Source organism: Microtus oregoni, unplaced genomic scaffold, assembly GCF_018167655.1.
Source record: "Microtus oregoni isolate MIOR12 unplaced genomic scaffold, Mior012 000162F_ref0000463, whole genome shotgun sequence".
NCBI lineage: Eukaryota > Metazoa > Chordata > Mammalia > Rodentia > Cricetidae > Microtus > Microtus oregoni.
In genome coordinates, this window is record NW_024544817.1 from 728,634 (window position 1) to 872,812 (window position 144,179).

At 41.9% G+C, this 144,179-nt stretch overlaps 2 protein-coding genes and 1 pseudogene across 4 annotated transcripts; all 3 read right to left on the minus strand.

Annotated features, from left to right (window-relative positions):
* Positions 1-13,955: 13,955 nt before the first annotated feature.
* On the minus strand, positions 13,956-18,046 carry Gp5 (glycoprotein V platelet). The gene has a single exon (XM_041647185.1). The coding sequence runs from the start codon at positions 18,044-18,046 to the stop codon at positions 16,343-16,345; it is 1,704 nt and encodes a 567-aa protein (XP_041503119.1). The 3' UTR covers positions 13,956-16,342.
* Positions 18,047-21,347: 3,301 nt separating this feature from the next.
* Atp13a3 (ATPase 13A3) lies at positions 21,348-104,561 on the minus strand. 3 transcript variants are annotated; one of them, XM_041647170.1, is made up of 34 exons: positions 104,077-104,561; positions 103,327-103,371; positions 80,085-80,183; positions 77,662-77,835; positions 76,917-77,099; positions 76,633-76,703; positions 75,070-75,150; positions 73,056-73,125; positions 71,595-71,729; positions 69,445-69,517; positions 66,890-67,021; positions 65,744-65,923; positions 65,477-65,634; positions 64,458-64,646; positions 62,738-62,799; positions 59,623-59,773; positions 56,923-57,039; positions 56,292-56,309; positions 56,048-56,201; positions 55,834-55,954; positions 53,835-53,959; positions 52,859-53,034; positions 51,831-51,953; positions 51,664-51,743; positions 50,516-50,558; positions 50,316-50,425; positions 49,526-49,622; positions 48,571-48,643; positions 46,129-46,297; positions 45,235-45,422; positions 40,609-40,697; positions 31,889-31,969; positions 30,956-31,045; positions 21,348-24,778 (listed from the first exon to the last, which is right to left on the minus strand). In XM_041647170.1, exons 3-34 carry the CDS (start codon positions 80,133-80,135, stop codon positions 24,581-24,583), a joined length of 3,762 nt encoding a protein of 1,253 aa, XP_041503104.1. In that variant the 5' UTR covers positions 80,136-80,183; positions 103,327-103,371; positions 104,077-104,561; the 3' UTR covers positions 21,348-24,580. The 3 variants fall into 3 exon arrangements, with proteins under 3 accessions (XP_041503104.1, XP_041503105.1, XP_041503106.1); XM_041647171.1 differs by lacking the exon at positions 75,070-75,150; XM_041647172.1 differs by lacking the exon at positions 30,956-31,045.
* On the minus strand, positions 82,248-82,899 carry LOC121445170 (annotated as a pseudogene).
* Positions 104,562-144,179: the final 39,618 nt, after the last annotated feature.

Consider the following 144,179-nt stretch of genomic DNA (forward strand, 5'->3'; position numbering starts at 1 on the left):
GGAGACTGCCAGTGCTCTGGCTTAAAATAGACTCCACATTAAAGGGATGGGAGGAAGATGGAGTCTGAGCTTCCTGAAACGCATGCTTGAGTGTGCATGTGCATGCGTGTGCTTGTGTGTGTGGGGGAAAGAGACAGACAGACAGAGACCAAGAGGCCGCAGTAGAGCTGGTTAGAATGATGACCTGGGCTTGATCCTGGACCCCACATAAAGGAGACAGTTGGCTCTGCAAAGTTACCCTCTGACCTCCACACACGCACACACAAGATTATAATAAATTAAATAAATACAATTAATTTTTGTAGAGGCTACAGTGAGTGGCAGAAGTAAGGGAGGAGGAGATGGGGAAGATCGGAGAGAACGGCCAGGCGCTGGGGTGTGGTGAAGCCAGGAAACCTCAGTGTGGGAAGAAGCAGGCAGGAGCAGGAGGCAGGGTGCTGAGAGAAGGTTCAGAGTGCTGTGGGGTGTGTGTGGTATACGTGTGTTACGAGTATGTGTGTGCATGTGCTCATGCGTGTGCTTGCTCGTGGGGGTCAGATGATGATATCAAGCATCTTCACCAATCATTATTTATTTTTCTGTTTTATTTCTTTATTTGTCTGGGCACGTACATGGACATGGAGGTCAGAGAACAACTTTTAAGAGGCAGTTCTCTCTTCCTACCATGTGGGTGGATCCAACTTAGAATGTCAGGCTTGACAGCAAGCTCCTTCGTCTGCTGAGCCATCCAGCTGGCCCTCTTTTTTCCTTTTTAGAAAAAGTCTTTATTTGAACAAGAGCTCACTGATTGGATAGACCAAACTGGTCAGCAAGCCCCATGTGTATTCCCAAAATGCGGCTTCCCAGCAACCACAGGGATTGCAGGCACATGCTGCTATACCCTACTGCCATATAAGTGCTGGGCATCCAAACTCAGGCCCTTAGCTTCTGCCTCGTCGCAGTGCCCTGATGGTCACATCCAGAGCCCTACTATGAGACATCCATGATGTAGCATCCATCATCTGCATGAGAGTTCACTCAGTCCTGAACTCCCACGGGCCTGGGAGAACACAAGCACATGGGTAAACATCAGGGGCTGTTTGCAATCACAATCTCATACAGGGTGTCTTCACAGCACACGAGGATTCTTAAGGACAGAGAATTCAACATGCCCATAGACTGAGTGAGACTGTCTAGTGGAGAAGGAGGGACCTAGAAAAGGAAGATAGAGCGAATGGCTGTGGAACGTCAACCCAGCACTCAGTGTGGTCCCAACAGTCTGGAACAGGGTCCCTGATGCAGAGAGGGCTCTTGCTTCCGATGGCTTCGAATCTCAGCTCCGCAAGTGCTCGCCCTCCCTCTCTGAGCCTTCTTGTTTAGCTGTGTGAAGTCGATGAGCTTCAACGGCAACCTGCCTTGCCTGATGAACTCAGAGACAGAAGACAAATTAGATGTGAGACTCACAGTGCAGGATGTCACTCAGTAGCTGAATCGGTGGGAACTCCCTCAATCTCCTCAGTTTTCCCTGTCCCTAAGGCCGATGTTCTCAGCAGCCAAGAGCACAGGCAGCCTGTGAGGAAGCACCTTTATCACCCCTTGCTTGTACCAAAGGGGCTGAATTTGGGGTACATGAAGTACACCTGCCCATCTCTCAACAGCAAGGATGCTTGTGATAAATGCATCGTCAGGGGATTTCATCACATGGAAACATCAGGGACTGCTTGCACAAACCTAGACAGCTAAGTCATGGGAGATACAATCTGAGGGAACCACTGGAATATACCTGGTTCACTGTTGACAGAAACATCAAGTGTAGCACGTGACTGCACCAGAGCCCATGCTCTTGTTGGAAGCATGATGCCTGAAATACTGAAAATATATAGAATAACGATAATGGGACAAACAAGCGGACAGTCACCTCCTTAAAATCCTCAGCGACAACTCCCAGACTCATCCCCATCCATACCCAGTTATTAGTGGTGTTTCTCCAGAGATGAGTTTCCTAAGAGTGTCCGGGTCCATGTGCCGCTCATGATGGTGACTGCAGAGTCATGGGTGTTCCAGGAGGATGTTTGCTCAGAGCTGTGGGTGGAGGGGAGAGTGTCTCACAGTGAGAAAGCAATCCCCAAACAAACAGGCAAAGGATCTGGACAGACAGTTCTCCAAGGAGTACATACAGGTGGCCAATAAAGCTACAAAAGAATGCCAGACGCCACTGCATTACAGGGGTGAAAACTAAAGTATAAGGGACACACACATACTGCAGGTGTTACTATGAGGAAGAAAAAGACCCAAAAATAATGTGTCAGAACAGATGTGGATGAGTTGGAGTGACTGGTTGATAATGGCAGGGATATAAAATGACACAGCCACCACGGAGGGCAAGACAGCACTTCTAAAATGTTACCTATAGGAGGACCACATCATCCAGCCATTCCTCCTCTGGGCACATGCCCCAGGGCAGAACTTCTCTGCCCATAGTCACAGCAGCAGCAACCTGAACAGCCGGAAGTGGGAGCAATCCAAGCCCAACAGCAAATGAATTATTGAACAGATCATAGAATGTGGAACAAATAAAAATGTGTATGAATCGGTTCCAGTTTTAAAAACGAAAAGGAATATGGAAATTTTTCTGAGAGAAGGAAACCAACCTCAAAAAAATATTGTGCACTTTCACTTTTAGGAAGGATATATATATTTTTTATCTATATAAAAGGATATATATATATATATTTGTTAAATTCCTAGAGTCAGCGTATAACAAAGTGATTGCCATGGAGTGGGGTGGGAGATAGGGATTGCCAATGGGTTTGGTTTCAGTTTGAGGAGCTGAAAACTTGCCGGAGATGGATGACGGTGACAGCCGCACAAAATGATGGTGCGCTCAGTGCCACAGACTGCACATTTAAAATTGTTGAGGCAAGCTGGGTGTGGCGATCCACACCTATTATTCCAGCACTCGGGATGCTGAGGCAGAAGGATTGCTACTCCGAGGTTAGGTTAGGTTGGGCTACATAATGAGATCTTGCCTCAGACAAAATAAAAGGTGGCAGCTCAGCAGGCAAAGGTCGCTTGTGCGAGCCTTGAGACCTGGACCCGATCTGCAACTCATGTAAAGGGGAAAGAAACCCCACAAACTTGTCCGAGGCTGCCAGCCCCCCCCCCCCCCCCAGTAACATTAACCAAAGTAAAATTTCAAAAAATAAAACTTAAAAATAGTTAACCTGTTAAGTTTTATATGTATTTTATCATGGTAAAAATTGAGGATAGTAAATTGTGTGTTACATGTATTTGAATACACAAAGTAGTCCACCTGGTAAAATTATGTTCCAGACAGTTAATATCTATCACTGCAATAGTAAGATGATATTCCGTAGAATCAAAACTAGTCCTTTCTTAAATTATTAGGAAAAAAACCAAGACCACAGAGAATCATGCAAAGCATTCTGGCACCTGCTTTGGCAGGGGCCTGGCAAACTAGAGAAGCCATCCTTTGCCCTGGTCAGCTTTGGGTTCCCCTCACCCAGCAGGTATGGCCCAAGCTTTTGAGGAAGGCTGGATTGTCTCAGGTGACAGGAATATGAGCCATATTCCTGTCCCTATAATTTTGTCTGTCATATTTTTTTTCACATTTCTTTCTGATGCCGCCTCATGATTTTTACAGTGAAGAAAACATTCCTGGGATTCTTCATTTTTAAGACCCTATTCTCCAAGCGTCCCCGTAGTGTTTCCCAAGTGGGTCTGGGAGTGACCAGTGATGCCATCTTCCCTGGGTGAGTCATCCTGGTAGCCTTACAAGGATGGCCTGGACTCACGGTCCAGAACAAAATGCTTGACAAATCTCTGCAAGGGGTCCCCAGAGACAAGCTGGGACGATCTTCAGTTTCTACTCCAGGAGACTGACACCTCTAAACAAAGAGCACAGGGCACCCCAAACTCAAGACAGTCTTAGTCCCCTGTAAGCCAGGCATCTGGCTTCAAAACTGGGGAGAGAGGAGTGGTCCAGTCAGGATAATAAGACAAAAGGAAAGGGGGGAAACAGGAAGCTGCAGGAGGCTTAAAACAAATTGAGCATCTGGAGAAAAGAATGGGATGGGAGCACCACAGACAGGAGCAAGGCCTGTTCTAGAGAAAGCCGCTGTGGAAGGGGTGAAGTGGAACAGCTAGCAGGAACATGAGGCCCTTGCACACCTGGCAGGTGATGATGGCTGGTCCAGCCCTCAGTCCAACATTCGAGAGCAATGGCTCTCAGCCTTCCCCATGCTGTGACCTTTCAATACAGTTCCTCACGTTGCAGTGACCCCCGAACACACAGCTTATTTCATTGCTACTTCATAATTATAATTTTGCTACTGTATGAACTGTAATGTAAATATCTGATACACAATATCTGATCTTTGATATGAGAGCCCCGTGAAAGGGTCCTTCAACCCCCAAAGGGGTCACAACCACAGGTTGAGAGCCACCACTCTAGAGGCTACTGTCCTGTCCCATCAGCCTGAAGAATTACCCAAGTCCAAGCAGCAAGCATGTCAAAGGCCTCTGAAACATTCATTTTCGAAGAGCCCAGCGAAATTCCCTGAAAACTGAGGGAGTCTGAAGGCAGACAGCAGGCACGTGGGAGTCAGGAAGGAATGGGGCTGTTGCAGAGAAAGAGAAGGAGGAAAAAGTTCTCCTTGGCCTACAGCAATTTATTCAAGTTACATTTAATTGTACATTTTAATATGAGACTTCCAAATTTTATGCTGCAATAAAACAGAGCAGCCTTTGAAATGATTAAACTAACCACATCGCAGTCCTTACGGCGAGAGCAGCTTCCAGAGCGTCACCACACCTAATTAAAGGTCAGGGATGGGCGCTGTAAGGGATCCCATGTTTCCCTTAATCTCTGCATGAATGAACAGGTCTGTTCTGGGTGCCCTACAAGACAGGCTGCAGAGACAGGGCCACACGCACCCAGCCATGGGAGACAGGGCCACAGGTACCCAGCCATGGGAGACAGGGCCACACGCACCCAGCCGTGGGAGACAGGGCCACAGGTACTCAGCCGTGGGAGACAGGGCCACACGCACCCAGCCGTGGGAGACAGGGCCACAGGTACTCAGCCGTGGGAGACAGGGCCACACGTACTCAGCCGTGAGAGACAGGGCCACAGGTACCCAGCCGTGGGAGACAGGGCCACACGCACCCAGCCGTGGGAGACAGGGCCACAGGTACCCAGCCGTGGGAGACAGGGCCACACGTACTCAGCCGTGGGAGACAGGGCCACACGCACCCAGCCGTGGGAGACAGGGCCACACGCACCCAGCCGTGGGAGACAGGGCCTCAGGTACCCAGCCATGGGAGTGCCACTACACCACCCACTCCTTTTGGTTTTAAGGTGCTTTTCTTAAATTTTATGTGTATGAGTGTTTTGCCTGCATGTATGTCTGTGTGCCTCATGTGTACATGGCCCGAAGAGGCTAAAGAGGGTGTCAGAACTCCTGGAACTGGAGTTACAGACAGTTGTGAGGTACCATGTGGGTGCTGGGAATTGTACACAGGTTCCCTAGAAGAACAGCCAGTGCTCTTAATTGCTGAGCCATCCCCTGCCCCCAGCTACTCCTAGTGAGATACTATGAAGAATAGGGGCGTGCCATTAGCTAGGGGGAAAAGCAGGCTAGTGAACATGTTCATGAAAGACACGGAAGGCTGTGAGCCACTTCCTTTAGTGGGTCTCGGGGTTTCCTGTCCGTACAGTAGGGCAGGACTTGAGGCAACCATACAGGACAGTCTATTAGGCTAATGGGGGAAAACCTGCATCTTTACAAAAAAAAAAAAAAACCAAGAAAAGGGAGGAGGTAAGGATAGGAGAGGAGAGGAGAGGAGAGAAGAGAGGAGGAGAGGAGAGGAGAAGAAATCTCTTTAGGTTTGTATTTCTATCCACCAGTCCCTGCTCTCAATAGGTGGTCTCTCGGTTTCTTATTTCCTTGATAGCCTCTCATTGAACCTAAAGCTAAGCCAGCAGCTGGCAAGCCTGGTGATTGGATCCTCTTGTCTCTAGCCTCTAAAATGATGGGGTTATGGGTGTGTGTGCCCCCACTCCTGGATTTTTTTTTCTGAGACAGGGTTTCTCTGTAGCTTTGGAGTTTGTCCTGGAACTTGCTAAATAGACCAGGCCAGCCTCAAACTCACAGAGATCCTCCTGCCTCTGCCTCCTAAGTGCTGGGATTAAAGGCATACGCTGCCACCACCTGGCTCTGCTTCTGAATTTTTAAGATGTGTGCCGAGGATCTGAACTTGGATCTTATACTTGTCATTACCCAGCACCCTCTTGACTTTGCATGCTGGGACCACACAGGGATCTTCCAGTCTGGATAACTGTTCTATGTTTTGCTTCTTGTTAGCGGTTTGTTGTTATTGTTGTTGTTGGCTTGCTTTATTTTGATTTCTTCAAGACACGGTTTCACACTGTAGTTCAGGCAGGCATGAAACTCGCTGTGTAGCTCAGGCTGACCTTAAGCTCATGGCAACCCTTTGGCCTCAGCCTTTCCTGTGCTGGGATTACAGGCAAGGGCTACCAAACAGCCATTGAGTACATAGGAAATGACAGTTGTGAACCTGGGTTCTACTTCAGAGCCACACTTCAATTCTGGGAGCCACAGGCTTGGCAATAGCATTGGCTGTTTCCTTCCTGAGTCGTGAAAAGGATGAAAAGGACTCAGCCCTTCTTCCTACAGCAGACAGCTCTGAAGGCAGGGAAGTCAGAACGCTGCTCACCACTTCAGAGGGCATAGGGAACACATGGTTACAACACGATGGGTAAGCGATACAGCCGGAGTCAGGCCGGCTAAGGATAACTCCTGGACTCTGCCCTGCTGGCCCTAATCTAGCCCTTCTATATAGCATCAGACAGTTCCTCACATGGAGGGTCGAGCTGTGGTCCTCAAGCCCAGGCTCTTCATGATCAAGTCAGAGACCTCAGAATCTGCCCAGTCCATTACTCATGTATCCTTCTGATGCCTCATTTAGAAAAGAGGTGAGCAGTTCACATAAAACATAACAAGGTTGTCTAAATTAAAGCTAAGAAAGCAAAGGGCTAACAGGGAACCAGGGATACGACCAAAGTAAACACTCAGCGTTCATTCCATGGTCCTCTACTCAGCTGTGCCCAGGTAGGATTCATGTGCTTTTCTGCCATTTAATGTTAAGCCATTAAAAGAAATTTTGTCAAGCTTGGTGGCACAAGCCTATAATCCCAGCTACTTGGGGGAGCTGAGGCAGGAAGTCTAAACATTTAAGGCCAGCCTGCGCGGTTTAATGAGCCTTGTCTCTTAAATAATAGCTCAGTGGCAAAACAGTCACCTAGCATGAGCCAAGTCCTGTGGTCCCAGTATCATAAATGACAAAAACAAACACATTTATGTTTTAAAGGTAGACTTGGCATCCTCTCCACACCTGTGACACAGGCGAGAGGCAGCAGACGCCACAGCCACAGAGACAAACACTAGAGGGCTTGGATAGGGAAGACAGTGACGTGGCTGCTTCTGGGCTAGTCAGCGGGCACATGATGACAGCCCTCCATGACCCACCAGGCAATGTCCCCAGTGGATTCGGGACGTGCAGCCGATTGCTGCTCAGACATTAAGGCCTCTGTGAAGCTGCCTTCAGACAGGCAGGGCTTGAGGGGAGAGAATGAAAGACAGCCAGGTCTGGCTGGGCATGGGGCGGGGATGGACTTCAGCAGTCAATGGCAGAGAGAAGAGGCTGAGCATTCATGGGAAGCGGGGGCAAGATGGCCAAAGAACCTTGCCGTGGTAGACCAGATATCTCCTGAAGCCTCCTAGCAGGCAATCAGAGAAAGGCACTATGTCTACTGATGTGGCAAACACAATGATGAGGCACCAAAGAGGAGGGTAAGTGACCTGAGTCAAGGACCAGCTGGGACATCCCCCATAAGGGTCTTTGCAGGGAACACGGACACTGGTCCAAACGTGCCCAACCGTCGTCCCAACTGTAGGTCCTCATCAGCGCCAGAAGGTATGTCGTCTCACAGGGCTGAGGGCACCAGGACAGGCAACCAGGAGAGCCTACCAAGAGCCAGATTCCTACCCTCTGGTCTTCAGGCTTGTTTGAGGCACATCTGTGGCCGTCACGGGGAAGGGATAAGCCGTATTTCTCCTCTCAGCCTCTCTCCCTAAGCATCAGTCCTCTTGTCTGGGCTTTGAAACCACAGGGTCTTGAGGCTGACAATGCCCTTGCAGCCTACTGTCAAAGGGCGGGACCTTTCCACCTCAGAAGTCAGACTGTTTCTCTGAAAATAGCCTCTTCTAAAGCCAGTCTTCTAAATGCTCTGCAAAACAATCATTTGATCTCGGTTAATCTGTGTGAAGGGGCCAGGCAAGGCGGCTCATTGTCTTCAACCCCAGAACTCAGGAGGCAGAGGCAGGTGGATCTCTGAGTTCGAGTCCAGCCTGGACTACAGAGTGAGTTCCAGGACAGCCAGAGCTTTTACACAAAGAAACCCTGTCTCAAGAAGAAAAAAAAGAAAGGAAGGAAAGGAAAGAAAGGGAAGGAAAAGGAAGGGAAGGGAAGGGAAGGAAAAGAAAGGGAAGGGAAGGGAAAAGGAAAGGAAGGGAAGGGAAGGAAAAGGAAGGGAAGGGAAGGGAAGGGAAGGAAAAGGAAGGGAAGGGAAAAGGAAAGGAAGGGAAGGAAAAGCAAAGCAAAGCAGCAGAGCAGCAGTGCCACAGAAGGAAAGAAAACTGCAGGAGCTCCCGGGTCAAAAGCCCTTTCAGTCTCTACTGTCACCACCTTTGTCCCCCAAACACCTACTCATGGCCATCAGCTTTGAGGCAACAGCAGGTCCCCAGTAAGCCAGGGGGCACCGCGCTGCTGCAGTGTTCTCTTTATGACAGAGACAGGCCAAGGATCCAGCCAGGAAACCCTTACCAACCACCACCACCACTGTACTTGGGACTCCTAGGCAGCAGCTACCTAGCCTGAGGACCAGGAATGCCAAGGTGACCGAATTCAGAAGGGCCCCTTCAGTCAGGAGCCATGAGAACCACTGGCAGGTGTTTGAGCTCGTTGTGGCTAGGACCATGGGAGCATGCATGGGTGGAGACTGGAGGGCAGACACTGTCAGTGACTGTCTACCTAATCTGAAAAGGGACAATTTGTAGAGCAGGGGAGGGGAGGAGAGGGGAGCAGGGACCAGCATTCGGGTGCAGACTGTGTGGGGAGGACAGGCGATTGGGGAAGTGGTCTTGACGGAAACAAGGTAGAGGGTGGGGAAGGAAGGTGAGAAAGGAGAAGGTTGGGGTCCAGGAGTCAGACCCTGAGGTGGGAAGTTCCTATGCTCCAGGCTCCTGCTTCACATGTAAGAGTACCAAAGAACAGATGCCTGTCTGCATCCGGGACATCTCAGTCCCATTATCTGGAGCCTGAAGATGATTGGTGTGACCTGATGGAGGACCAGGTGATTCTGCCAGCCTAGAAGATGACACCTGTGAGAGGCCCCCTCCCCTAGAAACAGCTTCTCAAAAAGCCTGTTATTGGGCGCAGCTGGTTTGGCATGCTTGTCTGAGGAATGCAGGCTGACCCCAGGGCATGAAGCATCCGAGCCAGGACAGTTTTTGCAAAGTGCCCTTCGACTCAAGCAGGCTCAGCAAGGTCACAGTCAGTGTCTCAGTTGATCAGTGACTGGGTTGGTAGGTTACACCCAGGCCCACCCAGTTCAGCCCAGGGTAAGGGGGTAATTAGCCACAGATTGTTTGAGGTATAGGGATCTCAGAGGCCATTTTCCAGTCCCACCCCTGTCTCCATCCAACATTCTTTCCCCTCAGCCTAAGGCTGCTTGGCTTGAGGAAGCTCTTGCTGGTGTACTGGGCCACTAGAGCCTTGCAAAGTGCAAGAGTTCCTCCTCTGATCCAGCAAACACTCTGCTACTTCCGGGTCTTCCCTGGACCCCACTCCTTTGAAATGACCTTAAACAAGACACCTGGTATCTGCTTGCTAATAAGTTCAACACTAAACAAATCCACACCTAACTGTGGCTGTCAGTGTATAACAGAGTGTTCAAGGTGGAAGACAGCATTACAAATCACGCTTCCTCTAGCGACCTGAGACCCCCTCTCTTTTCCTGACATCTGCATTGATGCCTTGGTCTAAGACATGAGAGAAACGCTTATCCTAAAAGACAAAGCCATGGACATCTAAGGCTCAGGATACGTAAATGTGTGTGGCGGTCTTCCAAAATAAAACCTCAGTCAAGAAGACCTACCTTTCAGAAGGCCACGGGGTCATGGGCCAGCAGGTACCTGCTCCCAAGAGCACAGCAGGCATTCAAGTTAGCCAGTCCCAGCTGCCAACTCAGCATGCCACATTCATTAGGGAGCCTGCCCACCAGGACTACCCACTGCTCATTAAGCCCCATACAGCACATGAGAGGAAAGCTAAGCACATGTCATTTTTGCTTGAGGAACACCCGCTAAGGAAACTGACCCAAGCAGAGCCACAATGATGGAGACTAGATGCCACATATTAGACAGGGAAACGAGATGCTTCCTTTCTTATTGCTGCTTTCGTGAGTGACCCCAAGCCCAGAACAAGTCTCGCTGTGTTGAGAGGAAGAGTGGCCGTGTTCCACTGGAGGCCGGGAAGAGTCAGCTCTGTACCTTTCCAGTGCCGGCTCTACATTCCTTGAATCCTGAATTCTCTCACCATATTCAGAGTCAGCAGCACCATGCCTCCATCTCTTGCCTCTTTCCTTTGCTGGGGAATACTCCCATGGTCATAGAGGGCTTTTTAGATAACACTGGGACCCTCCACTGAATCCTTGATCTAATGATTTCTACGAGTCTCCTTTGCTGTTTGAGATCACAGGTCCAATGGCCTGGCATTAGGAAGGGGCATGTCAAAGGCTTTGAATCTGCCCCCTATGGCTGGAGAACCGCAAACTCTCCCTTTGGGAACGATCACACTGGGCTGGACTAAGGCTTTGCTAGGTTTCAATGCAGAAGTCCTTGGCATGGGTGGGAGCTATAGGCGGCAGGCTGCTACGCAGAGCATGAAAGGATACTTTGTTTTTGTCCTTGGTTTGGTTACTTGTTTTTAAGAAAGAGTCAAGAGGGGCTGGAGATATGGCTCAGTGGTTAAGAGCACTGACTGCTCTTCCAGAGGACCTGGGTTCAATTCCCAGCACCCACATGGCAGCTCACAACTGTCCAAAGATCCAGTTGCAGGGAATCTGACACCTTCACACCAATGCACATAAAATAAAAAGTTAAATAAAGCATACAAATATTAAAAAAAAAAAAAAAAGAAAGAGTCAAGATCTGCTTGGCTGCTTCCAGTCCTTGTTCCCCACGGAGGAGCAATCAAGCCTCAGGACTCAACTAAGGAAGACTTTACTCTGTGCAGAGCTGTTAACCGAACTACGGTCCCAACGCCTCGCTCATTGGCTGGAAAGATCAATACCCCTCCCAGTGCTCAGGGACTTCAGCCAACCACAGTGAGGGCTGTGCAAGGGAGGGCCAGGGTGCACAGTGCTCTAAGAGATCCAAGAGGTTCCCCGAGGCTCATCGTGGGGTAGCCTGTGTTTGTCCTAAATCCCTTTGGTAGGTTGCAAGTCAACATTTTAGCAGAGAATACCTTTGTCAAAGAAGGACCAATGGCCAAATTTCATTCACACCATCTCCTCAGATCAGCTGAGAAGAACCCAAGCCAAGGACGAATCTAAACTTGAGCTTAAAGGGGACCGAAAAAAAGATACTGACGTCCTTTCTCTTTTCATATCACATGGAAAGTCAATTGATGTAACTTGGATTTCTGTCTTCTGGGGGTCTGGCTGCTTCAGCCAGGTATTTCTAGGGGAGAGGAAGGGGGCTTTGGCAGTGGGGTGTCTGGACACAGGAGAGACATAGAAAAGTCTTGCTTAGATCTCCCATACACCTGTTATCTCTGAGTCACTTTATTGGCCCTGTCTCGAGGGTGGAGGGAGGGAATAGAGCAGACACAAGCTTGCCATCCTGGTGAGCAGTGACGGGGGACTCCTCCCTGCCTGAGAGCTTCTGTGTGAACGACACTTGTATTTGCCTTACCATCTTACACCCTGGGAAGAATGGAGAAACTGAGTCAGAGGAGAGCTGTGGGCCTTGGTTCCTGCTGGGTAGGGAGCAGCCTGTAGCTGCTGTCAGCAATGGCCCCACCCTTAAAATCCTTCCTTTCTCTCCTGACCTTCCTTCTTCTTTACTTCCTCTCCATCCATTTCTCCTTCCTTCTTTCCTTCCTTCCTTCCGTCTTTCCTTCCTTCCTTTCTTTTTTGTTTGTTTTTTTTTTTTCATAACAGGGTTTCTCTGTGTTGCTTTGGAGGCTGTCCTGGAACTAGCTCTTATAGACCAGGCTGACCTCAAACTCAGAGATCTGCCTGCCTCTGCCTCCTGAGTGCTGGGATTAAAGATGTGTGCCACCACCGCCTGGCCCATTTTTCTTTTTATATTCTGATTTTCTCTTCATCAAAAGCCAAGTCCTCCCCTCCTCCCAAGTAATATTCAGCTCTCAGGGAACTCATTTCATACTTGAAGGACTAGAGCCCCTAGATCAATATAGCTAGGAGTGTTCCCTTGACAGACAGGCCTCTGTATCAGCTAATCTGGTCCATGCCCAGAGAAAAGGGAGTATGCATTTGGTAGCTAGGAGACTGTTGATCCCATGACAGCTCTCCTGTCACCAAAGAAACTCACTCCTCCACTCTGAACCTCGTGTTCTTGTCAGCCATAAAGAGGACTAATATTGACTATCTCCTGGTTGGTTATAAGGGACAACTGGGATCACAGTGGAGGGCGTGCTTTATGGTCACTAAAGGTACATTGGCTGCACAGCCCCTGAAATACAGAGCTCTCCCAAGCGCTGGATTTAGAAACACCAGGGCCAGTGCTGACTAATCAAGCCCAGGGATTACTGGCACTGTGGTCAAGCAGGGCGGAGGGCTGGGCTGAGGGTCACTGGGCAGAGGCTGCTCATTGTTTTCTCCCCTCGGGTGTCACCCTCTCACTCTAGACCAGCCACTGGACTCAATTAATGTTTGTTTCTTTACGATGCTGATGGATCATCCTGTAACATTCCAGGGCCTAATAAGGGGGTGCAGGCTGCTGGGTAGTGAGTCCTGGAATCTCCCTGCCTGCGGCACACCCTGGAAGGATGGTGAGCTTTAAAGGCTGGGAAGCCCAGAGAAACTTCCCTCAGAACAGACAGAGTCAGTTCCAGCATCAGCAGAGGCTCAGATCCCCATCTACTGAGGTTCTAGGAAGGTAAGCCAAGCACACCCCACAAAGGGAGGCTGGCGGTAGATGGAAGACATCCTACAGGAGGGACCCAGGGCAAGGAGGATCTGAGTCTTCCCAGAAGACAAGGAACCTTCCAGAATTACAGAGTTAGAAGAGAAGCAGATAGACTTCATACAGGTATGGCCTCCCTTTCCCGGGACCACATGTGGATTCCAAGGGCTGCATCTGGATGGTAGTAAAGGAACTGAGATGGTGTAAGGCCCGGTGTCACAGGCAGTGGAGCGGGTCATCAAGGGACTTCATATCCCGGCAGGTTTATGAAACAGAACAGTTGAGGGAGTGGTAGGTGACACCTTCCTAAGGGAACGTCATGGAGGGCTGAACACAGGTATGAGACGTGAGGACGAAAGCCAGGGAGTTATTTGAAAGCTAGCGTAGAACGGCGGCTTCTGTTTCCAGACGAAGGGAACGGGAAAAGAAGCAAGTTATTTAAAGGGATGACCATTGTATGTAGATTAGCATCGTTAAGGTAAAAACTGAAAACACATAGAAGGATGAAAACACATTTATTAAGTAACTTTATTGCTTGATAAAGAGAAAAGGGAATAAAGTCGAGGAAGAGATTACACAGGGCTTCCAACACAATCTGTTGGTTTTGACACTGTTTAAAAATTGAATCAAGTGCTAGGCAGTGCTGACGCACGTTTTTAATCCCAGCACTCAGGAGGCAGAGGCAGGCAGATCTCTGTGAGTTTGAGGCCAGTCAAAGAGAGAGAAGTCTGAATATGTCATGAAGCTGGCTGAAATGTCTGAAGCTGTCCTCCACACTTCAGTTCTGAATGTCCTGGAGTTTGGGACAACCTCACGGCTGGTAGGACCCCAGGGCAGAACCCCGTAGAAGTGAGTGGGCATTTTGTTTCACCCCTGGCTTTGCCTCTCTACTTTCCAGAGAGCTTGGTATAGAATAGTAAATCAGTTTGCCAAATGAACAACACATGAAGAGGCAGGGAGACGCATTAGAACACGTGGGCTCTAGACTAGCCCATCAAAACAGCTGCCACTGGGCCCCAGAGACCAACCCACTGTCTTTACCTAGCAGGGATTACCTCAAAGCAGGGACAACCCTTACCCTCACCCTACAGGTGAACAAAACAGGCTTCATGGGAGAAAGCATGTCCCAGAGAATAGTGGTTAGAAAGTCCGCATTACACACACACACACACACACACACACACACACACACAAATCTGGATTTTTAAGTTATAAGTGGCTCCAGATACCCTAAAATAACACACAGGACCAGACTGAGGGTGGTGGTTCCCAGCACCCGAGAAGCAGCATGTACAGGAAGCACACAGTGAGGAAAAGGGAGGGCGTCACCAAGGAGGCAATAGTTGAAGCTGGTGTTGAATTAGTACATGCAGACAGATTTCAGGATCCAGCTCTTTCTCCACCACGTGCCCTGACAGCATTGGGAGGATCCATGGCTGTGGCCTGTGAGCAGAACCCAAGCACACAGGACTGAGATCACAGATACAGACAGACAGATATAACTGGTTTGGATATAACCTTCTGTTTGAGAAAATTTACTCTTTTATATACAGAGGGGGTAAATATCTTCTTTAAAAATCATGATACCTGCTGAGTATGGCAGCCCAAGCCCTATAACCCCAGAGCTCAGACAGGACGATCTCAAGTTCAGAAGCAGCCTGGGCTGCAGGGTTACCCAGTGTCTCAGAAATAAAGAGGGTGTGGGATGAGAACGGAACTGTATACTCTTTAGTAGTGACTATGGTTCCCGGAGCAGTTTCTGTATGCAGGGCACTGGGTTAAGTCTTTGTGGGTTTTATTACCTTTAAGTCTCACACCAGCCCTGTGAGGCCGGCACTGTTTTGTCCCCTTTCAGGGATGAGGAAACCCAGGCTTACAGGATGTGTGTACAAAGTCCTCAGGGGTTAGTACATGGGGATACCGAGACAGAAGCCGCAGTTGTCAGTTCCCAGTGCATGTGTTTAACCACTGCCTCTCCCAAGCACAGACAGCCAATTAAGGCAACAAGGGTTTAATTGCTCTCAATTGGAAGGATAAATGGGAATGTGCTACAAGCGCCATCCATGGAAACCAAGCTATCATTACGTTCATGAGCACCTATCTATCACACGGGCACAGCTCCATAAATGCTTATGAAATGAGGTGGCATTTACCTCTAGGAAATGGGAACCAAATGACATTTCCCTGGTGCAAAGCAATGGAAACTCCCAGAAGGCCAATGGGACATACGGAGCAGCTCCCCAAGCTTCCTGGCACATGGCTTCTCCAGATGAGTTCCGGAACCCCTCAGCCAGGCTTTGGCTCCTGTGTAGGGAGCCCTGTTTCTGAGCAAGCCTCCTCTGTGATGGACTGAGCCAGGACACACGGGAGCTCCCAACCCCATATCAGTGGCAAATGCCATTCCAGTCAGGTCAGGAGTGGGTGCCAGGAAGTGGCCCTTGTCCCTGGGGGTGGGGATGGGAGCTCCTGTGTGTTCTAGCTCAGCCCAAGAGGCTTACCCTAAAATTCGTCACTGGATCAGAATCCAGCGCCCTCCTAAACAGTCCTCACAAAGAACCTGAAATGAGAACAAAAAAGAACGGACACGAATCTCCTTTCAAGTAGAAAGAGACAAGAAGACTCCAGCTTTCTCCTTGGAAAAGTCATCAATTCTGGGATTCGTTTTATGCAGGTGTTCCATCAGTAAATGTTACCCAACCCTTGCCGGGTGCAGGAAAGGTCTTGCCCACCTAGGAGTGTCCTCAAACCCAGAAACTAAGAAAGCGCCTCAGGGTGGGATCAGATGAGTCAAACACAAGCCAAGTTTCCTACCCCCCACCCCGAAGCTAACAACAGAGAAGGGAACTGAGAACAGGCTAGCAAGCGTAGTGATTTACAAAAGGCACATCTTAGGAGAGGGGAACAGAAGAAACAAACAACGAGAGAGCGAAGAAAAAGAGGAAGAAAAAGCAGGGGAGAGAAGAGAGGGCGTGGGAAAAGGCGGAAGGGCGCAGCATCCTGACTGGATTCTCCCTGGGGCCCCGTCCACCACTCTGGTCACGTTTTAATTAGTTACATGAATTTTCCATTGCCTTAAACAAGAGCTTCTCTCTGATTAATGTTCGAAACAGCTGGCCGATTTTAATCATGACAAACACGATGATCACGGCTATGATGGCCTGAGCTACTAAAAGCAGAACATAAAGACCCCAGTAGAGGCTGTGATCGGAACCTTCATCCTTGGCCACCAGTTGGACCCACTCACGGGACTGCGAGCTGTGAGGCAGCTGGGACGGGGCGGGGACTTCCAGGGTGTTCTCGGCTAGAGGGTTGAGAGGCAGGCGTCGAGGGTGCGGGCACCATGGGTCACCCTGCAGTAGGTCCCAGAACAACAGGCCCGCGCGTGGCTCCGGGCCAAGGCACTGCGGGGGCTCGTCTCGGCTCAGGAGGTCTTGATGATGCCGCAGCCACTGGAGGAAGGGCCACAGACCACAGTCGCAGAGCCAGGGGTTGTGACCCAGCAGGACCTGAGTCAGCTGGGGCAGGGCCGCGAACACATCTCCAGGCAGCATCTCCAGCTGGTTGTGCTCCAGCTGCACGGTCTCCAGGCTGCTGAGGTTGAGGAAGAGCGTGCGGGGCAGGGCCCGCAGCCGGTTGTGGCGCAGCGACACCTGGCGCAGGCGGCCGAGGTCGCGCAGCGCGTCGTCCGGGAGCTCGGTCAGGGCGTTAGAGTGCAGGGCGAGCACGCGCAGCTCTGTAAGGCCCTGGAACGCGCCGCGCGGGAGCGCGCTCAGGCGCGGGTTCCGCGTCACCCCCAGCGTCTGCAGGCCGGTCAAGTTGCGGAAGAAGGCGGCAGGCAGCGTGCGCAGCTGGGTGCGGTTCAGCCACAGCTCCCGCAGACCGGCCATCTCCCCGAACAACACCTCTGGCAGCTCCTCTAGAGGGTTCTCGAACAGGGTCAGCCAAGTCACGCGGCTGGTATTAAGGAAGAGCGCGTGTGGCAGAGAAGCCAGGCGGTTTCTGGACAGAGTCAAGGAGCCCAGGTTTCCGAGGCTGTCGAAGGCACCGGGTGCGACAGAATAGAGGTGATTCCTGTCCAATCTCAGCACAGTCAGGACGCCCAGGTTATCCAGAAGCCCCGAATCCACAGACGCAAGCTGGTTTGAGTAGAGCAGCAGTGTCTCTAGTTTAACCTGCGCCCCAAGCAATCCCTTGGGCAGGTGGGTCAGGTTGTTTCCCGATAAGTCCAACACCTTCAGCTTCCGCAGGCTCATGAAAAGGTTAGCAGGAAGAAAAGAAAGCTGATTCTGGTTCAAACAGAGCTCCTTCAGGTTAAGCAGGTTCTGAAACAGGTTTTGGTCAAGGTCCCTTAGTGAATTGTGGTCCAAGAACAACTGTTCCAAGAGCACCGTCTTATCCAGGAGCGCGCCTGGAAGATGGGAGATTCTGTTGCGCGTCAACCTGAGGGTTTTTAGTTTTATCAGGTCATTGAAGGTGCCCGGGTCGATGGCGGAAACGTGGCTGTTTGAGAGCATCAGGCGCTGCAGGACTGTCATGCCACTGAAGCTGTGGTTCCGCAAAACGCCCTGATCCATTCCGAAGAATACCATGTGTGTGAGGTTCCTGGGCAGACCTAGCGCGGCGATGCTAGCCACGCTGCTGCCCGAGCACTGCACAGCATCGCGGACCTCACACTTGCAGGATTTAGGGCAGAGGAAGGGCTGGGTGCGCACGAGTGCGAGCACCGTGCACAACAGGGTGCTCCTTAGCATGTCTGAAAGGCAATGACACAAGGATCAGATCAGATCTTGGAGTCCGGCATCTGCTGCAAGCAAAGCTCTTTGGCCAGCATTCTCACTGCCTTGGAATGTTGCCCAGATACAGCCAAGTCTCCCTTCATTCTTGTAATTACAAGGGCCGATTAAAAAATAAACTACTTTTCTATTCAGTTTATGTGGGTGCTGGAGATTCTAGCTCATGCTTGCCGGGCACATATTCTTACCTACTGAGCCATCTCCCCAGTTCTCGGTTTAGAGCACTGGAATTTGGACATCTTCAAGCTACAGAAAGAATACCTTAAACTCTTTAGAAAATGAATTAAAATTCTCTTGGTCATGTTCAGTCATCACAAAGTAGTATCTGCTGGGAAGACAGGCTGTGCTACTGAGTCTACTGACTTAAGCAGGGCTGGCTCTACCCAACAACCAGGAAAGGAACATCAAGACCCACTCCATTCATTTTCTTACAACCAAAAATTTAAAGTACCAACAGCCAACAACACAGGACATCTTCCTTTAACCTCCAAGCACAGTGGAGCAGGTGATAATGCCCGAGACTTTATGCTATGCGTCTCTGTGCTTTGCTCTGTAGCAGTAGGCATGAGGAGGGCAGTGTGCTGAGCGCTTCAACACATTAAGTAACTTAAGTCACATAGATAGAATTTGAAGGTGGTCTTTCTGACTCACACATTATTTGAATAATGAGCTGTTTGCTTCTAAGCCAAGCGGTTTAATGAAAACTACTCTGGACACTGAATTAACTGGAACACACAGCAATACTATTTACCCAATATCTCCCAAGGAAAAATCTGTACCAGATCCCCTTTTGCCCCATACGAACTGGACCCTGTAATTACATAACTAATTTAAAGAACATTTGGCCTTACCTGAAGTGGCTTCTGTACCCTGGACTGACTGAAATGCTGCTTACAGCTGGGCCTGTGACTCGGCACTTCACAGAGGAAGAGGGAGTCTTCCTGCATCCTGAGGATAAAGACCTTGCCAGAAAAAAAGTCAAGGAAAAGACTATCTCAAGAAGGCATATTCTAGGTTTTAATGACAAGAACTTTCAAACTGTGAGAGCCCATGTTAAAGAACCCTACTGCTGAAGCTACACATTTGGTAGAAGGCAGAATCTTCCCCATAAATGGCAGGCTAAGACTAGTAAGAAAGTTTGGGGATGTATGGATCATTGCAGCAGTCACACCAATAGATTATACACACATACATACATTTACTTGGTGTGTATGAGCATGGGTGCATATGTGTCACAGCCCCACTTGTCAGAAAACATAGGCAGTCAGTTCTCTGCTTCCACCATGTGGGTTCCAAGGACTTGAACTCATGCCATCAAGCCTAGAGGCACCTTTACCTGCTGAGCCATCTCCTTTGCCCAACGTCTTATTTTTTAAAATAAAGCTAATGTCACCCTCCCCTTTGATGACTCGTCTAGCCGTCGCCAAGCATGTTTACTAGTGGCCTTGTGCAAGAGTTCATGTTCAGTGTACTGAACTGCCCACCACAGTGTGCTTATGCTCGTGCCTCTTGCTTATGCTTGCAATTTTCTCGATCTTTGTCATTCATATTGTTTCCATGAACGCCTATCCCTCACCTGGCACAGCTCAGGCCCAACCTAAAGAGAGCAAAACAGCACAGCAGTGCACCAACCTATTGTCTCAAATGGGTTTGAACTTTGCGTTTCTGTTTATGATGAACTTGACCTCTTTTTTACAATGAAGTCCTGTGCTCCAGCTTTTGAGAAAATTGGGTTTGCCTTTCCACACATCTATTTTTCCTCTTTGAGACAGTCTTGCTATGTAGCCCAGGCTGGCTTCAAATTTATAATCTGTCCTCAGTGTTCCGAATTTTGGGATCACAGAGAATGTACCATGATACCCAGCTGTTTTCAATTTTGTATATGCAGACATTCTTAATACTACTAACCCATTGTCAAGTCACAGGTGTTAAGAAATCCTTCCAAGGCAGAATACCCCCCCCCTCCACCTGGGGCTGGAGAGATGGCTCAGAGGTTAAGAGCATTGCCTGCTCTTCCAAAGGTCATAAGTTCAATTCCCAGCAACCACATGGTGGCTCACAACCATCTGTAATGGGGTCTGGTGCCCTCTTCTGGCCTACAGGCATACACACAGACAGAATATTGTAGACATAATAAATAAATAAATATTTTTAAAAAAAGAATGCCACCCACCAATTAATGCTCTAATGCCCTTTTCCTTAGCATTCAGATCTCTAGGAGATAAGCAGGTTCCTTTGTATGTACCTAAGAGGCAGAGTTACTTTAAATGTACTTATATCACTAACTTCCATTTTAAACAAAGTTCATGATTCTTCAACTGATTTAGAAACAAAGACCCAAGGTTTAGGGAGACTGCCCAGTCAGCAAAATGCTTGCCTTACAAACATGGAGACTCAACACATTCCGAGAACTCACAGAAGCCAGGCATGGTAGTCAGAGATCCCTGGAGCATGCTGGTCAGCCATATACTGGGAAGCAGACCTTACCTCAAGACACCCATTATATATACAACACTAAACTGAGATTATAGAAGGGGGAGTGGTTAAGAAGTGCTTCCTACAGTTGGGAAAGAGGCCCCCTCGATGTATACAAGCACACAGACTGTTGTCCCCCTCCCCATCTCCCGTGGCAGAGATTGAGCCCAGGGCTTTGTATGGGCCAGGCAGGGCAAAGCCTTCTACCACTGACTGAGCTAAGTGTATTCAAGCCCCGCAATGGACTTTTAAACTGGAACAACCTAGTTCTAGTTCTGAATTACAGGGCCAAAACAATGCCTTTTAAGGTCTGATGGGTTCCTCTAGTTTTCCCCAAGAGAAGCAACTCTAGAGCCCCAAACTGCCATCCTAATTGCAATCTGCAGTCAGCCCTTCCCCAAACCAGCCTTCCTCTCTACCACCCACTCGGGTAATTAAAGTCAACACAGTTGCTTCTCTGGAATCCGGATCCTTGTTTTTCCTCAAGGGCTCCTTTGGCTGCCCAAGGCACACTACACCGACTACTGACAGATTATGTCTCTAGCATTATTTTCAGCATTTCCCTCCCATCCCCTGATGTTTACCATGCGAATCTATGTTCTGTGTAACTGCTGCAACTTCCCTAAGGCACAGGACAAAGGGTCACATGGAAACACTGTACTGTAATTCCAGATCAGGGAAAAAAAAGAAAAAAGAAAAGAAACTAAGTAATGGATCTTGAGAGAGCTGCATTTACATACTAAAAAAAAGAAAAATCAAAACAAGTATGTAAAACCCAAAAAAATTTAATTTATTAAAATTTTTATTTTGAATAGCTTCAATCAAAAAGATTTCTTAAGGTTATTTACAATGCTGAATGTACAATTGTGAATATCTACCTTTCTGACATCAGGGTACCATTCTTGAGCAGCAATACAATTTTAAAAATATAAAGATGTGGTATCATTCTGATATATAAAGTTACTTAAAAAATTCACGGTCTTAGGGAGTTCACAAATCATAACAGGAAGTAACTTTTATTAATTTCATGTGCACATAATTACCAAATTGTAATACATTAAAAATACATGTAAATGTCCAGACTGTACAAAAGTTAATACCCTATCTCGTTAAAAGTTCCCAGTAACCTCCCACCATAAATATACAAAACCCTTTTCTTAGACACATCAAATCTGCATGCATAAAATTAGATGTTGCTCCTCATTGCATGAGCTTTTGCTGCTTTTGGAACAGGTTTTACATATGTGTATTATATATTATATATCATATGCCATATATAATATATATAATACACATCTATATATATGACACATTATTTACCATGCCTTTGAAACTGTGCAGAACTTTCATCAACATGGGAAACAAAATAAATAGTGTAAAAACAGTAACAGGTTTACTTAAATGCAAGTGCAATTTGGAAATCTTCCAGAGCTCGGGCTTATAAAACTTATAAAAGCACTGGTTCATTGTTGGTTTCCACTCTCACTCACGCACTATTTGCAGCACTGCTATACAGCAGTTGGTGCTAGAAGATAGAAAACAGTTACCACTATTTGTTTATATTTGATGGAGGAAAACAACTTTAAACAACCCTGAGGGAGACCCACATTAAAAAATCTTATTTATTTAAAAAGTTAAAAAGTTACATATCATTATTTAACAATTACTTTCCTGGACATTTCTGTCCTTTAAGTATGTGCATAAATAAAATTTAAATCAGCAATATTATCAATCTTAATACATCAAAATAATATATGTACAGATTTTAAAATTTAGGTCTGTATGTACTCAAATAATTTAATGTAAAATCCAGGACCCAAATCTCTATGTGACGGTGACCTACAGAAGACTCCGTCTACCTACGGTACTAAGCAGGACCCACGTCTGAACTCACAGACATTCCGCAAACAATATTCTCACTGGAACAACCTACCCTGTCTATGTTCAAATCTAACTTCCTACGAATGCTTTCTCTCACCTACATAAAACCTTGTTTCCTTTGTGAACAACATGGACAGATGAAATATAAACCCTTATCAACTCTAAATATTAAAAAGGGTATGTGTCAAAAATAGCCTTTTATGACCATTCTCTTGAGGGTGTTAAATACAATTGATATTGGGTTTCTAAGCTGCAGCTAGAAATTAATTATATGCTTCTGCATTTAAACCAAAAAAAAAAAAAATAAGACTTAACAATTCAGAAAAATCACTAAGAATAATATGAACATTATTTGAAATGAATATGGACAATATAAAACAACAGAGAATAAGTAATTATAGAAAATAGTGCTAATTCACAGCTCAAGAGGTCTAAGATGCATAGCTTCATAGAATCATTCATGGGACAATTGTTCTTATCATCTAACATATAGTAGTATCATACATTTTGTTGGAAAAATTCGATTATGTGTTTTTTAAGAATCACTAGTGGCAATAGCAGTAACAGTGATCCTGAGAATAATTTACATTTTTTTTCTGCAATTATCAAACATCATTCAGGTCTCTGCAAACATAAAAAAAAAAAAGAAAGAAAGAAAGAAAGAAAAATGGTTCCAGAAATCTGGGTAACATCTGGTAAACTGGTAAGTATGTACTGGGACAGTATGAGCACTACTACTGGAAAACGTAATAGCTAAGAAAGAACATAGAATAACCTCACACTGCTTCACTAATTCGGGGTCCATTTTTATAGCAATGCCAGCTCCCCAAGTTCATAACTGTGGGCACTGCCAAACTCCCAAGTCCTACCTAGGAAGGCATTGTGGAAGTTCCTTGAGAACTGAACATTAATCAGATAAAACACAAGCGTGAAAAATGCTTTCTACATTTCTTTTGGCTCAATAAATGTGTATACTTTATTTTCTCAAGCTCACTTGTAACAAAACAGGTATGTGCTGACCTCTGGTGCCACCTAATGGCATAAAACAAGCTCTACTCAAGTTCACATTGCTTTGTAAAAGCCAAACTCAGTATTGACTATTCCTTTAAGCCTCATTATCCAAAGGAGAGCCATACCACATACCAAGGTTAAGCTCTAACTCAAAAACCAAACCAACAACAACAACAACCAAACCAAACAACAAATTTATCCTATTCCTTTAGGTTAAAAAAAGAGAGAGCGAGCATTTAAAATGATATAAATCATGAAAGAAAAACAAACAGCGGGTATGAAGAGATGCGAGGTCTACCACCAAGGGAAAGGATCATCTCTCTCTGCATGCATGTATTTTGAGACAGGGCTTTACTAGCTACTCTAGGCTATCCCTGGACTAAGGACACTCCTCCTGCCTCAGCCTCCTGTGCAGGAGTACAGGCCTGTACCACCATGCCTGACTCAGAAATAAATCTTTTCTAGTGAAAAAGAACGTTTTTAATGAGGCCAACTGGGCTGTTGATGTCAGACACGGCATGAGACCCACAAATGTTACAAAAGCTATCAAGACAGCAGTGAAGCACCTTGCTGGCTAGAAAGTGACACCAGGCAGTCTACACACAGAATATAAAACCAGAAATGGAAGTTACCTGAGATGCTCTACCAACAATAACACACAGACTCACTCCTTCAGAAACTGGTATATGTTTAACATAGAATTCTTTGGGAGAAACACTGGAATCAAAACAGACTTCCAACCTATTTTCACTGAAGGCTAATCACAATTAACAACCATAAATTTTTAACAGTCCCAATTTAGGGTCTATATATAAAAGGAACTAGCTAATAAAGGGTTTGTGAAAATTAAATTTAAAGAGGCAGACTAGTGTCAAAAGCTAAAAATTTAAAAAACCTAACAGCTCTCTCATACCCAATATAAAGTGTATATCATATTTAGGTTACTGCATGAAGATCTAGCCAGACTGATAGTTAATAACTGTGAGGCAAATGCCGTTTTACTGGTTTTGTTTTTTTAATCAACTACTGTCTTATGAGAGGGATATAAACTGAAACAGAGCCATTCTGACACCTAGCATCACATCCTCCTGAATACTGTAACTCGAACAGCAGAGACAGTCTCTGCTATGCTATGGTGCTGATCTGACATGATCCATTCTCCTTTACTACAGCTTTGGCTTCCGTCGTGGTCTGAGGCTTAGGTGGCCATTCAGGGTCATCTCGGAGCTCCTGCGCCAGGTACATGTATTTTGCTTTTGGTGTCTTCTTTCTGCAGCTCAAGGCCCAGGACAAGCAACATTTTCCCCACCGATCCACTGACTCCTGGGAAAGGAAAAACATCCTGAGTAAGGGCTTATTTGTTAACATATGCACTATGCATAGAACAATATGAAATAACTTCTGAATACAACAAATAACTAGGAAAAACTTTATGCAAAAAGGTCAGCTTTCAATTTAGGAACAGATTGTTTTTAAACAGGACTTTCCCCAGCTCCTTTAGTTTTGTGCACATATGTCCTTATGCTATTTAAGTAGCTTTCCCTAGCAGAAAACACCTCGTATATTATGAGTAACTTTAAACTACTCAGGAAATATTTTTAATATTTAATTTGGAAATCCTCAAATTCTATCCCAAATTATTTTTTATATTGATACCTAGCAATCACTTTTAGAAGAAAGTGACCATTGAAAGACATCATTGTTACTGCTAATACCCTCTTCAAAAGACAAAGCCAGAGGTAAACACCAGAATCTCACTGTCACATTAAAAAAACTATTATTTAAAACCCATCTCCAGCCAGGCATGGTGGCACAAACCTGCAATCCCAGCTTGGGTGCTGTGGTGGTTTGTTTTGGTCACGTTAACACAGACAGGTCAGAATCATCGGCAAGAAGAAGCCTCAACAGAGAAAATGCCTGTAGGCAAGTCTGTGGGCATTTTCTTGATTAAGGATTAATGTGGGAGGGACCAGATGACTGGGGGTGCTGCCAACAGAAAGCAAACTGAGCAAGCTATGGGGAACAAGGCAGTAAGCAATGTTTCCCCACAGTCTCTGCTTCAGTTCCTGCCTTGGCTTCCCCTGATGATAGACTGTAACCTCTAGGTCAAATAAGCCCTTTCCTCCCCAAGTTACTTTTGGTCATGGTATTTATCACAGCAATAAAAACCCAACTCAACACAACTACATAGTAATTCTGTTTAAAAAAAAAAAAAACAAGTAACGCCATACACTCAATGATATAAAACTGCTTTCTCCCAGTAAGTTTCCCTTGGTGCTCCACAATGGGAAGAAGATGCACAGTGAGAGCCGGGCTGCAGAGATGGCTCAGTGATAAAGAGAACCAACTGCTCTTTCAGAGGACTTGAGTTCAATTCCCAGCACACACACGGCAGCTCACAACCACCTTTAACTTCAGCTCCAGGAGCTCTAATGCCCTCTTCTGTCCTCCATAGGCACTGTACATAGATGCACATATACTACACATGTAGGCAAAATACAAATTCATAAAATAAAACTAAATTGAAACCACTGTGATCAATCATGACATTACTGATGAATATGACCTTAGATAAATAATCCTTCGAGAACAGGAAGACAAAGTTCTTGCAGGAAAATAAACTCAACAGAATAGTTCCAAGCGAAGTTTGAAATAAATCTAAATGACTATTTCACCTCTGAAAACAGCCAGTAAATTACTTGGTTATTGCTTCTTTCAAATAAAATTTATGTCCCAGTTATCCTTTTGCCAACCAATAAATAACCCAGCCCACACTAGGCTCTAACCTCAATGGAAGCAATCCTACAAAATGGAAATACAACAGATGAACATTCTAATGTGAACATCCACCGTACCTACAGTCAAGAAAGGCAAATGTGTTATAATACATAGTTGAAACACACTTCTTAATTGGCCAACAGGACCCAAGCATGTGTAGTACCTATAATCCTAGTACTAGGGAGGCCAAGGCAGGAAATTTTGGGGCTCATTCCAGCCTGAGCTAAACAGTAGGTAGGTCTGGGGCCAGTTTAAGCTACAAAGTGAAACCTCTATCTCAACAGATTGATCCATCAAATAATAAGGCAAGTAGTAGCCAATGGGAAGAACCAAAAGTACTTCAAAATAAAAGCACTGAAAACTGTTATTCCCGGTACTTTTCTCACTTTAGTAAGACAACCATCAGGAACCCTGCCTCTCTTTTTCAGTATGTAAATAAAACTGGGCTGCATCACTCCCAAGGACTTAAAGGCAAAACTGTAGTTTTATTATTACATTCTAGGGAAAACTAAAAGATTTAAAGATGATTCATCCAGTAATCTCTATTACCACCACAATCAAAGTTATTAGCTGTGCATGGTGGCACTTGCCTATAACACCAGTATGCAGGAGGATCTTCACAAGTTTGAGGCTGGCCTGATCTATACCATGAGTTCAAGGCCAGCCAGTGTTTTACAGTAAGAAAGACCCCCCACACACATCAAAAATAAAAATAAAAAAAGGAAAGCCCAAGGTGGGGTGTGATATTACATTATTCTTTAAAAAAAGAATCCACTACAAATCCACCCAGTAATCACCATGCCCAGGCTCTCTCAGGAGATCAAGCACCAGTTAGCAGTTTCCTCCCCAGTGTAGCTGCACCACACAACAGTCAGTCATCTGAGATAACGCTATACTACTGCATTTTACTGCTTCCCCAGTGCTTCCAGTCTTCAGCCCAATTGTGGAAAAGAGCACTGTTCCTAAATATGAAAGCTGTCACTTTCACTGACAGTAGCACTGCTAAAGCATCAGAGAAACACATCATGCTTGTCTGTGCAGACAGGAGACCTCTGAGTGGAAAGGTGATGCACAACAGGCAAAGAGCCGAGAGTAATGGAATCTAAGACACACAGACACACACATTCCCCTCTAAATTCACTGCTCTACACCTGTGGAAACAAAAGCAAGCAATATAATTAAAGCCAATCACAAGTGACATCATAAGTGCAGTTTGCTTTTAATATTTAATATATATGCATGTGTATGTATATAGCCACACACATATATATTCACATCTGTTGAAAACTATGTATATTCATTGTACATCAAGTCACAAAGAATACCTGAGATTCCTCCTAGTCTACCATAATTAGAAAACATGTTTGTTCCTGTAACCTTAGCTCCCCCAAATGTCACAAAAAATAAATACACCACACACAAGGTTCATGAGACTGCACATAAATGTACCACACACATCTTCAAACATAATTCACTGGAAGAAAATATTAAAGGCTACAGTCATGACAGAACTCAGGAAAGGAAAGATGACAGCAAAGGAAGACAGCAGGTCAATGTGTGACAAAAAGGGTATTTTAGTCATGGGACTTAGAATGAGCACTTGGGTCTCCTCAGCGCAGTTTCAGTTCCTCAAGAAGGACAACACTGAATCCTTAGATTTAATTAATTTGGAATGGTTAACATGGTCAAAAACAGACTCTCTAAGACAAGAGCAAGAATATCACTGGTCAACAAAGAAACCAGACAAATGTTTATAAACACCTGCAGTCACAATCTGGCTTCTCAGATATTCCAAGTTGCTCATTCTAATGCCCAGATCTTTAAGGCCAGCAGTCATTTAGGAAGCATTTTTTTCCATGTATGGCATATACTGTTACTTTCATAAATCTTCCACATCAATCCTCATTATAAAACAAATATAATCCAAGCATCCTACCAATCTATCTAAGTAAATTCAAATGGTATTTTTAAATAGTTTTTTCAAGTTGCATAATGGCTACTGCTCAGTTAGATTTTCACGAAAGAGAAAACGTAACTCAGGCATAAAACCTCAAGAGGTTCACAGTGCACAACAGCTCTAGTTCTCTCATGACTTCCAAATTCAACTACCTCAGTTTAGTGTGGGGCCTAGACTACAACCTACAGCCCTGAACTAACTCAGCAGTGCCCCTGAATATGAAAGAAAAGGAGTGTTCTTTCTCTAACACTGAGAGCTGCAATCTGGGATCTCATGGGCTTCTCTGTAAAACTGAGCACCTCCAGTTAGGCAGTGCAGAGTAAGGACTGTGGCAGAACAACAACAGCACACACGGCCTGCAGTAAAGCTAGTGTCACCAGCCATCTCTGCTTCCTTCTCACCTACAGTAGAGCTCTCTGTATCAGCATGGGCACAGCTCTGAGATACATAATTCTTTTTTGGCAGGAGCTGTTGTCTATGTACCAAAGGACATTTATTTAGCAGCACCAATGGCCTCTACCCATTCTCTATGTCAATAACAACCTCTCTCCCTTATGTGTGATAACCAAAATTGTCTACAGACACTGCCACTCCCTGACGGGGGAGGAGAGAGGGTGTTGGACAGAGTTGGACACTGAACAAGAAGCAAAGCACTTCACACAGAAGCATCACTAAGGAAACTTAATCTTTATGCACCAAGATAAGGACTCTCCTTGTCTAAAAATAAAGCTCCAAAAAGTGCTTTCTAAAACCACAGAACTGATCCAGAATGGGTCTACTTGCAGGACTTGCGGAGCTTACATGCTAATAAGCTGTCCTGTTATCTTTATTACCTCCCAAGAACATTTTTAGAGGTAGAACTTCACATGAATAAAAACTTAAGAATTAAGAACCATATTTACAAATTTTGAAGAGACAGTAGTAAAGAATATATATATTTGCCATTCAAATTGTGCTTGAATAACTGGGTAGGGTGGCACTTAATCCCAGCACTCAGAAGGCAGAGGTTGGCAGATCCCTGAGTTCCAAGATAACCTTGGCTACATAGATAAACTGTCTCTAAAAACCAAAAGGAAAAATAAGCATTTCTAATGCAAATATTTTGTTCCTTAAATGACCCATCTTTTAAGCAAGTAAACCCCTCTTTAGAATATGCCTGTACTTCCTTATTTAGAGAAGGTTAGAGATCTCTTCAGAGAAGGTTAAAAATTTGTGTGTTTCCCTAAGCCTGTGCCTTTCCAACACTAATATCTCACACGAGAAGGGTGACCTGAGCCAGTCTGATCTGAAATAATGTAGCAATAGTGAAGTCACCAAAAGAAAATACAGCTAGGTCATTATCACAGAGGAGGTTCAGCTAAAGGACCTGAGCCCCACAGGTCTTTCCGGTCCTGCCCTCTACTAGTGACAAACAAGCATTGCACTGCTTTGAGAAAGAAGAAACTGCAGTTGACTTCAGACTCATGCTGCCACTGCACACCACTGCTATTCCACCGTGCAGCACAGAGCACAAGTAGCACTCTACATCGTACACAGCAAGCCTGGAATCTAACCTGGATCTCAGGCCTGCTTAATTACAACATAAAACTCAGGAAGTCACCATTTAGGTAAAAGGTGATGAAAATGAGTTGATGCTCTAAGTCAGAAATGCCAATCCTTGAACACATATTAGCAAGGCACATCACCCATGTCATAAAGAACAATGGGTAACATTTGGAAACAGGTTCTAATGCAATACAATCTGTCCTTGAACTCTCTATGATCTTTCCTTCTACCCCCACCTCTCCTGTGCTGGGACTGTGTGCTACAACTTTTGGCAAGGTGCGATGTTAAATGTTAAAGTTCTCGTAGACTATGATTAAATAACAGCAATCTACAGACTAACCTGTACATTCTATCAAGAGCTCTCGGGAAGCAGGCGGATCTCTGAGTTTGAGCTTGTTCTACAAGAGCTAGTTCCAGGACAGACTCCCAAGCTACAGAGAAACCCTGTCTCTAGGGGGAAGGGGGGTGGCTCTACTGTAACATCCTCACACTAGGTAACAAACTTTTCTTTCCTTTTGCCAGAAATGAGCAAATAATTTTTGAATGACTGGTACTGGTCAGAGAAAGCTAAAGGCCACATTAAATTAATGCATAGCAACTGTCAGAACAAAAACACAGAAATAAAATCGCAGAAAGTGTCATCATTATCTAAGAAAAAAACAAAAATTTTGTTTACATGACTGTCATTTACCTTCTAATCAGACTAGTGAAAATACAATAGCATGCATATAAAGCATATAAAACATAAACTATAATTCAGGCAAAAATTACAGAATTAACTCTCAGCTGGGTGGTAGTGGTGTACGCTTTTATTCCCAGCACTCATGAGGCAGTGGTAGGCAGATCTCTGGGAGTTCAAGGCCAACCTGGTCTACAAAGTGATTCCAAAACAGCCAGGGCTACACAGAGAAACCCTTCTGGGGAAAGAAAAAAATTAAATTAACTCCCATCTTTTAGGATAAGACAGACTGAGACATTCGAGTGAGCACACACACACATACAAAGATTGGAATGGAAGAGACTTACGAAATTCTCAAAGTCCTAAAAAACCTATATTAAGTATTGAGTTTTCTAGGACTCCTTACCAAAAAAGAAAAAGAAATGCCAGGCACAACAGAGGCGGCTGAAGCTGAACACACAGAATAACAGAACAAAGTACACAAGTGGGAAAGCCAGTATGTACGTGAAGAATCAACAGTAATCAACAGCTCGTTTCCAACCTGCGGTGGCTGTGTGGTGGTGAAACGATACTCTCCTTGTTTGTCTCGACTGAACACAACCTTCCAAAGGACCGTGTCAAGGAAGAAGCTCTGAGAGATATTCCAGTGAGTTAAGAATTAAAAACGCCAGGTCATTCCTTTTCAACATGCACATTTGCTAACATTCACACAATGTTGCATCATTAATATAAAAAATGCGATTTGCTTTTCATATGGCAAACTTCAGTAAATACTACAAAAGGTTAAGTAACTTTTGTAACAAATACAAGTCATAAAATTCTTGATAAAAACAAGACTAAATTTTCTACAAATTAGGTTCTGGTCCCCAGTGCTTCCCTAAATTAACAATGTTGATGATTCATGGCCATTTTCTTAAAGAGTTACTTTTACTTAATATCTAGTATTAATTCTGTCTTCATATTAATTCTGTCTACATAACGATACAAACATTTCATCAGCAACCAATACAAATAATTCTCTACATAACAAGAATAAAAGATGAACTTACACAGTAGGAAAAGAATCCTAACACAATCTTAAATGTGCTTTCTAGAATTTTTGAGTAGAAAATACATTCTATAGAATGTAAAATGATCAGCTACAAATATCCATGCTCCCATCTCACCTCAATTTAAAAACCCAAGCCATTTTTCCAAGTGGCACACTTTACTTTCTGTTGGGAACACAGCTCTGTGAGCGCACAGAAACCTACTCTTCTCTCTGCTCACTGCTCATTTTTGCTATCTCACTATCTAATGCCTCCTATATTCATGAATGCAACTTCATCAAATCTAGATAGAACTGCAGAAAGGTCTGATCAGGAAGTTGAAACAATCTGCCTAAAATGAGAGTGTGGGCTTCTGTATAATATTAGCTGTTCTCCCACCACTACCACCTTTAGATCACCCAAGAATCCCAAAACTGGGTGCTTACCTCAACCGTGATAGACACGAAGGCATTGATAAGAACAATGATAAGCATATGTATACGCCACTGGTATGGTACACATACAATCTAAAAGAAAAAAAAATTAAGTTAGTCTTAATTGATATTATAGCATTATATCATGGTGTCTGAAATCATGCCTGTAATCCCAGTCAGTACTTAGGAGGCAGAAAAAGGAAGATCATGAGTTCAGTTAATCCTAGATATCTTACAGGTACAAATCAGAGTGAAATACCTAAGACCCTATCTCAAAAAAAAAAAAAAAAAGAGAGAGAGAGAGAGAGAGATCTGAGTTTACCAAAACCAATGCTATGTACATATATATATATATATATATTTACATAGGTACATGTATATATACATATATAAAATGCAAATACACACTTTATCCATTTAACTTTTGGTAATACCACAAAATATGCATCTTTTCACACAATAAAACTATCTCACAATTTAAAAAGTGATTGCTCTCACCATTGAATCTTTTTTGTTTGTTTTTCAAGACAGGGTTTCTCTGTGTAGCCTTGGTTGTCCTGGAACTCACTCTGTAGACCAGGCTGACCTCAAACTCACAGAGATCTGCCTGCCTCTGCCTCCCGAGTGCTGGGATTAAAGGTGTGCATTACCATTGCCTAGCTAGCATTAAATCTTAAGATACTCAAAAGTCTAAGCTACTCTAATCTACAGTATTACAAATGTCTAACAAGTTTTTTTTTTTTTAAATAAAAATCTTTCAAAAACAAGGCAGAGACACTAGAGCAATGGCTCTGTGGTTAGGAAGCATGTGCTTCTCAGCATCCAGATCTGGTAGCTACATCTGTTGGCTACCTGTTAACTCCAACATCAAGGAATTAAGTGCTGTCGTCGTCTGGCCTGTTAGGCCCTGTAGTCAGCATGTACATTCCTCCAGATATACATATACTTAAGAATAAATGTTTTTAAAAATGAGGTACATACTAATTTAATGCTGGTCAAATTAAGTTGACTTTCCCCTGTTCAAGCTTCTAAACAGCTAGAACTACGCCCACACACCGTAGTATCTAACACTAAAATCTGATTGCTCTCTTTGACCTAAAATATCCTTTAAGTCAGCAAATATTTATCAATGAGTAGCTAAAACACTATGTAAGATGTGAAGGAGTAAGTTGACCTAATGTACTTCCTATTAACATACTACTGCTCTAGAAAGTTTGAGATGAGAAGACTGCAAGGGATGATGCTAGAGTGCCAACCAGACCAGGGATAATGAACCAATGAAGCTCAAGAAAAAATAGAAAAATTTTCAGAACAGGGAACAGCAAAAACAAAAACACTAAGAAAGAATGAGGGAGAGAGGCATCAAGAAGAGAAGCAGCAAGATGGAAAGAGAACACGATACATTTAGCTTTAAGCTTTAGCTTCTAGATATCGTATGTGTGTATGATGTATACACATACTTATGCACACACAACACAGGAGGTCAAAAGAGGATGTCAAGTTTCCTGTTCTATCACTCTCAAATATATGTCCTTGGTGCGGGGATTAGAAGCATACACAACCATATCCAGCATTTTATGTGGGTTCTGGGATTTGAACTTAGGTCCAGCAAATATTCTTGGCCCTGAGCTAGTTCAACTCCAAAGTTAAGCTTTTTACAATGCTCATTTTGGACAACTGCTATCACTTAGTATTCAGGTCTACCACTCAATAGTCACAGCTAAACTCAGGGTATAGACTGAACAGTCTTTAACTTACTGATGCCAACTGCAGGCAAACTATTGATTGAGTACAAGGGAGATCAGCTGAGTACTGAGCGAAAAGAGGACATGTTCAGAAAGATGGGGAATTAATGTTTAAAGATGGGTCAGAAAGAAAAGAGCCACAATGGAGGATCACGGAGGGCAGGAAAAAGCTAAAGGGAAGAAAGCACACAACTTAAGGGGAAGATGTCTCAAAACACTAGCCTGGTTACATGGTTCAGTATTTTGGGAACTAAAGGCCGGGGGTGGGGGGAGAGGAGGGGTTAGAACAAAAAACTTCAAAGAACACACACCCATTGCACGTAACTAAGAAGGTGGTCTTGGTCAGGGTAGTTTCAGTAGCTCAGCCATGCTAGGTGGCAGAGTATATTGAGGTGAGCAGAATATGTGTAATAACAATTAACTAAATGTCTCAATCAAACACGAACATGCACTGCTCTTCAAAGTTCAATAATGCAGTTTTTATGAAAAGACTCAAGATAAAATTTCCTGCAGCTAGGGTAAGGTTTGTCATTTTTCCAAATTCATGTTGAGATGTGATTCCCACCTTAAGTGTTAAGAGGCAACAGGGTCTTTATAAGCAATTAGTTTAAAGGGATTCCATTTTCAAGAAAGAATCAATGTACTTTCTGCTAAGACAATTTAAACCAAGAGCAGGTTGTCCAAAATGAACTGGGCTTCCCTGGCTCTTTGCACGCCAATTTCAAAGTCCACCTTTTGGCTCTGAGGAAAAATGGAAATCCTCACTGAAAGCTGATCAGATGCTGCTGCAGGGCTCTCAGACCTCCAGAACTTTAAGCTAAAAGGATTAAAACAAAACCTCCTCTTCTCTTTATAAACTATCTTTCTTCAAGTATTTTGTTATGGCAACAGAAAACACTGAAAGGGCTAGAGTGATAGCTCAGTGGTTAAGAGTATTCAAGTTCCAAGCACTAAAATGGTGGCCTACAACACCAGTTCCAAAGGGTCAGTGGTATCCTTTCCTGGCTTATTTGGGTACCAGACAAGCTGTGGTACATATACATACAAGCAGCAGTACACATAGATATGTGTAGACACACACACACATACACAAAAAAAATCTTTTTAAAAATGAAAGCATGGGACTAAACCAGGTAATGGTGGTGCAGCTCACACCTTAGTCCCAACACTTGGGAGGCAGAGGCAGGAGGATCTCTGAGTTCAAAGCCAGCCTGGCCTATAGAGAGAGTTCCAGAATAATCAGAACTGTTACACAAAGAAACCCTGTCTCAAAACAAGCAAACAAACAAAATAACAACAACAACAACAAAAATCACACACAGAGCAGGAGATGGCTAAGAGGCAAAGAGAATGTGCTGTTCCTCCACAGTCCCAAAGTTAGTTCCCAGAACCGACTATCTGGAGACTCACAAACTCAACTCTAACTCTGGTTTCCGAGGATCTAATGCCTCTGGTCCCTGAGAAAAACCTGCACTTAAATACACATATCTACATGTATGTATGTGTATGTGTGTATGTATGTACATATAATAAAAATCTGAAAAAACGAAATAGTAAGAACTAAAACACACTCCTAGAAACTCAATTTTTGTACTGGCCTATAAATACATACCTATTTGTGTTATAAAACTTAGAACATCAAGATATTGTTAATAACCTAAATGAAACTAGTTTAAAGAGGGGGTGGGGTCTGCACTACAGATCTCTTGAATCTTCTTTTTAAAAAACAAGGTCTTGGGGCTGGAGAGATGGCTCAAAGGTTAAGAGCATTGCCTGTTCTTCCAAAGGTCCTGAGTTCAATTCCCAGCAACTACATGGTGGCTCACAACCATCTGTAATGGGGTCTGGTGCCCTCTTCTGGCCTGTAGGCATACACACTGACAGAATATTGTATACATAATAAATAAATATATATATTTTTTAAAAAGGGTCTCACTTTGTTTCCCATGGTAGCCTCAAACTCCTGAGCTCAAACAATCCTTGGTATCTCATGTTAGTGTAAATAGATATGGCTTTTGTTCCCTTGACATACCAATCCTGCAATACATTGAACAAAAATGTACAAAACATCTCATGGAGAAAATTACATTACTGAATGGAATCTTCACTGTTAACTCTGTGAGACAGAGTTTCCTTTCCAAAAAGAATCTGACTAGAGATGCAGGAATTTAATCATGGGTGCCATCATCCCATGGGCTTGGGAGTCCAGACTGATAAAGACAGGAAAAAAGGATCACCTTCCTATTCAAGAGCTACGAAAAGGACACAACTCACACTGCAGAGAGCAACACCTTTATTTATGCCACGGCCCCCAATGTGGAGCCTCTGAGAGCTGAACCTTTCAATTCAATGCAACTGTGCTTTTTATTTTCTATTATTTAATCTCCACCCTTGTGCATGTGTTTCTTGGTGGTTTTGTCTATGTACTGCTGTTAGGTTTGGAGACTGTCACGTTTCTTCACCCATTAGACTTTCTTTTAACTATATCTTCCATCTATGCTTCATCTCTTCAATGTCTTTTCCTTTTCCACCTTTAATCCCTCCTCTTTTGGCCTCTCAATTATAACCTTACACAGCCTTACCAATTCCTATTATCTGTGAACCCTAACAGTATCTCACCTTCCCTCTCCTTGATTCTTTCCTCAAAGCTGAATTCATACTTATTTTTACCCTCACCCACCCTACTTTGATCCCAATCCTAACCTCATTAACTAAAATACTCCACTATTATCAGTGGTAGTTCATTTTCCAACAGACTCAATTTGAAGGAGTGCTGTGGTTACTATATTCACCTCAGGAAATAAACTGAGCCTATTACCAGAACTCCTTTCTAAACTAATCCTCAACTCTACCATAGCTAAGTCTCACTTGAACATGATAAGATGTACTTATTAAAAAATAACAAAAACAACCTTTCAAAAATTGCTAATCCTACAGTAATGGCATCTAGTATGAATGAATTATATGAAACCCCTGGCAGAGAACATAAAAGATAAGTATACTTGAAGATATCAAACAAAATAAGCTGCTGAATAAAAACAATTGAACAAAACAGAGAAGGCAATGTAAGGCTCTAAAGAGGAACTCCAGAGATGGAAATACTAAAAAAAAAAAAAAAAAAAAAATCAATCATCTGCAATGCTGGGGTGGAGACAGGTCAAATAAAAAGCTCCCTGCAAAGTTCCACCAACTGAGGATCGAGGAGAGGAGAGAAAATGGAGGAACGAGAACAACCCAACATAGACAAAGAAAGTATAAAGTTACTAGTGAGAATTTATAAAATGTGTGACATTTTGTAAAGACCAAATACAGGCATAGGAGAAAAATCTTATTTTAAAGGGAAAGAGAACATTAACAATATTTCTTCACATTAGGAAAGATGCCAGCCTAGTTACAGGATGCATTTAGGGCCAAACAAGAACAGAAAAGGAGCTCCTCAGTCACGGCAAAATTAAACAGCAAACTGAAAGCAGCAGGATAAAGATGAAGTCACACATCAAGGCAGCTTATCAGAAGAGCAGAGGGGCAACTGAATTTTAAGAGCCAAAAGGCTTGTAATGGTATCTTTCAAGTTCTGAAAGACAACTGCCAACCCAGAATACAAGGATACTTTACCCCAAACTGTGATGTGCTTAAATATGCCTGAAACAAACTACCTGGTGTCAATTTCTCGAAGTTTAAAACAACAGGCTACTGAGTTGTGTTGAACTGGGCTCGCTTTTTCTTAACACTGTGCTGCTTGCAGAGCGCCCACAAGAAAGAACAAGACTCCACTTGGTCAAAGCAATCTTGAGAAAAATAATACTGCTTAAGGTATAAGCATAATTGATTTCTAGTTACGCTAAAGAGCCACTGTAACAGAAGCAGCATGGTAATAACAAACAACAATAACAACAAAACCTCAGAGATATAAAGATCAACAGAATATAACAGAGGATCAACGTAAAGAGCGTACACAACTATAAGATGCCAAAAGCACAGATAGTAAAAAAGGTAGCATTTTCAACAAAGTATGACGGGGAAATTGAAGACCAAAATGTAGAACAAAACTAGTGCCTCATCTCAACTCTAGATGGATAAAGAACCTCAGCATAAGACCTGAAACTTTCTCAAGAAAAAATAGAAAGCAGATATTAAGATAAGGGAACAACTTTGTGAAAAAAACAAAACAAAACAAACAAACAAAAAAAAACAACTCTGACTGCTCAGGCAGGAAATAAGACCAATAACAAATAGGGTTTCATAAACAAAAAGCTTCTATACAGCAAAACCACCACCACCAAAATCCCTGTCAATCAAGTGAAAAGGCAGCCTATAGAATGGGTTAAAAAAAATTGCCAGGGGGGCTGGAGAGATGGCTCAGTGGTTAAGAGCATTGCCTGCTCTTCCTAAGGTCTTGAGTTCAATTCCCAGCAACCACATGGTGGCTCACAACCATCTGTAATGGAGTCTGGTGCCCTCTTCTGGCCTGCAGGCATACACAGAGACAGAATATTGTATACATAATAAATAAATATAAAAAAAAATTGCCAGATACACACCCGACGGGATTAGTATATAGAATATTAAAAAAAAAATCAAGAAACTAAAAACGAAGAAAACAGTGCCCCTCTCACCCAGAAAAAAACAAAAAGCAAACAAAAAGGGATACTGAGCAGAGAATTCTCAAAAGAAAAAAAAAGCTGGAAAATAAACATTAAAGTATTCAATACCAGTAGCCACTGAGAAAACTGAAACTGCTTTGAGACTGCATCTTACCTAGTCAGAATGGCTACCTTCAAGAAACAAACAATACGAAATGCTGGTGAAAATGTGGGGAAAGAACCCTTAATCCACTGTTGGTGGGAGTATGAACTGGCATAGCCACCATGGAAACCGGAGGTTTCTAATTGAAAAACAGAATTACCATGATCCCAGCAATACCTCTCCTGGAAACATTCAACGATTTTATATCCTACTACAGGGATATTTACACATCATGTTCATGGCTGCTCTAGTCACAATAGATAGGAGATGAATGGATAATGAAAATGTGCTGCACACATAATTTATTCAGCTGCAAAAATTAAATTATGTAAATAAAAATGAAATTATGTAAAGGCTATAAAGAAAAGTGAAATCACCTGCAAAAAGATGGATGGAATTGGAAAATGTACTAAGTGTTAACAACTTAGGTCAAGAAAGACAAATACTTCACACTCTCTCCCATATGGAGAGGAGCTAGAAAAGGCTTATTAAGAGGGAAAGGAGACCTTAAAGGGGATGGAGAGAGTGGCACGCATGTAATATAAAAGTAGAGGGAAAAAGTGGTAGTGGTCAGGCAGGGTTTCAGGTGATGGGGAGGAAAACAGAGGAGGGGGTGAGCTAGTTTAAAATGTGCATCCAGGGACTGGAGAGATGACTCAGTGGTTAAGGGTACTGCGGAGGACCCAGCTTCAGTCTCAGCACCCACAAGACAGCTCACAACTGTGACTGTCAACAGCTGATCTGACTCCCTCCTTCTGGTCTCTGGGCACTGCATGCATGTAGTGTACCTACACACATGTAAGCAAACCACTCACACAAACAAATAAAAGTGTTAAAAAAGTATATATATAAGAAAGAGGAAAACTGAGTTTGAAAGAAGTATCATGTAAGGGTGAACAACACTTTCCCCAGAAGGCATAAATTATTACATGAAAATTATCAATGTCAGGTGTGGGTCAGGGAGGCCATTGCTCTTGGTTGTTCATCACAGCTAGAAGGTAAGACTATCTAGTGCCAAAGATAACAATACACTCTGTTTACAAGATACAGAGAACTCAAGCTGGAACTGACCTGGAAAATCAGCACTGCACCTGGCATGCTACGATAGAGATCTGCGCCAAGCAAAGATGGACATACTAGTTCAATAGTGACACAAAGGTTCAGGGGAACTGCTCTCTGACTAGATTTAAGGCCTGCTCTACAGAACAGACTTCACTATAGATTTGGTAGCTGCAAATGTGGTCAAGAGTCCACATCTTGGGAGGTCAGGATCCCAAGAGGCAACTACTATTGTTTTTGCTCAATGGATATGAGTATCTTCTAAATATCTTCCCACTGATTAATGCTGCTTTCAACCTTGGCCAGAGAAGCTTATTTTGGCAATGGCAAACCAGTCAATATAGAGATTCTCTCTGCTTTCTGACTATAGATACAATGTGACCAGCTGTCTCAAACTCCTGACAGCATGCATTATCCATCTTGACAAAAGATATCCCCTCAAACTATGGACCACAATAAATCCCCCCTTTCTTAAGTGGTTCATCAGTTATTGTCACAGCAATGAGAGAACTAATAACAATATATGAGAAATGAACAGTGCTCACAGAAAAGGAACTAATTGTTTCCTGAATTTATTAAACAACTCAGTATAACTCTAATTCCAAGGGTGCTTTTCTTGGTACCCGACAAGCCAAACCTAAAATTTAGAAAGAAATACTCCCAGACAAAAACATCTTGATGATTCTATCACATTGAGGTAGAAGTATTGTTCTGAACTATATAAAGATCCCTTACAAAGTCATAATAATTTGGAGAGTCTGGTACTACCAGAAAAAGATAAGGAGAACTCAAGTATAAAATAAAGCCCTAACAGGATGAAAATCACCAACTTTACATTTGGAGAACTGAAAGATGTCAGAAGAACCACTGAAGGAAGACACATGGGAAAAGATATGCCAATGAACTAATCAGGTGTAACCAATAAAATCAATTTAATTATGTTCTTTTAGAGCATCGTTTAAATACAACCACATCTTAGACAAAAAAAAAAAAAAGAAGAAGAAGCAATATTGGGAAAAATAAATGGAGGTAGTTTAATCTTTCTTCAGTATCAAACATCAGAAATACCATTTAGCTGTTTACCTTCCATATAATAGTACAACGCCACTTTTTATGAATGTCTTAATACTGTTACCCCAGTTACCATCAACCATGGCACAAGTAGTGAGTGCTAAGCCTTACCTCAAGAACCTGGTCAACAGAGGCAACTGGATGCAACATGATGAATAGTATGAAAACATACAAAATAATCACAGATATAACAAAAAAATCTGGAAAAGAAAGCAAACAATTAAATTAGGCATTTCCTTTAAATTAAAAGGTGCCAAACACCAAGCAGCATATAATTACTTCAAGGTTTGCTTTAAATACTTCTACTTAAGATGAAATATAAAAAAGCATATGCTGTTATTTCCTACAGTATAAAACATCCTGCAACACTACCAGACATCTAAAGTCCATTAGCTTCAATCTTAAATGTACGTCAGATAATAGTAGCACACGCTTTAATCCCAGCATTCCAGATACAGACAGATTTGAGTTCCAGGCCAGCCAGATATATATAGTTAGATCCTTATAAAGTGATTCCTCTGCCTCAATTCTACACTTACAAATGGAAATCTAATACTCTACTTCACAAGTACAATTAAATTAATGTATTAATTAGTTATCCAAAAGTTGTTACGGTAGTTAAAGAAAATGCTAGTTGGAAACACACAAATACCAGTAAAAATGGGGAGAAAAATAAAGAACTAAAAGAAATAGTCACAGGCAAGTATGATGGCACAGAACTGGAAAGCAGAGGTAGGAAGACTGAGTTTGAGATCACCCTGATCTGCAAGGTAAGATTTATCTCAGGAGAAGAATGAATCAAAATGGATGGATTGATGGATGAAGTTCCTGAAGACATAACCCATATTAGATACTTTTCAAATCTTACTGCATAATTTTGTTCCTGATAAATATATTCCTTAGTTAAGAAGTTTGTTATATTTACTTAAACATATTTTCAAAAGTTGCTGAGTTCCCCCCCTAACATCTGACTTCTAAAAACCTGCCAAGATTTCCATAAGAGAAAAAAAGTTATCTTCCACTGGAGATAAAACAGCTACTATGGGCTGGGAGATGCTTGGCAATGGAACACTTGCTGCTCTTCCAGAAGATACAAGTTCTGTTTCAACACCCATGTCTGGTAGCTAACACTGTATCTTAACTCCAACTTCAAGAGAATGTAATAACTTTTTCTGGCATCCGTGAGCACTGCATACATGTCACATGGAGATGGAGACACCCATAAATAAAAATAAGCCAAGAACTACTCAAAAAAGTTAGATGTCACATGGCTTTTCATAAGCACACAAAATTTTTTGAAAATAATCTAAGATTTCAACAAAGAATGGAAAATCAACTATTCAGGGAGGTAGGAAATGTCTAGTAGATTACCCTCAGCTTCTGGGTCCTCTTAGAATTGTCAGCAAAGTGAGCATTTAGCAATCCTGTTAAAATAAAAACGCTCTTCACTAGAGACAAGTGCCAGAGTAAGTTATGTGTTGCTGGTGATTGTGGGTCTGGGGTAAAGTGGTTAAGCTAAGAACAGCTTGGGCTATGGACACTGTTAGATATAAACAAAATCTAAAATAAGTTAGTTTGATGGTACATGTCTACAATTCCAAGATTTGGGAGACTGAAACAGGAACCATGACCAGTTAAAGGCCAAAAAGCTTGAAACATCACCAGTTCAAGTCCAAAAAGCCTAGATTGGATGGCAAGACACATCTCAATGTTCTCCAAAGAACATTGGAAATATAACAGGTAAAATCAAGTCCCAGCTGACTGTAACACAAATCTTTCTGACAGAAAAGTATTTCTTGCCTATTCCCTAAAATAATACATAAAGCAAAATACACACCTATGATTTGTCGTCCTTAATACACACTTCTCTTGCTGCTTCTCAATCCTGTTTCTTTCTCAAACATTAACTGCCACCTTCTGACTTAGCTCTCTATCTATTCCTTTTCCTTTACTCAGTTATCTGTCTCTGAAAGGTCAACTTATTTTGTAGGGCTAAGTTATCTGAACTATTCCCACCAATTAAGGCATGACAACTAGACAGGAGAGATCAACATTTCAGCTCAACACCTTCAAAGGCAAAGACAGGAAATGGACTTTGCAAACAAAAACTACAAGGACCAAGCAACAACTAAAACAGAAGCTGAAACTACTGGGCATGACGGCTCACACCCACAACACCACAACCTGGGAGGTGGAAGATCAAAATGTCACTCTCAGCTACATAAGATCCTGCCTCAAACAAAGAAGTTCAATCTAGTGAGAAATGACAGTTAAGAGCACATTATCATGGTACTTGAAATGGAAGCACAGTCAAACATAATAGTGTACATATACCTGCTTGAAAATGTGTAGCTAGACTGAGAGTAAGTTTTATTTTAAAATGAAAACAAATCAGAAAGGAGGGAATACCATTCAGGAGAGGGTGCATCCAGTATTAGTAACAGCAACAAATAAAAATCTCAAAATAAATGTAATATATTACATTGATTAGAACTTGAGAACAAATGAATGGTCTTAGCAAAGAACTAGTCCAAAAAGTGCAATGGCAATGCACGTCAGTGACAGGAAAACAAGGGGTGAAAAAAAACTAGCAAAAGGTATATAGCCAACTATATTGGTTCCTCTAAACACTCTTGCATATGCTTTACAGAATTTTATGATTATATCTCTGTTGAAATATTTTAGAACATTTAAAAAGAAATCAGGGCCATCATCAACAATAAAGTGGTTATCATGTATTCACATCAATTGGAAGCTAAATGTGAAGTTTTCAAAATCCTGTAACATATGTATTTGCGGAGCGGAAGGGGATTTGAGATAGGGCTTCTCTGTGTAGCACTGGTTACAACTCTCCCTGCTTGGAATGACTCAATCAAAGAATGACTCTTACTTCTCAACAATTTAAGTATAGATAGGGTGGAGTATATTTCCTTAGATAGTTTTCCTAATAGGGAAACAACCTGAGGGCAGTTTTCTTTATAACTAAAAAGAGAAAAAAAAGGAAAACCACTATCTCTAGACACAGTGCACTGCACCCGAAATCTTAGCAAAAGTACGAAATCTGCCAAGAAAACTTGGTGAGACTCTGTCTCAAGAGATAAAAGAGGGGGTTGCTGATCAGGGTGCATAAGCCCAGTGACCTGAGTCTGATCTCTGACATCCACGTAAAAGGTGGAAGGAGAAAGCGGACTCCTATCCTCCACATACAATATTAAAAAAAATAAGAAAGGAAGGTCTAGGGATGAGGCTCAGTTGGAAGAATGCTTTATCCAGCATTACACCCAAGGTTGGGCCCCTAATGTTACAGAAACTGGGTTTGGTAGCAAACACTTGCAATCCTAGCACTCAAGAAGTGAAGGCAAGAGGATCAGAAGCTCAGGGTAACCTCAGTTATGCAGCCTGAACTACCTTAAAAAGCAAACAAACAAAAGAGAGTTGGGGATACAGTTCAATGGCACAATACCTAACTAGCTTGTGGTGAGTCCCTAGGTTTAAGCCCTTAATATTATCTCCACTCCCTTCCTCTAACTCCACTCCCACAAAAGGTTCAACTTTCAGTACATTAACTTTAGTTTTATAAACTAAAACTATACATATACTAAAGGTACTATTTTAAGTATCACAGAAGGGTTCTAGTGGGTCTTAGTAACAGCTATTAGTACAGTTACACAATAACATGTATAATAAATACACAGTAATAAAGTTCTTACCTTAGAGAAGAATTATCAGTACCAAAAGGAAAGAACAAAAAACTTACCAGTAAAAACAAATTTCAATGTTAGCTGTTCAAACATGCACAAGGAAAAACTTGGGATAGTGCATGTGGAAATGTTCAACTTTAGGATAAGAACAAGGTCTAATGATTATTACTTCTATGATGTCTAAAATGTAGACCTGGCATTTTAACTGAACAATGATGTCTTTTCATGGCCACAACACAAGAATACCTGCCATTTTCTCCTTGACAGCAAAAGCCATGTCAACTAATGTTTTCAATTGTTAAAACTGTTATTAAGTGTGTGGACTGGCATATGTGAGAGCATCTGTGGAAGTCACAGGACTTCTGTGTGTATGCAGGTGAGTCTCTCTTTGTAGTTTTATGTAGGTTCCTAGGACTCGACTTAGGTCAAGTTTCTCAAGTAGGACAACTGCTAGGCCATCACATTTAAATTTAAATAATTTAAATTTTTCTATTTTTAAAAGCTGGTAACTAACACATAACACCAAGTTTTGTTCATAAGGTCTAATGTATGTCATCTATGTTATTGCCTATGGACAGACAGAGATCTCTATGCTGTTTGCCAATTCTGTATGGGAAGCAAATGTGATTTAAAATTAGGAACTCCAAAGACACTGACCACAACAGTATGAGTAGGGAAAAGGGTAGGTGGTTCTGTATAGAATACCCCAAAGGAAAAGATATCCACTGTCTCCTGAGCGCCTCCTACAGATTCCTGTTTCCAATTCTAATTCTCTGTACTCATTCTCAGAAAGGAAAGGGCCCAAAGTAACAGGATATGAAAACCAGTTGTCGCTTTCACTTTTAAAATTGTAGAGTAGGAATGCTCATGAAAGTGAGAATAAGAAAGTAAACATGCAAAGATTTAGAATCTTGTCTAAGAATTTAACAGTTGAAATTCTTCGTTTATTTTATTCATTTTTTAATTTTTTTAAAACTTTACTTTTGAGACAGGGTCTGGCTTTGTAGTTAGATAGGATTGTGATTGTCACACTTACAATTCTTGTAGCAAGGCTGCCTGAATGGTTTTCCTTTTGAAAAGGCAACTGCCACTGTGAGGTACTGAAAACTGGAGATAAAAAATACTGTGGTATTTTCATAATTTTGTATTGTACACGCATCGAGTTCAGTTCCGTTGTACAAATGCGATGAGTTCCAACACCCGCTTCTTGTTGTATTACAAACACTGGAACACAAAAAGATCCTATTAGGAGCTTAGCAGCATCCCCCGAGAGGCCAAAATGACATCTACAATACAAAGAAGTCAGATGCTACTTATAGCAAAAGACACAACAGCAGCACAGGGCAGGCAGAAAAGCTTTTCTTCTTTCCCTTTAGCTAGGTATTCCATTATGTATCATTAAAATTATAATCAAGTAGTGTCTTTTAAATTTTTGGAATTTTAGTAGAGTGAAGAACATGAACAGGCCAGAGGTCTGCCTTTTTGTGCTACCACTTTTAACTGCGGGATATATATAGTGAGTCCCACTTGGATCCTAAAAGACTAGGTGATTAAGGTTTTGCCGCCATGAGTGGATTAATTTATTCATGTAATTAACAGATAAATGGGCATATGAGAAAAGGTTTATTATAAAACCCAGTTTAAATAGTCTCTCATTGTGTGATGTCAGGTATTGCCTAAGACACCACCATCAAAAAAGATATCGTGTAATTTCTCAGTCAGGAGGTAAGATAAATCGATTTTCTTAATACAAGGTAACTCTGTGGTACAGAGTAACAAAAATTGAGACACTCTTCTAAAGTTACCTTGAAAAAAAGAAAAAAATTTATTAGGTGTTTAAAACAAGCTACATGAAACTCCTGTACATATTTCAAGGCTCATCGTTTCATATTTATCTTACACAAATACTTATAATGGATTGACAACTTACTCTGAATATGGATCACACACTTTATACTGCTTGACCCAGAAAAAGCCCAGCGACTGAAATCCAACAGAGATGACAATCTGAGACAAGACGGAGAAGAGGAGTGCCCCAGATATAAGGCCTGAAGGTGGTCTCTGTGCCACAAGTTCTTTCCAGGCAGGATTCAAACTCACTATATTTGAAAGAACAGAAAGTTTCTGTCTAAATTCCCCACTAATAAAAGCATAACAAAATTCACTTAGAAATGAAACTTTTAAAATTCTGGTTTTGTCTATTAAGTATTTAGTAAGAAAAGTTCCTAAACACTAAGTTAAATGTCATATACATTATAATAACCATAAAACATTTTATTCTTTTTGTTTTTTCTTTTTTTGTTTTTTTTTTCTTGTTTTGTTTCATTTTGTTTTTTGAGACAGGGTTTCTATTCTCTGTGGCTTTAGAGCCTGTCCTGGAACTAGCTCTCGTAGACCAGACTGGTCTCAAACTAACAGAGATCCATCTGCCTCTGCCTCCTGAGTGCTGGGATTAAAGGCGTGCGCCACCACCGCCGGACTAAAACATTTTATTCTTATTTCAAAAATGCCTCCAGTAAGTTTTACATTTCTGTTAAAATTCGTGGGAAATACTAGTTCCAGTAAAATAAGAATATCTGTAAATCAACATGTGGTAGTGCACACCTCTAATCCAGAACAGGGGAGGCAGAGGCAGGAGGATCGCACGTCTGTGATACACAAGCAAAACCATGTCATATCCTGTTATGTCATAACATAATGCAACATGAAACTGGAAAAAGAAATAGTTACATGTTTTCCCTTTGAAGAAATTACTAGTAATGTTTGAAGCAATATGAATAGAATAGTAACATAAAGTAGAATTAGTCCAATTGACAGACAATACATGGGATCTACCAATTTTTCTTCTACAGTTTGTTTATCTTTTGATAATAATGTGTGAAAAATCACACTGACATTCATTAAAAGTCTGCTCACCCATTAACTAGTTTTATCATCCATTAAGCATCTTAACTCGGCAATTCTCATCAGGGGTAATTTTAGCACCCCAGGAAAGATTTGGTGAGGGCTGTTATAGCAGATAGAATTTTGACACATATTAGTTAATATCTTAATGATAGTATCACCAACTTCCATTCAGATAACTAAACATAGAGAGGCTTGGAACTTTCACCCTTATGTTCTAGTTATGCATAGAAGAAGATACTCTGTAGGCTATGGCAAGAGAAACCAACTGAGTCACACAACCCTCCACCTATAATCAATCTGTCCTGCCTGCAAGATGTACTGGGGACATGTGAGAGTGGCCAACCAAAGACTGGTCCAACTTGAGGCCCGTGCGCCACAAGAGGGAGCCCATGTCAAACACTACTTAGACAGCTAGAAACTGGAGACTAGATAACTGGAGGCCTGGGGTAGGGCCAAACACAACTGGTCTTTGGGGAAGGAAAAAACATCAACAAAATGATTCCTAATGATATTCTGCTATACTCACAGCAGTCATCATCAGAGGCTTCCTCTGGCAGCTTATGGGTGCAAGTGCAGAGATGCACTGTCAGACATTATACAGTCTAGATTAAAGGTTCTTCCCCTTGGAGATTGAAAAACCCCATGTAAAAGGGGGAAGAAAAGACGGTGGGACAGAGGACACCAGGCCAAAGTGGTCCACCAAATCAACTAAGTAGGGTTTACATTGGCTCACAGAGACTGAAAGGGTAAGTACAGGGTCTGCATGGGGCTGCACCAGATGCTCTACATATGTTATGGCTGTTAGCTTGGTGTTTTTATGGACTCCTTAGAGGCAAGTGGGCTTATCTCTGACTCTTTTGCCTGCTCGAGAGTCTTTTCCTCCTACTGGGTTGCCTTGTCCAGTCTCAATGAGGGCTTCATCTTGTCTTATTGTATCTTGTTTTGTCTTGTTTGGCTGTTGTCTTTAGGAAGTCTGCTCTTTTCTGAAAAGGAAATGGAGGGGGAATGGGTCTGGGGGAGATGGGAGGTTGGAAGACGCTAGGGGTGAGAGGGGGAACTATGTTCGGGATGTACTGTATAAGAGAAGACTCTATTGAGTAAAAAAGAAAACCTGATTTTTAGTTAAGAGAAAGATAATGCATCAAGGTAAAGTCAATATAATGGCTAACAGAGGATCCTCTGATTTACTAACTGAGCAAGGGGAGATAAGTAATTAGTATTTTAAGGCCCAAATGTTGTGAATAAATCCATTATAAAGGTTTAAAAAAAGATACAAAAACGATATAAAATTTATGAGCCAGGATTAAAGCTCACTTCCAGTCTAGAAAACAGACAGGGCAAAATATAAGCAACCAGTAATGAAACATATACAGTAATAAAGCAGCCAGTAATAAACATATTAAATTATTTAATATTACAAATTTTCAAATACTTTGAGAATTAAGAAAATTAGCAAAATACTTACTTGTAAATACCACTACCAAAATGATTGCCAGATCAATGAAGAGAAACTGAAAGTCTCCCAGGTTACTCAAGATCTACAAAAGCAATTGTGAAAGTTTAAGAGTATTTTCATAGCACTGTTGCCAGGCAACAGCCTTGCTGTCCCCCCTACAAGACACTTTCAAAATGATCCTTCAATCCGCTTAAAAACCGAACTACATTTGCTTCTGAAGTTAATCAACAATAACATCATTTGTATAATTTTGACCGAATGTTAATATATGAAGGTTTAACTTTAAAATCTGACAAAGCATTCTTGATTTTGACAAGAAATTTTTACTCAAAATATTCAGCATTCCTAATCCTCAGCATTCTTAAATATCAGTATCTTGAGTTTCTTTATACTCTAAGTGTTCCTTTTGTAAATAGTAAAAAGGGGATGTTCTCACAGTGTCAGTAGGAAATCTACAGGGAGATCACGTCAATCATAATCTGATAGAGTAACCTATCGCAACTACTGTCAAGATTCTCTTTCAAAGACAAAGTTCTATCAAGTATTCCTGAAATGTCTTTCTGTAAATGCACAGTGAAGTTAACTACAACTGTGATTATAACACAGATGGCATACATCTAACATAACAGCAGCAGAGAATCAGGACTTCAAGGCTCTCCTCAACCACATAATGAACATGAGGCTAGCCTACAAACATGAAATTCTGCCCAAAATAAGCCAAGCCAATCGTACTACAAACTAAAAAGAATAAAATCAGCATTTCTTCCCCACAAAGCTCTAGTCATGGGTGCAGGCTTTAATGAACAAATTAATGGCACTGCTACTCATTCAACTTTATTATCTCAAGGTAATTTTATATACAAATTTCATTTTTAATCAATGTACAAAAAAAATCAACAAACACATGCCCAATATCTTTGGTGTCTGACCATAAAGAACATCCCTTGGCAGTACTGGTACTCACAGAATACAGGAGAGTAACACTGAAGTATTGTATGATGCTGTATAATGCCATAAATTTAAACACACAGAAAGATGTCATTAAAGCAGCACGGCCCTCCCTGTGAATAGAAATGTCAACATGTGATTAACAGCACAGCAGCTTAAGCTTGACTTGCAGAGTATGATTACATCATGACTGATGAACATCAACATTCACAGCGACAATAAAGTTTGATACCAAAAAACTATGTCACGACACAAAAGCATCAATCTACTATTAGTGAGTTACAGGTCAAATGCATATTCAAACAAGTCTGTACTGCTCTGTATGATATTTTACCCCATTATATTATAAAACTTCGAGCCATGAATACTAGCTCTCAGATCTGTATTCATAGCCACTGGGGAGGCTGAATCTGGAGGCTTATACAAGTCCAAGGTCATCCAGGCTACATAGGTAATTACTGGCCAGCCTATGATACAAAGTGAAACTCAGTCTCAACATACAGAGCAAGTCAGGAGGTGCATGTGTGGTGGGGTGTGGTGGGGTGGGGTGGGAGTCGGGGGTCCTGGGGCTGGAGAAGAGGCTTAGCAGTTAGGAGCACTGGCTTTTCCAGAGGATCCGGCATTCTATTTACAACACCCATTTGACAATTCAAAAGTACCCATAACTCTAGTCCCAGGGCTCAGATGCTCTTTTCTGTTCTCCTTAGATATCAAGCATGTACGCATGCAAAACACAAACATGTTTTATTGAGGTCTCTTGTAAGAAAAAAGAATGGAGGGAGGAAGATTATTCCAATTTCCATTACCTGATGAGGTTCGGCACACAGGAAATACTAGGTGTCTTAGAAGTAAAAGGAGATGCCACAGAAGCTTCAAGCTCAGACAAGGAAATGCCACCATGTGCCCTCTTCAAAGCCTAATTGTTTCAAGAATATTGATTAAATTTTGTGAATATAACTCAAGCTAAAGAACAAACTCCAAAATAAATCACAAAAACCTTACTTACACCACAATCATTTGCACCATCACCGCACATCCCAACAAAGTAACTAAAAAAAAAAATAAGATTAAGCTTTTATTACACATCACATATAAAGTAACGGATTCTCCAGCAATCACAGAGAGCTAACAGATCAATGAGTTTTCACACTAGATGAGCACAAACAACATTCTACTGACAGCACATTGGGCTGAGACTGGCATGACCTGAGTAATTTGTTTCTGCTTGAAAATGGACAAATAATTTTGGTGTCTTGAATTCCTTATCTGTGGAACACAAGACTTCAGCCTATATATTTTATAATACACTTTTTGTGTTATTAGTAAGGATTTCTCCCCTTAGATACTTCAAACATTACTGGCTACTAAAAATTTCAGAGTCCTGAACCAAGTGCATTTGTATGAACCTATACACCCAGAACTTGGGAGGATCAAGAGTCCAAGCCTAGCTAACACACTACCCTCAAAATAAGACAAAACAACAACAACAACAAAAAAAAAAACCCAAATTATAGTCACTTCTTTCAATATGTACCCACACATGTACAAGCAGCACTAAGTGGATTGAGTAGCTTGAAAATAAGAAGAAAGAACACATGAGCTTGGAAGGGAGAAGTGTAAGGAGACTTGGGAACAGAGGAAATGGGGAATGGGCTTGTTTTTAACAAACTATACATGAATTTCAATGAAAAGAGCAGTAAATTACAATCTGTGTGGGTATAAACTTAAGAAAGGACTGTGAATATTTTTCTTCAGCCAGATAAATATGTGAGCTTGTTTACCTATCTTATAGAAAATAATTCTTCTCTCTCTCTTTTTTTTTTTCTCTCTCTCTCTCTCTCTCTCTCTCTCTCACACACACACACACACACACACGCATGCAAATGTACTTTAAATTTTTCATCTGTTATAAGAAGTGTTTCAGATTTTTTTGGAAATTTACATATATTGAAATGCTTGCTTCAAATTCTATCGTGACAATAAAGTTTAAGATTTTGAAGTATTTCAGATTTCTAGTGTTTGGATTAAGGATGCTAAACTTACACATGAGAAATATTAATTACTATTCTGAATATGAAAATGAAATTACAATTTATTTGAAAATTACAATGAGAGGAAAAGCCAAAAAAAAAAAAAAAACCTATGAATACTTACTCTACATTTTGCAATGCTTCTACCAATTGTGTCTTCTGATCTGGTGCCATTCGAGCAAACACGGTGCCATGTAACATCAACTAGAAAACATACGTTTTTGTTTTTATTTTAAAAAAATGTTGTTCATAAATAGCACATGTAAACATCCATAAATTCATAATGCTTACCTTAGGAACAAGATCTTGAAAATGTTCGAGTATCACTGAAAATGACTTTCCATTCATTGCAAAATGATAGCGAGTTGACGGAAGATCCTCTAAACTATCATGGGCAAGTTTAATTGGAATAGCCTGTACATGAGACATCAGAACAATATTCAGGAAGCCATACCAAGAAATACAGTTGTATGTTTACTATATTTATTCCAAGATTAAACTATTTCACATTATATATTATACATGTCATTAAAATCTTAGTTTTCCCAGCATTTGGAAGGTAGAGGCAGGTAGACCTGAGTTCAACGCCTACCTGGTCTATGAAGCAAGTCCAGAACAGTCAGGGCTACACAGAGAAACCCCGTCTCAAACAAACAAACAAAAACTTTACCCATTTATTTAAAAAGTAGGGGGAAAAAAATCAATATTAAGATTACCTGTAATATTTATCAAAAAAGGAAGGAAGGAGGAAGGAGGGAGGGAGGGAGGGAGAGAGGGAGGGAGGGAGGGAAAGAGAGAAATTAATCCTAGCAATAAAGAGGCAAAGGCAGGATCAGCTTTGATTTGAAGTGATTTGAGAAATGATTTTTCTGTTTTGTTTTCGTTTTTCCAGACAGGGTTTCTCTGTGTAGCTCGGGCTGTATTGTATAACTCACTGTGTAGACGAGGCTGCCCTGGAACTGAGATATCACCTTCCTTTGCCTCTCAAGTGCTGGGATTAAAGCTTTGTGTCAGTCTTGCTGGGATTAAAGGTATGTGCCAACACCCGAGAACTGCATTTTTATGAACTGTCTGGATCATTTACTGCTGATTATGGTTAAAACTGAGTATTTGGGAATCTTACACTTTGAAACTACGGTTCTCAATTTTGACTAAATACCAAAATTTAAACATTCAGATTTTTACGCTAATGAATCAGCATAGTTCTCACCTCTATTTTCATTTAGTTTTTGTTAATACTGGGTTTTTCTGTACCACTGCTTGTTTTGCCCCAGACTAAATTCAAATAAACAAACTTAAAAAGATAATATAAATATTACCTCTGAGTCAATTGCTGATGATTCATTACACTGTGTTAGGGAGTCTGCATAATGCCAATTGATCTTGGCAACTTTCCCATCCTTTGGAGGTAATGCTTCAGCAATAATAACTTTATCCTGAGGTAGAATCATTCCACAGTCTCTGGCCACAGAGACAGCCGTCAACATGTTGTCACCTAATTTTCCAAAGTATTTTAAACACATTAAGGTTGAAAAGGAAACATAAACCGGGCGGTGGGGGTGCACGCCTTTTATTCCAGCACTCAGGAGGCAGAGGCAGGTGGATCTCATTGAGTTCGAGGCCAGCCTGGTCTACAAGAGCTAGTTCCAGGAAACAAAATACAAAAAAAAAAAAAAAGATAAGGAAACATAATGTATAGAATGAGTACTAGGCATCTACTATAGTGCCTATGGCTGGCAGAAGGACCCCCACAATAGCTCTGCTGGAAAGGGAACTGTTGCCAAGCCTGATAACAGAGTGTGAGTCCCAGCACTCACATGGAAGGAGAAACTGACTCCTGTAAGCTATTCTCTTGAATTCCACACATACATACACATAATAGAGAAAAGAATTATAATTTTAAAATTCTAACCTAATTCTAACAAACACTCGATATATGCCAACACTGAAAATTATAAATAATCCCCAAAATGAACAAGGCATGCACTTATCCCCCAAGAATTTTATATTACGTCACAAGAAACATTCATGGATAATTCACAAGTCAATGTACAACACAGGGTACAGCAGACAGAACAAAAACCAAAAGTTTCAGTTTCTCCTTCAAAATGAACTACATTTTCTATAAACAGATTTTGTTAGAAATCTAAGTGAGAATTATAGGTATCTTATTAGCTTTGAAAATTATTTAGAGTTGAAACAGGACAATACATGGCAGAGCCACTAAACAGACACTAAATGGATACCTGACTATTCATCAATCTCATACAACTGGAGCTTCAGAGTCACACTCACCTGTGACCATGACAGTTCGGATGTTGGCTTTATGCAAATCTTCAAGTACTGCAGGGGTTTCCTGTTTTAATTTGTTCTGCATTATAATCAATCCCATAAAATCCATGTTGTTTTCAATGGCATCTCTGAAAAGGATATATAATAGTTTACTTTGGACAAAAGATTGACAGAGAAATCTAAAATATCTAAAAGCTATAAAGTAAAACACTCACATAATGAATGAGCCACAGATACAAGTACCAGTTCACTATCTCCAGAAACTTAAACATCTATTCAAGGGAACAGAAAGCTCTATGAAAACTCTATGTGGCTGAACAACTAGTCTTTAAGGAGGACAATGGCAAAAGGTGACGTTAGAAGGAAAGAAAGGACAAATGTGTCCTTTTGTGAGAATTAGGACATACCTGTGGTTTTCAGAGTGACTTATGTTATCAGTTCACTAGTATTGTTTTTGTATGTATTGTATGTATTTTGCCTGCATCTATGATTGTGGTGTACCTAGTACCCATGGAAGTCAGATGAAAATGTTGGATCCCCTGGTTCTGGGGTTATGGGTGATCGTGAGACACTATATGAGTTAGAAACCAAACCCAGGTCCTCTGAAAAAGTAGGCAGAGCTCTTAAGTTCTGAGCTACATCTCCAGCCTCCTTGCTCTGTTTTTGTTTGTTTATATTTTTTAATGTACAGATCACCTCTCCAAAACAGGCAGAAGTATCAGGACAAACTAAATTCCTTTCGCGTACAAAATACTAAACACAGCCTGAAAAATTACAATGTCCTTAAAGGCTAAGTACATCATCAGCTATTCAAAAGGAACAGAACGGTGTAAGCTAATAGCTGTAAACCTGACAATCTAGGACCAACTGGAGACAGGACTCTGAGTAATCCTGTCAGGGATAATCTTGCTGAATATGTTGAGGTGGGAAAACCCACCCACTGTAGGTGCCACCATTCTCTGGCTGTGATTCTGGCCTGCAGAAATGGAGAAAGAGACAAGTAGAAGCACAAAATTCAGACTTCTGTTTCCTAACTGTGATGAGACTGGATGCTTCAAGCTCCTGCCGCCTCGACGGCCCTACCCCACCATGATGACTGTACCTTGAACTGTGAGCTAAAAAAAAAACCCCTTTCTTCCTTAAACTGCTTTAGCCAGGACCTTATCATAGCCACAGGAAAAGTTAAGTCAAATATAAAGCCTTATCTATATAGCAGAGTAAAAGATGTCAGTAATGTCCTTCGATAAAGGATAGGGGAAAATGGGAGAGAGGGAATATCAGGTACTATAACTCATGATTTGTGTTTGATTCCTATTGGGTGGTTTTAGTAAAAATGAACACTAGAATCATTTACTGCTCCTAAAACATGCCTGGCACAAAGTAAAATTTTGCTAGCATGCTGGAGGATGGCTCAGTGACTAAGAGCACATAATACCACTTTTGACAGGGACCCAAATTCAGTTCCCAGCAACTATATCAGGTAGCTCACAATTGCCTGTAACTCTAACTCAAGGGGACCACTCACTCTTGGTATCCATGGGCCCTGCAATCACATGTACAAATCCATACACAGATATACAAGTACCTTAAAAATCAAAATAAATAACAATTTCACAAACTACAAGTATTTCCAAGACTTCTAAAGAAAACAATTATTTGAAGAACATAAACACAGGCAAAAAAATTGATGAGTGGGGCATGGTGGCCCACGATTTAATCCCAACAGTGGGAGGAAGAGGCAGGCAGATCTTTGATTTCTAAGCAAGTCTGCTCTACACAGTGAATTCCAGAATAGTCAGGACTACACAGAGAAACTGTCTTGAAAACCAAACAAAAAAGGCAATATAGAATAAAAAGGAAAAAAAAAAAACCCCAGTTTCACCTCAAACACCAAAAACAAAGCTACAATATACATATTTCACACATTCAACCTTTACTGTACATGACTTACAGGAACATAAGGATACATTATGGGGACTATAGGACTGCTACTCAATCATACCTGCTAATATGTTGTACTTTATGCCACGTCAGTTTTGACTCCAATTTTCTGTGTGCAAGAGCAATCACACGGAAGCCTTGTTTGGTATAATCTTCTAAAACTTTCTCAAAATCAATTGGAACTTTTAAAAATAAGAGGAAATTTGATTTTAAAATTGTTACTGTAAGCTTATGTAAACAGCTGAGTTTTACCCAGAACCTAGTTACTTCCTTACCTGTTTCAGGTTTACAAAGACTGGCAATAACCTCGGGGGCTCCTTTCATGTAGGCATCCATTTTCTTGTCACCTAGTATCCTTGCAACCACACTCATTCGTTGTAAAGCAGAAGAAAATGGGAATTGTCGAACAATTCCTATCTCATAAACAGCCTATTTAATTTAAAAAAATGCATAAAGGATTTATTCTTGAAGAATAAAAACAAATGTACTTAATCTAAGAAGAAAGCATTCTTCACTTACTGGAAGTTCAAACAGCTCCTAAAACCAAGAAAATAAGGTACAGATTAATATACATCAGCTACAAAAAACTAAAACATCCACAAAATAACAAGCAACTTTTGAGTATTTAAGTCAGAACCTAAGAGTCCCAATACAACATTGCCCATTTAAAAAAAAAAAAAATGCTGTCATGGTGTAGCTTCATGGTATGACCACCCAGGTAGAATGCCTATAGCTCAGGCTTCAATTCCTAGCACAGGATGTCATGGATTAAGGGGGGGAAATAGTGGTAAAACATTTTCAAATATTCTAGAATCATAAAAATACTGACACATTAAATGCTAAAATAAATGAGAGACAATGAAAAATTCATCTAAGAGTAAAACTAGTATGAGTGCTTTTTTATAAATTATTTGTATACAATTCTAGGGATACAGATGCAAAGTAAAAAGATTAGCTATCACGTGTAAGTGGCAAAGGACACAAGGGCACTGAGAATTAAATTTCAACATTTCCTGAGAATGCCTGTCTCCCACCAGGGTAGCCATTCTGAAAAGCTCAGTTAGAACACACCTGTATCTGCCTGGGATAACATACCCAACACCCTTCTGATGGAGGTACTTCTAAACTAGAATTCAAAGTGGCATCCTACCATTTCTTGGTTTCCTACAGCTGTAGATTCCGGAAACAGCTGTTTGGAAGGACGAACCACAGTGGGCATAATTCGGTTATGAAGTGCTGTTTCTTCCTCAGTTGCTTCTTCCAAAATCTAAAAGTAAAACATTCAACATACCACAAAATTCCATATTCGTTTCATTTTTAAGTGGTTCATTGGGAGGTGGGGAAGCAATTGTTGCCAAAGGACATATGAACACTAAACTATTAACATAAATACATTTTACTTAAATATATTTATTTTTATTAATATAAATAAAATAAAACATAAAAAGAACTACTCAGACACCTCGCAACCTTTGGGTGAAGGGAGAAGTAGCTTAGAAGTAGAATAAAGCAGCAAATATGAAGCCTGTTGTCTTCAGAATGAGCTGGAGGCACATGGTTTTTAAAGATTTTTACCCTATAATACAGGGATTTTCTTTCTGCCAACAAATGACACAAATGTGTATGTATTCACATGTATACACTTGTAATCCCAGTACTCAAGAATACAAAAGCAAGGCCAGGCGGTAAGTAGCACACACCTTTAATCCCAGCACTTGGGAGGCAGAGGCGGGAGGATCTGAGTAGTGAGTCTGAGGCCAGCCTGGTCTACAAAAGCGAGTTTCAGGCCAGCCAGGACTGTTACTCAGAGAAACCCTGTCTCAAAAACAAACAAAAGAAATACAAAAGCAAAGGAATCACGATTTTCACACTAACCTAGGCTACACAGCCATCTTAAGGTCAACTGGACTACAAGAGAGCTTTTCTCAAGCCTAGACAGAGTTCAGATATAGTTAATGGAACCACTAAATAAAAATAAGCTGTACAAGCCGGGCAATAGTGGCGCACGCCTTTAATCCCAGCACTCGGGAGGCAGAGGTAGGCGGATCTCTGTGAGTTCGAGACCAGCCTGGTCTAGAGAGCTAGTTCCAGGACAGGCTCCAAAGCCACAGAGAAACCCTGTCTCGAAAAAAAAAAAAAATAATAATAAGCTGTACAAGATAGCATGTGATTTTAGAGCCATACCATGAAATCATAAACAGCTTAGCTACTATAGTCGTAACCTCTTGATTTTCACCTTTTTAAAAAATATATATATTTTTTTATGTGCATGGGTATGGGTATTTTTCACCCAAACATATTATCTGTACACCTTGTGTGTACATGAGAGGGTCTGGACTTACAGAGAGCTTTAAACTGCCATATGATGCTGGAAACTGAACCTAATATTATGCAAGAATAGCTTATCTGACCATCTCAAAAACTGGGATGTATCTTATTGTCCTATGATCAGTTTTAAAGGCAAGTTTAAGAAGAGGAAACCACAATTTAAAAAATGCTCCTACCAGACCAGCCTGTGGGGTATTTTCTTGAGTAATGACTGATGTGGGAGAACCTAGCCCCTAGAGATGGTGCTACTCCTAGGCAGGTAGTCCTGGATGGTATGAGACAGCAAACTGAAGCCAGGTAAGGTGGCAGGCACACTTAGTCCCAGCGCCCAGAGGCAGAAGTGGTGGGTCACTGTGAGTTCAAGGTCAGCATGGTCTACATAATGCATTCAAGGACAGCTAGGGCTATGTAGAGAGACCCTGTTTCAAAAACCAAAAACAAAACATACAAACAGGCTGAGCAAGGCTTGGGAAGCAAGCCAGTAAAAGCGACACTCTTCCATGGCTCTGCCTTAGTTCCAGCCTCCAAGACATTCTAGTTTTGATTTCCTACATCAAGTATTTTAAATGATGAATGCCACGTGGAACTATAAACTCAAGTAAACCCTATCCTCCTCTCTAGTTGCCTTCGATCACAGTATTTTACCACAGCCATAAAAATCCTAACCAAAACAGAAATTAGCACCAGGTTGTGGGGTATTGCTATGGCAGACCTGACCATGTTTTAGAGAGGATTGTGGAAGGAGCTTTGGGTTAGAAAAGGCTCAGAGCTCAGTGGGTGGTGGCAGTCTTGTTTGTGAGATCCAGAGGGAAGAAACGACTCTATCAGGACCATTTATGTAATATATTTAAATTAAGAATCTGTGGTTCTGGTCAGCTGGAGTTGAAGAACTGGCTGTGATTAACGAAGGACCAGAACCACCGGGTAGTGGTGGTGCACACTTTTAATCCCACAAAGGAGGCAGAGTAGAGTTTCAGCACAGCCAGAGAAATCTTGTCTCGAAAAACCAAAATAAAACAAAACAACCAGATCCACTAAAGTAAAATCTTTGCTGGCACAATTGATGCTAGTCAGCTGGGGCTAAGAAATTAGCAGTGATTAAAAAAGAGGCCAGAACTGAGGTGAAATCTTCTGGAACTATTTCCTCAGAGTCAGCACACAATCTATTCCAGGGTAGACAAGGCTGCATCTCATGCAGACACCCCAAACTGATAATGTATTAGAATCACATAAACTTGTTTTGAAGGCATGAAAAGGGTCAGGAAGAACAGCTGAGGCTGGCACTGTGAGTAGCTGAAGTCTTGGAGGAGAGTCTGGGAGTAAGCTACTGGTCAAGATACAGACTAGCGCCATATAAACAGAGTGTAAGGCACCATAAAAACAGAAAGTTAAGAGCTCATGTCTGTACTCACGAATTAAAGGCAGGAGAATATCCTCAGCTATACAGCTATGTTTAAAATAAGCCTACGCTACAAAATGGGGGGGGGGGAACCTGTTTCAAAAGCAAAAAGGTTAAACTTACCCATCCAATAGCTTCAAACATTTTCAAATCAAGTGGGTCACCAGAAAGAACACCTTCAATTTTTGTAAGTGAATGACAAGTAGCCATGCAAGCAACAAATTGAGATTTTACCAATATCTCACTGCAAACATTGTCTTCTGGTAAAAGAAATCTAAACAGAGAATACACACTGAATTAGTTTTGCATTTTTCTAGACTCAACCAACATTTTAATACATCTTTACAGGTTTGTGATCAAGCAATAAATAAATAAATAAATAAAATAAAACAAAAATACAAATAAAACCAGGCCTGGCGGACACGTCCTGTAATCCCAGCACTTGGGACTGGAACAGGAAAACCAAGGAGTTCAAGATCAGACCAAAAATTACAGTAAAATACATGAAACCCCACCTGTACATCAATATTTAGGTGGAGGGCTGGGGATATTGTTCAGTGAGTACAGTGAGCTTGCTTGCTATGCAAGCCAAGTTGTATGCATGGTGTGTGTCTGCCTGCTAGCACTGAGAAACAAAGACAAAAAAATCTTGGAGGTTCACTGGCCAGCTGGTCTAGCTGATCAGTTAGAGATCCTGTGTCAGAAACTAAGATGGAGGGCAATAGAGAGAAGACACCAGACATTGATCTCTGGCTTCCAAAGGAGCACACATACACATGCAAACCTGCGTATACACATGTGTGGTACATGCACATACCCACCTCACATCTCAAACAGTAGAAAAAGAAATGGGGGGGGGGGGCGTTTACAATATAAAGCAGAAAAAAAAATTACCACAAAAACATACACTGTCCCAAAAACAAACCACGGGACATCTTGTTCACAACAGCTACGAAAAAAAAAAATCGGATACCTAACCATAAAACAAACCAAAAAAAGCAGTAAAAGATCCTTGCAATGCAAACTTTCAGAAACTTGAAGACAAGATAACAGAACTTCCACTCATGTCCACAGACTGACAGAAGAGTGTTAAAACAGCTGAATTACCAAGAGCTATCTATACGATTCTTTTCTCTTTTGTTTTCTGAGACAGAGTCTCATGATGTAGCTCTGACTGTCCTGGAACTCACTCTGTAGATTAGGTTGGCCTCAAACTCAAGAGATTCATTTGCCTCTGCCTCCTGAGTGCTGGGATTAAAGGTGTGTGCCACCACACCAAATTTAACAATTTATATATTGCAATGCAGTCCCCCATCAAAATTCCAGTGAATAGCTGGATAGAAAGAAATCTTAAAATTCATATGAAAGCACCAAGCCCTAACATAACCAAAGTAATCTTTAGCATAAAGAATATCTGACCCTCAAATTTTATTAAAGCCACAGTAACAAAAACAGCTCGGTACCAGTACAAAAACAGACAGGTTCACTAACTGGAATAGAACCAAGTACCCAGAAGTAAAAAAAAACCTTATAGTCTAAAGCTACTAATTCTCAACAAAAGCATCTAAAGCACACACTGGAAAATGTCCATATGTAGAAGAGTAAAACTACAGCTTCATCCCACGTCACTCAGAATGGACACAGATTACTTAATGTGAGACCTGACATTGTTAAATTGTTGGCAGAAAACATAAGCAAACCACTTCAAGACAGAGGCATAAGCAGAAGTTTTAGGGTTCCAAAAGCACAAGAACTGGCAAATTCGATTTCATAAAATTAAGAAGCTTCTGCGCAGCAAGAAAACCATTAACCAGAGTGAAGAAACAGAGAACGGAAAAAAACTTTTGCCAATTGCCTCAGAGCAATAACTATGAAAATGCAAGACCAAAATATCAAATCACTTTATCAATAAAACTGCTAGAGAAATAGTTCTCAGAAGAAATACTGGCTATTTGGCTAATAAACACTGGAAAAAGTCTTGAACATCTTTAGTCACCAAGGAAATACAAATCAAAACTATAGTTGCAATTCCAGCTGATACTCAGTCAGAACAGCTAGCACCAACAAAACAACCAACCAATGATGGTGAAGATTGTGGGGAGGAAAAACGCTTATATACTCTTTATTGGTGGGAATAGAAACTTGTTCAGCCACTATAAAAATCAGTAAGGTTCATCAAAAAAATTAAAAAGTAGAATTACCAGAAAGCCCAGCTGTAACGCTCTTGAATACGTGTGTGTGTGTGTGTGTGTGTGTGTGTGTGTGTGTGTGTGTGTGTGCGTGTGTGTGTAGATATATATGAGACTCTATGGATATCCAACATACAGAAATCTTCAACTTCCAGAATAGGCATGATGGCACATGCCTTTAATTCCATCAGAGGTAGGAGGATCTCTGAGTTAAAGGTTTACATAGTGAGTTCCAAGACAACCAGGGCCACAACAGTTAAGAAATGGAACCACCCACATATCCATCAACAAATGAATGAATAAAAAAATATACAGTAAAATTGTATTTAGTCAAAGAAAGCTTACATTAGCACATTTATAACAGAAAATCATTTTCTTAAGCAGCAAGACAAATCACACTTTCATCTGAGGTATTATAATTGAAAACTGTTATATGTGTGCCGTGTGTATGAGCATGTTTGTTTATATGAAAACTAGAATGAGGAACATGAGAGGAAAAGATCTAAAGATAGGAAAAAAGCGGGCAATGTCATACATGTGACATGAAAGCAGAGGGTGAGATGGGGGAGAAGGAAACAAGTGTGGAGAAGAGGCCTAAGGGGGAACAATGGGGCAGAGGGGTAAACTAGAGCAAAGCAAAAATCAGATGAATGAAAAAGCCATAAGGAAATCCATTACTTGGCATGCTAACTGAAAAGCAATTAGTTAAAGACAGCTCAGCTTGGGATAAAGGTGCTTGCTTGCCCCACAAACTTGATGAGAAACCATGTCTGACAACCCAAGCCTGAGTTCCAGCCCTACATGTTGAAGGAAAAAAACCTACTCCTACAAGTTGTGCCGACTACAAGCCCACACCTGCGTGTATACACACACACACACACACACACACACACACACACACACCCCATAAATAAATTCTAAAAGATTTCGGAAACATATATACATGAGTAAGTTTATTATCTGTGGTAGGTACACGGTTGTCTATTATGTTAGAAAGCTGAATATGCTAAAATGTTAAAAGTTAACTAGACTATCTAGCTAATATTTACCGGGTATTTTCCACTCGCTGAATTCCCCAGAGATCTAAACCATCTTCGGTAAGCGTTCCAGTCTAAAATTTAAAAAAAGTACACATGGACAAAGTAAGGACAAATGCTTACAAAAAATAAAATGCTGAGACTCAAAATCAATCAACAACTATGCTACATATACACAAGAAAGAAGCAGAGTCTGAAAGAAAGGAAAGAGAGGTGGGAGCTCTCGTATACTGTTAGTGAACCTGCACAACCCCTCCTTCAAGTACAAGGCACTACCTGTGTGAACTGTATTTAATTTACTCATGTGCCAACAATATAAAGAAAATGCACCTGTCAACCTACTTACTCACCAACAAGCAGTATCTGTTGATGTCATGGTAGAACAGCACAGATTATGGAACAAGGAGCCAAGAAGAAAATTTAAACACCAAGAGGAAGCTAATAGTTAAACCCAGGTAAGAAAATGACCAGCTTTGCCAAGCAATGGTGGTGCACGCCTTTAATCCTAGCATTTGGGAGGCAGAGGCAGGCAGACCTCTTTGAGTTCGAGGCCAGCCTGGTCTACAAGAGCTAGTGACAGACAGACAGACAGACAGACAGAGAGGAAAGAAGGGAGGAGAAAGGGGGAAGGAAGGGAGGGAGGGACCGGTTTTCTTCAACAAAATGGTTGGGGATTCAATAAAAATCACAGAATATTAAAATACATATTTATGAGCAATTAAAAATATTGAGGGCTGGAGATATGGCTCAGAGGTTAAAAGCACTGGTTGCCGACTGCTCTTTCAGAGGTTCTGGAGTTCAATTCCCAGCAACCATATGGTAGCTGACAACTGTCTATAGTGAGATCTGGCACATACATGTAGATAAACACTGTATACATAATAAACAAATACATCTTTACACACACAAAACAGTAAATACACATTCACAGAGGCTGTTCTATTACATTATAATTGCCTAAAAATATGAAGGACCATATAATCTTTACTCATTTCCATTAAGTTTTTAATTTTTAAAATTAATTTGGTTTTGAGCATGGGTGTTTTGCTTGCACATACACTTGTTTATCCTGTGCGTGCCAGGTGCCCAAGGAGGTCAGGAAAGGGAACCATTACCCTGGAACTACAGTCACAGAAGGTTTTGAGGTGCCACATGGGTGATATGAACCGAACTCGGGCTCTCTGATCCTCTGAAAACAGTCAATGCTCATAAATACTGAGCATCTATCTATCTCTCCAGCAGCCATATATATTCAGTTTTATTACTAAAAGATTTTGAAAGACCTGGGCTCAATTTCCCGGCACCTACATGGTATCTCACACCTGTCTGTAATTCCAGGGGCCCTCTTATAGCCTGTGGGCACACATATATAGACAAAGATGCAGGCAAAACACCCATGAAGATTAAACAAACAAACATGTAAATAACAAAGGCCAGGAATGGTGGTGCATGTCTTTAATTCCAGTACTCAAGAGGGCGGAAGAAGGCAGATTTCTGTGAGTTTGAGGACACCTTGATCTACATGAATTCCAGGCCAGGCAGAGATATATAATGAAAACCAGTTTTAAGAGAAGGGGGAGAGTGAAGAAAAATATTTCAAAATCTACATACGCTAAGTAACTGGAAAGAAGGAAAACTACAGAAACACTAAAATTATGGGCAAATAAATTCATAAAGGAAATACTAATATAAACATTTAAAGTAACAGTAATTATTATGAAGCCAAACCAACCTTATCAAAACAAACAAGATTCAGCTGTCCACAGATATTTATCCTTTGGGGACTGATACAGAAAATCCCAACTTTTTTCAGTCTTCTCTGAGCATATACAATTCCAGCGGTCATTGCAGCAGGTAGTGCAGGTGGCACAGTAATTGTAATGATATCAAGAGACTTAATAATTATTTCCTGAACTTCTTTCTACAATTAACATAAAAACAAATGTCAAACTAACAATACTCAATTAATCGAATGAAAAAAACCACTATTTTTGTATTTATAAATATATACTCCTATCTATTACTGACATAATTTCTTTTCATTCAAAGATCTTATAAAATGGCTGAGGCATATAAACAGTAGCTTAGCATGTTTGAGGCCCTAGGTTCAAACCCCAATGCTTATAGGTAATTCTAAACAGAAGACTCAATGGACGAACAGAATAGCAGCTAAAGAAGACAAATATTTACTCTTAGAAATACTCGTCTCATTCTAACAGCTTGCATTCTTCACATGACTGCCTTCAAATCAAGTTGAACAAACTTTATCTGATACGGTCTCATCCTATGAGCACCTGGACAGTCTCCACAGAAGCTAGAAAAAAATCAGGCATGGGCCCTTACATGTGCCTCTTTTACTGAGTGTTTAGAAATCATTTTGCTAAGAATGGGGGTGCGCACCTGTAATCCCAGCACCCAAGAGGTGGAGTTAGAAACAAAAAATAGCTAAATAAGCAAGACAAGTTACAACTGTATATATTAATTTATTCCACAAATATGAAAGAGTGTTTCGTGCCAGACATTCTAAAGAATAATATGCTATGATGAAAATGATTTATACTTGTGGAGCTTTCTTGTTGAGCACGATCTTGCAATACAGTCCAAAACTAATTTTCCTGCCTAGGTCACCCAATATAACTTTGCCTTCGAATATAATATATACTAGTGTCACAGTTTTCTTCAGTCATAAAGTTAAAATTAACTTCAGTCATATGTGAAATAATTAAGTACCAAACCTATCAAGTTACATACCTTATTTAAAATGCTATTGATGATTGTATAGATAAACCCAATGCCAGCCACCACCACAAGACACAGCAGAAACAAGTAGGCATCTCTATAGAGTTTAAAATCAGTTGGCTTGGGATACAGTATAGAACGAACAAGCTGTCCTTTGGAAGTACTAAATCCTTTCAAAAATTAAAAAGAAAAATTATTTATCTTTTCATGAGAATTAACTTCCCAATCACAATTCCTTTATAAACATCCAGTAGGTTTCAAATTCAAAAGAGACTTTACCTGTTCTAACTACTATGGCTTTTACAAGTTCTCCAGTGTAAAAACGGGTCTGAATAACAGTTGTCCCACAAAACAGAGTGTGTCTCTTGTGTGTCTCTGGACTGTACAACTCCTCCCCCGTTCCTTTTACATCCACTGAAGGATTTGGCAAGTTAGTCTTTGTCACTGGAACACTTTCCCCTGTTAAGAAAACCAAATGTTAAAGGAAAGCTTAGAAATCAATGTCAAATACATACTGAACAAACAGTGAAATATTTTAAGTGTTAGCGTACTGTTTGTAATATTTAATAACTGCCCTATATATGGAGGACATGGTGTAACTCATGAGCTTTTGTCCATCAGTTGGTTCACTGACAAATACCAAGTGGTTTCGCACAGTAAGTCCAAAGTGATTGATTCGTGATTCATAAATAATGCGTAATGACCTTCAAAAAATTTCAAAGACCAAAGAACACATCCTTAAGAACAGAGCTGAAAAGTACTGTTACTTTAAGTAACCAGTGATGTCATGACATCTTTAATCACCACTAGACAGAAATACACAAATATAGACAGAAATATACCACCATAACAAAGAAAACTTGGGCAAGAGAAAGAAAAAGAATAGGTAGTATGTGGTTCTTTCTTTTTGTCCTTTAATTCTCAATAGCATTCTTCAAAACAGCCAGAATGTAGAAATTTGTTCGAGATTGTGTGTTTTAAGCCTCAATATACAGGAAACAATTTCTAGCCAGATTAAAATTTAAAAATTCACAATTTAAAAGGCAGAAAGATCTATTTCTAAATTGTGAATTTCCAGTAGTTACCTTAAAGTCTACTTCTTCCCAATTAAAGAACATAAAAAATCTTAACAAATAATGAAATTCACTGCAATCTCTATAGAAAAGGACTTCTCTCCTCTTCCCTTACTATCATACATTTTTCTATGTCCAAAGAGCGGCAAGAAACAGGCCCAGAAATATGGTTAGTACCAGAATAGTGACTTCGTTTTTTTTTTAGCTCAGAATGTAGTCTACTTGCACACGCAATCACTATCAAATACATTTATGAGTAAATGATAGAAATGGTATGATTTTTAAGAAGCTTAAACTACATAACATTAATACCATCATAAACAATAAGCAAGATACTGGTGATCCCATTTACCTGTTAGCATGCTTTCATTTACAATGCAAGTACCATTAATAAGCACTGCATCACAAGGCATGACTGTCCCATTTAATGGAATGATCATGACATCTCCAGGCACAAGGTCTGTAGAAAAGATTTCTTCTATTTCTGAATTTGAAAAAAAAAAAGAAGAAATTTAATTTGGAATAGAATTACAGCAAACAAACGACCTATCCAAAAGTCTCCTGCTCTCAGTAAGCTACTGATACAGTGTGTTAATACCTAAAGTGTAGCACATGAAGTCTCAACAAACATTAGCAATGCATCAAGACTGGAGAGATGACTCAGGGGTTAAGACACTTTTGCCAAGACACCTGAATGCAATTCCCAGCACCCACATGAAGGATTACAACAATCTGTAACTCCAGTTCTAGAGACACTGACAGCCTCTCCTGGCCTCCACAGGCACCAGGCATCAAAGTATGTCAGTTGACTTGTTTCCTAAAAACATGCTGACTAAGCACAGGTGATACAACATCCTCATCACACTTCCATGCTCTGGTCAATCTGTCATCTTAAAATACAAGCATAAGTCCACACAGGAAATTTGGCTGTAACAGGCAAAATGAATTCAGATTTCTAATATTACACAGCAACTAAAGAAAACATGAAAAATTTACCGTATTTTCTTTTCAAAGATATTTTAAATGCAATTATTTATGTCTTGCCTCTTCTCAATGTTTCAGTCTCTTAAATTATTAAAAAATATATCAATAAGAATTATTAAATATATAATAACACTTAATTCATTATTCCCTTGAAAATTTAAATCAGGCATTGAAATCCCAGCATTTGGAAGGCTGAAAAGCAAGAAGATCATGAATTTGAAGCCAGCCTGGCAAGAAGACCCTCTCTCAGGTCTCTAAAAACCTCCAAAAGCTGGGTGTGGTGGCTTTTCACTGAAAAAGTTCCAAAACTATTGTGCTGCCCTGCAGTTCTAGAGCTTGTAGCAGCAAGAGCAGAATTTCAAGATCATCTCCTCCGGTACATCAAAGTCTAGGCCAACCTGTGCTGCTATAATATAGAAACAACACACACACACACACACACACACAACTACTTTAAAAAGAATCCTACCAAAAATAAGAAGGCAGCGAGTGAGGGAGATTCTAGAGACAGAAGTGACCAGGAAGAAAGCAAGGAAGGAAGACTGCATGACTTGGAGACAGTCAAGAAAATGGAGCCTTTCGAAGGTAAAGCTCATACCTGTAATCCCAGCTACTTAGGAGGCCAGTGTTGCTAATTTAGCAACCCTAACTCAAAAGAAAGAGGGAGGGGCCTGGGGGGAGAGAAATGTGGAGAATATAAAAAAAAAGACTGATTTTAAATTCTGGAGAAATGAAAGTGGCTACTGCCTCCAAAGACCATGGCGTTATGCTATCCTTCACTTCAACATCTCAGACAGCTTATATGTCCTAAGCATTCTCCCCACAATCACTGCTTCCTTTTTACTTTGTCCCATGTAACAACACTACCCAACTGCATACATCTCTTGAGACTTCACTTTCAATTATCACATCTTGTTCAAGGCCCACATTTCAAACCCATATCCTTTCTTAACTCCACAACCCTGTTCTTGATCTGGGTGATGCCTTTAGTATTGTTCCTGAAAAACCACTCTAAACATGGGAGCCAGAATTAATCTTTTTTCTGAAAGACGAACAGGATGAAATCTGCTTAAAGTCATTTGGTAGCATCTCAGCCTTTGGAGGCATCCAAATTCCTTAAAACCCTTCATCTACTTTCAGCACACGACTTGCTGAATTCCAGATCTTAGAAGAATACAGTCTTAAATTCAGGCCTTTGGGTGCTCCTCTCCTCCTCATCTTAGACTCCTCACCAATTTTCTTTTCCTCGTTTTTTGAGACAGGGTTTCTTTATAGCTTTGGTTCCTGTCCTGGAACTAGCTCTTGCAGACCAGGCTGGCCTCGAACTCACAGAGATCCACTTGCTTCTGCCTCCTGAGTGCTGGGATTAAAGGCATGTGCACCACCATGGCTCAGTCCTCACCTGTCTTTAATTTGGCTTTCTTCGACTTTAAAAAACCCACCGTGAGTACCTAAGAGCACAGCAGTCTAGTGTTAAGAAGTCCCTGCTTTCATAGTACTCACCACACTTTGTTGTTTATCATGTCCTAGAGCTTAGCAAAGAGCCTCTACATTGTACAATGTTATATAAAGGAACGAACTGTCCACAAATCTGGGAATCTAAATGTGTTATTTTCAATTCTGAAGAAGGAAGAGAGGAAGGGAGAAGAAGAAATAATAGGGCTGGTAAGGTGGAAAAGAGTAAAGGTGCTTGTCACCAAGCCTAATGACCTTAGTTCAATCCCAGGACCCACATGGGAGAAAGAGCAGGGAGTGTCGTGGGTTGTCTTCTGATCTCCATACATGCCACTGTACATACATACAATTAAATAAATGCAATTTTAAAATATGTATAAACATATAAAAATGGTCTTACTTTACACAAGTATTTAATTACATGTTGTGTGTTCATTTACTCTTTCAACCCTCCTCTGATGTACTTACCTTCATTTACTCTACAAACTGAAACTCTCACGGTACTGTGAGTTGCCACCATATCATGTAACATAACATATTGCTGAAAGAAATAAACAATATACAAATCAAGATAAATAAAAGAAAGCTCAATTACTGTGATCATTTTTTACTATTCTGCCTATATAAAAGGTCAAAACTCATGGGATAGGGAGATGGCTCCATGGTTACTTGCTTGCTACTTCTGGTGGCTTGAATGAAATGGCCCCAAGTCCACACAGGGGCACTATTGGGAGGTGTGGCCTTTGGGGTTTCAAATGCTCAAGTCATGCCCAGTGTCACTCTCTCCTCCTGTTGCCTGTTGATCCAGATGTAGAACTCTCAGCTACCTATTACTATGCCTGCCTACATACCATCGTGCTTCCTGCCATGACAATGAACTAAACTGCTTAACTGTAAGTCAGCCCCAACTAAATGTTTTCCTTTATAAGAGTTGCCGTGGTCATGGTGTGTCTTCACAGCAATAGAAACCCTAACGAAGACACTACTCAAGTTCAGTTCTGAGCACCCATGTGAAAGCTAAATGGGCATGGCAGCCTACCTATAATTTCAGCACTCAAAAGGCAAAGACAGAGGATTCCTAGAGCAACCTGGTTAGCTGAACTAGTTCAGTAAGTGAGCTCTGGGTTCAACTGAAGCCATGCCTCAATGAGTAGGGCAGAAAACAATCCAAGAAGATACCCAGGATCAAAATGAGGCCGCCAAGCACAACTGCACTCACTTATATGTAAACATATCCATGCACAGACCCAAGTTAGAAATTCAAGAATTACTATTTTAGCTCAAAGATAAACTTTAAATGAGGCAGTCTTGAAAACATAGGAATTATCTTGTCAACACTTCAATCTTTAATAAGCAAATATAGACACCTATAGCTTCTGAGTGATCATGTGATAATTTGATTCTAAAAACATCTAAGAGTGTAGCTTTGTGAGCATATGCAGTCTTAAATTCAAACTCTAGTACCACAAAAACAATAAAGTATTTGATTCTCCCCTCTGGCCCAAAGGAAAGAGGGAAAAAAAAGGAAAAAAGCCAGAGCTGAAGAGATGGCTCGATGATTGATTAAGAGCTCGATCAACTCTGATAGAAGACCCAGGTTTATTCACAGCACCCACACAGTGGCTCACAATCATCTGTAACTCTAGTCCCAGAGGATCCAATAATCTCCTCGGGCCTTTGCAGGCACCAGACACTTGAGGTGCACTGACATAAAAGAAGACAAAAGAACAGTACACACACACACACACACACACACACAAATAATATGTCCAAGACCAAGCGTAAAGTATAAAGACTGGATAAAGGCTACCCTAGTTACCGAAAGGGTCTGCAAGAAGCCCATAAAAGACCACCAGTTACGTATGCAATAAGCAAGAACGTTTATATATAAAAAACTGCGAACATTTTGGGGTGGCACATAGCGACCACCCAAGAGGTTCGGAAGGCCCCTTTTTATGACGGATTAGGGGAATTCCCTGGAGGAGAAATTAATCTGGGGGTGCTGATTGTACTGTAGGTGGCTCTAGTGGTTAGGGACGTTTTAGCAGCAGGGTAGAGAAAGCTATCTTTAGCTATAAAGAAGCTATGGTCATGTGCTAAGCCAACAAAAGGCTGTGGAGCACCTGCTAATTGGTTGCCCCTGAGTTGTAGTTTTCTGGAGAATTCCTTGCTCAGCTCCAGTCACCTTCAGTAAATCAAAACACGTCCCTGCCGGGGACTATTAGAAACCTGTCATGGCTTTGGTCTGGCTCCCTGGCCCTCTTAGCTATCTTGTCTAAATGAACAAACAAACAAAAAAAAAAGGAGGCCGGGCGATGGTGGCGCACGCCTTTAATCCCAGCACTCGGGAGGCAGAGGCAGGCGGATCTCTGTGAGTTTGAGGCCAGCCTGGTCTACAAGAGCTAGTTCCAGGACAGGATCCAAAACTACAGAGAAACCCTGTCTCGAAAAAACCAAAAAAAAAAACCAAAAAAAAAAAAAAAAGGAAGTTTGTATGTGTACTTATGGAAATATTACGTTAAATGTATTCTATACCAAGTACTATGCATTCTAAAAAACTTACAAGTTACCACAGAATGCAAATATACTACTGAAAAATGTAAGAAATTCTGACTTACCTTCCTAATGGAATATAGTGAGCTTATAATGGATACTATGGACATGATCACAATGGCTAGAGCATAATAATAGTATTCATCAATGCTCCACAGGATAACACTGAACAGCTGGAAAATGTAAAATGGGTTGAGAACCTAGAAACAACAAAAAGGATACATCAGTAGGCATAAATAGGATAACAATATGTATAAACATATAGACTCTTTACCTCTTCACCATTTCACCAGAGATGTAGACAACCAGATACTTATAGAATGGGCTCTGTATTCTTGCTTCCCATTAAATAATAAAAATTGAGTCAATAAGCTTAAATTATTTGCATTCATTTAGATTCATACCAAAGGCAAATACAGATTCAATTAGAAAAAGTTAACCTGTATGAATTTAGCTATTCTGCATTATACTTTTGGTTAAAGCTAATTTATTTGTAATAAATTTTGTGCTCTGGGCTAAAACAAAACTTTTAATCAAACAGAACAAATGTTTGCTTTTAATGAACTCCAAAGAGAAATTTACTTATATTTCAAAAGTTCACTGACAGACAAAGAGAAGATAAATATGTGATAACGGAGAAACTGCTTTGTTATCTCAAAGGAAACTTCTTGGTATTTATTCTCAAATAAAAGTAAGACTACAAAGCCCTGGTAGTGAACTTTATAAAATAGTATTTCATCTCCCTTAATTCCCTCCCAATGTCTTTTATAACTGCTGCTTTGTACCTTTCTAAGCACTTTCATGTATGTAGTACCATTTTACTTCAAACGTAAATTAAATATTAAGAAATTATTCCAACTTTATCCATAAACAAGTAGCAGGTAGAAATGTTTTCAAGATAAAAATCAAAGACAGCTACCAATAAGATACTCTCAAAGATCTGCCTGCCTCTGCCTCCCAAGTGCTGGGATTAATGGTGTGCACCACCACCATCAGGAACTTTTTTCTTTTTGGTCCTACATTTTTCAGTCAGTACACTAAACTATTTTTGCAAGCTGCATCAATGGCTACTCATATTTCTAGTAAAGTATTCATCTAAAGCCAAAAACCAGAACAAAAGACTGGCAAGCCTTCCTGGGCTAGGCAGTTATTCACTAACTTCTTTTACATAGTCATAATCCTTTATTCACACAGTCAAGGCAGTTATAAACGAACCCTCACTACAAGAACTAACACTGTTCCTGTTCCTTTCATTTCCAATACGACACCACATGAAATGAGAAAAGGACCAAAGAGAATGAGAAGCTATATTAGATGTGATAGAAACACACACACACAAAGAAATCTGTAGTAAAAATGCAAAATTATATACATTATAAATACTCTTCTACCAGACAACAAGTTTTCCATCTTAACGTTCCAAGTAAAATATGAAGCAAAGTTAAGCAGAAAACCAAGACTGTATCCTTACACGTGACTCTCCCCAGTTGACGGGAACACATACTATTAGTTACACAGAGTCTTACCTCTTTAATTAGAAGCTTAAAAACAGAAGGCACTTTCACAGCAATTTCATTTACTCCATAAATCAACTTTCTATGACAGAAAAATACGGTAACTGTATTAGTAAATGATTTAGGAAAAGAATTATGTATAAGTAAGGCCAATTGTTCTTATGATTCTTGCTTTTAAAACCTTATGTTCCATGACTAAAGTTCTCTACTTTAAAAAATAAAAAATAACTCCTGTGTAGTTCTGGCACCACCTTTAATCCCAGCACTTGGGAAGCAGAGGTACACAGATCTCTGTGAGTTCGAGGCCAGCCTGGTCTACAGAGCAAGTTCCAAGACAGCCAGGAACACATAGACCAACCCTGTCTTGAAAACAAAAAACAAAACAAATAAAATTTAAAAAGCTATCTATGCTATTTAAACCAAAGCAGTCGATACTGGTAACCAAACTTTTAACAGTTTACATCATTTTGAGTCTCATTTTTACTATGACAAGAACCTTTCTTATTAGTCAATCATGTAAGTAAAAGACTCATTTCGTTATGTCTAAGCTGTGCTGAAAATTACTACATAGATCAGGCTGCCTTCAAACTCATCGAAATCCTTCTGTCTCAACTTCCCAAATCCTGAGACTAAAGGTGTAAGCCACGACAACTGACTAAAGTTCTCTTCTTGACAGACAATTTTTTGAAAGATTTATTTTTATTTCATATGCATTTTGCCTACCCATGTCTATGCATCACATGCATGCAATATCCACGGAGGCCAGGGGAGCACATTGGATCCTCTGGAACTGGGATTACAGACAATTAGTTGTAAGCTGCCACGTAGGTGCTAGGAAAATCCATGTCCTCTGGGAGAGCAAGTGCTCTTAACCACTAAGACATCTTCTCTAGTCCCCAAACAGAGCAAACTGTATTGAGATTTAAATTACGAATTTTATAAGAAATTAAATTCTTTGAAGAATCTTACTCTACTTTTTTTCCCTAGGGAGACTATTTTACTAACAAAGTTCATTTCAAAACACTGCACCCTTGAAATCCTTCAGAAAAACACTTTCTTAAAGTTGCTTAGTGACAGGGGATGCTGCTGCTCCACTATCAGAGCCGCTGCCATTCATGCATAAGACCCTGGCTTCAATTCCAAAGGACGGCATAAACTAAGCATGATGTGGTACTTCCCGGGAAGCCCACCACTTGGGAAGCAAATGTAACACCAGGAGTACAAAGACATCCATCCTTGACTACATACTGTGTGAAGTCAGGCTTAACTATGAGGCCTTGTCATTTTTTAAAAAATAAATAAATAAAAGCCCCCCCCTCCATAAAATCCGGGGAGGTAGGGGGTGCGTGCCTCAGTGTAGACTGTAGCTTGAGTAAGGCTGTAAATTCTACCCGATCCCTCATCCCTCTAAAACCCACAGGTTCTTCATTTTAATCTCCTGTAATGATTTGTATGCTATTATAATTATAGCCTTTTATAAAATGTTAAGTCTGAATTTTTTGTTCAAACATTGAAAAACACATTACAATAAAAATTCCAATTCAATCCAAAAACTACATTTATCTTTAAAATATGTAATACACTGGCATTATTTTTATACTTTAACCAATAACACACAAAAAAGCATGGCTCCAGTTTATAGTTTCCTGGTGGGAAATCCAAGCTCATGCTTACACTTCCCATATCAGAAAATCTAAGGTGCTGCTAATTTACAGAACACTCCATTATAATATGCGTGACTGAAGATGGCACTCCACACACTAAACAACATTCCAATTTCAGAGACAAGAAAATATGAGTTTTGCATCTTTAAAGAATTGATGAATAAAACTTTAGGATAGTTAACTTTAGCTTAATATTCTTATAATTCTTAAACTAAAGGAGTTTTGCTCAAAATATCAGTAAGGGCACAACTAACAGCATGTTTTGCTTAAGTACCTACATTATACGGTACAGGGTTGGCTATATATACACTTCTGAATTTAGGAATTTTGAGAACAGATCTACTTTAGTTGGATAAAGTTACCTGTAGGCATGCATCCCTTTTGTCAGTCCTGCACTATGCTTTTCATAAATTGATGTACAAGAAACACCTTCATCCAGTCCCCTAAATAAATCCAAAGTTTTTACTTTAAACAAAGTTTAAAATATCCATATTAATGCCTCATTTTGCTATATGTGTGATTTTAAAACTGTAACTTCCTTACAAACTTCTTAGAAATTCTTAACAACAAAATTAGAAATCATGAGAATTTTAAGATCTCAAAGTCTTAAATAAAACAATGAATTGGTATAAGTCTCAAACACAGCTATGTTATCCACTGTATGTCATGGATCTAAATAATACTATGTAAGTAAATATACATTATCCTTTAACAGTTTTCAAAGATTATGAGTCAGCAATAAAACTAGTAAAACTTCAGATAAAGTATAACTAGTGAGAATTCTAAACAAGACTTGGTTTTTATCCTGTTTCTCCTTTATATTTTTAGTTTTAAATGAAGAACTCCAATATAAATACTTTCCTGAACTACTACTACATATCTCCTTTCAAATATAGACCATAAATGTCTAAAACCTAGAACAATCCTAACTAGGATGTTTTCCCCCAAAAAAACATAATTTTACTTATTTTAACTGTTACCAGTAAAACATTTCTAAACCAAGAGAATTAAACATATTAATCTCTTTATTCTCTACATTTTACATACAGGAAAGCTAAGCTCTACAATTTGTTGATGTCATTAGGGTAAGTTTAAATTTTACAAATTTCAATGGCTGGCAGAGACCAAACAATTATATTAGACATTCTTCCATCAGAGCTGATGACTTCTCCAGAATGCAATTCAAAGACAGACTAGCAGTTCAGTGTTTAACAAGACTGCAGGACATTGGCATCTGACATCAGCATTTTTCCTTAAAGTGATGGTTCTTCAACTTTAGAACCAGGCATGAGAAAACCATCAGGCCCATTACAGAACAATCTAATTCTTTAGTATTTCAGGTAAAATTTCCAGGTATTATCTTAAGTATTCTTGATCCTTTTTTTATACACACAAAACAAAATAAGGGATTATTCCAATTTGTCCTATCAAAGGTAACACAGTTACAAGTGTTCTTTCTCATTAGTAAAGTTTTCTAAGTAAGTATTCCATGATTCTCTGATTACAATGAACGAGACTAACAACATAGGAAAGGTAAAGCTCTAGGGTTGGGGAGAGGGGCTCGGTGGTACAGTCACTCACTGCTTATTAGCAGGTGTGAGTCCCAGATTCAATCCTAAGCCCAGTGCACACTCAAAACAAAGTAAAATAACAAGAAAAAACAAGTAGAAAACCTAAGCTGTGACGTATTCTAAAATTCTTCACGCCCCTCAGCCTCCCTGACAGCATGTTCCATAGGCAAGCACGAGCTTTCTAAATTTTATGTAAATTTTTCAAAGGTACAAGTTGCAGGTGAAACTCACTTTATAAGTGAATAAAGGTAATAGAATAAGTCTCTCTGAATTTATGTAACATTAGAATACAGCTTTTTTAAATGCATTTTCAAGATGTTCATAATATATTCTAAGCAAAAGAAAAATACTTACTTTAAGAAATCAAAATTGTGAATGGTATCATTCCAGAAATATTTTATGCTATGGTGGGTGAAATAACGCATCTGTAGAACACACATAAATATTATATCACAAGGCTTATCATCACTTCTCATAACATGTCATTTTTTTTCTATTAAACTCAGTTTTATTTAATGGCAAATATTTTACAATGCATCTAATTTTAGCTCACATATAATTTTGCAAATTATGATCTACCTTTGATAATGTAGAACATTATGGTTTTTCAAAAAAGCTTTGATACTCCATCACAGTACCTGTTGGGACTGAGTCTGTGAGTATTTATTCATCTCGCATCTATTTTCTTCAGTCAGATTCTCAGTTAAATGAACAGCATGGCCATTAGAAACATTATTAACTACAGATTTTGCATTAAAATTTGGTTGATTTTCCAGAGGAAGAAAGCGAATTTTTGCACAAAACCACATTCTAAATTCATCCTTAGAAGAAAGGGAGAAAGGTTAAAAGTAAGTTATGCACATTAAATAACAGCCTGTACTTTTATGTAGTCTATTACTTAAAAATTTAGTCATCTCTTTCTGAGAGAGTATCATTTCCTACTCACTTAACATGAAAAATTTATGATCAACTTTAGCACACCATCAGTACACAGATTCCATAAAAGTTCAAAATTCAAGCCTTAATTTACTCACATATATAATAAACATTAACTATTACAGCCTCTTATAAAATGTTTTAAACTAGGATTCTAAAAAAAATTGTTTAAGACATAACATCATACAGTCAAACCTGGCCTAGTCAATGAGTGGTCAGTACTCAGGACCTTAAAAGACAATTAAGCATCTAATAATCCCCCGGGTCACAAAGAACTGTAAGATAGCCTCATCCTATTTAAGACTTATCACCACAAAAATATTCATTTCAAAGTCATATCTGAGAAATACTAAGCATTCCAAAGTCCCAGTCACTTATTCTGAACAGTTTACACAAAGACATTATTGAATAATCAACCAGCTACTAGTAATACATGCATGGACTTACAGTAGTCCTGAGCAGCACCACTTCACAGTCTTTAACTGCAGCTCTAACGCATGTGGCTTTCACTCGCCACTCAGGCATCCAATAGAGGAGGAGGAGGAGAAAACCACCAGTACAAATCACTCCTATGGAAACCATGGCAAGCTTCCAGTGGCATAAGTTATAGCCATGTATCTCCTGAACAAAAATGGCAAACACAAGATTAATGAGCAAATGATAAGAGATAAACTTATTTCCAAGATATGTATTTTTTTAATATTTATTTATTTATTTATTATGTATGCAATATTCTGTCTGTGTGTATGTCTGCAGGCCAGAAGAGGGCACCAGACCTCATTACAGATGGTTGTGAGCCATCATGTGGTTGCTGGGAATTGGAGAGATGGCTCAGTGGTCAAGATATGTATTTTTATATAAACTTTATTTTCTCAACTGATTATTTATCTGTTATTTTCAGTAAAACTTACTGAAAATTTCAGATTTAAGAGTAAAATTTGTTGAACATGATCTATATTTATCTCTAATAAAGTATTTGCTACTAATTCAACTGTGTGTGTATGATTAATGAGAAAATAAGGCAGATAAACTTGTTTCAAAGATACATAGCAAATCATATATTTTATGTGTAGGAATGTTTTGCCCATGTGACTGTAAACCATGTGTGTGCAGTGCCCTCGGACCAGAAGGGGCTCTGGATGCCCACTGGAAGTGGCATTACAAATGGATCCAAGTCTCCATGTGGATACAGAGAACCAAACCTGGGGTCGTCTAGAAGACTAGCCAGTGCTCTCAACCACAAAGCAAGCTCTTCAGTCCCATTCCTTGTAACTTTTATCATTTCACTTAAAACTTTTTTTTTTTTTTTTTTTTTTTTTTTTGGTTTTTTTTCGAGACAGGGTTTCTCTGTGGTTTTGGAGCCTGTCCTGGAACTAGCTCTTGTAGACCAGGCTGGTCTCGAACTCACAGAGATCCGCCTGCCTCTGCCTCCCGAGTGCTGGGATTAAAGGCGTGCGCCACCACCGTTTGTTTTGCAACCATTTCAGACTTACAGAAAACTGTAAAAATATCAGTATTTCTTCTAGATCCTTCAAGCCAGTTTCCTCTGTCAAAACCACAGTGTTCCATTACTGTCAACTACACTCGGTATCAGGATTTCACCAGTCTTTTTTACTTCCGTCATATTTTATGACACTACATTCACTGACTAATTGAGATGAGGATCTCAGATTGTTGAAATGGCTCAGACATTAAAAGTGCTGGCTATGACACAGGGTCTCACACTGATAAGTGATGTACCCAAGGCTGGCCTCCAACTTATGATCCTCCTGCCTCTATGCCCTGCATCCAGGATTACAAAGCATGTATTACTATGCCAGGCACATTACACTTAGATGATTTTTTTAAAAGTAACTTGCTAACTGTTTCAATACCACTGTAACTGATCAACTTTACTAACCCAAATTATTTTTAAATATTCTTGAATTCCCACCCACAGTGGTTGCCAAATAAAACACCTCAAACTGACAAAGGCTTCATGAAGTATACATGTCAAGTAAGCAGTGGAAATTTGTTTATCTGATGGCAGCGAGATATACTAAAACTTATTCCTTAACATGGTGGTGATACATGCCTATAATCTCAGCACTTGGGAGACTAACTCAGGAGAGGTTACTTGGGGAGCCTGCAAGATGTATCAGAACAAATGTTCTTGCCATGCATGCCTGCTGACTTGAACTCAATCCCTAAAGCCCAGAAAACTCCTGAAAGTCGTCTTCTGACCTCCACCACATGCACCCCAAGGCACACACGTACTTAATGTACACACAAAAATAATAAAGCATACATTTTTAAAATTTTAAAAATAAACAAATCAGGTGGCAGCGGCACATCCCTTTAACCCCAAGACTTGGGAGGCAGAGGCAGGTGGATCTCTGAGGCTGCCTGGTCTATCATGAGTTCCAGGACAGTCAGGGCTACAGAGGAAACCCTGTCTCATAAAACAAAAACAAATAATAATAAACAGCAACAAAAACAACCACTTCAATTAAAACACTCAAGTCAAACCAGGTAAAAAGGCAAGTGCCTTTGATCCGTGGACTTGAAAGGCACATGCAGGTAGAACTCATGAAACTGGCTTGGTCTATAAAGTTAAATTTCAGTTCAACCAGGGCTTCATGGTGACTTTGCCTAAAACAAACAAAATATGCGTGCAGAAGCGCGCGCGCACACACACACACACATACACACAATCAGGATACAAAAATTCATATGCATGTGTCATGGATAGGCGTTTCACTAGGGATCAAACCAAGAGCCTCAGAACATTAGATGGACAAACACTCTACCACTAGGTTGTACCCCAACCCATGTTGGTTTTCCTTTCATTTTATCTTTTTACTCCTTAGGAAATTATGAAAGATAGTTACCATTTCATCTTCTTGACCCTTATTGATAGTCTTCCTTTCTTCTTTGTCCATTTCTACAGGCTTGATAGGTGCTGTGCTTCACACAACAGGTGAAGATAACTGCAAGAACAAAAGAAACAAATGTTGCCTTTCTTTAAAAACAGATCTTGGCTGCCCACCAAAACTAGATGGTAAAACCCCACTGCTGATGACACCACACACTGAGAAATCAAGTTGTAACTCAGTTATAAACTGTCTCCCTGTGGAGAACTTTCCTAGCACCAGAAGGTGCTACTGGAGAGAAGTTATCAACAGTCTTACCCAGATATGGATTTTGTTCACTACAATACCAACCTGTCAGGCAAAACATCCTCATGGGTACAACAGGGTCATGACTATTATGTACAAAACTAACTACTTTGTGATCGTATTTGGGGCCCATTCCACAGGAAGAAAATCATGCTTTGACATGTAACCTGAGTCTCAGGCCCTAGGGGGAACCTATTATTCTTGCTTTGTCCAAACTACCTTCCACATAGTTATGTTTATACCCACAGACTATTGCTGCTCTCAATCTTGGACAGAGATACATCTTTTTGCAGTTAATAGACTCATAACTGGTAGAATAAGTAACTGTTGAAAGCTCAACCCTAAACACCCCATCTGTATCACTCTCTTCAAGGCTCACATCATTGTAAATAGCAAGGGAAAAAAATAACCCAAAGATGGGGGAAAACACTGTGCAACGCCGTCCTCTACACATAACAGCCGCACTAACTCACAGCAGCAAATATGGCCATCATCATTCCATCATGGACAGAGAAGGGGCTCACAGGACCTGAGCATTAGCTTGGGGAGGAGGGCAAATTTCTTCAGTGGAATAGTCACTAGTAAGTTATCCTATAACCATAATTAAACTGAATAATACCAAAATCAAAAACAGAACATAAAAAAAATTTTTTAAAGCTTGTTGAGAAAAAGTGTTCTGTGGAAGTGGGAGAAGAAGAAGAGGCAGGAGGATGGGTATGTCAAAACATACTATATGAAATGAATGAAAATATCAAAGAATGATTTATCTTTAAAAATGTTAATAATACCAGGTATGGTAGCTCACAACTTTAATCCCAGCCCAGCATTTGAAAGAAGAATATCTGTGCATTCAAGGCCAATCTGGCTTACATAGTAAACTCCAGGCCAGCCGAGTTGCAAAACAGTAAGATCTTGTCTCAACAACAAACTTTGTTGTGTTTTTGAGACAGGGTTTCTCCGTGTAGTCCTCGCCTCCCAGGGCTTGCGCTGTAGACCAGGATGACCTCAAACTCAAGAGATTCAACTGATTCTGCCTCCTGAGTACTGGGATTAAAGGTGTGCACCACCACCACTTGGCCAAACTTTCTTGGCAATAAAAATGGTGGTGTCTCGAAAAAACAAAAACAAAACAAAACAAAACAAAAAAAAATGGTGGTGTTTTGCAAATGTCTTTAATGATCTCTCCCCTATCCCTTTCTTAGTAATCTGTCCATTAACTCAATTTTCACCCCAGACAAGTTTCATAGAGAGTAGAAAACAATCAGAGAGGATTGCTCAGTGTACCTGGTATCTATCAGACAAGGCTGGTTCAGTGTTATCCTAATAAAATTTTGGCTAGGAATTACTATTAAGTATGTAACACATTCAATAAGTATTTGTTAGGTACAGTAATCCTTTAAAACACAGACCGGGGGTACACACCTGTAATCCCAGCACTCAGAATTAACTGGAGTCTGAGGCTAGTCTAAGCTACTTAACCTTGATGAGATTCTTTTTTTTTTAATATACATTATTTTATTACAAATTTAAAAAAAAAAATAACAAGAGAAAATGCAACATCCTAAAAAAAAAAATTACTGGCAATACAAATTCCTATGTATGTTTGCTGTGCTACCATAAGAAATTAAAGAAACCATTAAATATTTAGGAACATTCAACATCAAAAGCTTTAACTCTAACTGTATGTTGTAGCCCCCCAAAAAGCTACAAACTCCTTTTTTAAAAAAGTATTTTCTCTACAAAGAATCTCATCAGCTATACAAAAATCTGTACAGTTTTTATACTGAAGCTAATGTTGAGCTGCACTTGAATTTCACATTCTTAGCAAAATAAGTAGCCTGAGCACATACACTCCACACATTTTAGGACAGCCATTTATTCTTCATCCTCATCTTCCTCATCATCTTCATCTTCTTCTTCCTCCTCCTCCTCTTCCTCATCTTCTGGTTCATTCTTCTTCTTTGAGCCTGTTGGCCTACCAGGACCCTTCTTTCCTACTTCACTTTTGCCCTTGGCACGGAATGCAGCAATATCCTTTTCATATTTCTCCTTTAGTTTAGCCGCCTTCTGCTCATAGGGTTGTTCATCTTTGGCAGACTGTTCAGACCACATCTCACCCAATTTTTTTGCAGTATCTCCAATAGACAGGCCTGGGTGTTCACTTTTGATCTTTGGGCGATGTTCAGAGCAAAACAGGAAGAAGGCAGACGGTGGTCTCTTTGGAGCATTAGGATCCTTTTTCTTTCCTTTCTTATCACCTTTGGGAGGAACGTAATTCTTCATCTCCCTGTCATAGCGAGCTTTGTCGCTCTTGGCCAAATCTTCGAACTTCGATTTTTCCTTTGCAGACATGGTCTTCCATCTCTAGGAGCACTTCTTGGAGAACTCGGCGAAGTTGACCGACGAGTCGGGGTGCTTCTTCTTGTGCTCCTCGCGGCACGTCTGCACGAAGAAGGCGTATGAGGACATCTTGCCCCGCGGCTTGTTGGGGTCTCCCTTGCCCATCGCTGACGGTGGCTGCGCGGCGTCTACCTGGCGCGAGCGCGTCCCTCCGAGGTCGACACGAACACTTCCTTCCCCAAGCTCCGGCGAGAACTGGCTCCTCCCCTTGATGAGATTCTTCCTCTCCCTACCTAACACACTTCCAAAAAAAGGCTGTGAGGTTGGTTTTCTAGCTGGTGCTTGTTGTTTTACTGTAATTCAATTCCGTTCCATGAAGTAGTTTAGCTCAAGGTAGATGAATAAGACTACCTATCCTAAAGCTGGAGGATGAAAAAAAGAACTCAGATTGTTATATATCAAAGCTGCAGCAGGTATGGATTAATGAAGCATACTGTTCAGGTTGTAAATAGCGGTGAGTCAAAAACTGGCATATTATTGTGACTGCAGAACCTGCAAGTACTATTTCTGAGGAGCTGGAGAACCTGCCTAGGGTTCTTAGATAACTAAGTATTCTCCCGATGAGCTGTATCTGTATTCCCCAGAAGACTTCCAGTGAGTTCAACCAACCAGGGAGCAAATATATTTGAGAAGAGGAAGCACTTGTACTCGACATGTGCACTTTTTTACTGTCATGAATAGCAAAAGAACATGCATGGGTTAAGTGCAAATAGTATACCACATTGCATAAAAAATTAAATACCTCAGACTTTAGTATCTGGCAAATCCTGGCATCAGTCCTCACAAATATCAATGGCCAGTTACATATAAATTATCAGTTCTAAATCTCTTCTCTGGCTGGCCTGGAAATCACTATATAGGCCAGTTTGGCCTTGAATTAACTCAGATCTTCCTGAGTGCTGGAATTAAAGGCATTTGGCACCACTGGGACAGTTCTAACTTATAATACAGTATTAATACATAAACCCCTGCACACGGACAATAATTATAAAATCATACAGGAGAGACTAAATCTAAAAAGTCTGAGTTACTGCTTTAAAACAAGGGTAGAGAGCTGGTGGGATGGCCTCACCACACAAGCCCCATGACCTAAAATTTGACACTGTGAATCCACAACGGAAAGGTAAGAGTACTGTGGGAGGGGGGGTGTACACGCTCACAGGCACGTAAACAAAACAAACAAAAACAAGCAGGGTTTGTCTCTGCAGAACACAGTGCAACACTATCATCTCACTCAATTTAGACTTCATAACTAGTATACATCAGATCTGGCACATAGCAGACAATCAAAAAACACTTGTTTGACCGTTACTGTTTGACAAAGATATTTCTGTTAAGACAGCAATAATTTTTAAATGACAAAGAATTTTAGACTACTCTCTATATAGAAATGTTTAAAATCCATTTACCAATCAAAACAAAATATTAAACCGAATGTCACTGCAGAAATGCAGTAGTTTTAAAAGTATCTAGTCCAGCTTCTCCAAAACAAGTCATGCTACCATCTAAAATCCTTTGGACAATTTAGGAATATCTTCTCAGTCTATGGCAGTACTTCGGCACTAAAGCATACTTAACAGTCATCCCAATACCATAACAATCCATCAAATCAACGATTTGACATGGTAGTTATTCAAGGGCTGGCTATCTAGAAACAATTAAGCAAGCCCAGCATTGTTCCCTGTGATAAAGATCAGTAGTCAGTGCCTGAACTTGTAGCATAAGGCCAGTCCTGCTTTTGTCTTCAAAGGTAAGTCTCCACTAAAGAATACTGGACTAAACTGGGGTTCATTAAGCTCAGCACCACTAAGGATTTATTGGTAATAATTTCTGATAACCAATTTTAGTTATTTCCTATCACCACATTTACATAAAGAAACTACTTCTAGTCTTTAAATTTAAATTTTTATTATTATTGTGTTTGTGTAAGTGCAAGTGGGTATTCCACAAAGTGTGTGGAGGTCAGAGGACAACAAAGTCAGTTCTCACCCTCTCTCCAGTGCCGGATATTGAACTCAGGTGTCATCAGACTTGTGAAATAAGCACTTTTACCCACTGAGCCATCTCACCAGCCCCTGCTTCCAGTTTTTATAATCTTCAGTTTCAAATAGTGATCAGATTTACCCCCTGTCTAAAACAGAAACAAAATGCATAATGATTTAAAGAATGAACATCAGGCAATGAAGGAAACTGGTAACTGAGCACTGTGAAGCTAACACAGCATGCTCTACACTTGCTCCAGTTCACTGAACAGATCAGGAAACTCAACTGGGTCCAGCAATCCCTAAGCTTCTAAGGCTGGGAGTCAAGAGAAACACAAAGAGCAACCCTGGGTAAGGCTGACCCACCTATAAAGCTAGAAGCTGGAAAGTGGAGACTGAGGATCAAAGTTCAAGGTCAGCCTCAGTTACTTGGAGTAGCAGGCCTGCGTGAGCTACAAGAGACCCAGGAGAGAGCAAAAAACAGAGGGAAGGAGAGGATCTGAAAAGGGTCCCTAGTCTTTTTCTTTTTTTACAGGATCTCACTATGTAGCCCAGCTGTCTTGGAGCCCACTATGTATGTAGACTGTAGCGCCTGCACTATAGGATGGTAGTCAAGCCAGGGACTAGGCTGCAGACTTAAAAACACGCGCACACAGAGACACGAGGACACGGGTCATCCTTGAAACAAGAATGCCAACTTTATTATGTTCTAGGTAAGCTTATATAGGGATCTTATATAGCCACACCCCAGCTTTCGGGATCTTTCAAACTGCAGGCCTCACCAGAACCCACTCCCCTGCCATCAAGGTCTCGAGCTCAGAGCAGCTGCAAGCACATGTAAACAAGTTGTTTTGCTCAGTTCACTTCAGCAGGCAAAGGGTCTGTGGCAGGCAAAGAAAGTCAAGGGGCCAGGGGTCTGTAGCCCCCAACAGTGGACCAGGCTGACTGCCTGTGTGCTGGGATTAAAGTTAAAGGTGTTCATCCACCACACCCAACAATCCCATCTCCTTCCTTCCTCCCTCCCACCCCTCCACCCCACCAGCTGCCAGTCTTCGGTTGAGTACTTATTGATCATATGTAATCAAAGCTAGCTCAAACTTATGGCAATCTTTTTAGCTTAGCCTCAAAAGTACTGGAATTATAAGGAACAAACCAGTATGTTAAGGTGGAATTGCCATTAAAATTCAATGTCTTCACTGGGCCCACAAACTAAAATTTTTCCCCTAAATTTAACAAGTATTAACTATATTCCCAAGATTTTGAGCAGTAAAAAAGCGTATCAAGGAATACTTCAATTCTTCTTGACTTGCATGATAATTTATTTTCCTAAACAATCACTGACCATGTTATATTGCAATACTTTATACAAAAATTACTTCTCTACATGTCAACTGCTTTAAAACATAATTAACACCTTACCAATTTTAGCAAAATTGCAACATTAATTTAAATATAAAGCTGTTCTAAAATTCACCCATTATCACTAACTTCAAATATATTATACACCTCCTAGGAAATTACCAAGGATTAACCCTTCAAATACACTTGAAAAACTCATAATTCCAACTCTGCTTACATTTAAAACATGCATATTATAAATGTAAATGTTTATATAAATAAACCTTTCAATGACTCCATAAAGATAAAGAATATAAAAGTATCTTAAAATACAACACAACCAACATGCATATTACTTTTCTGACAGACACCCACATAAGACATTTCCAGCATTAACAAGCTTCAAAATTACATTAAACAAAGCCTTGTCAGCTCGCTAAAGTGCATTTTTTCAATTAAGTCAATTTCTTTATCACAGAAAATAAATCTTACCAATAACATTATATACCATTATTCCTCTGAGATCCTGATACTTCAGCTTTCAAAAACTGGCTCTTCATATAAAATAAAACCATAAAAATCCATACAACACTAGAATTTTATGCCAAATATAGGTTCTGTTTAAATTCCTTTTAAGATGATTAAGATATTAAAATCTAGTACTTTTTAATTCAGAAACTTTAAATGGGTTTTAGAAGATATACCTTCTGTTCTTTGTCACTGGCAGAGCTCCTACTGAATAAATCCTATCCTGCTAGCACACACAAGTTCCGGTCACAGTGCATGCCTGAATCTTGATGTTATCTAAACAGCAAAGGGTTAGGCTATTGTCCTTAACCAAACCCTTCCTTGAATTTATAATGAAATGGATTTACTTCACGGGGTGGGGGAAAAATGCAGTGAAGAACAAAATGAAGCTATCAGAACTAAAACTCACCAAGTTTAATATAATGCTTACCCTCCCCCCCATTCCATAATTTCTAAGAACTGATTGTCTTTAGTCTGTTCTAAAATGGTCAGACCCTATTTCCTAAAACAAGACAAACTGGCATCAACAGGCAGAGAATCCCCCAAACCTCTTAAGACATCTTTGCTTTCTAATACAGTAATAATGTAATAATTCAGAGCCAAATGTGGTGTATACATCAGTCATCCCAGCAATCAGGAGACTGAGGCAGGAGAATAAGTTCAGGTCAGTCCAAAATAAAAGGAAATAAAACTTCTTAAGCCTACCTAGAATTCTCGAAAAATTAATTTTACAAGGTTCTTTAGAGTGATCATTAACTCAAGTAAAACATCAAGGATAGCAATTTTAAGTATTATAATTGTATTAAGTATTAGTCCTGCATTCACTGTAGAGTTGTTCTGACCTCTACATACATGCTCTGGCATGTATATGCTTGCATCCCCGTGACATACACAAAATAAAAATTTTAAAATAAACATTTAACCCCCATTTTTTTGAGATTAGGTCTCTCCATAAGGCCTAAACTGGTCCAAACCTTTTGCCTTAATTTATCATGTCCTGAGATTACAGGCATTTATCACTCCACCCAGCTAAGAACCAAAGGACACAAAGGAGGCATCAAAGACCCTGAATTATAAATACCACAACCAGCATTCTCAACTTATTTTCAAATTTATAGCATCCACAACAATCCACAACTCAAAAGTTCTATTTTGTGCAACTGAAGCAAAATGTGCCCTGGTACATTTAAACTAATCCAACCCACGGAACAATCTTAATCTTAGTATCTACACAAATACCTATGTAAAAAGAATAATAAAATCTTAATCTTCCAACCAGAGTAAGCAAACTATGACAAGTATGAGGACAGAAGTTAACTTCAAATCAGCTAACAATAAAAATGACATAATATAGCTTAATGAATACGTGGAAATTTTACAAGGATACCAGCTAAATTTTAACAAAGGTTCACTCAATACCCACTTTATCACTTCCATCTCAGACTTTCTCTTATAATACACGCTTTTGTTTCTGTGTTTAGGCTTAAGGAAGGCTATTGTGTCCAATATACACCAATCCAAGACTGTATTTACATTTGTCAAGTGAAGTCTTTGGGATTAATATGAAGAATGAGTACAGCCTTCACTATTTTTTAATCACTTTTATTATACATACACACACACACACACACACACTATCTTTTAAATAAGCGTTTTTATTTAGAATTATCCCACATGCTTAATACTGTCCTCATGAGACAAAATAGTTAATCTAAATAAAAGTTTGGATTTTATTTGTTTATTTAGGTTTTTAAAACAAAGTCTCAAGTAACACAGACTGGTCTTGAACTCCCTACACAACTGAGGCTGGCCCTGAACACTCGACCCTCCTGCCTCTACCTCCAGAGTACAAGGATTATATAGGCATTGCCACAGCACCCAGTTTATTCTACATTTTAAAAAATGTCTATTTAAGGGCTGAAGGGGAATGGGAGAAAGCAGGGTGAGGGAGTGAGACAACAATTATACATATATGAAATCACCACATTAAAAACTATTATTTTGTATGCTAACCAAAAACTTAGTTTTAAAAATAAAACTGGGAATGGCGGTGCATGCCTGTAATGCTAGTGCTTGGGAGAGAGGTAAGAGGATCAACAGATCTTCAGCTGCACAGGGCATTTGAACTCAGCTTCAACTTCACGTTATCGGGACTAAAAAAAAAAAAAAGAAGTTTTCTTATCTGATTCAATTATTCAAGTCACTAGGGTCCTAGAAGTCTCAAATCTTTCTCATGTATGTGACAGTTCCGAACTTCATGTTCAAGGTTAAAAGTTATCAAGTGTTAGTTATAACTACATAGGTCTCAAATTCCTACCCAACCATAATGAAAAATGCTACATCAGGCAAGAGTTTGAAACAGATTCATCCTAAAGACAGAATAGTTATAAAAACTAGCAGAACATGCTGGGCATTGTACGCCAATCCCAGCAATGGGAGGCGGAGGCTGGCGGATCTCTGAGTTCAAGGCCAGCCTAGGCTACAAGAGCTAGGTCCAGGACAGGTTCCAAAGCTGCAGAGAAATGTGTCTCAAAAAAAAAAAAAAATGGGGGCTGGAGAGATAGCTCAGTGGTTAAGAGCTCTGCCTGCTCTTCCAAAGGTCCTGAGTTCAATTCCCAGCAACCACATGGTGGCTCACAACCATCTGTAATGAGATTTGGTGCCTCTCTGGCCTGCAGAGATACATGCAGGCAGAGCACTGTATACATAATAAAATTAAAAAAACAACTAGCAGAATAAAACAGCCTAGAAGGAAAACTGCTTCTGACACCTGAGATAAAAGTCACTGTGCTACCAACTGTGACCATCCTCTGTGCTATGATAAAAAGAGTAAGGGAGTTTAGTTTTCTTTCTGGTAAAAACACCAGAAACTTCCATTTCTGCAATGCATGGCCAATATGAAACCTTCAAAACACTCTACCTGGATCTCACTTGTCTCTTTACTGTCAGCATTTTCAAAGTTACTTTCACAAGCACACTGTCTTTTACTTTTGTTTCACTTATTTTGTAGTGCAGGCTTGCCTACAACTCACAACCCAGGGCCTCGCACAAGCTCAGCAGGTGCGCTAAGCTACAGTTAATTAAATTTACCTCTTCTCTGTTTTGGTTCAGCTGAGTAAAAGTATTAACAACCCATAATACAAATATGATGAGCATCAAAAAATTATCGTTTGGTTTTTGTTATTTGTTTTTCAAGACAGCGTTTCTCTGTTTAGCCCTGGCTGTTCTGGAACTCACCCTGTAGACCAGGTTGGCTTCAAACTCAAAAGATCTGCCAAGCATGTGCCACTACTACCTGACTGCAAAGTCTTATTTTATTGAATTCATCTATAGAATAAAGTAAGCAAGTGCATCATCATACTAAGAGTAGAATAAACTAGGTACAGTGGTACTCACATTTAATCTCAGCACTCAGGAGGCAGAGGCTGAAAATACCTCTGTGAGTTCAAGGTCAACCTGCTCTACAAAGGCAGCTCTGTAGAAACCCTATCTTTGTTTTGTTTGCTTTGTTTTGGTTTTTTTTGGGGGGGGGAGCGGGTTCGAGATGGGGTTTTAGTCCTGGTTGTCCTGGAACTCACTTTGTAAACCAGGCTGTCCTCAAACTCACAGAAATCCATGTCTCTGTCTCCCAAGTGTTTGGATTAAAGGCATGCACCACCAGAACATGCCCGGCTCTGTTTAGTTTTTTGTTTGTTTTGTTGTTCTGTTTTTGGTTTTGAGACCCTGTATCTTAAAAAAGGGAAGGAAAAAAAAAGCATAGGCATTATGTAAAACTTGTTGTTGCATTCTTTCACCTGTAGGTGGCAATCTAATGTTGCTAAGGAAAAAGGAATAGATGAAGTTTAACTAAAATATTCAGTGGTTAAAGATGAGCTATATTATGCACCAATTTGTTTAGTTAAAAACTCAAAATATCAGTATGAAAAGGGGTTGCTTTCTGAAATGCCAAGTTCACCTGTCTCAAGAGAAAAAATAAGATAAATAACAAAAACCATAATGAGGGCTGGGCGTGGTGACACAGGCCTTTAAAATTCCAGCATTCATAAAGAGAGACAATCTATGAGTTCAAGGCCAGCACAGTCCATAAAGTGGGTTTCCAGGCCAGTCAGAGCTCAATAGCATGATCCTCTCAAAAACAAAAAAACAGTCTCCGAGACACATTCATATTGCCCTCCCACCTCAGGACCTTTTTCCAGGAGGTAAGCAGTGGTGAGAAAGTCCACACCACCAACCTCAACTGCTCAGTGATAGCTGATGTGAGGCAATGGCTAAGAGCCCTTTGTGGACGAATTATTCAATGGTTATCAGCTGATTATGCTCAATCACCCAACCTCACTGCCCAGGAAATATCCACTGCCTTGGCCTCCCACAACCAGGCCAGGAATGCAGTAGCACCCAGCTTAGACAAGCTTGCCCTAAGGACGGCACCAGCGCTGATATTTCAGAAGAATCCTATGACGGATTGTTAGTTAGCTTGCCTAACAGTTGTCTAAGCTTAATCACTCAAAATGATACATGAAGGTGCTAGATCCTGACATTTAACAGTGTTTCTAGGGCAAGATTTAATTAGGTAGGTGGTGAAGGGTCTGGACAAATCTGAATTTTTCTTTCTCACCTTTCCTCACTACTTAACGATATTTGAATTTGGCTTCGTCTGCCACCCATATACCTTTTAATTAAATTTTTACTGCAGGAAGGAAGGAAGGAAAATTATGTGGTAACTTAGCCATTAAACAGGTGATAAAAGCAAGAAACAGGTATGGTGGACCCTAATACAGATATGAAGAAATTATTCTGAGGAGGGTAATAGGGAAGTAGTAACATTAACAAAGTATGACTCATGTTGAAATTCACTACTTTATAGGTCAACTTAAAAATTTAATTGTAACAACAATAACAACAATAAATGAAGCCCCTAGCAGTGGTGGGACGTATCTGCAATCTCAGCACTTTGCAAGTAAAGCAGGAAGGTCTGGAATTTAAGGCCATCCTCAGCTACACAGTGGCTTGAGACCAGCCTGATGAACAACAAAGACACTATCTCTTCTAAAAAAAAAAAAAAGAAAGAAAGAAAAAAAGAAAGATGGATGGATGGAAGGAAGGAAGGAAGGAGAGTAAGGCTGCACGTGAAGAGAGAGAGAAATGGGGGAGGGGAGGCTGTGCATGGGCACATGGCTTTAATCCCAGAACTAGGAGTCAGAGGCAGGCAGTTCTTTGGCCAGTCTGGGCTACATGGAGAGAAACCATGTCTTGAAAAACCAGAAAGAGTAGATTTGGAGTTAGTAGTGGTGGTACATTGGTGATGCATACTTGTAATACCAGCACTCAGGTGGCTCAGGCAGGTAGACTATAAGTTAAAGCCATCCTGGGCTACATAAGATCTTTCCTGTCTCTTAAAAAAGATCAATAAAAAAACATCTATCTTTAGTATACACAAACCCTTGGGTTTGATCTCTAACAAGAGAAAGGGAAGGGAGGAAAAAGAATTTACACCGTCTTTATAGAAAAACAACTTAAAGCATCTTTATGGATAAGCTTATAAAATTAATTAATTTATGTGGAGACCAAGATAGCTCTATACAAGAAAAAAGAAACATGACTAATACAGCACTTTTGTATCAAAAACTTACATGTATGTATTTAAACACAAGCTACGAGGCAGGAATCACTAGTGGTGCAAGGCTTTTATCCCAGAACTCTGGAGGCGGAGGCAGGCTGATCTCTGTGAGTTTGAGGTCTGCCTAGCCAAGGTTTCATAGTAAAACCCTGTCTCAAAGAGGGAGAGAGTGGGAAGAGGGGGAGGAATTGTAGACACACACCAAAGTGTTAACATTAACTCAGAAAGTATAAGTATTATAGAACAGAGATCACAAGTATCCTTCAAGTTCCTCTGCATAATTGAATGTAAAATTTTTGTTCATTTTCCCCCTTTAAGGATGACAGTGGGACTTGAATAAAAAAAGTTATTTTAAAACAAGCAAAAGTGAAACTGCATAATAGAGATATTAAATACAATAAGGGTTACAAAAAAAGAGTTCCAGTAATAGTTTATCTTTGTTAGCAAGGCAAATTGTCAAATGAGTCTAATAATCCCAACCTAAAATCTATAATTTCAGACTTAAGGTTAAGGGTTTCTTCAAATAATATATAAATGAAAGGTTCTCCCATTTAATGCAAATTGGTGTCAGCTTAAAACTACAGTACTATTAACTAAAACCACTAATACTCAGTTGACATTAAAATCAATGATTTAAAAATGACAGTTGAAATCTAAATACTCATTAATTCTAAGATTGCTGTTTTTCACATTTTACCACAGTTAAAACTGTGGTTTTTAAATGTTATTGTTGCTGTCAGCAAGAGTCAGCAGGTCACTGACATGCATGGGTCACTGCATAGAATGCTCAAAGTTAGTATCTCTGTTCTTATTTCTCAAAATTAAGTGTGATATATGTGTACATTTAAGTACATGCTTAAAGTTACTAATGTATTTTAAATGACTTCACTACAGTTGGAATGTCAAACAAAAAGTAATAGCATGTACAGAAAGGACTCAAAATACAGCAGCCAAGTGAACAGGAAAAGCCAGGATGAAAGAGGGAAATAGAGAATACTGGCAAGGAAAAGAAAAAAACAAGACAAGAAAATTTCCAGAGAATTGATTAGATTCTTAAATCTTTAGTGTATTTAGGAGATAGAAACCCCAGAAATATCTTCTAAGACAAGGTCTCATACATCACAGGCTGGCCTTCAACTTGTAGGTGCAACCTAGAATTCATGAGACTTTGATCCTCCTGCCTCCACCTTCTGGGTGCTGAACTTACAGGCCTGAGCCACAATGCCTGGCCTATGTAGTGGATTGGGGGAATTTTTAAAATCCTAGGCTTCTTGCATGTTAGGCAAGCAGTCGACCACCCCAAGCTTCACTTCCAGTACCTTGCTTTAGTGTTGTTTTTTTCTTTACTAACAGAAACCTTAATGTTTACTTTTAGTAACTTGGCATGGTTTACTTCAGGATTACTGCAGAGCTTTCAAAAAACCAAAATTCGTTTCATTCATGATCTTTACTACAGTATGACTCATATTTCATGCTTTCAGGCTTGACGATTTGAAGATTCAAACACAAAGGAGCAGAAAATCAGTAGGAAATTGTTCTTTACAAAAGACAGAACCCCGCATATTTGCAATTGTAGCTAACAAGCACTTGGAGCCCCTTGTCTGTTAGGAGAGAGCTGTGTGTTGAGATAAGGTATGATTATAATGGTCAGGCTGGCCTCTAGCTCTAAATCTTCCTGAGTCAGCCTCCAAGGTAGCTGGATTAAACACACATATACCTGTCTTATGCGAACTTCAGAAATTGTATGAACGTGTTTTTCTGCTTTATTCTTTTTCTCAATTCAAATCATGCTATGTTGATTTACTGCAGTACAAAAGACCTCAACTATATCCTAAGAAAAATTTTAAAATACACTCGGATAGCAAAGGCAGAAAAATCACTGGTTCAAGGCCAACATGGGCTACCTAGCAAGACCATGCCTGTGGGAGGAGTATGGGGTGTGGTGGTACTTCATTTAATCCCAGCACTCAGGAGGCAGAAACAGTCAGATCCATGACTAACATGTGTACAAGTATACTTAGTCTAGAAACCACCTTCATCAGCATATACTCAATTTACTGATATTGCCAGGGCCTCGCCCACACTAGGCAAGCACTCTACCACTGGATACTCTAGCACAATCCCAGGCCTAAAGAATATCTTTTGAAAGACAAGAATGACATTGACAGTACTATCTTTCACAGGGTTATTTTCCAAAAACCCATTAAATCAATTGTTGCTACAAATAAAGCTAATTCCTTTATTCATGAGGAAAACAGTGACGCAGCTTCCAAGATGGTCCACAAATGCCCTTTCTACCTCCCACAATTCTGCTTATCTGCAGTTTACCTTCTACTAACCTAAAAAAGGGGTCAAGTAGCCAGTTTACCAAGCTACCACTTCCTATGATCACTTAACTGTTAATATCCGCTGGCCTGTTTTAGTAACACTGTCATCAGGGACAAAGTATAGCACTACTAGAATGTCTGATGGCAACAACTGCCCATCAGTTTTTCAGCACTGATCTCTCATTTCCAGACTCACAGATTCAACCTCTGCATGCTTGTTTACAGACAGCTAAAATTCAACCTTTCTTCAAAATATACTGCTCCTCAAATTTATCAGTTCATTCTCCACCTTAACGAGTATGATCTGTCTAAAACAAGTGACCCTGGACTTCACTATTTAACACCTTTATCAAACTGGTCATCATTTCTATCTATTCTTTCCCATGCCCCTTCACCAGTCCCATCTCACTGACATTGTCTCAATTAAGGTAATTTTCCTAGTCTTCCTCGGTCACACAAACTAACTATAACCTCTACTCTCCCTATATAAGTCTCAACAGCTTGCCACTGTCTGCAATCATTTCCCAGATTTTAAGAGTGCCTCCAGAGCATTTCAAAAGATTCCCTGCTCATAAAAATAGAATAAATGGTGACTTAAAACACTGCTCTCTAGCTAGCATCTGAAGTCTCACAATGCAAAACATGAATTTCTCTACCAACGTGGAAGTGGGATCCAAAGTAAAAACTAATTACAAGACTTGTAAGAGCCTTTAAAATCTGTCACTTACCAAATACTATCAATCACACAAACTTTACATCCCTTTCACAGAGAGCACAATTTGCAGCTCTTCAAATAGCGCTGCCACTTCCTGGCTCCATTCTTTTATATACAAATACTCTTTCTGCCAAGAATGCCTTTCCAAACCTAGCCTGGCTGAGGCACTGCTATTAATCCTTCAAGCCAACTCAAGCCTTAACTAAGCTTTGACTATTCTTTCAATCTTCTAACAGAGGACTCCTCTCACTTTTCCCCATTACTCCAATTGTCAGAGCAGCTACCAAACACATCAAACTTAGCTTTAAAAGGGTTAAGCTGAGACTCAAGTCAGCACCTGGTAATGTAATCGAATGAATGAAACGAGGTAAGACCAGATGTAGAGCCATTCTTTTTTTTTCTGGGCAAAAACCATACAATAAATTTTGGGTTGGGCATGTTCCCAAACCCTATGCCCTTTCCCAACTAACTTAGCCAGATCCCTTCCTAACCTGTAACCCTCCCTTTACAACCTCATCACAATATTATGCCCATCAAATTAATTCCTCTTTCTCTCAAGAGCAGTTCTCTAATGCTGCGACCATTTAATATGGTTCCTCATGCTGTGGGGACTCCCAACCACAAAAATTACTTTACTGCTACTTCATATTTTGCTACTGTTATAAACTGCAATGCAAATATCTGATATGAGGAATAACTGATAGGCAACCCCAAAGGAGTTGTGATCCACAGGTTGAGAAGCACTGTTCGACTCATTCTGCTCCGAAGTATACAGAAGTGATAGCTAGGAACTGAAGAGGGTTCAGTGGGTAAAGTGTTTGGTAAACCCTGTGTGAGGATCAGAACCAAGGCAAAAAAAACAGGACCTGGACCCAGCCTGAAGACAGGCAGATCTGTGAGGTTCACTGGCCAGCTAGTCTCAGGATAGTGAGTAAGACAGTCTCAAAAAAAAGATGGAGAGATGGTTCAATGTTTAAGAACCCTGGCTAAGGGTGATGGCGCCAGCACATGCCATTAGTCACAGCACTAAGGAGGCAGAGGCAAGCAGATAAGGCCAGCCTGGTCTACAAAGCGAATTCCGGGACAGAAAGGGCTGCTACAAAGAAAAACCCGTCTCAAAAAAACAAACACAAAAGACCTAAGTTCTGCTTCACAGACCCCATAAAAAAGCCAAACATGGAAAGTCTAATCAATCAGTGAGCTTCAAGTTCAGTGAGAAAGGCCCTATCTCAAAAAATTAAGGTGGAGAAGCCACAAGACACCCAATGTCACACCCCACCCCCACCCACAAACACCAAGACAAATGGCCACTGAGAAATATTTGAGATTGTCTTTTGGCATCCACACAGATGCACACAATACCTGCATACATGTGCACCTATATGCACACAGGTATGTGCAGGTACACACATACACACAAAGTATGAAGTGTCTCCTAATAGTCTCAACTTTTAGTTAACCTTTTAATTATGTTTCATTCTTTGGTTTAACCCTAGGAAAATGACAGATTTTCATAAATACCTACAAAAGGTGATAAACCTATTATGAATCTCTAAATAACAAAATGAAGAATAGATGTGAGGTTTGGTAGTATACCTGTAAGTATTCCAGTGTAATCCGAACACTATAAAGGCTAAGGCAGAAAGGTAGAAAGCTCATGACCAGCATTAGCTAAGCTACACAGAAGACCCTGTTTAAAATAGACAAACAACAAAAACTAGAGAAAATGTAAAGAGTGATTGTTTCAGTTCTGTCATACAGAAAGGCTAACCCAAACAATACCTGAAGAGTCTAATGTAGCCAGGAACAGACACTAGTAACAGAAACAGTAAAAAGGGAGAACAGACTATAAAACAAACCAGTGGCAACTGGGAAATGGTGGTGCACACCTTTAATCCCATCCCTAAGGGGGACAGGGAGGAGAAGGGAGGTGGATATCCGAGTTTTGAGGCCAGCCTGGTCTACAGAGCAAATTCCTGGACATTCAGGGCTACACACAAGAAACCCATCTCAAAGAAACAAAAACAACAAAAAGAAACAGCCGCACAAAGAGACAGGAAAATACACTATATAAAACACACCAGGAGCTGGATAGATGGCTCCGAAGTTAAGAGCACTAACTTCCAGAAGACCTGGGTTCGATTCCCAGGCACCATATGGCAGGTCGCAACTAACTGTAATTAGTCCCAGAGGTTCTGACCTCAAAGGGTACCAGGTATGCACAAGGTGCACATATATACGTGCAGGCAAAACACCCATACATATAAAATTTTTAAATAGTGAGAAAAAAGTCATAAAACATAACAGAGACACCTGAGATTTCCAACATGAACTTCTCAGATGTTACTAAAGATGAATGAAATGTTTTCCTCTATGAAAAGCCAAACATCCTCAAGTACCTTCCAATATACACACTAGTTGTTTAGAACATGCTGAATATTACTGAACAAGTAAATCCTAGCATGTTAGATTTACTAGAACTCTCTTAAACTCTCTAAGATAAACTTTGTTTGGCAAAGTAAAAAGGTTAAATGATTTAGATATCCTATCCCAGATATAGGGCCAGTAAGCATGTGGTTCAGATGTCACAAGTTCGTCAGGCAATAGTGGTGCCTGCATTCAAGAGGCAGAGGCAGAAGGATCTGAGTTTGAGGCCAGCCTGGTCTATAGAGTGAATTCCAGGACAGCCAGGACTACACAAAGAAACCCTGTCTCAAAAAACTAAATAAATAATCACACACAAAAAGTCACAAGTCTACCCAATAAACTCTACTCTCTTACAGAGTATATGACTGTTAAATCTTACCCACAATAATAGGTTTCTGTGGTTATTTTGAGATGATCTTGATATAATATATATACAGTCCTGGGTGGCCTTATATACACAATGGAGGTCAGGGTGGTTCCAAATTGCCTACTAACCCTCCTACCTTAGCATTCTGAGTGCTGAGATTACAAAGGAGCACATTACAACCACTCTCTTGTTAAAGGACCCTCAACGAGGCAGAGTGGTACATTCCTAAAATTCAAAAACTTCGAAAGTGGAGGATGAAGGCAGAAGAATCAGGAGTTTAAGACCAGGCTGAGCTACATGAGACCAGTCTCAAAACAGATTCCAACTTATTAGTAAGGTAACCTGTCCTAAAGCCAGAGGGAAAGCTGGCTACTGAAATTCAAAAACAGTACATCACTTTCCAATCAATTTTCAAGCTGGCACTTTTTTGGGGGGAGAGGGGGTCAGTTCTGGGAATTGAACTCAGGATTTTGTACACCCAAGGAAAGTGGCCATTTCCAGCTCCAAGACAGTTTTCAAGTATTTCCCCCCTGGGTAATTTTCCCCTACAGACGCCTTCCTTCAGTGTGAACTTGAGGTCCAAAAAGCAGGACATAAGACATAATTTGATTCTAACTCAAATACAGATTAACCAGAAAGAACTAGGAGCTAAATGCAGTGGCAAAGACTTGTACTCTCATCTACGAGAGAGGCTAAGGCTAGAGACTAAAGTTCAGGCTTGCCTGACTACAGAGTGCAAGACCATCCTAGCCACTGTAAGAAGACTTTTTTCCTTAAAAAAATAATAATAATAATTAAGGGCTTAGATCATAGCTCAGTGGTAGAATGTTTGCTTAACATGCAGAAAGCCCTATGCTCAATCCCCAGTACTGTGGAGGAAAAGATTAACATTCAAAACACTTGTCTTTTGTAGCAAAATAAAAAGTATTTTTCATATTTCACAAATGAGAAAAAAACAAAGAATCAAAATACTGTTAAAAAACTCAGACACACATGTGAAAAACATTCAAAGTCTCATTTTAAAACCAACTAAAAAATAGTTTAAATAACCCTAGAGGGGCTGGAGAGATGGCTCAGCGGTTAAGAGCATTGCCTGCTCTTCCAAAGGTCCTGAGTTCAATTCCCAGCAACCACATGGTGGCTCACAACCATCTGAAATGAGGTCTGGTGCCCTCTTCTGGCCTTCAGGCATACACGCAGAAAGAATACTGTATACATAATAAATATTTAAAAAAAAAATAACCCTAGAATACTTGGTATTTCTACCTGAATTCTGAACTTCTCTCTCAAAGTAAGAGAATTCAAGTAGGATTTCCTTGCTTCTTATGTATTATTATCTGGATAAGTTTAGGTGGCTAATCAGAACGTGGCTTTGATTATTACATAGTTAGTTACTCTCTGTATATAGGTCAGTTAGTTTCAAAGTTACAAAAAACTCCTGTAGTCACCTCATACCTCAAGATTTAGCTAGATCAGATACAGCATACATTAGTTCCCTTAAACTGGGCAGTACAAGACCTCCCAGTGCACACATGGAATCAGACTTTGTATGTTTTCTCCTATACAAACATGTCTATTAATTTACAAATTAAGCACAGTAAGATTATCAATAATAACAGAGCAACATAACATACTGTAATGAAAGCTATGTGAATGCTATCTTTCCAAATTTTTTTCCCTCTTAAAATATCTTTAACTTAAGGAAGCAATTTCTAGTTTTTCGTTGGATAATCTGAATTGCTAGCTAAATAGGGATCCTTACAACTAAAATATCACAACAGTCTATTTATTGATTACAATTTGGCTAATAAGCAACTGTTAGGCACAAACAGCAAGTATACTGGACCAACAGCTGACTCATGGCTAGGCCAGAACAATGGGACAGTACAAAATTTCATCATTATTCAAAATAATACAAAACTTAAATGTCTAAATCAGTGGCTCTAAACCTTCCTAATGCTGTGACTTTTTACCAGTTCCTCATGTTATGGTAACCCCGACCATAAAATTATTTTTGTTGCTACTTCATTACTGTGACTGTTAGTTATAGATCGCAGTATTATTTTTGGAGATAGGTTTGCCAAAAGGGTTGCAACCCACATGTTGAGAATCACTAGTGTAGAAGGTTTCTTTCTGGAATTTTCCATCTAATATTTTCAAACCACAGGTGAACGATGTTAACTAAAACTACAGAAGGTTAAACTATTGGTGGATGCTGTGTAGAAAGAATACTAATACTAAATAGAATACCTTTCATCACTAGAATTCTAGGTAGGGTACATCAAGTGTATCAACAGATGTTAGAAACTAAATTAACCACTTCTAGTGTACCTCAACAAAAGTGTTCTTGAAAAAAAAGTAACAGGTCTATAATCCCAGGTACTTAGAAATTCTGGACAGGAGAAGTTCAAGTGAAGGCTATCCAGGGATACACCACTAGTTCAAAGCCAATCTGGGCAAGTAAGTTGAAACCTTACAGCCAAAGGGGCTAGAGATATAGCTCTGAATAGTGTTTGCCTACCATCTGTGAAGCCCTGAATTCAAATTCAAGTACAACAAAACAGAATCCATTGTACATAAGACCATAGAGCCTGGAAGTGGAGTTGCATGCCATTAATCCCAGCACTCAAGAGGGAGAGGCAGGTCTATAACTGAGTTCGAGCAACCTGGTCTACAGAGCTAGTTAGTTCCAGGACAGCCAGGGCTTCAGAGAAATCCTGTCTTGAAAATAAATAAATAAATAAATAAATAAATAAATAAAATAAAAACATCAAGAATACTTTGAAATTCTCTTGTCTTCCAATATTTTGGTTGCCTTTCAGATTTTATTTCACTATCACCCAAAACTGAGGAAAAACACAGATGAAGACAAATTCCCCAGTGTGCTCTCCTGCCATGCTTTGACCACTGGCTGGGTTCCATGAGTGCAGTAATGCGATCCCAGCACCTTGCTAAGATAATTATTTATTTCAGGAATGAAGCATGTTCTTCAGTAGTTTCAAAGCCACCATGATATAAAAACACAATGCACAAAATGGGAAGAAAGGAACTCTGAGTGTCAGGAGAGCTAAGTGCTCCCTTCTTTACATAGGCTGTTAACCCTCAAGTCTCTGAAATGTTACCACTCTTTGTAAACTGGACTCAAAAGAGGAAAGGAGAAAAATGAGCAGTTAAGCAATCCACAGTTTAGGGACTCTGAAGACAGTCACAATCTAAGTTTAACACTACTTTCTGCAACACAGAAGTTATTTCTAGGTTTATCAAAGCGTATGACAAAACTTCAGTTTCCTCATCTAGAAAATGAAGTTCAATAATTACCAAGTATTTATTTTAGAGCCTAGCATACTGTTGGCATTGGCAAAGTTTAAAAAAAAAAAAAATCAGGGGGCTGGAGAGATGGGTCAGTGGTTGGAAGCACTGCCTGCCCTTCCAAAAGGTCCTGAGTTCGGTTCCCATGGTGGCTCACAACCATCCATAATGAAATCTGGTGCCCTCTTCTGACCTGCAGGCATACATGCAAACAGAATACCGAGAATACTGTATACATAATAAATAAATAGATTTTAAAAAAAATCAGTAATCAGTCTGGTCTGATTCCCAAATTTCATGCAAATTATTACAATTTTCTATAGTTATCAGTTTTATGTAGATCAGGCTAGCCCTAAACAGTCTGTGGCTGAGGATTACAAGCATTTGACATTACACCCAGGATTTTACCCAGCGCCTCATGGAGAATAGTTAGTTTACCAAACGAACTATATCCAGAACCAAACACATCCACTGAAGAATCAATATATGAAAAATATACGTTTTGGGCTGCTGAGCTGACTCAGCAGTTAAGAGAGCCTACTGCTCTTGCAAGGACCAGGGATCAATTCTCAGCACCCACGTGGCAGTTCACAACTATCTGTATCTCCAGTTCTAGGGAATCCAATACCCTCACACAGACATACAAGCAGGCAAAACACCAAGGTACATAAAATAAATAATTAAAAAAATTTGGAAAGCTGGCATTACCTAATGAACTCTTTTAATGCTAAAATCAGATAACAGAACCAAGTACCACAGACATTGAGTTTTGTTCTAATAACTATGAAACTAGTCTCATGCCAATATAGAAACTTAATTTCAAGCTAGTTCTGAATTAAAACTTCAATTTGTTACTGGTTGACTGGACAAAAAAAAAAAAATCAATCATTCTACAACACCAATTTGAAGCTTATCAACTTTGTTTTCAAAATATACTGTTATTCAATGTTTTCATATAATTACAACTGTACTACATAAATGAAGCAATTAATATAATACTTTCCATGCCCAATCCCTTTACCAAATACAAGCGCTGATGTTCTGACAAAGTTTAGAATCTCAACTACTTCATCTTCAACTTAATCTAATGATGAATGATGGGAGGAAGGGGAGAACAGATGTTAATACCAAAGAAGCAAACTTTACCCTGTAGGCTAAACGTTAAGGAAAGATCATGGAGGCCAACCTGGGTGTATATAGCCAAACCTTACTTTAAAAAAAATTTTTTTCTTTATTTTCTACAAAAATCATTATTAGATTTATTATTTCAAAAAACTTTCAAAAACTGATGAACTTTTGAAGTTATTGTTAAACCCAGATGGGCTGTCCACACAATCTATTTTGGCAACAACAGCCTATTCAGCAAAGTAATAATCCTCAAAAAGAATGCTACGCATAGTCCAGAAAGATAAAATTAATATGGTATTTTAGCAAAGATGTTCTAATCAAAGGTACACTTTTAATGATGTACTGGCCCTTCAAAAATAAAGTCACACTGGAATTAGAGCTCAGCAGTAAAACAGTGATAACTGCTCTTACAGAGAACCGAGTGTGGGCAGGAGGCTCACACCACCTGTAACTCCAGTTCCAAAGGGTCTGACCTCCAAGGGCATCCACATGTTAAATACATACTAATAGACATACAGAAATAAAAATACTTTAAAATAATAAGAAACTTTCATGCTAGCCACAAACCCCTAGAATGTTCATCTTGAAAAGTCCCCACATTTCTTGGATTTAAAAAAATATATATCGTAACTTCCTGTCCTGTAGATCAAATATCACCATTAACATACTCAAATATGTTCCATTCAGTCCAGAATCGTATAAGTTTCTAGGTTTATGGTTCCATTCCCATTTACTTTGCACTAATATAAACCACTAAATATAGTTCTAAATCTCAAACATTAATGATTAGTAGCTAATTATATAAGTGACTCATACCTCTTATGTCCAGACACCCAAGATCCTAGGACGCTTCTGTCAGTCCTAAGGGAAAAGGAAACAATAAACACCTGTCACAAAAGCTTTCCAAATTGGGAAGCCCCGAACAGTTACTGTCAATCCCCAGTACTATTCCTTCCCTCCCTCCCTCCCAACTCCGCACCCCCCACCATAAAAGATACTGTTCAGCCCACTGCCTGTCTGTGTGAAGGGCAGACCACAAACTCCTAGCGGAAAGGGCTCCGAATCTTTCTAGCCCTCACGGTATGGCCTGGCTCTTTACAATCTCGAGCGCTGACACCTCATTACGTCCGAAGTCACTTTTCCTTTCTGGGCATCGGTTAGCTATAAAGTGTGCTGATACCCATAGGAATCTACTACTACTCCGTGGCCGGGGCCCAACTTGGACTCGTCGGCACCAGCACGAACCCGTCAGGGGCCCTGCCCACCCTCTTCATCGGGACACATCACCTTCTAGACTTTCTCGAGCGGCTGACCCGTCAGCCCGGGCCGCACGCAGCGGATGCAACTCCAGGCCCCCACAGCCAGCCAGCCACACGTGGTCCCAGACAGTGCCGGGTCCCGTCGCCCTCTCCCCGTCACACACACCTTCCCTGAGAGGTGATGTCCAAGTCGGGCCGTGGAAGCAGCCACCTGGTACCCGCCATCCGGGGCGACACAGCTCGCCTTCTCCAGCCTCCCCCATCACCTTGGCCGCCCGTCCCACACCCCGCTCGCCCAACCACTCACCAGCCGCGCCGCCGTGCTGACTCCTCGGCGGCCTCCCGGCCCGGGCAGCCAAAAGGCCGCAGGGGGCCGGGCGGCCGCTTTCCCCGCCGCCGCCGCCGCCGCCGCCTGTCCTCAGCCCAGCCCCATCGCCCTCGGCCAGCGCCGGCGGCCGCGGGTCGCTCGGGCTCGAGGCGCCACCGCCGAGCGTCGCGGCTCGGACTGTGGGGACGGAGCGGCCGCGGCGGGGCTCCGGGCCGCACCGGGAGCTGGGGCGTTCGCGCTCCGCTCGTCGGCGCCTGCGGCGGCGGCGTGCAGCCGGGCAGGGCAAGAACGAACAAGGGAGCGCGGCGCGGAAGACCGGCAGGGGAGGAGGGGGAGACGGTCTGCGCGGAGAAGAGGCCTCCCGCCGTCGGCGACGAAGCGGACCCCCTCCCCGCGGCCACGGCGCCCGGTCACGCTGCGGGGAGGGCCGGCGGGCACACGGGGAGCACCCCGCGAGCTCAGGACTCCCGCGCCGGATGTGAGGTCACGTGATTGCCTCATCCCCAGCGCCGAACGCGGAGGGGCCGTCGGGGGCGGGGCGACCCTCCGGCCCCGCCCACCTCGCAATCGGGCCCCCAGCCTGCCTAAACGAGAGTAGCTAGCGGGAGGCACTCGGGAAGAGCGCTTTGCGGGCATGCTACTCCGGGCTTGTTCTGCGAGGGTCTATGAACTGTGTGTGTCTTGCCAGGCACAGAGGAGGTCATAGTCCAAACCCCTATTTTAGGAACAAAGAAACTGAGACCTAGAGTGCTGACTTGCCTAAGGTGACGACAGTAAAGAGAGGACTCCTGTGCTAACTAGGTGAAGAGAGAAGTCCTAGCTCCAGGGCCACATTCTTTCCCTCCTTTACCCCCCCCCCCCACACACACACACCAAAAAGAACACTTTAATTCCAATGGAACTCCTGGCCCAGCTCGCGGGCGTGGGGCAGAAAACAGTCAGGTGGGCAAGAGAAAGCTTCCACACCCGAGACCGCCTGAGCCTCAGGGAGGAGTTTTCCGACAGTGCTAGATGCAAATTAAATACTTCCCTCCACTGGAGACTTATCTCGGGGCACTACCCCGCCCGGATATTCAAATCGCGGGTTTGGGTTTTCATTGCCTTCCGCTCTGCTCCGCGCGGCGCCAAGCGCGGGTAGCTGAGCTTGCCACCTGCTGCCTCCAACTCCGCCATCTTTTCGCCCTGAGTCCACCTCACCTGCGTACCAGACGCCTGGTCATCACCTGTTATTGTTCTCCCCTTCCTGCAAACATAACTCTTAGCTGCTTGACGGTCTTGAGGACGGAACAGCTGACCTCAACCCTGTTCCCCATACTTAGGCTTAGTCAGCCAGGGGCAAGGAGCTTCCAGCCTAGTCACCTCTTAGAACTCTTGGTCCAGAGCACAGAATGGAACCTCGTTTGGGTCAGCACAGTGTTTCAGAACCATGGCACTAACACACTTCATTTAGGAGCTAAAAGGATGCTGCCCACCCGCAACAGTGGGGTCCTGGATGGTGACCAGGAAATTTCTTGCCAGATGATTTGGCCCTCACACTAAACCAAGATAAGCCACAGCTGTGTATTCCCAGCTTGCCACTAAATTTCAAACTTGAGTGTGTGTTTCTTGTACTCGAGTAAGAACGTGGCATAAGGATTAGGGTAGCCTGGGTAGGGTCAAGCATACTCCTTCCCCACACATACTCCTTCCAGTTCCCTTCGCTCCAGGTTAGTTACCTCCCAGATTTTAAACGAGCTCAAGTCTCTCCAGGCCCTACAAATGTCAAGGCAACCATCCACTTATAGAGTGCCCTCTTCAGTTAGCTGCCAAGTGTTTCTGGCCCATTCACGCACACATTTTGAACAGTACTCCCCCCTCTGCCTCATTCCTCAACTCTTGGCAAACTGACCACACGGGGGACGGGAGGGAGAGAGACCCATCACCCGCCATTGGGGGCAGAAATGCTTCTTCCTCTGTACCACCTCTCTGCACCCCTGGGTGTTCTCACCTTCTACTCCCTCAGTTTGTGGAAACTGCTCTCCCAGTTCTCAAGTCTCAGTACCTAAGACCTCTGCCCTCTTCAGTGGCATTCTTAAGTGCCACCAGTTGTGAAGCAGCACCTGAAATGCATGGCAGCCCTCAGCTGCACTCACTTCGCCTCACTTGCTCCGGAGAATCATCTCCACCTCTGCTGTCAACTCCCAAAGCAGCCAGAGTGTGCTCTTGCTCTCTCTTTCTCTCTCTCTCTCTCTCTCTCTCTCTCTCTCTCTCACACACACACACACACACACACACACACATTTGCTTTTGTTTTTCAAGACAGGGTTTCTCTGTGTGTAGATCTGGCTGTCCTGGAACTTGCTCTGTAGACCAGGCTGGCCTCAAACACACAGAGATCAGCTGTTTCTGCCTTCCAAGTACTGGGATTAAAGGAATGTGCCACCACCACTGGGTCAGACCTCTTCAAGAAAGAAAGAAGAAAGAAAGAAAGAAAGAAAGAAGCAGAGATTCAAATATCCAACTACCTCCACGCATCTCTAGAGCTCAAAGAGAAATACCAATGGTGTGTCTAAAACTGGACTTGTCCTCTGCCTTTATACCTGCCCCTTTCAAAGCTATTAGCACCACCACCACACAGCTGTCTGAATTAGAAAGTTAGGAATGAATGAGTCACCCCTGACGAATCGCTAAGCCCTATCTAGTTCTCCTCAAGTTCCTACCTCCATTCCACTGGCACCCATCATCTCTGAGCTATGCCGCTTGGCAGCCTCCCACCAGCCTTCTTCAGACAAGCCCATCCTCCATCCTGCCTAAAGTGCACACCTACTTAAGAAGGTCAATGCACTCAGGCTTTTATTTTTATTACACTTATTTGTTGGGGGGGGGCACATCATGGCACAAGGGTGGGTGTCAGAGAACAACGTTTTGGAGTTGGTTCTCTGGTCACAGGGTCACAGGGATGGAACTCAATGGGACAAGCCTGGCAGTCCCTATACCATCTATCTTACAGTCCAGAACTTGGGCTTTTAAGAGACTCTAAGAGCCCACACCTGGTGATACATGCATGTAAAATCAGCAACTTGGAGGTGGAAGCATGGTGAGTTTGTAGCCAGCTTGGACTATACGAGACCCTGTCTCAAAACAACAAAATAAACCAACAACCCCAAAAAGCCCAGACTTCAAGATGAAGCCAAATTTCTCAAACTAAGGCAGCTCACATGGGGCAAGGGAACTCCTGGAAGAAATAAAGCAGTTAAATATCTCAAGAAGTTCTTTGCTACAGATGTTTTGAGTATGGGGAGAAGAGAATCTGAGCACTGGCTTGGGGAGGAGATGTAGAGTCGGGCTGAGGGAAGACACGGAGAAGAGAGTCCCCTACCAGGACCGAAAGATTTTAAGAGCTGCTCTTAAAACCTTTGGAAGCTAGAGCGATACACAGCCTATCACATTTCTGGGCCGCAGACTTCTGTCATGCTAGACCCAGGCTTTCCTTTCTCTGATCACTATTTAAGGCCCCACCCAAGCTAAGTATGTTGGTCCACACCTAAAATTGAAGCTTTTAGGGGATGAGTCAGAAGGCTCCCGTGAGTGCTGGAGTTCAAGGCCAGCCAGAGTAATGTACAGAGACTGCACCTCCAAAAGAAGAAAAGGAAACAGCAACAAAATACTCAACCAAGGACCACAAACACAGATAATAGTCCTCCCGTCACATCTGACCACTCTTGCCACGAAAAGTTTCCCATTGTCAAAATCCATCTTCACTTTTTCTCAAACCCCAACCCCTCCCATCACTTAACCTCTTGTGTCACCAAAACTGCAAAACATCTATAGATACTCATGCTCATCCCCTTCCCCAGATCCACACGTCACCCCAATATTCCATCTAGTTCTTTTTTCTCATTCTAAAGACACAAAGGCTCCTCCTGATAGAGCTCTCTCTATAAGTGATTCTCAACCTTCCTAAAGCTGCAACCCTTTAATACCTCATGTTGTGGTGGCCCCCAACCATAAAATTATTTTTGTTGTTATTTCATAACTTTGCTACTGCTATGAGTCATAATATAAATATTTTTGGAGGTAGAGGTTTGCCAAAGGGGTTGCAGCGCTCAGGTTGAGAACCACTGCTCTATTTAAGTTCAGGGTCAGTCCCCAAGGAAGTCACCACTGTTCTCAATGCCAGGGGACTCTTTGTGTTTCTAGAGTTATTAGTGTATAAATATATTACTATTAATACACACACAAACACCTGACAGAATTCATCACCCCATCTTTCATTTTTATTCACTTTTTTATTTTATATGTTTTGCCTGCATGTATGTCTGTGTACCACATGTCTGACTGTTGCCCTTGGAGACCAGAAGAGGGTGTCATCTCCTGGAACTGGAGTTACAGACAGGCGTGAGCTGCTATGTAAGTGATGAGAATTGAACCTGGATCCTCTGGAAGACAGCCAGTTCTCTCCAGCCCATTATTTATTTTTGAGATGGAGTCTCTGTCACCCTGGCTGGCCTGGAACCCACTATGTTGGCCAGAATGGCTTGAAATTTGTGCAGTCCTCCAGGTAGCACTGAGATTCCAGGCATGTTTGCTTATGTAGTCTTGGAATTCTTCCTCTTTGTTACCCCTTTCCTGTGTCTGTCTGTCTGTCTGTCTGTCTGTCTCTCTGTCTCTCTCTCTTTCTCAGAGCCAAAGACGACAGCACCTCTGATGTACATAGTAGCATATTCTTTCCAGGTAACCTTGTCTACCGTGGCTATAGCTATCATGGGCATGTACGTTAATAACTCTCAATGGTGTCCCCACAGCCTTCTTCAGACAATATATACCTCTCTCCCTACCTTTGTTACTGTTGTTTCTTTTATTTTCAGATTTATTTTTAATTATATTGTGGGGGAGTGGTACATATAAAAGCCCAAGTCTGTGAAAGCCAGAGGCACTTACAGGTGCTTGTGAGCTACCCAGTGTAGGTGCTGAGAATTGAACTTGAGTCCTCCAGAAGAGCAGCAAGTGCTCTCAACCAGTGTGTTAGCTCTCCAGCCCTATTGTTTCCTTCTTTTGCTATGTGTTTGTGTTTTATTTTGTTTTTTCATTTTGAGACAAGGTTTCTTTGTATAGCTCTGTTTGTCCTAGAATTCACTATGTAGACCAGTCTAGCAAGAATTCAGAGATCAGTGTGGTTTTGCCTCTGCTTCTGGAGGGCTTAGACTAAGTATGTAGGCCACCACACAGGGGCATGTCTCTTAAATATACCCTTTTTTGTTTGATTGTTTAATGAGAGGGTCTCTAGTTTCCCAGGCTGTCCTTGAATTTGTTATGTAGATAAAGAGGACTTTGAACTTCTGATCCTCCTGCCTCCACTCACTGAGAGGAGGGCATTGACAAGTATGGGTTTATGAAATGCTTGAGACAAAACCCAGGGCTTTGTGAATGCTACACACAGTTTCCCAACCCAGCTGCTTTCTTTTTTTTTTTTTTTTTTTTTTTGGTCGGGGAGGTGTTTCGAGACAGAGCTTCTCTGTAGCTTTGGAAACTGTCCTGGAACTAGCTCTGGTAGACCAGGCTGGCCTCAAACTCACAGAGATCCACCTGCCTCTGTCTCCCGAGTGCTGGGATAAAAGGCATGAGCCACCACCGCCTGGCTCTGAGCTGCTTTTTAAGCCCATTTTAGGTTGTTGAGGAGGTTTCATGCATCCCAGGTTTTCTTCAAACTTGCTGTTCAGGTAAAGATGATCTTGACATCCTTCCTTCTACCTCCCAAGTGCTGGAATTAGAAGTATGTACCATCACTGGGTGTGGTGGTGCACACCTTTAATCCCGGCACTCAGCAGAAGCAAAGATCTCTGTGAGCTCTAGGACAGCTTGGACTACAAGGTGAGTTCCAGAACAGCTAGGGCTACACAGAGAAACTTTGTCTCCAAAAACAAACAAAAAAATTATGTACCATCAGGCTGACTAACGTACTACACTTTTCTTATCTACTACTGTCAAAGGACACCTCAGTTGAGTCTGTATCTTGGCTGTTGTGACTCTCATTGAACATGGGAGTACAGGCATCCCAGTTGTGGAACCGATTTCATTTCCTTTTGGTCGCTGTCCTTTTTATTTCCTACTCTTTCACGAGCCACTGACGATCTAATATCATGGCCGTTCCAAATCTGTCCACATGTCTCCATGTTCGTTACCACCATAACAATCCCAGTTACCCCCACTCCTCAAGCGGAACTATTGCAGTTGCCCCAGAGCTGATTTCTCCACCGTCACCCTTGCCACTTCCAATCCATCTCACATCCTGCGCATGCGTGGGAGCATCGCTGCTGAAGACAGCTTTCAATGGCTGCCGGTTTCCCTGAGAATAAAACGGAAACTTCGCTGGCCTACAAAGTCCAGGCCTTTCCCCATTCACTGGCACTGGGCCATCCTCACCCTGAGTCCCCTGTCCACCTTCCTCATACTTGTCACATGGCCTCTCTCAGTTCCTCATGCACACCAAGCTCTTTCCTGCCTCAGAGTCTTTGCACAACCTCCTCTCCCTCTCCCTTCCCTTTTCTCCTTTTGTGAGCTAACTCTTACGATCTCGTTTCTGGGTTTAGACACTCAGGAATCAGATCCCTAGAAAGTGTCAGCCCCTCCTGGCCCTTTGTTTGCCTCCATCTGCTTTGCCCCCTCTGTAACCATCCTCACACTCTTACTTACCAGCTAGTGTTTATTTAAATCTGTCCGTCCTGTTAAACTCTGACCTCGGAGAAGATGGGAACCGTACACTAGGGCTGTAGTTTCGTGGCAAGGCACTTGCAGAGCACCCACAAGGCCCTAGGTTCAATTCCCAGCACTAACACAAACAAAAGAAAATGAAGATAGATCCATTTGTGGTTCCAGTGTCTTTCAAGAAGAGGCATTGAAAGGGAAGATGAGAGCTGGTGAGCAGGTAAAGAAAGACACCTGCTGTAGAACCTGGCAATGCAGATTCCATCCCAGGAATGCACCTTAAAGGTAGGAGAGACTAGAGTCCACAAACCAGTCTTCTGTCCACCACCGTATGCCCCTCCCCCATCTCACATAAACACACATAGTATTAACTACATTAAAATGTAGTTCTAAATTTTTCTTAAGTGACAACTGGGTGTTCTGGCATACTCCTATAATCCTGGCATGAAGATCAGAAGTTTGAGGCCAGCCTTGGCTACATAGTGAATTTGAAGCCAAGGCCAGACTCAGCTGTATTATAATCTGTACTAAAACAAGCAAACTAACAACAACAACAAAAGGCAACGAAAGGCAGATGTAGCTGAGTATGGTGGCCCTCACCTCTAATCGCAGCACTGGGGTTGTTGAATCTGAAAGACCTATAAGTAGTTCAAGGCCAGTCTTGCTTACATGGGAAGGAGGGGAAATGGAAGGAAGGAAGGAAGGAAGGAAGGAAGGAAGGAAGGAAGGAAGGAAGGCAGACATGTATTTCTAGTGCCTGGGAAATGCAGGCAAGAAGATCCTAAATGCCAGACCATCCTGGGATCTATACTGAGAACTTGTCTCAAAAAACCAAAACCAGGCTCAGTGAGACAGATCAGGGAGTAAAGATGCTCGAGGCCAAGCCTGGTGACCTAAATCTGATCCCTGGGACCCACATGGTGAAGAGATTTCAGACTCCCATGAGTCGTCCTTTGATCTTCACAGGTGGACAAAGGCATGCTTACACCCACGAACTCCTCCCTCTTGGGAGCATCACTACATTTACAATCCTGGATCTGTTTAGTGTTGATATCCCATTCCTCTGCATTTATTCATGAATTTCCGTGTTTCTTCTTATTTTTTTTTCCTCATTCTTGGTTTGAAGTTTTCTTTTTGTTTGTGTGAGGTAAAATACCCGGTCTCACCAGATAGCTGAGGCTGTCCTTGGACTCCTGGTCCTCCTGCCTCTGGGTTCCAACTGCTTAAGACGCAGGCCTTGATTTATTCATGTTCTAGCTTCTAGGCTTCTAAATAATGTAATGTATTATTTTACCTAATGTTTATAATAGTATTAGGATTTATAGACTGTTGTTACTTTTGTTTACAGATAATACTGAAGAATCTTCAAATCTCATTTTATAGACTAGGGGAAGGAATATATAAATAACTCCCTCAAGCCGGGTGATGGTGGCGCATGCCTTTAATCCCAACACTCAGGAGGCAGAGGCAGGTGGATCTCTGTGAGTTCGAGACCAGCCTGGTCTACAGAGCTAGTTCTCCAAAGCCACAGAGAAACCCTGTCTCGAAAAACCAAATAAATAAATAAATAAATAAATAAAAATGACTCCCTCAAGACCACAGAGCCCGTAAACATAATGTGCAGCATTCAGACCCAAGCAGCTTGGCTTTAGAGCCAAACTTCTGACAGCCAAGACCAAGCAAGGCCACAGTGCTCATCCTCTGGCATGCAGAGTGTCTGCTCAAGCACCCAGACTTCAGCTGCCTCTTGAATAAGACCTGCTTACCCGCTGCTAGAACCTTCCTTCTTTCAGAGCACTGGGCCAGAATGCTGTTGAGTGAGTGACAGGCCAAAGGATGACAGACCCACTCGTTTTCAGACTTGCCATGACCTGCTAGCAATGGAATGATTATTCCTGCTTTATGTGTTGCTTTGTTTGGTTGGTTTTGGAAACAGGTTCCCGTATAGCCCAGGCTGGCTTTGAACTCTGATCCTCCTGCCTCTATCGCTAAGTTCTGAGATCGCAGGTGTGTAACACCATGCTAGACTCAAATGCCATTTTATAGGGAAGAAAAATGAAGATCACAGGAGGGTTTAATTAGTGTGAGTCCTTCTGACTAAGTCCAGCACTCTTTGTATTTCCTCTGCAGCCTCCACAAAAGCAAATAAGTATTTTGAGACAGGTGTGATAACTCACATTTGTTTTGACACACAGAGGTTAAGGTAGGAGAGGTCAACATGGGCTACAGAGTTGACTCTGTCTCCGAACAGCAATCACGAAGGAAGACTAAGAAAATAAGAAGGAAAAAACTAAGCCGAGTGAGGTGGATCATTCTGCAATCCATCCTTCATGAGGCTGGGAGAAGAGGATTGCCACGAATTCAATGTCAGTTAGGACTATATAATAAGTTCCAGGTAAACCCAGACTGGCTATAGAGTGAGACTTTATCCCAAAGAAATGACTACCTAGGCGTGGTGGTGTACACCTTTAATTTCAGGCCAAGCTCATCTACACAGTGAGATCCAGGCTACCCAGGACTATATAGCAAAGCCCTGCTCCAAACAATAACCAGCAAAATGAAAATATAAGGCCGGTGAGTGGTTCCAAGTTTGGTCCCCAGGACCCACATGGCAGAAGGAGAGAACCAACTCCTGAAAGTTGTCCTCTCACTGCCACATGCGCCGTGTGGTGCACACACACACACACACACACACACACACACACAATGAATGTATGTTCTCATATGTAATAACATAAAAATTTTACATTGAGCTAGTTAAGGCGTGGCTACCTGGAGCCCAGGAAGAAAAACTGGGGCAGACCAGGTGCTTGCTCTCTCTGGGTGTTTCCTGTGGGACACAGTGGAACTTGTGCTTCCCATTCTTGTGGTGTAAGTTTCCCCTTATAATAAGTAAAAATATAATTGTTTATCTTTTAAAAAAATTTTACATTGAGCAAAAGTACTTTGAGTACTAGAGTGCTTGGCTAGCTAGCATGTGAGGCCCTGGTACATCCTCAGCATAGCAAAATAATAATAATAAAACAACAACCTAGAATATTTTGATCATACTGCTTATTCATATAGTGGATCACAGGCTACTTACTTGCTGATAAGGACCTCCCTACTAGCTTCCCATTGGTTAAAAACCAGGTTTGGTTATGTGTTCCAGTTCTGAGGTGTTAATGGTCTCACCACACTCAATTTCAACTTACTATGGGTTTAACAAGTAGGTCATAGAATTACCAAGAGTTCAGCAGTCAGTTTGAGTGCGGCCATGCTAACCTGCTCTAACACTGTGCCCGCCGTGTGAATCTGGGGAGAAATACAAACAGCGCTTCAAGTGGCTCAGTTGTTGCAGAGATTGTCCTTGTGTCTAGACGAGGTGACTGCGTTTGTATCAAGGAAAGATCACGTTTGAATTTAAAGGAAAAGAAAATATCACTTGTGTTAAACAAGACGGAGAAACTGACTTTAAGTCTAGCCACACATTTCTTTTTCTTTCTTTCTTTCCATCCTTTTTTTTTTTTAATTTTCGAGACAGGGTTTCTCTGTAGTTTTTGGTTCCTGTCCTGGAACTAGCTCTTGTAGACCAGGCTGGCCTCAAACTCACAGAGATCCGCCTGCCTCTGCCTCCTGAGTGCTGGGATTAAAGGCGTGTGCCACCACCACCCGGCTATCTTCTTTTGTGTGTGTGTGTTGGGGGATGGTGGTTTCAAGACAAGTTTCTCTGTAGCTTTGGAGCCTGCCCTGGCACTAGCTTCGTAGACCAGGCTGGCCTTGAACTCATAGATCCACCTGCCTCTGCCTCCCAAGTGCTGGGATTAAAGGTAGGTGACACCACTGCCTGGCTGGAAACTACACACTTCTTAATTTGAATCCCAATTGTTGTATTTTTTTATTCAGGAGGTGGTATCATTAGTTAAACCTAGAGCCTCACGCATGTTAGGCAAGCACCAGACCTCTCATTTTGACAATAATTTACTTAATTGCCCACCCTGGCCTTGAACTCATAACCCTCTTGCCTCAGTCCGCCAAGCAGCTGGACTTGCAGTAGTTCTGTGTCAGCAGAGCACCCCAGCCTCAGCAGTGTTATCCCCCTCATCCCCTTCATGGGATCATCTAACAACCATGCTTAGCACTTACTATCTGCTAGGCATCAAGTACTCCCCAAGTCCTATACTCAGCATAGAGGTGAAGGGACAAGTCCTCAGACCATAATTATAAGGTCACACAGCTAGCGAGTAAGACTCAAGACTTGAACTCAGCTTCAGATACCATGTCTTTATCCTAAACTCTAGAGCAGCCGTTCTCCGCCTATGGGTCATGAACCCTTTGGTGGTCAAACGGCCCTTTCTCAGGAGTGACCTAAGCCCATTGAAAGACACAGGTATTTACATCATGATTCCTAACAGGAGCAAAATGACAGCTATGAAGCAGCAATGAAAAGTTTTACGGCTGGGGGACAGTCACCACAAGATGAGGAGCTGTATTAAAGGGGCACAGCATTAGGAAGGTTGAGAACCGCTGATCTGAAGTTTAGAGCTCCCAAATCAGTTAGCTACCTGGTTCCCATCCTGCGTTTTCTCTTCCTTCATTCCTGCCTTCCTTTCTCCTTTGCTTTTTTCATGTTTAGCTACTGCTAGTAACTAAGCAGTAGTTAGTTACTCGGCTCTATGCCTACACCCACTATTTCACTGAGCGACGTCCCACCCAGTGTACTGGTTTTCTAGAGTTTACTGGAACACAGCCACACTCACTCGCTTCTCCATTGTCTGTAGCAGTGTTTGTTCTATAACGAGAGAGGTGAGGGGTTGTGATAAGGGACACATGGGTCACACGGCCAAAACACTTAATTTCTGGCTCTTTACAGAGAAAGCTCGCTGCATCTGTTCGTGGCATCCTGCCACGTGTGGGGTGACACATTAGCTGTTAGTCATGGGTGAAACTGGATTGGAAATTACCTTTGCTGACCAATGAGATGAGCAAGAGTAATGCCAGTACAGTGACTGGTCAGTGAAGTGGCGTTCTTAAGAGCGCAAGGTATGACCTTTGCTGACAAACATCTCATAAAAATCTGTGTTTTGTGGCATTGAACCTGTATCTTTCCCTACCTGCTTAGCCTACTCCCATTCTCAGGAGTGTCTTTCCCATTCTTAATAAACTGTCTCTATCCAGAGAGAGAGAGAGAGAGAGAGAGAGAGAGAGAGAGAGGAAGAGCACACTTGTGTTTTCCACTTCTTGGAATCCCAACATCTTCGGGTTAAAATGACTCAGCCAGGCCTGCTAAAACACAGCTGTGATTCCACTCACCTGGGAGGCTGAAGAAGGGGGGTATAAGTGCAAGACATACCTGGGCCACAAAGGAAGCACACAAAGTCAACTGGACAATTTAGCAAGACCCTGTGTGCCAAACACATCTGTAATGTCATAATTAGGTAGAGGTAGGAGGACCGGGAGTTGGAGTTCAGGAGCCTTTTGGGAGTGGGGGAGGCCGGTGTAGCTCAGTGGTAGTTACCCTGCTCATCTTGCCTGAGGATCTAGGTTCAGTCATGGAGTGGAAGAAGGGAAGGAGAAATTCAAAGGCTGCTCATCCAGACTATCCTTTTGGGAATACTATAGCGGGTCTCTAAAGCTAGTGCGAGACATCCCTCTTGATGATCATCTGCGGTCCTGCTGGATGAGTCCCCGGCCTAAAGAGGGGCTTTCTACACAGAAGGGCAAAGCCAGCGCTTCCACAGGGCCATAGTACTAGGCTGACGTCTCGACACCTGTCATCCTGTGCCCAGGGCTGCCGCTCCAAGCGCCTGTTTCACATTCCAAAGAAGCTCCTCGAAGCCTGTCATTCACTGGCCTCCTGGATACTCAGCCGTTAAAAACTTCCCCTGACCTTTGCAGCTATTTCCTGTGAGCCTCTGAGGGACTGCCAGTCACCCGTGGCCCAGTTTCAGAGTTGGCAGCTACAGCAAAGCCGGGACAAGCGCGGCCTCCGGGGTGGTCTCCTGAGCTTCCTTTAGGGTTCCTAGTTCCAAAAGAAGATTGTTCACTGAAAGGATAGTAGGTAGGGTGGATGGGAGCCCGAACACCACATTAGGTAGAGTCTCGGTGCAGTGAGAGTCACTATCTCAAGATCTGAATAGCTAGAAGGCTGTTAGCTTCTGTTTGCTTAAGGCAGCTGCTTCCTTGTAGGTTGGTGTGTGTGTGTGTGGGGGGGGGAGCATTTGGTCTTATTTACTTTTTTTCCCCTCAAGGCATTGATAACTCCACAGAGTTTAGTAAGTTAAGGCAATGCTGACGGCCACAGCCGCAGTGTGGGAGTTCCACTGCCAAAGAATTTCTTTGGTACACATTTCAAAAGTGAGCCTGTCCAAAACACGCCTCCAGGTTGGCTTTACCTGTCAACTAACCCAGCGGAGGGAGGAAGCAGAATCCAAAGAGCTCAAGGTTCTGCAAACTCCGAGACAGCTGCCACCAAAGGAAAACAAGCCAGGAGGGCTCTAATGTGGAGAACTCCATGCCATGTGACTATGCCACCGTAGTCCTTAGATAGACTTAAAATAGTTCATGTGAACAACTAAGAAAACTGAGCTGAAACCTCTTAGAACTGAACAACAAGTTTGTTGTTCGCATTTGATCTTGGTCAAAAGGCCAACAGGCAGTGCCTAAAAAAAAAAAAAAAAAAAGGAAAGGAAGGAAGTAACAGGGTCACACTGTATAAACCAGGTAAGACTGCAACTTGGGGCTTTCCTGTCTTAGCATTTCCAGTGATGAGATTATACACATGTGATACCACACTTTTAAAGTTCCATTTATCTATCGATTCATTTATTTATAGGCAGGGTCTCTCTTTGCTCAGTTTGGCCTCAGTTTTGGCTGAGGCTGGCCTTGAACACGAGTGAATTCCTAATCCTCCTATCTCTGCATTCCAGGTTCTGGGCTGGCAGTTAAGAATCACCAAGTTTTTTTTTTTTTTTATCTCAGGCTAGCCTTGAACTCAAGATGGTGGCCTTCTGCCTTAGCGTCCCGAGTGCTAGGGTAGTGTGTGCCCTTCATGCTCAGGAAATGTATGGGCAGTTTTATTTCCCAACACTATGGGTTAAACCTAGTATATGCCATACATGTGCTCAGCCCACTGAGCTAAAGCCCTAGTCCTAAATTTACCTTTAAATTTAAATACAGTAATAACCTTAGTTTGCTGTTATATTTTTAAGATTTTGCTTTATGTGTTGGTGTGTGGGCCTGAGTGTCATATGTAACACATGCATGCAGGTGTCCATAGAGACCAGGAGAAGGTGTCATATCTTCTGGAACTGAAATTACAGACAGAACTGGAGTTCCAGATGGTTGTAAGTTGTCACGTGGAACTGAACCCAGGTCCTGTGCAAGAACAGCAAGCGCTCTCAGCCTCCGAGCCATCTTTTAGTCCTTTGGGCTTGTTTTTAAGTACGGGTGCTCCTGAGTTTATAACGCTGCATGTAATGATACATAAATCTGTTGTAAACATGAAATATCTTATGTTGAAAATTCCTTAATATGCCAGAGGCAACTCAAAATCCCAGCTTAGTCACACAGTAGATTGTTTCCCTTGGTCCCTCCACATAGGTCATATGCACGCACAATTTAATAATAAAAGAAAAATGGAAAGAAAGTCAGACCGTCTTCGTCTTTTTATCTCCCACGCTGCATAAAAAAGAATGCTTTGCATATAGTAGTTGAAGGTCAGAAAATATGACCTCGGAAACAGCCTCCAAAAAGGTGGGAACTTTATCCACTCAGTCCCCAGCAGCCATGACCATAAGCAGCAGGTAGTAGCCACTGAGAAGATGGTAAAGGAACTGGAAAGACAGACAGCTCAGCAGTTCAGAGCACTTATTGTTCCACCGGAGGATGAGGGTTCCATCCTCACACAACATCAGGTGACTCCCAAACACCCGTATCTTTGGCTTCAAAGGCTCCTACTCCCACTTCTGGACTGTAGCATCCCAACTGAGGAAGCAAGCCAAAGTAATACCCTTGAACCTGCCTTACAACACCCAGCAGAAAGGGCTGGGGAATCCCAGCTGAAACTGTCCTGCTGGAGGTCTCAACAGATAGTTCTGGGTAGGGAGTTTTCCCTTCAAGAATGAACTTTCAGCTTCTCCTTCCTAATGCAGACACTGTTATGCCACAGGATAACTAATGGTAGCCTCTGTGGGAAAGAGCTGCCTTCGAGTTGTTCTCAGTGCAATGCCTCTAAACATCTCTGGTATTTGCTGTTCTCTTTTCTCTCTTCTAGAGGGCTAGAGGGCCAGCCAACTCCAGCACAGGCAGTCTTGAAAGACACTTAAATATGCTGGAGCCCGGGGTACAAGTGTCTTCTTCCCTTCCAAAGTCTCTACTAGATAATGGCTAGATAATGGCTTTACACCTTTAATCCCAGCACTCGGGAGGCAGAGGCAGGCGGATCTCTGAGTTCGAGGCCAGCCTGGTCTACAAGAGCTAGTTACGGGACAGGTTCCAAAGCTACAGAGAAACCGGTCTCAAAAACAAAAACAACAAAAACAAAACAAACAAAACAAAAGACAGATGTGATAGTCTTGCATTTTCAATCCTGGCCCTGGTAAGACTGAGACTGGAGGATCCTTGGAACTGCCTAGCCAGGAGCCTGACATAGTTGGTAAGATCCTGGCCAATGAGAAGCTATGTCTCAAAAGTGGATGGTGCCTGAGAAATGACACTAAAGGTTGTCCTTTGGTCTCCACACTCAAAAAAATATGCACACTTGCATGTGTGTATATACACACACACACATTCACACACACACACACGCACACACACACGAGTTTTTTTTTAAAGTTTATTTGCCCTGCTCTAGATTTTTTTTTTTAACACTGGAGACCAAAGCCAGAGCCTCATGAATACTAGACAAGCGCTATGCTGCTGAGCACATCCCTAATGCCCATCCCAGACAATGATAGTGATGGTGGTAGTGGTAACAATGATGATTTGCAATACTGTGGGTTGGATATATGGGGCTTTGTGCGTGCTAAGCGAGCATTTCACCACTGAGCTCCATATTAGAGCCACCATTTGCCACCTTTTATTTTGAAAGAGGGTCTTAATGATTTGTGTAGGCCAGCCTTCAACTGTGAAGCCTCCCAGGATTAAAGCTGAGGAGAAAGACCTATACCACCAGGCCCCGCTTCACCCCAGTTATATAGCAGTGCAAAGCAATTGCGATAATAACATAAGGTAGGTACCCAGGAAACATCATCATTTCCACACTGCAGATTTAACAATCCAAACATGAATGCCTTGGTCAAGAACACATAGGTGAGCTTAAGGAGCATGGTGTCTCTTCAGAGACGTTTCTCCTAGTTACTGTCCTATATCAGAATCCAAACCAAAAAAAAAAAAAAATGTTTCTTACACAGACACCGCCATTTCAATATCATTTACAGTGGGAAGGACACCTTAAATTCCAAAGACATTCAGCGCCATTTGAATGTGAACCAGGCTGGCCTTGAACTCACAGAGGTCTGCTTGCTTCTGCTTTCCAAGTGTTAGTATCAACTACGTGTACACCAGTCCTGTAGGAGGCAGGTATGTCCTTGTGCTTACAGAAAAGCAGTAGGGAAACCAGGAATGTTAAACACACAGGGTTGTCTCTTCAAACAGAGGATGTATAACCTGTTTTCTGCCCAAAAGTTTGAGAATGCACGGGGCTAATAGCCAGGTGACCTTTTCACTAGCTGGGTGACCAGGCCACACCTACCGGCTCAACTCCAATAGACCCTTATCTTGAGCTTGCTCGTCTCAGTCAACAACACTATTCTCCCCCAGACCGTCGGGAACTTGTTTATCTTGAGTCCGTTTCCTCAGTTCATCTACAGAATCTATCTCTATGAAAAATGTCACTGGTGCTTTCCTTGCACACGAGTTTAGATGGAGTCGTGTCTTAAGCTTCCCTGTGCAAGTGGCATCCTTGCCAGGAAATTATCACCAGGAAACGTTTTTCCAATTTGTGCTATGCTTCAATATACCTAAAACAAACTACTAGGGGTCAGCTACTAAGTCCTGGTGTTGAACCAAACTGCCTCATCTCTAGTAGATGACACTCCACTGACCTTGGTGGTCACAGAGACCTCCCCACCCTGTACACTTCCCCCCCCACACACACACTTCCAGCTGTCTGCGGGTTTGTGCACATCATGTGTGCCTGGTGCCTACGGAGGCCAGAAGAGGATTCAGGCTCACCTAGAGATGCTGGTACTGTGAGAGCCAAAGCTGTGTTTTAAGTTTTAATGACTGTACCTAAGAAATCTATGAATCAAAACTTCCCCTCGGAAAAATCAAACAAACAAACAAACAAAATGCCTCTAACAGGTAAGCCCCTCACCCAAGGACAGATACCTCCTGAGATTCTGGAAGCTGTTGTTCAGGTAAGATAACAAGCCTTCTTTAACCGAGTTCAGTTGACCCTACGGTAACACCTGTGCCTGATCACACGTAGGTGGGAGGTACGTAAGCAGGAATTGCATCAGGATGTGTGCTTGCCCCAGCATCCCAGGGACTACAGGCTCAACCACTACACCAGTTCAGACCTATTACAAAGAGGTCCCGGGACTCCAGAAAGCCTAAGGGCCCTTTATTTACCTGCTATTCAAATCATATGTTGCTGATAGTTGCTTAAAGGCATAGAGCCTTAAAGCTGAAAGCAGCCCGAGGAATAATCGAGTTCAGAAAGGCTCAAAAACAAACTTAGTCCAGGGTCAAGAGATTGTTAGTATAGCATTTGCGGAATGAAGGAGCCCTGGGTTCAACCCTAGCACTGCATAAACTGAGTGTTGTTATTACTTAGCTACTGTCCCATGGAGGTGGAGGCAAGAAGATTGAAGGTCAAGGTCAACCTCTTCAATGTTTCTAGTTTGAGACAACCTTGGGATACTTGAAACCCCAAACAAATGAATGTAGGACCAAAAGCCCAGTCCTGCTTGTGGAATGCCAGCTAGCACTGCTCAAAACCCAACACAGATTAACAGCTTCTCAACCCGTGTGAAGGCTTACCTGTTGCAATTTTCTTGTAATAATTTCCTAGATTTTAAATACTTGGATAACTTCCTAATAGGGTATTGATTTACTACATCACAAACATAATTAAGAGACATCAATTCAGGTCTGCTGGTATTAAGTTTAAAGCCTGAAAGCTAAACCTTCAGAGAGAAGCAAATCAGAAAAATCAGTGTGTGATATAGGATGTCCACAGACAAGCTAACTCACAGCTGTGTTTTGCCAAGATCCCCATCTCTGCTTCAGGCGTAGCGGTTTTCCTTGTTCTGAATGTGTCAATAGAGCTGCGCTGAGCCTACCTTGGGATGCTCGGGTCCACAAACATTTTGTAGCTCTGGCTAACCGGGAACTTAGTGTGTAGACCAGGCTAGCCTTGAAATCACAGAGATCAGCCTACCTCTCCCCCTAACCCCCCCCCCCACACACACACAAGCACTGGGATCAAACATGTGACCACCATGAACTGCGCAGGGTTTTAAACTTGGAAAGAGCCTGTGAGCTGGCAGACATGAAGGTGATGTGTTCTCAGCTACTACTCAGCCTCCCCAGAAACCTAGACTGACCCTCAGAGAGGAAATCTTGGGACAAACACTGTTTGGGCAGTGCTCTCCCCCTGTAAATGGGTGTGTATTGTCTCCTTTTGGCCCGAAGCTGCGCATTAAACAGGTAAGACTGCCTGGCAAGGGAATCTGGAAGTCCCGAAGGAATGTGTGCTTCCTTCCCAACACATGCTACACACCTGGTGCAAGGAAGGTTCTCAAGTCACAAAAGGCTTCTCCTGCATACTCCCTTTTATTGGTGTAGGTTTACATGAATCATTATTGGTCATCTCATTTATGATGACAAACCAATCCCCTGCTCATATATCACTGGATTGTCACAGACAAAAGGAAGAGAATGTTGGGGAGCCCCTGACACCCCTCTCTTTTTTTGTACTGGGAATGGAAGTCAGGGATTCTCATAGAGTTGGTAGACAGGTATTCTCCCACTGAGCTAAATTCCAAGCAATGCAGACACACACTGTATTAGTAAGGGTTCTCTAGAGTCACAGAACCTTACAGAATATATATACATATATATATGCATCTATTGGAATGACTTACAGGCTGCAGTCCAACAGCGGCTGGTTATGAATGCAAAGTCCCAGAATCCAGTAGCTGCTCAGTCCCACGAGGCTGGGTTTCTCAGCTGATCTGCGGGGATCTCAGAGAAAGAATGAATTTACTGACAGAGATGAGGGCAAGCAGTCGAAGAACACCCGTCTGACTTCCGTTGTCTTTATGTAGGTATCCAACAAAAGGTGTGGCCCAGATTAAAACTGTGTCTTCCAGCCTCAAGGTCTATATTAAAGGTGTGCTTTAGCCACCCAGATTAAAACTGTGTCTTCCAGCCTCAAGGTCTATATTAAAGGTGTGCGTTAGCCAGCCTCAAGGTCTGGATTAAAGTTGATCTAACAACATACTTGAGAAAAACAAAGGAGAGAGTTGTTGTGGTTCACAGCTTCAAACGAATTGGTTCGTGGTCATTTTACCCATCACGGGGGCCTGGGAAGAGATCTGCCTTCCAAGCACACCTCAGTAGCCCAGTTCCTCCAATCATGCCCTACTTTTTAGGTTCCATCGCTTGTCAACAGTACCATGAAGTCCAGCAGTGGAGAACCCCTTGCTTAGGTTGGAGCCCTCATGGTCACATGACTTCTACTAAGACCCATCTCTGAACATTTACCCTGGCAACCAAGTGTTCAACACAGAAGCCTTCTGGCTCCCATCCAAATCACGAGAGACCTCACACAGGCACAGCTGGTCCTGGTTTTCCCCGGAGCTAACCGTTGGTCTCCACCTACTCCTATGTGCTCTCTGTGCCAGGGTTCTGTGGCATGAAGCAGAGTGGGTACCTGTAAATGGGAATGAGTGAATGTGAGTAAGAGTATCCTCTGGCCGAGCGGTGGTGGCGCACGCCTTTAATCCCAGCACTCGGGAGGCAGAGGCAGGCGGATCTCTGTGAGTTCAAGGCCAGCCTGGTCTATAGAGTGAGTTCCAGGACAGGCTCCAAAGCCACAGAGAAACCCTGTCTCGAAAAAACTAAAAAAAAAAAAAAAGAAAAAGAAAAAGAAAAGAAGCAGAAGGGAGGGCCAGAGACATGGCTCAGTGGTTAAGAGCACTGCTGCTCTTCCGGAGAACCTGGGTTCAATTCCCAGCACCCACAAGACAGTTCACAAACATGGCAGCTTACAATGGTTTGTAACTCCAGTTCCAGGGATCCAATACCTTCACACATGGAGGCAAAACACCAGTTTACATAAAATTAAAAATAAATGAAAAAAAAAAGAAGAGGAGGAAGCCGGCGGTGATGGTGTACACCTTTAATTCCAGCACTCAGGAGGCAGAGGCAAGAAGATCTCTGTGAGTTTGAGGACAGCCTGGTTTACAAAGTGAGTTCCAGGATAGGCAGAGCTACATAGTGAGACAGTGAGACACAGTTTCAAAAAACCAAAAGTAAATAAATAAAAATTTTAAAATAAATTTATAAAAGAAGAAACAGTAGGACAGACAAACCTGTTGCTCTGCTTTCATCCCAGGTCACCCTGCCTGGAGGCCGCACCTTGTTTCCAGGTCCAGCATCTCCAGTGTTTCCAGATCTCTAGCGTTTTCAGCATCTCCAGTGACCCCAGTGTCCCCAGGAATCTACCACCTGCATCTGTGAACACTGGGTGCTCTTGTGTCCATTCTCCCTATACTTCCTTCTGTACTAGTTTTCCTTCTGTACTTAGGTTTCACTAAGTCATTTGTTTTCTTTCTTTCTTTCTTTCTTTCTTTCCTTTCTTTTCGAGACAGGGTTTCTCTGTGGCTTTGGAGCCTGTCCTGGAACTAGCTCTTGTAGACCAGGCTGGCCTCGAACTCACAGAGATCCACCTGCCTCTGCCTTCCAAGTGCTGGGATTAAAGGCGTGCACCACCACTGCCTGGCTTCACTAAGTCTTTTCAAGTTCTCGAGGATTTGAGTGCCTGACTCATCAGCTGCTCCCAGGACATGCTCTGCAAATGAAACACAGACAAGAACTGGGTGTAGTGGACAATTTTGTGATTCCAACGAATCCCCTTTCCCAAATAATAATAAACAAAAAATTTTAAAGAAACTCCACATCAAACAAAGGACTGATCTCCAAAATATATAAAGAGCTCAAGAAATTACACATCAAATTTCTAAATAACCCAATTAAAAAATGGGATACAGAACCAAACAAAGAATTCTCAACAGAAGCATCTCAAATGGCCAGCATCCTTAGTCATCAAGGAAACGCAAATCAAAACAACTCTGAGATACCATCTTATTAATTTTTGAACATGTATTTAGATAACCTTCAATTAAAACAAAGTATGTAGCTTGTTTTCCAAAATATTCAGAGGTCTAGAGCAAAAAAAAAAAAAAAAAAAAAAAAAAAGTTGTTTGTTTGGTTGGTTTTGGTTTTTTGAGACGGGATTTCTCTGTAGTTTTGGGGCTTGTCCTGGAACCTGCTCTTGTAGACCAGGCTGGCCTCGAACTGACAGAGATCCGCCTGCCTCTGCCTCTCGAGTGCTGGGATTAAAGGCATGCACCATCACCACCCGGTTTAAGCAAAAAAAGTTGTAAAGGAGCTGTGAAACATACACATGATTTGTGCAGTTGTTTAATTCTCCAAAGATGCAGAAATAGATATGCAATATATTCTCCAGATTTATTTTGCTAAAAAAAAATCTGGCAAATCTTTGAAAAATTAAAATAATTTTTAAACATGTATTAAATTAACTTTCAACTAAAACAAAGTACATATCTTGTTTTCCAAATTATTCAGAGGTCTATAGGAATACAGTTGTAGAGGAACTATAATATATATACCCATATTATTTATGCGGTTTGCTTGATTCATCAAAGCAATAGAAATAGATATGCACATACATTTTCCAGATTCATTTTGTTAAAAATAAAAAAAGTCTGATGTGGAAAAACAAAACATCTAAGATAGCCAAAACAATCCTGTACAATAAAGGAACTTCTGGAGGCATCACCATCCCTGACATCAAGCTCTATTACAGAACTACAGTAATGAAAAGAACTTGGTATTGGCATAAAAACAGAGAGATTGACCAATGGAATTGAATGGAAGACCCGGATATTAATCCACACACCTATGAACACCTGATTTTTGACAAGCTAAAAATTATACAATGGAAAAAAAGAAAGCATCTTCAACAAATGGTGCTGGCATTACTGGATGTCAACATGTAGAAGAATGAAAATAGATTCATATCTATCCCCATGCACAAAACTCAAGTCCAAATGGATTAAAGACCTCAATATAAATCCAACCATACTGAACCTGATAGAAGAGAAAGTGGGATGTAATCTTCAATGCATGGGCACAGTAGTCCACTTTCTACATATAACCCCAGTAGCACAGCCTCTGAGAACAACAATAAATAAATGGGACCTCCTGAAACTGAGAAGCTTCTGTAAAGTAAAGGACACAGTCAATAAGACAAAAAAGGAGCCTACTAAATGGGAAAAGATCTTCACCAACCCCGCATCCATCAAAGGACTGATCTCCAAAGAAGATTAATGCCCAAGAAATTAGAGATTAAAATTCTAAATAGCCCAATTAAAAAATGGGATAGTGAACTAAACAGAGAATTCTCAAGAGAAGAATCCCAAATGGCCAAAAGATACTTAAGAAAATGTTTAACATCCTTAGCTATCAGGGAAATGAAAATCAAAACAACTCTGAGATACCATCTTATACCTGTCGGAATGGCTGAGATCAAAAACACCAATGATAGCTTATGCTGGAGAGGATGTGGAATAAGGGGAACACTCATCCATTGCTGGAGAATGCAAACTTGTACAACCACTTTGGAAATCAGTATGGCAGTTTCTCAGAAAATTGGGAATCAACCTACCTCAGGATCCAGCAATAACCATGCTTGGGCATAAGATGCTCAATCATACTACAAAGGCATTTGTTCAACTAAGTTCATAGCAGCATTATTTGTAATAGCCAGAACCTGCAAACAGCCTAGATACCTGCCCTTCAACTGAAGAATGAATAAAGAAAATGTGGCACATTTACACATTAGAGTACTACTCAGAGGTAAAAAACAATGACATCTTGAATTTTGCATGCAAATGGATGAAATTATTGTTGTTCTTAATTTCTGCGGGTTGTTCTTAATTCCTGCGGGTTAGACGAGGGTTACGCTAGAAAAGACACAGACACGCGGCGGTACCACGTGGTACACTTTTTAATGGGAGGGGAAAACACACTAGGAAAAGTAAAGGGAAGGGACAAAGGGAAGGGATAAAAAAAGGGCCGAACTTGTGGCTTGTCCTTGCTTTTAACAGAGGATGCAAAGGCTTCTGGGAAATGTGTCCCGCACTTGCTGTGCGCTGGAGTCCAGAGGGATGTTGGGAGTTGTAGTGTTGCAAGGGAACAACAATTATGAGTGAGGTAACCCAGACCCAAAAAGATGAATATGGTATGTACTCACTCATAAGTGGACACTGGCTATAAACAAAGGATATTGATCCTAGAGAAGCTAAGTAATAAGGTGAAGAGATATCTTGATTGAGGGAGCCATTATAGGGTTAGCAAGAAACCTGGTTTTAGAAAAATTCCCAGGAATCCACAAGGATGACCCCAGCTAAGACCCTAAGCAATAGAGGAGAGGGGGCCCAATCTTGACTTGCCTTGTAGTCAGACTGATGAATATCTTATCTATCACCATAGACTCTTCATCCAGCAGTTGATGGAAACCGAGGCAGAGACACACATCAGAGCACTGGACTGAGCTCCCAAAGTCCAGCTGAAGAGTGGGAGGAGTGAGAATATGAATGAGCAAGGAGGTCAAGACCATGATGGGTTCACCCACTGAAACAGTTTACCTGAGCTAATGGGAGCTCACCAACTTCAGCCAGATTGGGAAGGAACAAGCATAGGACCAAACTAGTCCCTCTGAATGTGGGTGACAGTTGCATGGCTAGGGCAGACTGTGGGGCCACTAGCAGTGGCACCAGGATTTATCTTTACTGCTTATACTGGCTTTTTGAGAACCTATCTCTTTGTATGATACCTTGCTCAGCCTAGATATAGTAGGGAGGACCTTGGACCTTCTCCAAAGCAATGTGCCTTACACTCTCTGAGCAGTGGATGGGGATGGGGTGGGAAAGTATGTGGAGGGAATGGGAGGAGAGGAGGGAGTGGGAACTTGGATTAGCATGCATAATGAAAAAAGATTGTTTAAAAAAATAAATAAAATAAATTTAAAGAAAATAAGATTTTTATTGTTTATGTTTTAAAAATTATTATCACCATCATTATTAATACTATTATCATTATTATGTATGTAGATACACATGGGCCTTAGTGTGCATGGAGAAGACAGAGGACAACTTTGTTGAGTCAGTCCTCTCCTTCTTCTGTGTGAGTTCCAGGGATCAAACCTGGGTCACCAGGCTCCTGCTGCCAGTACTTAAGCTCCTGATCCATCTTGGAATGTTGTTGTTGCTACTATTTTGTTAAGACCACTGTGGTGGCTATTCTTGGTTGTCAACTTGATCTGAAATTAACTAAATCCCAAGTGGGTGAGTACACCTGTGAGTGATTTTTTTTTCTTAATTAAAACATCTGTAGTGGAAAGGCCAATTTATAATCTGGAACTTTTGAGGTGAAAAGATTCACCTTTAATCTGGGTCACAATTTCTGATGTCGCCGTGAATAAAGGACACGGAAGAAGGAAGCTTGCTCTCTTTGCCTGCATGCTCTCGCTCTACGAATTCCATTTCTTCGCTGGCATTAGAGTCTAATTCTTCAGGATTCTGGTATATACTGAAGAGCAGTTGAGACATCCAACAGCCTCATGGACTGAAAAACAATTGGATTCTTGGCCCTTCCATTGACAGACAGAAATTGTTAGACTACCTGAACCACAGCCTAGAAATTATTCTAACAACCTCCCCTCTATTTTTTTTTGGTTTCTCAAGACAGGGTTTCTCTGTATAGACCTGGCTATCCTGGAACTCACTCTGTAGACCGGGTTGGCTTTAAACTCAGAGATATCTACCTGCCTCTGCCTCTCAAGTCCTGGGATTAAAGGCGTGTGCTGCCGCCACCTGGCCATAAATCCCCTTTCTATATATAGATTAATTCTCTATGTTCTGTTCCTCTAGAGAACCTTGACTAACACAACCTCATTATATTTATTTATTTATTTATTTATTTATTTTGGTTTTTCGAGACAGGGTTTCTCTGTGGCTTTGGAGCCTGTCCTGGAACTAGCTCTGTAGACCAGGCTGGTCTCGAACTCACAGAGATCCGCCTGCCTCTGCCTCCTGAGTGCTGGGATTAAAGGCGTGCACCACCATCGCCTGGCCTCATTATTTATTTCTATGTGCATGTGGGTGAGCCTTTGTGTGCACCACTTGTGTGCAGCTGCCGATGGAGGCCAAAGGGCATGAGATCCCTTGGAACTGGGATTACAGATAGTTGTGGGCCATCTGATGAGGGTGTTGGGAACCAAGGCTGGGTATTTGGGACGAAGATTAAGTTCTCTTAACCACTCATACTGAACCACCTCTCCATCCCCCATTATTTTTGGAAACTAGGTCTCATGTAGCCCAGACCAGTCTATAATTTGTGACAGAAAGCTGAAGGTGACCATAAACTCCTGATTCTCCTGCTTCTGACTTCAGAGTCCTAGTTGGGTACCAAACTCAAGGCTTTGTGCATGCTAGGTAAGCACTCTAGCAACTGAGCCGCATCCCTGTCCCAAATAGAGTTTTTAAAATAACAACTGAGTTGGGCAGAATAGCTAAGCTGGTGAAGGGGCTTGCTGCCAAGACTGATGACCTGAACTCAATACCTAGAACCCACATGGTGGAGAGAACTGACCCCTGCAAGTTGTCTTCTGACTCAATTGCACACGGCTGAGCACCGCATGCAAAATAAATAAATGTAATAACAAATAGCTACCAATAACTACATATTAGAGTTAGTTTTGTTGTTCAAATTCCTTCCTTGGTGGAGATGTAAACAACACCCCCAGTCCCTAAGGTCCCACTGACAAAGGGGCAATTCCTCCAAAGTTCACCTGGGAAACCAGTGACTTCATTAGGCTTCCTTACAGAGCGATGAGTGAGGTGGCCAGGAGCATGGAAGGACTTAAAGCAGTCACCCTGGAAGGTCTCCCCCAGCGTGGTTGGTGACCGAATGGCTACACAGATGGAAGCCTCTTTGGCAGTCCTTCCTAGGCTATGTACCTGTACACAGTCCAGTGGACACAGATGGAGGCCTCTTTGGCAGTCCTTCCCAGGCTATGTACATGTACACAGTCCAGTGTACACAGATGGAAGCCTCTTTGGCAATCCTTCCCAGGCTATGTACCTGTACACAGTCCAGTGTACACAGATGGAGGCCTCTTTGGCAATCCTTCCTAGGCTATGTACCTGTAGACAGTCCAGTGTACACAGATGGAGGCCTCTTTGGCAGTCCTTCCTAGGCTATGTACCTGTACACAGTCCAGTGTACACAGATGGAGGCCTCTTTGGCAGTCCTTCCCAGGCTATGTACCTGTACACAGTCCAGTGGTTCTCAATTTTCCTAATGCTTCGACCCTTTTACACAGCTCCTCATGTGGCCCCCAACCATAAAATTATTCATTGCTGCTTCATAATTGTACTTTAGCTACTGTTATGAATTGTAATGTAAATATCTGCTATGCAGGATATTCAATATACGATCCCAAAGGGATCACGCCACACAAGTTGAGAACCACTGTTCCAGCTCCTCCCTTCGGCCATGTTCAATTATGGCAGAATGTATATGACTGATTGGGAGATGGGGCTGGCCGCTCAGGTGAGGGTCCCACTGCCCCAGACTCCCCCTCCTTCTATGAAGGAGGATCAATGGTCAGTGAGCCCAGCTGTGATGATCTTTTGCAGGCACAGATGATCTAGTGAGGATAGCGGTAGCTTGGCTCATAGGATTTGTCTAGTACAAGTTTTTGATTCTTCAGTATTTTGGTGACCTGAAAAGGGTGATATGAGCACAGATGAGTAAAAGGTGTCTTGTCTCTGCAGTATCATTCAGCTACGTGTGTAACTGGCTTTCTGTCTGAAAAACAGGGTCTCCTCAGGCATTTGCTTTTCTCTCAGTTGATTGGCTTGCAGCAACATATGCAATGTCTATACCTGTTTTCATCATTCTGATGTATTTAACATATATGTACACATATGTATTTTGAGACAGGGTTTCACCATATAAGCCAATTTTGCCTCAAATGCATGATCCTCTTTCCTCAGCCTTCCCTGTTCTGGAATTGCAGGATACCAATACAGCCCCTTTCTTACCCTGTCCTACTTCAAACCACAGCGCTTCTCATGGGAGCGCCTGCCCATTCTCCCTCAGGTTTCTATGGAGGAGGCTCTCTGCACCTGCCTCCCCCACACCGCTACACCTGACCTGCCTCACCCTTTGGTAAACATGGGCTCTACTAGGCTGTGGTCGCCAAGGTTCTGGTTTCACTGTTACTGCGTCTCTGGTGCCAGCGTTAAGGGCAGTGAACTTTCAGAAGGACCTTCCCTTTCTTCCAGGATGTGGTGGAAAGACAAAGCTTGAGCAGGAACCAGTCGAGTGGAAGGCAGCCAGGCCAAGTCAAACACTGGATGTTCTAATGGTTTCAGTTCCCAGAGTTTCCTGAGAGGGGATAGTTCCATGGGAAAGGCTCTTGAGAGCACCTTGCGGAGGGCGCTGCTTCACAGAATGAGGCGCCACATGGAAGGGAACGTGATTGGATGGGGGAATCTCTTTTATGTAGCTGCCTCTGTCCTCTGCCCACCCCAGATTTCAAAAAGAATCCCCAAGAGGCATTGTGGTGTGCTACAGTAATGCCAGTACTTGGGAGGCTGAGGCAGGAGGATTATACATGAGCCCAGGAATTTGAGGCCAATTTAGGAATCATAGCAAGGTCAGTCCTCTTCTCATTCAAAGAAAGAAAAGAACCAAACCTCAGTGTGGTCCTTTGTGCTGTGTGTGTGTGTGTGTGTGTGTGTGTGTGTGTGTGTGTGTGTGGCGGGAGAGGGGGGCTAAAGTGTCCCATGTGAAACTGGAGAACATTTGCTTGGGAGAGAACACCAAATGCAAGATGCTTCATTGGACTCATGGGGAAACTGAGGCCCAGATAACAGACAAAGCTTTGGCCAAGACAACCTGGGAAGCTGGTGACAGAACACAGGGTCCCCAAAGAAACAAAATCGAGTTCAGAGTCATCGTGTCTCTCTTAACTTCTCCACTCACACTTGCCCAGCGTGGTGAGGCCTCCCACGGTGGTTGTTAGCTAACTTTAGCCAGCTGTTAGCTTCTGCTGTTTTTGTGGTGGATTCTCATGTCATCTAGGCTGACCTGGCACTTACTGTGTAGCAAGGGCTAGCCTTGAATTCCTGAACCTCCTACCTCCGCTTCCTCAGGGCCACCACGCTTCACCCAAAGTGTGACTTTGACCTCCTCCAGGTAGGAGCTCTCCTAGCTTTCATGTTTCCATCCAAAGCCTTTATTACTTAGGAAGACTGGGGATCTAAGAGGCACGATAACTTATTCTCGGGGTGAGCGTTTTTGTGTGGGTGCACATGAGTTAAGTGTCATACTGATTTTGTCCCTGCCTTTTGCTGGTCTTCCTGCCTCTGCCCTCTTTCTAGTCTGGGAGACAGCTAACATAGTGATCATGGGAGCTGTTGCCACATCACTATATGGCCCTCAGAAGTCTAAGGATTCCTTGTATGTTATCTCATTCCATGCGGTTTGAATAACGTCTCCCAAGGTCCAAGCGTTAAAGGCCAGTATACGACAGGGAGTGGTAGAATCTGCTCGAGGTGAGGCCTAGAGGGAGGTCCACTAGTCACTTAAGGGGACAGTGGGCCTCTTCCCAGAGATGAGTGGTTTGTACTGTCTGTGCTCCCTCTGTAGGGAGTTGCCACGAACCCAAAGCATCGGGGCCAATCGCTACTGAACTGACACCTCTAAAATTGTGAAACAGAATGAACCTTTTCTATCTGTAAGTTATTGCAAGTGTTTTATGGTGAAGGAAAGCTGAGAAACACATCTCATTCACCCCTCTGAACGTTCGATAAGCCTTTCCCGCCCCTGTTATAAATGAAGAATGGGGGCACAGAGTACTTAAGTAATATGTCTAAGACCACAAAGCAAGCACAAAGCTAAATCGAGATTTTAATTATACTAATTAATTAAGTGTGTGTGTATGCATGCACACACGGGCCTGTGTGGAGGTCAGATGATAGCTTGTGGGAATCAAATCCCTCCTTCTGCGCGATGCTGGTGGCGCACACCTTTAGTTCCAGCACTCCCAGAACTCCTCAGGAGCCAATGAGCTGTGATGCTCCGCTTTCCTTCACCACAAAAGCACTTGAGATAAGTCAGCTCACGGATAGAAAGGTTCATTTTGACTCACAATTGTGGAGGTGTCAGTTCAGTAGCGATTGGTCAGAGGCAGGTGGAGCTCTGTGAGTTCAAGACTAGCCTGGTCTACAGAACTAGTTCTAGGACAGCCTGGGCTACATAAGGAAACAGTGTCTCAAAAACAAAACAAAACAAAAATCCTTCCTTCTTCCACCACCACAGGTGTGCTGCAGATGGCCTTCAGGCTTTGACAGCAGGCACCTTTACTGCTAAGCCATCTCACTGACCCCAGAAGTGGCCTTATAAAATTTCTACTTAGTATTATTATGTCTCTCTGTGTCTAGAGGTCAGATGACAACTCTCTCCTTCCACCTTAACTGGGTTCCAGAGATTGTACTCAGGGTGCCAGGCTGTGGAGTCAGTCCCTTTACCCACTGACCGGGTTTGTTGCCAGCTCAGAATCGGGATTTGAAAATGCCAGGTGCTGGGCTGGAGAGATGGCTCAGTGGTTAAGAATACTGCCTGCTCTTCCAAAGGTCCTGAGTTCAATTCCTGGCAACCACATGGTGGCTCACAACCATCTGTAATGAGGTCTGGTGCCCTCTTCTGGACATACACACAGACAGAATATTGTATACGTAACAAATAATATTAAAAAAAAAAGAAAAGAAAGAAAATGTCAGGTGTGAGGTTAGTGAAAGATTAGACAGACAAGGAAAGAAGCTACTCCACACAGTGCGGGTTAAATTCTGGAAAGAGTGGAGGAGGGGAGATCTAACTTAAGACGGCAATGAGCTCAGAGTCATAGCGAGCACAGAAGTGGGCAGGAAAGGGAATGAAGTTTCCTTTTTCGGCCTAGGTTGACCTTTGCTAGAGTTAATGGGGGACTACTGAGTTAAGAATGTCAGATGATTATTAAACATCTGGGGTGACTGGTCATTCCTGAGGGTGATAGGGCAGGGAGGGCAAAATCTAGAAAAACACGTTACTTAAGTTTCAGAAACCAAGTTTCTTTCTTTCTTTCTTTCTTTCTTTCTATCTATCTTCTTTCTCTTGTCCTTCCTTCCTTCCTTCCTTCCTTCCTTCCTTCCTTCCTTCCTTCTGACAGGGTTGTGTAGCTCTGAATGTCCTGTCTCTGCTTCCCCAGTGCTGGGATTAAAGGCATGCACCACCACTGCCCCAGACTACTTTCTTTCTGGGAATCAGCATCATTAAACCAACATGGAGGCCTTGAGTAAGATGGTGTGGTCCTGACTGACACCAAGTTTAATGGCCAAGCTCCGACTTTTCCACAGATCTTTTCTCTGAAGCGCCCCATCACTGTGTCCTCTGCTTTGCTGGTCAGAGTTCAGATTCCTAGTTTGGCAGGAAGGACTGAATGTCCTGGCTCTCTCTACCCTGCAGGTATGTTAATTAACCTTGTGGTGTCTCGATTTCTTCATCTATTAGTCAAGAATGACAGTTAAAACTGCGGTCACTTGGTGGGACTGTCTGGAGGAAGAGGAGGAGGGGACTACAACGTTACCCAAGCCAATCTTGGCTCAGATCCCAGAGGGAATCAAGAGCAGATCCCTGTAAAATGTCACTTAGTTATCTTTGGACATTGCTCTTTGCAGCTTCCTTGTAGGTCCCCTTTGACCAGGATGTTGCCACAGATACACAGCACTCATTGAGGAACTGAGGACACATGCCCTTCCTAGAATGTGCCCCACTCCCGAATGCCACCCTCTCCAGATGCCCCCCTTCTCCAAATATCCTTTGGTACTTGGCCCCCACAAACTTCTTGCACTTATTCCCACCATATCTATTTCTTCATGTGTTTGTGTAACCCCTTTGGGTTTGTTGTTGTTGTTGTTGTGTTTGTTTTGCTTTGGCTTTTTAAGAAAAGCTGTTACCCTGAAGCCCGGGGTTGGCCTAGAACTGTCTGGCAATCAATCCTCCCTGCTCTGCCTGCCCAGGACTGGGTTTACAGGCATGTGCTACCAACCACACCTTGATGTTTGATCATTTGTTAAATATTTATCAATAGCCTTCTCTCATAACAATGACTGTGTTTGAACTTGTCCTTTACAAAGGATGTTGTAACACCTCTGTCTGTAATTGCTCACAAAGCCTGGGGAGGGGCTCCCGTGTCCCCCTACTCTAGTCCTGCTAGAGTGTCAGTGCTGGACTACTTGGGGTGCATGGGGTGAAGCAGACAGCACCCCTGACTTCAGAATGCATATAACCTTATACATAAAGCAAGATATCTCTTTCTCCACTTGGGAACAATCCAAGGCAGGCTGAGTAGAAGCAGTAGCAGAGATGGTGCCCTTGGTTTATAGGCCTAAGGCTGTAAACTGAACGCACAGAGTTTTGGGCAACAGGCACTATGAGCAGCAAATGGGCCACCTTTGCTACAGGGAGACAGTCACACACAAAAACAGCCGGTTCTGCTGAGCAGGCCCTCCAGATTGCCCACATCATCCAAAACAGAGCGCAGTGCCAATCAGAGAGGGAATTGTTACCTCTCCAAGGAGAGGAGGGGTTCCCTCTGTCTTGGAGTGTCTCCTCCAATTGTAGGGCTGTCTCCTGGACTGAAACCCAACTGCAATAAATTGCTTCCTATTTCCCACATGTGGTAGTTTAAATGTAATGGGCCCCCATTATCTCATAGGGAGTGGCACATAGGGAGGTGTGGCTTTGTTGAAGTGGGTGTGGCCTTGTTGGAGGAAGTGTGTCACTGTTGGGGCCAGGCTTTGAGGTTTCCTATGCTCAGGATACCTAGTGTCTCAGTCAACTTCCTGTTGCCTGCAAGATGTAGGACTCTTAGCCACTCCTCCAGCATCACATCTGCCTGCATGCTGCCATCTTCTCTGCCACTATGATAATAATTTGAACCTCTAAAACTGTGAGTCTCCTCAATAAAATGTTTTCCTTATAAGAGATGCCATGGTCAATAGAAACCCTAACTAAGACACCACTCAACTGTAATTTAAGGGACTGATTTCGGTTTTACATACCTTTACCTGCAATCCACAAAAGACAGTGAGTCCCATGGGCCATACACTCAGGGTAGGACAAACTATCTGTAGGAGAGGTTCTCTAATGCCAGCAGTGTCTGAAAAAACCCTGTGTCCAGGTGGATTCCTCTTATAGAGGCTGATGTCAACCCTTCTCAGCTTCTTGCTCCTAAACCCTTCATTCTCTGTAGTATGTAATGTGCTATGTAGTACATTTATGTAATGTAATGTAGTGTGTAAAATACAGGGATGTAATTCATTATATAACAGAAAGTAAGTTTCTTGGGAACTGTATATGGCAATATTGAACAATGCATTTCTATCTCCTTGGCTACATAGGGAGTTCAAAGCTAAGTTAGGATAGATGAGCCCATGTCTCATATGTATATATCTTATATTATATATAATACTATTTATATAATTGTATATATTTGTACTGGTTAATTTTCTATGTCAACTTGACACAACTTGGAGTCATCAGAGAGGAAGAAGCCTAAGTTGAGGAAATGCCTTGATAAGATCTATCTTTAAGTATTTTCTCATTTAGTGATCACTTAAGGGAGGGCCCAGCCCATGGTGGGTGGTACCATCCCAGGACAGGTAATCCTGGGTTCTATAAGATGGTGGACTGAGCAGGCTAGGGGAAGCCAGACAGTAAGCATCTTTCCTCCATGGCCTCTACATCAGCTCCTGTCTCTGGGTTCCTGCCCTGTTTGAGTTCCTGTCCTGGCTTCCTTCAGTGATGGCAGCAATGCTGAAGTGTGAGCCAAATAAACGCTTTTCTCCCCAACTTGCTTTTTGGTCATGGTGTTTTGTCACAGCAATAGAAACTCTAAGACAATATTCTCTCTCTCTCTCTCTCTCTCTCTCTCTCTCTCTCTCTCTCTCTCACACACACACACACACACACACACATCTTGAACTTCTTATCCTCTCTCCATTGAAATAATAGACAAACACCACTACACTTCATTTAACTGGTGCTGGGGACCAAGCCCAGGGCTTCCTACCTGCTACGTAAGCACTCTACCAACTAACTCATAACCTTAGTACATTATTTAGACATTTGACCCACAGATTCACCACTAAAGACATTCAGTCAAACATTTACAGTGCTAATATTATTCTGTAGTATACTCTGCCTGTCATCTATACTCTCTCTCACACACCTACTAGCTTATAGAAAATAGCAATTCAAATGCTAACTTACAGGGAACATGATTACGATGCCAACAGATGCAACCACCAAAATTAAAAGCATGAGAAAGTCCATCAGATGAACAACTCAGTTTCTTCAACAAATACACCACAAGGAGGAAGATCCTGCCAAGCAAAAGAGACTGACTTGTTCTCCTGAGATCTCTGTGAATGAAACGACGTGACATGACTCCCTTACAGAATAATCCAGGGAGGGGTTAGTGCTAAAGATTGACAAAAAGAGCTGAGTGTGGTAGCCAGCCTGGTCTACAGAGTGAGTTCCAGGACAAAGCAAAACAAAAAAGCAAAACCAAGCTAAACAAAAACAAAACAAAACAAAAAAAGATTCACAAGAGCACTTATTTTATTTTATGAAGTGTTTGATTCTGTAATCAAAATGAAATCCAGTTAAGGTCCGTTAAAAAAAAGATTAGTTGGGCTGGGCAGTGGTGATACACGCCTTAAATGCAGCACTTGGAAGGCAGAGGCAGGGAGATCTCTGTGAGTTCGAGGCCAGCCTGGTCTATAGAGTGAATTCCAGGATAGCCAAGGCTATACAGAGAAACCCTGTCTCGATAAAAGCAAGCAAACAAACAACAACAACAACAAAAGATTGATGGGGTCTGGAGAGATGGGTCATCGGTTAAGAGCATTGGCTGGCTTTCCAAAGGACCGTGGTTCAATTCCCAGCACCCACATGGCAGCTCACAACTCTCTGTACCTCCAGTTCCAGGAAATCTGACACTCTTACACCACTGCATGTTAAAAAGTTATTTAAAAAGAAAAGAAGATTAGCAATGAGTTGCTGTTATTGTTATTTTATTGTTGTTGAGACAGGGTCTCAAGACGTAGCACCGGCTGCCCTGGAACTCTCTTACAGACCAGGTTATCTGTGAACTCACAGAGCTCTGCCTGCCTCTGCTGGGATTAAAGGTTTACACTACTAAAACCCCATGTGGTCCATGTTGTTAATTATTGAAGCTGGTGCATTCGTTACTTTTTCCCCTTGCTACGAGAAGTTAACCTGACAAAAGCATTTTAAGAAAGAAAGGGTTTGGTGTGGTTCACAGTTTGAGTGGAGGGCCCATCATAGCAGGGAATGCATGGCAACCGGAGTGTGGGGCAGCTGGTCACATCGTATCTACAGTCAATAACAGAGACATGAAGGCTGGTGCTCAGCTCGCTTTCAAGTTTGTGTGTGTGTGTGTGTGTGTGTGTGTGTACATGTTTAGACGGGTGTGTGCACGAGTGCATATGTGTGGAGGCCACAGGTGGAAGGTAGATGTGTCTTCCTTTATCTCTCTAGACTTCGTTCTTTGACACACGTCTCTCACTACACCTGGACTTTGTAGAAGTGATGAGATCATGAGAGCCAGACTTCCATTTAGCTAGCTGGCCAATGAGCTTCAAGGATCCCCTTGTCTCCACCTGCATAGTGCTGGGATTACAAACACATGCTATTTATCAATCTCTGGGGTGATGGGGAGCCAAATTCAGGTCCTTAAGTTTACTTTTTCTTTCCTTTCTTTTTGTTTGTTGGTATTTTTTTCCAGGCCAGGTTTCTCTGTATAGCTCTGGCTACCCTGGAACTTGCTCTGTTATACCAGGCTGGCCAGGAACTCAGAGATCCAGCAGACTGTGTCACCCAAATGCAAGGATTAAAGGCGTGCACCACCACACCCAGCTTGGTCCTGAAGTTTCCACAGCAGGCATTTTCCCCAACTGAGCTGTTGTGGGGGATTCACCAGAGAAGGCTGCTCAGACCTGTGTTTAAGCCAATAGAAAGTCTTTATTAGTCAGCCCATGTGTGGGTGTTCGGGATCTTAATGTATTAGAAATTTTCCACAGTAGCAAGGCATGGTGGTACATACTTGTGATCTGAGGCAGAAGAGTTATGTGACTCAGAGGCCAGCTTGGGCTACTACAAAGTGAGATCTTGTTTCAGAAAACAAAGAAAACCACAGAAACAAAAGAACAACAAAGAAAATGAAAGAACCGAAAAGAGAAAGAAATGATGTTAGGAAATAGCTGGACAGTAGCAAAGTGGACGGTGTTTTCTAAGATAGCATCCCGTGACATCGTCTCTGGTGTGTGACAGGACACAAGTTCTGTCTTCCACAACTACCCTTTCGATCTGACTTAGGGGTTGGTTTTGGCTGAGAGGGATACACGCACGCACACACACACACACACACACACACACACACACACGCGCCATGTGGGGTAAATGCACTCTAAAGGATGCTGGGACAGTTTTTCAAGGAGTTTGATCTTTTTTTTCTCTTTTTTTCCGTCTATTTACTGAGCAAGTTTGAAATTTCTACTATGGATGTGTGGATTTTCTTTTTGTTCTTTTGTTTTTTAAGCGTACTGTACAAAATCGCCAGGCATGCAAAGACACCCAGAACACCATGTAGCATATAAAACACTCCCAACAGCTCTGGCTATGTGGGTAGAGACAGGCTCAGAGACAGCTGCTCAGCTTTCTCAGCAAGGTGTTGGTAATTCTATTCACCACCAGCACCTGCTGGTGGTTGGCGTTAGAGATAACAGTTGACAGGGCTTGGTGGAGTTCTGGGCACATAGTGACCACTTCTGTTTACCCCTGAAGGGGTGTGTGTGTGTGTACATACTTTGTCCTTTCTTGGGAACACCTGACACTGAGCCCAGGTGGTAAGACAGCTGGGGGCAGGCAGGGGGCCGGGAACTCGCTCTTCCTGTGTCAACAGGAATAAAAAGAGTCTCACCTGCCCCCTCCTCCCACCTGCCTTTCATTTCTTTTCATTTATTTATTTACTTGTTACTTTTTAACACAGGCTCCTGCCTGGCCTGGAATTCACTGGGTAGATCAGGCTCAACTCGCACTCATAGATCCTCTTACTTCTGTCTACAGGGTGCTGAGGTTAAAGTCTCGTGCCACCATGCCCAGCCCAGTCTCCTGTTTTATTCTTCCCATCGGTACCATTCAAAAATTTGTAAATTCCCAATTGAAATTTATTTCATGTCTCCTCTCCCTTTCCTTCAATGACGTAAATGCGATAGGATTTTGTCTTACTTCCCATTGACCTATGGACAGCACTTGTCTACTTCACATAGAGACAGGGGTTCTCAGCCTAGGATGTACACATTTCAGTAGTCTGCAAACTCCTGAAGTTGGATGAAGAACCGTAGATGTGTGCATGTGTGCATGCAGACAAGAATGCATTCTCAGATGAGACGCTGATCATGATCTAAGGCAGGTGCTCTCTGGGTCCCTGACCCAACAGAGAAAAGCTAACTGCATTTGCTAGAAGAGACGCAAAATGAGAAATACTGAATGTTTGCTGAGAACACATTTAAAAGAAGCCACAAGGAGCGGGCAGTGGTGGACACAACTTTAATCCCAGCACTCAGGAGGCAGAGGCAGCTGGAGCTCTGTGAGTTCAAGGTCAGCCTGGCCTGTAGACAGACCGAGTTCCAGCACATCTAGACGCACAGAGAAACCCTGTCTTGGAAAACCAAAAATCAAACAACAATAACAAAACAGATGGCACAGGGCCAGGGAGATGGCTCTGCAGATGGAGCCTGTCACCAGCGGTATGACTGAGTCTGAGCTCCAGAATGCGCACGGTCGAAGCAGGGAACAGACATCTGCAAGTGTGTTGTGGCATGTGCCTCTGTGTGACACCGAAGCTTGATGACCCAAGTTGGATCTTCAGGACCCACATGCTAAAACTAGAGAACCGACTCCTGAAGGTTGTCCTCTGACCTCTGTATACATGTCATGGTGTACACATGCATAATTAAATAATAAAATAGATAAATTTTTTTTAATGGCATAGGTGTCAGTCTGTTTTCAGCTAATAAGGGTAATAAAATATCCCTTTACCAAAACAGGGAGGGAGAGAGAACAAAACTAAGAAATTACCCTTTCAAATAGTTTCAAGATATTTGTAATTGCCTTAGATGCAATACCATATGCCTTTTGGTTGATTGTTTGATGGATTGACTGATTAATTTTGCATTTTAAAAATATTCTGTTTTTATTTGTTTCTTTTGTGTGTGCATATGAGTATGGAGGTCAGAGGACACCTTGTGGGGTTGATTCGCTCCCTCCCCTGTTTGGGTATCTGGGAGCGAAATTAAATCATCAGGCTTGCAGCAGGCCCAGTCTTCTGCTGAGCCTATCTGCTAAGTCTGATTTTTAGTTTGGGGGACGGGTCCCAAATAGCCTAGGGCGGCCCTGAACTTGATGTGTAGCTGAGAATGCCCTTGAACGTTTGCTCCTCCTGCCCCCACCTCGCAAATGCTGGCATTTCAGGTGTGTGCAACCACACCGGTCCTTGATTGCCTTTATACAAGGCACATAAAAGATTTTCATGGACACTATGGTAGGCGGCAAGATAAAGTGAGTTTATGTAATCCTAAAAGAGGAGGATACTTCCTTTTTTTTTTTTTTTTTTTTGGTTTTTTGAGACAGGGTTTCTCTGTGGCTTTGGTGCCTGTCCCGGAACTAGCTCTGTAGACCAGGCTGGTCTCGAACTCACAGAGATCTGCCTGCCTCTGCCTCCCGAGTGCTGGGATTAAAGGCGTGCGCCACCACCGCCCGGCCAGGAGGACACTTTCTTACTTATTAGCTTAAACTCTGCAGATTTGTTTGGACCTTTTGGTCAAGCTCTGGTTGCTTGCAAAACTCAGGTGTTTTCCAGACTTGCTTCTCTTTCGTTCCAGATTAGCCTTCAGACAGGTTCTCTTAAACACTTGTTGCGTGAGGAAAGCAAAGTGACCCATTGTTCACAAAGAATGAAATTGGCTCTGTCGTAGCTTGAATGAGTCTCCTCTAGGTTCAGATATTTGGACACTTAGTCCCTAGCTGCTGGCATTGTTTGGGGGAGGTTTAGGAAGTAGGGCCTTGCTGTGGGAAGTGTGTCACTGGGATGGGCTTTGGGCCCTACTGGCAGTTTGCTCTCTTTGTTCTGGAGGCTGTGTGCTCTTAGCTGCATGCTTCAGCCACTTGCCTGCCCAACTGCCCCCAACCGCCCGACTTCCTGCCTGCTGCAGTGCCTTCCCAGCTTAATGGACCCTTCCTTCTCTCTCCGAAACCTCAAGTCAAAATACCCCTCTTCTTACATAGGTGCCTGGGTCATGGTATTTTAATCTCAGCAACACAAGAGTAACTAATACAGGTCCCTTCACATTTGGACTTTGTACACTTGCTGTGACCTAAATATGTCCCCCTAAAGCTCACATGTTGGGAATTGAAATCCCAAAGTCACACACTGTTGAGAGGAAGGGCTTAATGGAAGACTTATAGGTTATGAGAACTCTGCCCTCCTGAGTGGAGTAGGATGCTATTAAAATGGGTTGTGGGAGGGATGTAGCCATTATGTTTCTTATTGCTGCGAACAAAGTCTCTACATAAGCAACTTAAGGAAGGAAGGGCTTATTCAGCTCACAGTTTGAGGTCGCAGCGTGTCCTGGCTTGGAAAGCGAGGTGCCAGGAGCACAGAGCTGCCAGCTGGGTGGCACCACAGCAGGAAGCGGAGAGGGAGGGACGCTGTTGCTCAGATCCCGCTTTCCTTCGGTGGAACCCAGGACCCCACTCCATGGGATGCTGTTGCCCGCATTTAACATGTGTCTTCCCATCTGAATACCTTCTAGCGTTTCCCCCAGAGCATGCTCAGGCCTTTGTTTCCATGGGGCTTCCTAATCCTGCTAAATTGACAAACTTGATCACCACGAGGGGGCATACGCTCTGTTCTGCCTTTAAGGTGTGGAGTCCTTTCTTGCCCTTTCACCTTTGATGGTGTGAGGTCACAGCAAGAGGGAGGCATTTTGTGACCAGAAACCAAACCTATCAGTATTTTGCTATTAGATTTCCCTGCTTCCAGAACTTAAAAAACTAAGATTTTGGCCAGGTAGTAGTGGCACACTCACTTAGGAGGAAGAGGCAGGTGGATCTTCGTGAGTTCGAGGCCACCCTGGTCTACAAAGTGAGTTCCAGGACAGCTAGAACTATTACACAGAGAAAGCCTGTCTCTTAAAACAAAACAAACTAAGATTTTGTTCATTACAAGATACCTAGTATCTTAGTCCATTTTGTGCTATCATTAACAAAATGTCTGAGACTGAATTGTTTGCTGTCTCTCTCTCTCTCTCTCTCTCTCTCTCTCTCTCTCTCTGTGTGTGTGTGTGTGTGTGTGTGTGTGTGTGTGTGTGTTGCTGGAGATCCCTACCTAGGACTTTACACATGCTAGGCAAAATTTTCCACTGAGCTACACACTCAGCTCAGTTTCTTGTCCTTGATTATATAATTACTGTGAGGTTTGAACTTCTCAGTGTGACCCACAGGCCCTATAGAATTGGCCTCTAGTATCCTCTTCATTCCTGTCTTAGTCAGGGCTTCTGTTGATGTGAAGAGACACCATGACCACAGCAACTCTTACAAAGAAAACATTTATTTGAGGTGGCTTATTTACCGTTCAGAGGTTCAGTCCATTATCATCATGGCGGAGAGCATGACTGCCTACAGGCAGACATGGTTCTGGAGCTGAGAGACCTACATCTTGTAGGTGACAGGAAGTCAACTGTCTGTCACACTGAGCCACGTTTGAGTATGACACCTCAAAGCCTGCTCCCACAGTGACACACTTCCTCCAACAAGGACATACCTACTTCAGCAAGGTCACACACTTCATTTGGGGGCCATTTTCTTTCAGACCACCACAGTCCCCATTTGCCTTCTCCCCTTTA

Bases quoted from the DNA above. Each gene is read 5' to 3' on its own strand.
- Gp5 (XM_041647185.1), bottom strand. From the start codon at position 18,046: ATGCTAAGGAGCACCCTGTTGTGCACGGTGCTCGCACTCGTGCGCACC.
- Atp13a3 (XM_041647170.1), bottom strand. From the start codon at position 80,135: ATGGACAAAGAAGAAAGGAAGACTATCAATAAGGGTCAAGAAGATGAA. The intron at 53,960-55,833 runs GTATGATTGAGT...TATCCTTTTCAG, and splicing joins AAAGTACAACATATTAGCAG to AGATGCCATTGAAAACAACA. The intron at 48,644-49,525 runs GTGAGTACCAGT...TTGCTTTTGTAG, and splicing joins GTGTTACTCTCCTGTATTCT to ATCTTGAGTAACCTGGGAGA.